The 115000-nt window shown below is 39.8% G+C and overlaps 4 protein-coding genes and 1 long non-coding RNA gene across 9 annotated transcripts; 4 read left to right on the forward strand and 1 right to left on the reverse strand.

Annotated features, from left to right (window-relative positions):
- The first annotated feature begins 4117 nt into the window (after positions 1 to 4117).
- Positions 4118 to 12012, forward strand: LOC120546655 (alpha-1-antitrypsin-like protein CM55-ST). The gene is made up of 7 exons (XM_039781771.1): positions 4118 to 4247; positions 6880 to 7224; positions 8134 to 8419; positions 9110 to 9180; positions 9484 to 9677; positions 11524 to 11671; positions 11756 to 12012. The coding sequence occupies exons 1-7, from the start codon at positions 4215 to 4217 to the stop codon at positions 11942 to 11944; spliced, it is 1266 nt and encodes a 421-aa protein (XP_039637705.1). The 5' UTR covers positions 4118 to 4214; the 3' UTR covers positions 11945 to 12012.
- An 11743-nt stretch (positions 12013 to 23755) lies between these two features.
- Positions 23756 to 62454, forward strand: LOC120546649 (receptor-interacting serine/threonine-protein kinase 3-like). 4 transcript variants are annotated; one of them, XM_039781755.1, is made up of 13 exons: positions 23756 to 23918; positions 53709 to 53851; positions 53934 to 54108; positions 54463 to 54618; positions 55835 to 55977; positions 56436 to 56485; positions 56663 to 56815; positions 56922 to 57004; positions 57127 to 57196; positions 58033 to 58097; positions 59297 to 59366; positions 60340 to 60404; positions 61535 to 62454. In XM_039781755.1, the coding sequence occupies exons 2-13, from the start codon at positions 53715 to 53717 to the stop codon at positions 61826 to 61828; spliced, it is 1461 nt and encodes a 486-aa protein (XP_039637689.1). In that variant the 5' UTR covers positions 23756 to 23918; positions 53709 to 53714; the 3' UTR covers positions 61829 to 62454. The 4 variants fall into 4 exon arrangements, with proteins under 4 accessions (XP_039637689.1, XP_039637692.1, XP_039637691.1 ...); XM_039781757.1 differs by lacking the exon at positions 23756 to 23918 and adding an exon at positions 49215 to 49233; XM_039781756.1 differs by lacking the exon at positions 23756 to 23918 and adding an exon at positions 53530 to 53592.
- A 10456-nt stretch (positions 62455 to 72910) lies between these two features.
- LOC120546635 (NACHT, LRR and PYD domains-containing protein 3-like) lies at positions 72911 to 94083 on the forward strand. The gene is made up of 18 exons (XM_039781715.1): positions 72911 to 73165; positions 80022 to 80124; positions 80207 to 80305; positions 80422 to 80499; positions 82285 to 82401; positions 82573 to 82686; positions 82857 to 82970; positions 83106 to 83219; positions 83355 to 83468; positions 83603 to 83716; positions 83980 to 84058; positions 88451 to 88679; positions 89122 to 90940; positions 91031 to 91204; positions 91482 to 91655; positions 91776 to 91949; positions 92605 to 92651; positions 92959 to 94083. Exons 2-18 carry the CDS (start codon positions 80036 to 80038, stop codon positions 93525 to 93527), a joined length of 4218 nt encoding a protein of 1405 aa, XP_039637649.1. The 5' UTR covers positions 72911 to 73165; positions 80022 to 80035; the 3' UTR covers positions 93528 to 94083.
- On the reverse strand, positions 76938 to 78120 carry LOC120546697. The gene is made up of 3 exons (XR_005636925.1): positions 78005 to 78120; positions 77615 to 77748; positions 76938 to 77324 (listed from the first exon to the last, which is right to left on the reverse strand). It is a non-coding gene; the product is annotated as an uncharacterized LOC120546697 (long non-coding RNA).
- Positions 94084 to 95337: 1254 nt separating the features above from the next.
- On the forward strand, positions 95338 to 108251 carry allc (allantoicase). 2 transcript variants are annotated; one of them, XM_039781772.1, is made up of 11 exons: positions 95339 to 95546; positions 96148 to 96198; positions 97011 to 97098; positions 97299 to 97418; positions 98766 to 98845; positions 100386 to 100518; positions 103608 to 103763; positions 103898 to 103971; positions 105051 to 105159; positions 106845 to 106963; positions 107977 to 108251. In XM_039781772.1, exons 1-11 carry the CDS (start codon positions 95457 to 95459, stop codon positions 108157 to 108159), a joined length of 1203 nt encoding a protein of 400 aa, XP_039637706.1. In that variant the 5' UTR covers positions 95339 to 95456; the 3' UTR covers positions 108160 to 108251. The 2 variants fall into 2 exon arrangements, with proteins under 2 accessions (XP_039637707.1, XP_039637706.1); XM_039781773.1 differs by lacking the exon at positions 103608 to 103763 and having other exon boundaries at positions 95338 to 95546.
- The last annotated feature ends 6749 nt before the right edge of the window (positions 108252 to 115000 follow it).

Raw genomic sequence — 115000 nt, forward strand, 5'->3', positions numbered from 1 at the left:
CATTAAGGTAAGACCCAGGTGATGAGATGTGTGAGAGGGGAAGCAAACAGTTTTTGACTGACTGCAGTCGGACATTGCAGATTCGTGCTCGTAAATGGTTTATTTGTTGCTGCCAACAAATAAAAAGTAGCAGGGTGGCAAGGCTTTCTTTTAGGGTTGCATTTGCCACCCTATGCCACCCCGGTAGATCCACCCTTGCTGACAAGTAGTAATGCTGACAGATTAATGGCTCCTTGTGGCTCAACATGTGCCGTTGTTCGGGTGCACAAACAACACGCGAAAACTGAAGGATTTCATGAATGCGGCCTGTTTTCCAACATAAAGTTGACCTGTTGCCCAGCACCCTACGCACTCCATTCAATGCCCAAGAACGAGACAAAAACACAAGAATGGTTAGCAGCCCTAAAGTTAAAAAAAATCCACCGAAGAGAGTTTGTCTGTTCTTACCATTTCATCGACCAGAAACCAACGGAGCTCCACTCAAATCCGGAGTTATTCCTTGGTTATGAACGACAACCAGTTAAGAGAAGGCAAAAACTCGGATAGGTGCAAGGATAACTTGGAGGTACAAGCTAACGTGAGTCAGACATCAGCTTCAACCAGTACCCAGTGTTGTGCCTGAATGCATTCATTGAACGATAGTTCATGAACTCGTTCATATTTTGGGGGAACGTGAACTGAACGTACCGTATTACTGCCTGATGAACGTTAACGTGAACTCCTTCATTCTGGTGTCTGTGAACGCCACGCTCTCTCAGTTTAACTTCGTCCAATAGGGGGCCAGATATCTATAGAGCCTTGCAGGCGAAAACCAGGGCTAAAACACACCGTAAACAGGCCTTCATATGTAGCAGAAAAAACACCCAATCTGGCAACACCAGCCACCAGTGTCTCACCGCCACATGGGTCATCCAATCAGAAAGCAGCGTGGAGGCTTCGTATGATCATTTAAACCAGTTTTATGACGAGGTCGCTGAGGATGGAAACATCTGACATTTCTGGGCAAACTTTGCCCGCTGGCTTTCAAAAAGAAAATCTGCACTTCAGTCACATCCACAGCAAACCACACACACACACACATCCACAGCAAACCACACACACACACACATCCACAGCAAACCACACACACACACACATCCACAGCAAACCACACACACATCCACAGCAAACCACACACACACACACATCCACAGCAAACCTGAAACGGCTCGTTGGACTGATTGGATATGAAGATGAAATCTGACGCATAGTTTCAGTGTTAAAACTGATAAAATAATTGCTGTCTGTGGTTCTATTTGGGCTGTGGCAATAATTTTGAAAAATAATAGCTCCCAGCAACATATGGAAAATAAGAACTATGAACTAGTTCATTTTTGGAACTGTGAACTTAGTTCAAAATGTTGAAGTATGAACTATGAACTGAACTAGTTCATTTTAAAATTTGTGAACTGAACTTTGAACTAGTTCATGTAGGAAGTGAACTTTCCCAACACTGCACAAAACTCATCAGGTGCAAGGATAACTTGGAGGTACAAGCTAACGCAAGTCAGACATCAGTTTCGACCAGCAGCAATGAAGTGCAGCATGAACAGGAAGAGCCTCGTAAGTAATTTGTTTATGTGACATCTTTATTTCGCATGATGGCATGCATAAACAATGAACTGTTACCGAAAATACGACTTATTCTTTTAGCAATTGTTTTTAATTAGCCTAAATGTAGCCTAATGCACCTCTTGCTGGGCATAAGTTGGCTAACAGTGTTGTGATTGTCTTCTCTGGGTGCCCAATTTAACTAACCCAGTTTGTGTTTAATTTAGTTACAGATTACAGTGCATGCACCCACTTCCACTCTGACACAACTCCGGAGACTTCATTCTTGGATCAATTCTTGAGCATTGTAAGTTAGCCTAATACATAGCTTTTTATTCAGTTAGATTCAAACCTGTATTATGCAAAGCTATGTTGGTAGGTTAACCAGAGATGATAGTGAGTTAAATGTCTACATTTATTTTCTTTTTTTAAGTTTAGGCACCCCTGGTAATTCAGTTTATCATCTGCTGGGCTTCTGAAGCAGTAACTTGCTTTGGATTTTTATTTTATTTTTTACAAATAGTGACATTTGAGATATGAAATTAGATTTATAGAATCAATGTAAAAAATGTTATATAATAACAATAATACAATAGTAGGTGCAAAAGTTACAACAGCCTGTAGATGCTTCCTCTGGCCACTGTTTAGTCCCTGGTGTCAGATTCAGAATCAGATTGATTTTATTTAAACAAGTTAACATTAACCTTGTATAAGAACAAGGAGAGATGCATTGTAGCACAAGTGCTATTTAGTCCCTTGGCAGGTCTGCACAGCAGATGATAAACTGAAATCTTAATAATGAACAGGGGTGCCTAAACTTCTGCATAAAACTGTAAGTAGTATTGGTATTCCTAAAAATAACAATTGGCCATTTTGGCCACTCCTTCGTGGTCATTCGGCCATTTTCTGATCATTTTCCTTTGGGTGACCTGTGTTGTGGGAGTTTGGTGAAAAAGCTAAAGAATTTACGTGTAGGCTGCTAATCTTTTGTTTGAAAAGCGTGCTCAAGCTGTGGTTTTGTGCTGCCTTTTTGTCTCAAGCCCATGTTGACCCTTTTGTCTCTCAGAGGTCAGTGCTCAACCCACTGCTGGTACCAACAACACACACAGAAACACACACACACACACACACACTAACACACAGACACACACACACATACTCTCACGCACACACACACACAGTCTCTCACACACATACACACACACACACACACGCACACACAGAGACACACACTCACACACACACACACACCCACACTAACACACAGAGACACACACTCACACACACACACACACCCACACTAACACACACAGACACACACACACACACACTAACACACAGACACACACACATACTCTCACGCAAACACACACAGTCTCTCACACATACACACACACCCACAGCACACACGACACACACTCACACACACACACACACACCCACACTAACACACACAGACACACACACACACACCACACTAACACACACGAAACACACACACACACCAACACACGACACACACACACACACACTCTCACGCACACACACACAGTCTCTCACACACAAACACACACACACTATCACAAACACACTAACACACACACACCCACATGCACACACAGAGACACACACTCACACACACACACACACCCACACTAACACACACAGAAACACACACACACACACACAAAAAGTAACACACACAGACACACACACACACACACACACACACACACACACACACACCCACACACACACATACACACACACACACACACACATATTTTGTGGGATTCAGTCCTGCTGCTGCTGTGAATATTCTATATATGTTGAGTCTTATTATTTCCTGTGAACACTGTACAGTATTTTGCAGACTAAGAAAACTTCTTTCCAGGAAGTTGTCAAGCTGTGTGCAGTTACAAAAGGTTGAAATCCAGCAGCCTTCAGATAGAGGGAAGCTGACGCTGAACATTTGTCCTGTAGGGTTACAGTTCGGTTCATGACTTGTGTGTTTACTGCTGCAGCCTCAATTTGACATAAGTTACGGTAAAACATGATTAGACACACACACACACACACACACACACACACACACACACACACACACACACACACACACACACACACACACACACACACACACACACACACACACACTCCCTAGCCTCAGTGTGACGTGAGTTACAGTAAAACATGATTAACAGAACGTATTCAGGGCCGAGCAAATAAGAGTTTGAGACAGAGAATAAACAATACACACACATACACACACACACACACACACACACATACACACACACATTCTCACATACACACACACACACACATTCTCACATACACACACACACACACACACACACACATATTCTCACATACACACACACACACACACACACACACACACACACACACACACACATTCTCACATACACATACACACACATTCACACACAAACACTCACACACTTCCTAGCCTCAGTGTGACGTGAGTTACAGTAAAACATGATTAACGGAACGTATGCAGGGGCCGAGCAAATAAGAGTTTGAGACAGAGAATACACAAAGCCAAAGTGCAGTTCCTCTGATGTATCTCATAAAAAGGAGCATCTCTCTTCATCCGGTCTATGCTCCTCTGTCTGCGCTTCAACCAGGAGAAGGTAAGCTGCTAGAAAGATGGATTGTTTTTATGTGTCGTGGATAACAGTCATGGCCAGTCGAATCACGAACGCTGTGTTTGAGCTCTGTTACTGGTATCTTTGTAATAAGCTGTCTGTACAATTACAAAGTTCTCAATGCTTCGGTTTGCATGTAGGGACCCTCATTATGCTACCGTTTAAGTGTGGTGATATTTTGTGCCGGAATTGTCCTTTAAAGGTATACGCCACCGTTTGTTGAAATAGTTCTTATCACGGTCTCCCCTGGCTGTAGATAGGTGGGCCAACACATTTTTTGTCTCAGTGCAAGTAATTAGGTTGTTTTTTTGTCATTTCTTGGCTCACTTTTACTCACAACATGCTAACCAACAACATAGGATTCCATTCACTACGCTAAGCTAACTAGCGGCGGCGCTGCCGGTGTTGCACCGGACTAAAACATGCACAAAAAAATGCGTTGGCCCACCTATCTACAGCTAGGGGAGACCCCACCTATCTACAGCTAGAGGAGACCCCACCTATCTACAGCTAGAGGAGACCCCACCTATTTACAGCTAGAGGAGACCCCACCTATCTACAGCTAGAGGAGACCCCACCTATCTACAGCTAGGGGAGACCCCACCTATCTACAGCTAGGGAGACCCCACCTATCTACAGCTAGAGGAGACCCCACCTATCTACAGCTAGGGGACACCCACCTATCTACAGCTAGGGAGACCCCACCTATCTACAGCTAGGGGAGACCCCACCTATCTACAGCTAGAGGAGACCCCACCTATCTACAGCTAGGGGAGACCCCACCTATCTACAGCTAGAGGAGACCCCACCTATCTACAGCTAGGGGAGACCCCACCTATCTACAGCTAGAGGAGACCCCACCTATCTACAGCTAGAGGAGACCCCACCTATCTACAGCTAGGGGAGACCCCACCTATCTACAGCTAGAGGAGACCCCACCTATCTACAGCTAGAGGAGACCCCACCTATCTACAGCTAGAGGAGCCCCACCTATCTACAGCTAAGGAGACCCCACCTATCTACAGCTAGAGGAGACCCCACCTATCTACAGCTAAGAGGAGACCCCACCTATCTACAGCTAGAGGAGACCCCACCTATCTACAGCTAGAGGGAGACCCCACCTATCTACAGCTAGAGGAGACCCCACCTATCTACAGCTAGGGAGACCCCACCTATCTACAGCTAGAGGAGACCCCACCTATCTACAGCTAGAGGAGACCCCACCTATCTACAGCTAGGGGAGACCCCACCTATCTACAGCTAGAGGAGACCCCACCTATCTACAGCTAGGGGAGACTGTGATAAGCCCTATTTCAACAAACGGTGGTGTATCCCTTTAAGGGCCTTGATCAAGGGCACCTCAGTGGTGGTAATGAGGGAGGGCCTAAGCGCTGCTCTTTCACTTTTCCCCCACCCAGAATTTATCCTGCTGGTCTGGGGTTTGAACTGGAGACCTCCTGGTCCCAAGCTCGCTTCCTTAACCCTCCCTAGGCCACCACTGCCACAGTGTGAGATGTACCTGTGCACACTGGATCCTAAATCCTTTTAGAGATGAATAGATTTACTCTACTTATTCTCCTTTTGGAAGTTCAATCATTGTATTGATCAATGTTCTTTCATATTATTTGTTATATTCATTAGTTTAATAATTGTGATGACCCCTCCCACTCATGTGAGCCGGGTAGGATGCAGGCAGAGGTGTGGTAGTCTACACCTGGTTCACATTTGCTTGATTGACTTTTTGTCCTTTAAAGAGGGCTGGAGGTTCAGTTCTGGCAATCTCTCTCTCTCTCTCTCTCTCTCTCTCTCTCTCTCTCTCTCTCTCTCTCTCTCTCTCTCTCTCTCTCTCTCTCTCTCTCTCTCTCTCTCTCTCTTCTCTCTCTCTCTCTCTGTCTCTCTCTCTCTCTCTCTCTCTCTCTCTCTCTCTCTCTCTCTCTCTCTCTCTCTCGATCCTCACATCCAGAAAAGGTTTTTATTGATTTATTTATTTTTTACTTTATTCTTCACACATTCACACACACACACACACACACACACACACACACACACACACACACACACACACACACACACACACACACACACACACACATACACACACACACACACACACACACACACACACACACACATACACACACACACACACACACACACACACACACACACACACACACACACACACACACACACACACAGGTAGCCCTATCTTTGTGGGGACCCGTCATTGACATAACCCTTACCCTAACCTTAACCATCACAACTAAATGCCTAACCTTAACCCTTACCCTGACCCTAACCATAACCTACCGGTAATTCGATCCCTAATCCTAAAACCAAGTCTTAACCCTCAAACAGCCCTTTAAACTTGTGGGGTCCTGCATTTTGGCCCCACAAATCTGTCGGGACCCACAAGGATACTGGACTCCTGGTTTTTGGACCCCACGAATATAGTTAAACAAGAACAGATACACACACACACACACACACACACACACACACACACACACACACACACACACACACACACACACACACACACACAAATACTTCCAGTGCAATCAGTTTCCTCATTAAAACAAACAATGAAGCTGAACTTTTGACCTTTTTGTCTCAGTTCACAACGATGATGCGTGCAGCCGTGGGTCTCTGGGTCCTATCAGCGGTGATCTGCGTGGGCAGAGGTCACGACAACGACCAGGCCGTCCAAGACACCGTAGCGGACGCCAGCGCCAATGGCGTCTCCCTGGTGAACGAAGCAAACAAAGAGTTTTCCTTCCGACTCTACAGGCAGTTAGCAGCTCACGCTGACTCACAGGGACAGAATATCTTCTTCTCTCCGGCTAGTGTGTCGACCGCCTTGGCTATGTTGTCCGTGGGAGCGCAGGGGGAGACGCACCGTCAGCTTTTCAGTGGTCTGGGCTTCAACAGCTCCATCCTGACCCAGACAGATGTGGACCAGGTATGGTGGAAGTTTTCTTGTAAGCAGCAGGAGTGCGTATCAAAAACACAAGATGAGACGAATTAAAGACTATTTGATTGAGAATTAAACCAAAGTTTGGGATTTATTTTACATTTGCAAATGTAGAGATAAACTGTTTCACAGGTACCACAGCACATCTGAAAAAGTCTTCTGACTCAAAACTAAATGACAAAACATCTTATAGTAAAAACTCTGTTAAAGCCACCCCTCTCCAAATATCTTTAGCATGCTGGCAGTTGAAAAAAATACCATAAACAGTCATGATGATTTTACAACCTTCTCTTCTGCTCCTGTTTCCTAACATTAGACACAACAACTGCTTAGCTCAGAAGCCAGAAAGAGACATGGTTCAGACAGTGTTACGGGCTTCTTGAGGCAGCATGGTGGCCCAATGGTTAGCACTGTAGCCTCACAGCGAGATGGTTCTGGGTTCGATTCCAGGTCGTTCTGGGCCTTTCTGAGTGGAGTTTGCATGTTCTCCCCATGTTTGCGTGGGTTTCCTTTGGGTGCCATCAAAAGCATGTACTAGGTTCTCCAGTCAGTGTCCTTGATCAAGGCACTGGCTCAGATCTAGAGTTGGTCCCCGGGCGCTGTGATTGGCTACCAATCACAGCAAAGATGACCCTTGAGGGATGGGTTAAATGCAGAGAATGAATTTCGCTACATGTATGTGTATGTGACAATAAAGTACCTTTACCTTCTTCACCTTATCTGCTAAAAGTAAACAAAATGAGAAGCTGGAGTCCTTTAACAAAAATAGCTTCAACTAGGCTCAAGGTTCACGATGCCAGCTGTTTCACTTGGAGCCTTTGAGTCTACACAAAATGTAAGAATATCTTGTAGAATATTAAACAATCATGCTAAAAATAAAATGTTGCCATTACACAGTCCTTCCAGATGTTCCTCCAGAGGGCCAACAACACATCTCAGGACGCCAGCGAAGGGACCGCCGTGTTCGTGGACAACCGCTTCAAGCCGAAGCCGGAGTTCCTGCAGACCCTGAAGCAGTCGTACCTTGCCGATGGGTTCAATGTGGACTTCACCAAAGCCACAGAAAGTGCTGATACCATCAATAAGTACGTGGAGGAGAAGACCAACGGGAAGATTGACAAGCTGGTGGAAAACCTGGATCCAGACACAGTCATGTATCTCATCAGCTACATCTACTACAAAGGTAAGAAGGTCCTGTGGGATGAGATCTCGTCAGTCTGTAATAATCTAATGTAATAACATAAGATCTAATTACATATTTTTAGGTTAAATTGAACTAATGAACTAATTGAAACTAATATTTAAAAAAAGACATGATGTGCATGAAAGTCAAAGAAGTTTACTTTAGATAAACAATTCAGTACACAGAAAATCAAATGTTTATTTGCTCAAGTAGGCCAAAGTTCAGCCATAGCTACGGTGTTAGCTTCTAGCAAAAAGTCAAGCACTGTTAGGCACTGCTTTGGCAGCATGGTGGCTCAGTGGTAGGCACTTCTGTCTCACAGCAAGAAGGTTCTGGGTTCAAACCCAGGTCATCTCAAGCCTTTCTGTGTGGAGTTTGCATGTTCTCCCTGTGCATGTGTGGATTTCCTCCGACAAGACATGCATGCTAGGCAACTAGGACTACAATTAGCAATTGGCTAACACTGGGGCATTTAAAGAAATGTTCATTAATGTCTCAGCATAGCCATCTAGCGGTATGGGGTTTAAACACAACATCAATGTGAACAGCTGTCTTACATGAATATTTTTGCACGTAAACAAAAAAAAAAAACTATATTGTATTGCTAAATAAAATATTGCGATACTCAAGTATATAAATTTTTTCTTACACCTCTAAAGTTTTGTATTATTTCTGCTCATTGTCGAACAGGAAAGTGGGCGACTCCTTTTGACCCTAAACTCACCAAGCAGGACGACTTCAACGTGGACGAGAACACCAAGGTTCACAGTTTCTCTCTTTATTCAGAAAAAAAATATTTGAGTAAACATTCGTGGTTCAGCCCAAACCTAGAGCGGGGGTCTGTTGGGAATTCTTCATTTACGAAAGATATATAAAGTATTTTTCATGCCGTTAAAACAAACCTGATAGTTGTAACTCCCTAGTTTGTTTTTGACATTGGCTGCTTTTTTCAACCATTTTGCCGTTTTTTTGAGGAGAAAAAAGGGCTGAATGGATTTGAGTCCCAGTCCAATTAAGCATCATCTTTAATTCTGTGTCTTCATGTTTAAATTGTCATTGTCCAGGTTCCAGTCGACATGATGAATCTGAAGGCTAGTTTCCACACCTTTCACGACTTCGAGCTGAGGACAAGGGTCCTTCAGCTCCCCTTCAACAGCTCCTACTCCATGCTGCTGATGTTGCCTGACGTCATGGCAACACTGGAGAACGCCATCTCCCCGAGCCACATCACCAAATGGATGAAGGCTATGACACGCAGGTTGGGAGAATCTTAATTTATGCTTCTAATATGTGGAAGGTTTGACACTGAATAAGGTCAACTTCGTCCTGTCTGATAGAGTCTGTCCTCCCCCAAAAAACTCCCCCATAAGTGGTTAGTTCCAGCATCATTCTGACCTATATTTAGGTTTGTAGTGGTGGCACCCTCTAGTGGCCGTAGTAGTTATAACGGGAGGAAAGCAGGAAGTGAGGTGATGAAGTATAAAGGCGCTGACACACCGAGCCGATAATCGCCCGTTGGACAGTCTGGCGAGGTCGGTGACTCGAGTCTGTTTGGTGTGTTCAGTGTCAGTCGGAGGAGCCGTCGGCGTTCATTTGGGCCAATTTGACTTGTTGAATCGGAGGACGGGCAGTCGGATTCAATGACCAATCTGATTGGTGGAGAGCTAACCCGGAAACGGGGAGCGGGATGAGTGTGACTAGAGTCTCTCAAAATCTGACGAAAATCTTATAAACTGACCTTTGTCGATCTGAAATGAAGACAGATTCAGCAACTGCACGGCCTATTTCTCTCTTAAAATGTTTTCAGAAACACGTTTCGGTGAACTATTTTAGTACGATATGAAATCATATTCTGAACGAAGATGCCACTGCCGGTTTTAATTTGTTGGGCCGCTTGCTGTTATGGAAACTTTTTGGACCAACTCAAGAAGGCTGATCAGTCCGACTGGCTTTTCTGCTGTGGAAATATGCCGGCTCTATACACGCTAAAAGTCCTGATTATTTACATGGAGTCTGGTGGAGATATGCTGGCTCTATACATACTAAAAGTCCTGATTATTTACATGGAGTCTGGTGGAGATATACTGGCTCTATACACGCTAAAAGTCCTGATTATTTACATGGAGTCTGGTGGAGATATACTGGCTCTATACACGCTAAAGTCCTGATTATTTACATGGAGTCTGGTGGAGATATGCTGGCTCTATACACGCTAAAAGTCCTGATTATTTACATGGAGTCTGGTGGAGATATGCGCTCTATACACGCTAAAGTCCTGATTATTTAACGATTCGTGGAGGAAATATGCTGGCTCTATACACACTAAAAGTCCTGATTATTTACATGGAGTCTGGTGGAGATATACTGGCTCTATACACGCTAAAGTCCTGATTATTTACATGGAGTCTGGTGGAGATATGCTGGCTCTATACACGCTAAAAGTCCTGATTATTTACATGGAGTCTGGTGGAGATATGCTGGCTCTATACACGCTAAAAGTCCTGATTATTTACATGGTGTCTGGTGGAAATATGCCGGCTCTATACATGCTAAAAGTCCTGATTATTTACATGGAGTCTGGTGGAGATATGCTGGCTCTATACACACTAAAAGTCCTGATTATTTACATGATGTCTGGAAGTAATATGCTTGTCTCTGCATAAAAGTCCTGATTATTTACATGGAGTCTGGTGGAAATATGCTGGCTCTATACACGCTAAAAGTCCTGATTATTTACATGGAGTCTGGTGGAGATATGCTGGCTCTATACACGCTAAAAGTCCTGATTATTTACATGGAGTCTGGTGGAGATATGCTGGCTCTATACACGCTAAAAGTCCTGATTATTTACATGGAGTCTGGTGGAGTTTGGTGATGGTGATTTCGGGGCTGTTTCATGTTAAACTAAAAGGATCTTACTCTTTAACTAAAAGGTCTATCTCTGTAGGGATCCTTTCCATAATGTTGTCAGACACTTAGAATAACAATGTGAGTCTGTCAGTGATAAAAACAGCATATCACTGTTTAAGGCCCTCATAGCCAAATGAAACTCATGCCCTAGTCAGATTCACTGAATTGTCTTTCCCCCCCCCCCAATGTTTTAGGAGACATGATGTATATATTCCAAAGTTCTCCATCAAGACTTCCTACAAACTGAAGGACGTGCTGCCAGGAATGGGAATGACAGACATGTTTGGTGATCATGCAAATTTGAGAGGCATTTCAGAGGAGCAAGGACTGTCAGTCTCAGAAGTATGTTATCAGATCATATGTTTTATGTTATTTCACACATATTCCATTCGTCTGTCGTCTCACTTTCTCTGCGTTGCACCGCAGGTCGTGCACAAAGCTACGCTGGACGTGGACGAGGCCGGAGCCGAAGCTTCAGGTGCCACAGGCATCAGCCCCATAGGGGTGTCTTCCATCCCCGTGTGGAAGTTCAATCGTCCATTCATGGTCATCATCACTGAACGTAACACAGAGAAAATCCTCTTCTTGGGCAAGATCATCAACCCAACCATCTGATGCATCATCACTTTGTGTTTGCTCGAGCACAGCTGTTGCATCTCAGATAAAGGAGTCAGAAAACCTTGTTTGTTGTGTCTTGCGTCATTGATTGTGTAAACAGTTTTTATATAATGATCTTTGAAGGTAAAACAATGTAGGGATGAAATATGATCAACTTCCATAAGCATTTGGTATTCATTTATAACAGATCAGATTTTAAAAATACAATGGAGCTCAATAGTGACCGCCCACTTTTTGAACCACTCTGGTTCTGGCAACAGTGGCAGAAGTATTAAAATCCTTTACTTAAGTAAAAGTACTACTTCCACACTGTAAAAGTACAAGTCCTGAATTGAAAGTGTTATTTCAGTAAAAGTCTGTAAGTATCATCAGGAAAATGTACTTAATGAAATTTTGGAAACTGGAAACTGGAGACTTGAGAAAATGAATTGGATTTATAAAGTTGACGGGACACAATAAAACTAGAAACACACACACACGCAGACACACACACAGACACACACACACACACACACACACACACACACACACACACACACACACACACACACACACACAGAGACACCCTGTCTGATCTGCTGGTCACTGAGCAGTATATATATATATATATATATATATATATATATATATATATATATATATATATATACAGTACTTTATTTATAAATATATATATATATATACAGTACTTTATTTATAAAGTATATAAATTATATATCTCAATCATCAGTAACGAGTTGGGAGAATTGGACCAGCAATTCCAAGGGCCTGCATCCATAAAGTGCAGTACTGTCAATACAGTAAATAGTCTTACAGTTTTTTTCGATTGCTAAACGACAGTGGGCACAACTGGAGTCACATGTGCAAAACTCTAACTACAGTCTCCACAGCAGCAGTTGATGTGGACCAAACTCTAGTTCATTTTTCATTGCACTTATCCCCTGACTTTAACCACAACGTGCACAACACTGTAGATTTACAGCACTGTGTTCAAATGCTAACACACTGCTGTCAACACTGTTAACCACACATTCAAAACAGAATAGATTTCAGTCTGGTGCCTATCAAACACTGCTGATTGCAATTTTAGCTGAAAGCCTAAGCAGGTGTCTTGTTTTAGACTAGTTAGTGAACATATATGGTATTTATACAGAGAAAGATCAGAAAGTCTTTTTTTGTATACAAACACCAAATAAGAATGAAACAATTCTACACTGTACCGTTTGAGAGAAACTGGTAAAAGAGCAAAGATACCAACATGTCCAGGTAAGATGTCTGAGGTTACATACACAGCTATAAAAAAAGTGAAAAACACTATATCTTTACAATAGTCAAACTGTGTTCTTACTGTTTTTCAGAAAGTAATGGAGGTGAAAGCAATAGAAACACCACATTCATTAGTATTTAGAGATGATGCAGACATCCAATGTGATGAAGAAAACTTGCCACATGATGCTGAGAGAGGCAGGATTAGTCACACTATTCTTTGGTACTGTTACGTATGTACCTTTAGTTTTTTTACCCAGTAATTCCATAAATTACTAGAGACAAAATACTTTATTGATGAAAACTGCTGATTTTCATTCCTTCTTGTTTACCTTATGTAAAAACTGGTATGCTATACAATCTATATTTTTTCCTTAAATAAACTGTTGAGTAGTGTCAAGTCACTCAAATTGTTCAAACTGTAAAGATGAAAAAGTTTGTAATTTGTGTATTGGTGTTTGATGCTAGTGTTTTTACCCTCAGTGTGTCCTGAGTGACAGTGTGTGTTATCTCAGTGAGGCCTGTGCATACTGTTTGAGACGTGTGTTAAGAGTTGTGTTGCTTTGAATGAGTTTTGCAGGAGATGTGAACTGTTTAGCTCAGGTGACTGTAGGTAGTGCAGACTGTAGTTTGAGTTTTGCACATGTGACTCCAGTTGTGCCCACTGTCGTTTAGCAATCAGAAAAAACTGTAAAGGTGGTACATGGGAGCATAGAAACAGTGTCTGATAAACAGTAGTACATTACAGTAAAGAAGGATGATGAAATATTACATCCATAGATACTGTATTCTAATTGGTTCATGCTCCACGCTAATTGGTTACAATGAATCTCGTTATCTTGAAACTTTCATGATCTAAACATGGAATATTGTTTGTCTGTTTCCATACAACTATACATTAAGAGTAATGCAACAGTTACTTATCATTTGAGCAGTTGTATCAATTGATAGTTAGATGATTGTAATGAAATGAATAGACAATCATCTGAAATGTAATGTGTGAATTGCTTTTTGAAATAGTAGTACTTTGATGTTAAGTTGTGTCATATTGAACAGATGATCTTTGTTAAATGAACAAATGATCTCAGGTTTATGTGTATTGTATCCAAGCAATTGAAAAAAGTGTTAGAGTTTTGAAAAACGTGCATTTTGATCATTGGTTGTGAGTTTTGTGTCTAGAGTTTTGAAAAATGATGTCAAGGTTCTGAAATTAGTGCCAAAGTGATTGTAAAAAAATTGTAATTTACAAAGACCCAACATTTCCCCACCACAAGAGCAAGCATTTGGTGAGACAATGGTGAGGAAAAACTTCCTTTATGTAAACAGGCAGAAACCTGCCACTGCCAGTCTGATGCCACCATCATCTGTCCTGGACCAGTTGGCAACACATATATTATAATAATGAATAATAACGAAGAAGAAAACAAGGACGATTTATTTGTCCCATTTTGCACATATCATAAAGATACTAAAAGGCGCTGTGTATAAAACTGTCATCAAACCTTTACGATCCAATTGATAATGTTTAATACTGTCTGTTAATCTTTGACTTCAGTTGTTCCTTCCAAAGTTCAGAGCTGCTCTGTGATCACATTTCTTTGAAGAACTCTTCAGTCTGAAGATGAAGACAGAGAGTTGGTAAAGGTAAAGGTAAAGTAAAGTAACCAGGTTTCCTGGTTGAAACTGTTGAACATCGACTTCATGCAAATTATTTTCACCATCAAAAGGTAACGTAAATAAAAGTTTTCCGCCATTTTGTTGTCAGCAAGTGTCAGTTTTAAAGGGATCTTATAATAGTAGAGATGGTTGCAGAAGTGAAGTGTTAAATTGTTGAACATGGATGCAGTTCTGTATAAACTGGATCTGTATTTTTCTGGTCACTCAGTGTATTTTGTCAGCTGAAATTTAATAGACAATAATATAAGTCAACATTGGAAGATACAGACGACATTTTACCTAGACATTACATTTATATATCGCCAAATTGCTTTTTCAATTATGTGAAGTTTACGTTACATGCTGAAAAATGCAATTGTTGCCTGAATTATTTTCAGAGGCAATCTTTTTTGAGTTACAGTTTTTTCCGATTGCTAAACAACAGTGTGCACAACTGGAGTCACATGTACAAAACTCAAACTACAGTCTGCACTACCAACAGTCACCTGAGCTAAACAGTTCACATCTCCTGCGGCTCGGTGCAGCCAAACACTATGCACAGGCCTCACTGAGATAACACACACTGTCTCTCAGAACACATAGCATACCAGTTTTTACATAAGGTAAACAAGAAGGAATGAAAATCAGCAGTTTTCATCAATAAAGTATTTTGTCTCTAGTAATTTATGGAATTACTGGGGAAAAAAACTAAAGGTACATAACAGTACCAGAGAATAGTGTGACTAATCCTGCCTCTCTCCAGCATCATGTGGCAAGTTTTCTTCATCACATTGGATGTCTTCATCATCTCTAAATACTAATGAATGTGGTGTTTCTATTGCTTTCACCTCCATTACTTTTTTGACCTTTTACCTGGACATATTGGTATCTTTGCTCTTTTATCTGTTTCTCTCAAACGGTACAGTGTATAATTGTTTCATTCTTATTTCGTGTTTGTATACAAAAAAGACTTTCTGATCTTTCTCTGTATAAATACCATATATGTTCACTAACTAGTCTAAAATAAGACACCTGCTTAGGCTTTCAGCTAAAATTGCAATCAGCAGTGTGTGATAGGCACCAGACTGAAATCTATTCTGTTTTGAATGTGTGGTTAACAGTTCTGACAGCAGTGTGTTAGCATTTGAACAAAGTGCTGTAGATCTACAGTGTTGTGCACGTTGTGGTTAAAGTCCTGGGATAAGTGTGTAGAGTTTTGAAAACTGTGTTCAAGCAATGAAAAACGAGCTAGAGTTTGGTCCACATGAACTGCTGCTGTGGAGACTGGAGTTAGCGTTTTGCACATGTGACTCCAGTTGTGCCCACTGTCGTTTAGCAATCGAAAAAAACTGTAATAAAGTGCTATATTTTTGAATTGCAGAGTTGCAGAGAGGTATCATGTTATAGGTGTAACAGAGGTTTCAAGGGTCATACATTTGATTATCTTGAATGTTTGACATTTACTGTCCAACGTCCAGTGAAAAGACTTTGAAGGTGTTAACAGGCGGGATAGATTCTGATCAAGAGATTTAAAAACAACCATTAAATGTTTAAGCATGTGTATGTTCATGGTAAATGTACTTATGTAACTAAGCTGAAAGCTGCAGCAAACAGAAAAGTAAAGAAAAAGTTTTTAATAAACAACAACCAGGATCTTTGTGCTACATATACAAATATCATCATATAAACTACATAGTGAATCAACGTCAACAACAACAAACATTAACCATTGTAACATTAAAAAAGGCCACTAGGATAGCGTTTAAACTTAAGCTTTACCACAGCAATTTATTTCTTTATCTCTGCATTTTGTATTTAGTCAGACAGATTTTACATGCACACTCAATCTCTCAATTATTACTTTTTAACTGTAGATGATGTTGTCAATGTGCAATATAAAGGTTCAAGCTTATATTTTAATAACATACTTATCATTGACTGCAATTAGAATATGGCCAATATAAAACATAAAATAAAGTACAACAGCTATATCAGAACACTAAAACCAGATTCCTGATTCCAGATCAAATATGCATTTCGCAAAAGTTATAGTAGAACAAAGTTGCCAATATTACAGTTTGTAATAGGCCGTGATTTATAATTGTATTATCATCAACATCTGTTGGATTTAATTCCTTGTTCTTGGTTAGATATTGATAAAACAATTAAAGAATGTTGCCACCATTTGTGGCATTTTTTTATTGCAGTGCATGAAATATTACAGTTTTATTTATTATATGAACTTAAAGTTGAAGTCTCTTTGTCTGTGTTAGGGTACACGAAGACAGGTGCAGGTTTAACGACAGTTTTGGCCTCTTATATATCCAAAAACTGCCCTGTTTGAGACCAAATAAATGACTCCTTGTACTTATCCAGCAGTCTTTATGAATGCCACTTCTTACATTTGATTCTGATATTGTTGTTTGTTGTATTGTCTGTTTTATGGTTTACACAGACGAACAATGAGGAAATAAAACACACTTCTGATTGGCTGACAACTACCACCTGTTGAACGGGTTTTGACGTCACAGATATTTTTTTAAACTTGATCTGAAGTTATAAGGGTTTAACAACATTCTAGGATCAGATGCACACAGACACCAGGACAGATGAGGAAGAAATGTAGAAATGAGCTAAAGAATAAATATTGTAGAAGGATTTACATGTAAGGTTGTTTGTGAAGTAAATGAAGTAAAGATGAAAATATTGGAAAAAAGTGAGAAAATGCCTACGTTTTTTGCATTAAATTGAGCAAAAATCATGTAGAAATGTGTTTTAAGAGTTATTTCTTCAGTGGATGTTGTCAGCAAATGTGTTCTGTGTATCTGGAATGCTTTTTTCACATTTTTCTGATAAAAAATGAAGGTTGCATACACTAAAATGGCCACAATTTTTTTTGGCGATATTTCCGGCAGAGCAGACCCTCCAATTATTGGTTCTTAGGGTCAAAGTTAACAGAAAAAACACAAATAAAAAGTATGGCAGACCATGTCAGGTTCAACCTGGTTAAATGTCATGACGTCATGTCCGGTTGCAGGGGGTGAGCGTGTGTAACGCCAAGGACGCTGAACTCCTAAAACAAATTAAGAAATAAAGGTTCCAAAGTTTCCTCCTGACTAAGAACTATTGATGTAAAGGAAACTTAGTCTAGTAAGACGAGGAAAAGGATTACTGGATGCCGAGGAAAAAAGCACCGCAAGTTTCCTCAAACCCTGTTGTTACCTCACCTGTTCCAGCTGGGAGAGGATCAGATGAGAGTGAAATGGAAAGTGACGCTGCGCAGGTGAATAAAGCTTAATTAGCTGCCTTAATCCGTGCAATAATAAAGGAAGAAATAAATGAGGCAATGCAAAAATTACAACCTCAGTTTGATGCACTAAAACTCGGACTAAAGGACTGTAAAGATAAACTCGTCGATGTGGAGTCAGGCTTGTCCGGCATGCACGACAGAATGGATGAAGCGGAGCGCGTGTGTAAAGCTCTCCAGAAAGAAAACAAAGAACTGAGGGATAAAACTGAAAAGCTGGAGAGCCACAGCCGAAGATTTAACCTCCGAGTGTTTGGCCTTGATAAAGATATGGAAAAAGGAAAACCCACCGAATTCATGGAGTCCTTTTTCAATGAAGTATTTAAAGATAAAAAGCTGCTGTATAAACCCAAAGTGGAAATTGCGCACAGAGTGGGGCCTGTTACAAAACATGGTTCAAGACCGATGATCGTCAGGATGCAGAGGTATCTGGCCAAAGAGGCTATTTTACAAATAGCAAAGCAAGAAAAAGTCCTGCATTTTAGAGGGATGAATATCAAAATCTTTCCTGATCTAACAGCAGAAGTGTCCAAAAGAAGAGCGCAGTTTAAAGATCTGAGAATGAAACTACATCAGGCAGGAATAAAACATGGTCTGATTCATCCTGCGACACTGATTATAACATTTAATGGAGACACAAAATACTTCCAAGATCAGAAATCCGGAGACCTCTACTACAATCAAATGATTAAACCGACGCTGTCTGGTAATTAAGTTGGCTATTGATGAGACTTTGCATCAGGAATAAGTGCATCAGATGCAGGTATGACGAATGGAACTGAATTGAAAATTGCCTGACATACATCTCGAGGAGTTGGGAATTAGAATATGGACATAAACTTGAGGACATAATATATTGTATAATTAATTCTATAGCCTATATATTATGTTGATCCATCTATTATTGAATGGCTAAATAAAATTCAGGAACTCAAGGAAAACAACTTATGTTGATTAAATATGATTACAGTGGAAAACTAAAATACAGCTGAGTCGTTTCACTAAGGGCTGTTGATTTTTGCCTAAGTTGTTAGTATTATAAATATGTCCGATAAGATATTTTGCAGGAACTTAAGGAAATGGAATTCAAGAGGAGCTCAGCTCACTTATTATTGCAACCTTGACAATTAGAGTGGCAATACAAATTTGTATGTTTGAGTTTATGTGTATGAATGTATATATGTGGTTTAATTTAGTTATTTTTTGTAAATTGTTTTGCTCCGACATAGAATCTAAAAGTATGAGTCCAAAGAAAGATATTGATCTTGGGTATGTTACATAAACTACCAAAGAAAGGTCTTAAAATTGCTCATATTAATATATGCAGTCTCAGGAATAAATTGATTGATTTAACTGATATACTGCAGCTAAATAACTTGCACATATTGGCAGTGTCTGAAACTCATTTAGACTCTACATTTGATGATGCAACTTTAATGATAGATGGATATAACATTTTTAGAAATGATAGGAACGCATATGGAGGAGGAGTTGCTATCTATATTCAACATCATATACCTGTCAAAGTAATAACAGAATTAATGTATTCTAGTATTGAAGTACTTTGGTTAAAAGTTAGTCTGAAACATCTTAAGCCAATACTTATAGGATGCTGTTATAGACCTCCAAATGCTAATAGTGAGTACTTGGATAAAATATGCGATATGCTAGATCATGCAAGTAGTATGAATCTTGAAACCTACTTAATGGGTGACTTCAATATAGATTGGAATTATTCTGACTGTCCTAGGAAAATCAAATTAATGAGCACAGCAATGGCATGTGGACTATTACAGGTAATTAATAAACCAACTAGAATATGTATAAAAAGGGATGGTACTCAATCCGCTTCCTGTATTGATCACATGTTTATAAATAGACCAGAACTTTGCACAAATTGCTTATCTGTGCCAATTGGTTGTACTGACCATAATCTTATTGCAATTGTAAGGAAAACAAAAGTTCCTAAATCAGGTTCAAAAGTAATAATGAAAAGGTCATTTAGAAGATTCAATCTATTACAATATGAAGATGATGTTAGAAATGCAGATTGGTCAGAGGTATTTTTACAAAAGGATCCAGAGAAAGCATTTCAGCTTTTTGATCAAACCTTAATGACATTGGTAGAAAATCATGCACCAATAAAAAAGTTTACTGTTCGAAATGTCAACACCCTTTGGTTAGATCAAGATTTCAAAGATCTTATGAAAGAGAGAGATCTAGCTAAACAAGCAGCAATCATATCTAAGCTCAAATCGGACTGGCAAATATATTGTAAATTTAGAAATCTTGTAACTAAGTTAAATAAGAAGAAAAAGAAATTGTATTATAGTAAGAAAATTATAGAAATAAAACATGATAGTAAACAATTATGGAATACATTGAATAATATATTAAGAGAAAATAATAAATCAATTCCAGTTTATTTAGAAAATGAAGGTGAATTTCTTACTAAACCTAGTGATATAGCGAATCATCTTAACGATTATTTCATAAAGAAAATAATTAATCTTAAAAATACTACACAGATACACAAAACAGATTTATCAAATACATTGATAAATAATATAATGGAAGGTAAAACATGTAGCTTTAAATTCAAGAATGTTAGTAGTTCTAGAGTGGAATTACTTCTGATGAATTGTAAAAACAAACCACCTGGTATTGACTATCTTGAATATAAGTTGCTTAAGCCAATAGTTTCAATCATTGCTCCTATTGTTGCTCATATAATTAATATGTCTTTTATGGATAATATATGTTTGCAAGCATGGAAAATATGTAAAGTTGTGCCAATACCTAAAAATAAGAAAATGGCTTTTTCTGGATCAAACAGTAGACCAATAAGTTTATTACCTATACTTGGCAAAATAATGGAAAGAATTGTTTATGAACAGATTCAGTCTTATTTTTTAAATAATGATTTAATTACACATTTTCAGCATGCATATAGAGGAAAACATTCAACAGCCACTGCCCTGACTCAGATGGTTGATGACTGGTTCAAGGATATGGAGGTAAGGAAAATAATAGGTGTTGTAATGCTTGATTTTACTGCAGCATTTGATATAATTGACCACAACTTACTGTTAAAAGATTTTGAATATTACGGTTTTTCACAAACTTACTTTGTTACTTGACAGACAGAAAACAACTAGTTTATTTTAATGGAAGTTTTTCGAAGGTAAGGGTGGTAGAACATGGCGTGCCTCAAGGAAGTTGTCTTGGGCCACTCCTATACACAATCTTTACCAATGATCTTCCATCTGTTTTAGATAAAGCAAGCATTTCAATGTTTGCTGATGATTCCACTATATATTTAGCAGGATCTGATATTGGTGATTTAAATATAAAACTACAGAGAGAGCTACAGTCAGTTGTGGACTGGATAAGGAGTAACAAATTAATTCTTAATGTATCTAAAACTATGTGTTTAGTGGTTGGAACTCATTTTTCTTTACGTTCTAAACCGAAACTTGAACTCCGTATACAGCAGAATTTTGTGGAGCAAAGAGAAGAGGTTAAACTTTTGGGAGTGATGATTGATAACAGATTGTGTTGGGATAGACATGTTCAGAAACTGGTAACTAAAATGGGCAACACTTTGTCTGTTATTAAAAGGTGCGCAAAACACTTTACACCACAGACCATTAAACAAGTACTTTATGCTTTATTTTTTTCACACCTTGATTACTGTTCTGTGGTTTGGTCCAGCACTTCAGCAATTAATATAAAGAAACTACAAGTGATTCAGAATAAAGCGGCACGTGTGGCTCTCTCATGTGGGTTTAAATCTAATGTTGATAAAATGCATGAAAACCTCTCATGGTTTAAAGTTAAAAATAGATTGGTGTATTCACTAATGTTTTTTTTATATAATGCACATCATTATCCAACGAGGCATGCAGTAGGAGGTAGTTTTATTTTACCTAAAGTGAAAACCAAATCAATTCAACGTTCAGTTAGGAGCAATGTGTGAATGGAACTCTCTCCCAAATACTATTAAACAACAAAACACTCAGTATGGTTTTAAAAAATCACTTAAGATATATTACCTTCAAAGAGAATTCAATATTTAATATCAATTTAAAAAAGATTTCAATATAGGGCTTTTCCATTACATATTATTTTTGAAATGGATCTATTCGGAGTAGTGTAATTTTTATTTAATTTCTTTATTTATTTATGTTTGTGTGATTACTGTGTTAACTGTAAAGTATGATTTGTATTTTCAAATGTTGTGAAATGTGAAATAATGTCTTGTGTGTACGGTGTGTAATATAATATTGTAAATTGTATTGTCACATGATAGATTGTAGGACCCCAGGAAGAATAGCTTTTTAGCTGATGCTGAAGCTAATGGGGATCCAAATAAAACAAACAAACAAAAACCCATTTTATAAAGCTTTTGAGACTTTGGCTCCCCGACTAAGAGGAATTACCGTATAGTACAGGAGAAGCTCACAGGCAGTTTGGACTTACATTAGCTGTTTAGGTTTAATGACTAATGTTAACTAGCATGCTAGTGATCAGTAATTAGCCTGTGCCTATGTTATCTCCTTACATATACCTACGCTCTCCGTCTCTGTAAGATTGGGAATGATTGAGATTTCTCTCGGCACAGCTACCAGAAGACTTCACACTTTCAGACAGGTTGCTCACGTCACATTAGGCTCGTTGGAGATGAAGTGCGCCTCGCCTGTAAAGTAGACGAGAGCAGGCGGCAGCAGCGGGGGCGGTGACAAAAGTCCGCTCTCAAATCCGACAGTTTTCCAGCTGACTCCAGCAGCCTTCAGGCTGAACAGGAAGTGACACAAACACTGTGGTCCGTTCGGATCCGATTCCGATTTAATAAAATTATATCAGATCCATATATCTGCTCCTACACAGTCTCCAGCTGGTTTTATTATGACAGAGTAGCTGTCAAAATTCTCTACATGCGATCTGTTGCTGATTTTAATCACCAACAGACTGTAGGTGATCCGTAATCTGAACAGATTTAGTCTCTCTGACTTTTAAACGTAACTATCAGCCTCACAACATGTGTTCTGTACAGAATAAGCTTTTAAATCAGACAAATAGCAGTTAAAATCTCTCCAATTCAAAATCAATAAAAAGTTTATATAAAACGTCATCATGTTGAGTCGATTCTGAACCAATCAGCTGTTCGATCAGCTGAGAGGCCGGCGTTTCCCAGCATGCCCTGGGTCCACCTGCGTCCGCCTGCGCTACCTGCGTCTCAGAACTGCGGCCGCCTTGGTCTCGTGAGATTATCGTTGCCCACGTGTGCATGACGTCAGAGCAATTCGGGATCAAGTCGGACACAAATCTAACCGGCATGCATTGGGCGCCGATCGCCGGTGATCGATTCTGCGCAGATCTGGCTCATCTCCAACGAGCCTATTCTCTCAGTTGGAGGCTGCGCAGTAAAGCTGGCCATCACCGGAAAAGAGCTTCTAATAGCCTTCACTGGTCTCCGTCCAGAGACACGGGGTCTATTGGTCCATTATATACTGTCTATGACCCCACCCTCGTGTGTGTGTGTGTGTGTGTGTGTGTGTGTGTGTGTGTAGATTGCATTATCGGAATGGAGGCGAGGGACTCCGCCCAGCGGAAGAGAAATAGTCTGAGGGAAAGGATAGATCTGAAAAGGAAGAAAAGAGCAGCTTCGTCTCTGCCAGGGTTTCCTCGACACATGAAGGAGGAAAGAGTCTGTAAATAAACCCGAAGTGAGTCCAGCAGGTGAGATCCATAGCGTCCCCTAAAACACATTTTGGTTTGGGATAAAGTTCCTTTAACCCTTGTGTTGTCTTCGGGTCAAATACAGTGGCGGTGCGGGGCAAATGTGACCGAGGAAGCAGTGAGCTTAGTACGTATGCTTGCTCCATCGTATGTCTGACAAATGAGCTTAGTTTCAGGATTGTAGTTGGTAGTGCCCGCATCACCACAGCAGTTATGGCTTCAGCATCTCGTTCAAGGCTGACGTCACAGAAACCAAGAAACCGCCCACATATCATTCCCTTTTCATTTACGTAGCGGATAATGACAATTGTCTTGTCAATTGGCACTTGCATTATATGTCTGTGTTTATTTCTTTATCTATTTCTTCCTGAATAACATGAGCAGCGCTCTCTATTATGTCATTCTGAACTGTCTTTGACACACCCGTAAATGTTGTAGCTGATGCTAGGCGGGTCCAGGTACCGTTCGTTCATTTGTTTTTGCTGTCACATATGAAAACGAGAAAACAACTCCTTTTTCCGTTTTTCCGTTTTTTTAGAAAAACGAAAAAACAAAATTATGACTTGATTTTTGGTTTTCCCGTTCTTGCGCGGAAATCAGAAAAACCACTTGATATTCCGATTTTCCCCTGTGGGTGGGTGGTGAAATCGATGATTGGCAGGATATATTCATTGTTTTCAAATTAAGAGTTTTCCAAACTTAGTATTTTATTTTAGAAAATTAATAGTCTATATGTAAAATTAATGGTCTATATGCATGCTTTTTGTCACCCAATTATTTGGCTTAACTGACAGAAAAAATCTGTTGAAATAGCCTAAATGTAAACATGTTCACGCATTGACAGACAAAAGGCACAATCTATTTTTGTAGGATAGATGGATAGATAGATAGATAGATAGATAGATAGATAGATAGATAGATAGATAGATAGATAGATAGATACTTTATCGATCCCCAAGGGGAAATTCAAGGTTCCAGTAGCTTAAAGACATCACACACAACATACACATACATCACAAACAGGATCATAAAAAAAGCAACTCCACATTAATAGCATGGACAATGATATAAAAAAACTAAATAAATAAAAAAAATTATAATACTAAATAAATAAAAAAATCCACATGACTGTACTAAGGGATGTATAAGCATGAGACGCTTGCAGTGACAGGGCAGGGACTGACCCTGTGATTCAGTATGAGAGTGTGTGTCATGGTGGTAGTGCAAATAGGTCCAGTAGTGCAAGGATAAAGTCTAGAGACCAGCATTAAATATGGACAATATAAGAGATCAAAAGTCAATATTAGAGGTTTGAAGTATTAGGGTTACTGCCATTTTTCATGTATTAAGTTATGTTAGACCTCAGTCCAGGCTGGTGGGAGGAGGGAGGGAGGGATTGTGCATATATGGGCTAATATAGCCAGTAAACGGTGTAAACAGTAAACAGTGGGCCAGTGGACAGTCAGTCAGTCCCTGCCCTATCACTGCAAGCGTCTCATGCTTATACATCCCTTAGTACATTCATGTGAATTTTTCATTGGATTTTTTTAATTTATTTAGTATTTTTTATTTCATTGTCCATGCTATTAATGTGGAGTTGCTTTTTTTATGATCCTGTTTGTGATGTATGTGTATGTTGTGTGTGATGTCTTTAAGCTACTGGAACCTTGAATTTCCCCTTGGGGATCGATAAAGTATCTATCTATCTATCTATCTATCTATCTATCTATCTATCTATCTATCTATCTATCTATTTTTGACTGGGAACAAAAAATTGGTTAACATGACTTTGAACACAACAGGATTAAACGATGAGATGGGTCTTCCCCTCTCCTACAAAAACAGATTGTGCCTTTTGTCTGTCAATGCGTGAACATGTTTACATTTAGGCTATTTCAATAGATTTGTTCAGTCAGTTAAGCCAAATAATTGGTTGACAAAAAGCATGCATATAGACTATTAATTTTACAGGCTAACAAATACAGTGTGGGTAAACTCTTAATTTGAAAAACAATGAATGCATATCCTGCCAATCAGATTTAGCACCACCCACAGGGGAAAATCGGAATATCAAGTGGTTTTTCTGATTTCTGTGCAAGAACGGGAAAACCAAAAATCAAGTCATAATTTTGTTTTTTCGTTTTTCTAAAAAAACGGAAAAACGGAAAAAGAAGTTGTTTTCTCGTTTTTTCAATTTCATATGTGACAGCAAAAACAAATGAACGAACGGTACCCTGACCTATGCGCCCTGCTAGCGTTGTGTCAAACTCGGCGACAGCTTGCACCAGAGCCGCGGGAACATATTTTGAATTGGGGGTGCTGACAAAGATTTCAGCCTAAGTCAACCACCACACACCAAACTGCAGCCATCACAATTTATTGAACTGTATAGAGATTCAATTCATATAAATATCCAAGACCGTAATTAGCCTGCCGTGGGCTACTGATCCCCAAACACCGGGAAATAATAGACCGTTATCGCTATTCAACCAAGATACATTTATTTCATACCCATACTGTCAAGATGAAGACAAAATATCTCTATTTATTAAAACAAAGGCACTTCGTGGTGTCCAAACAGTACTAAGGCTTCGCTAATAAAACTGGAACACAGGTACATGCTCCACAAGCAAAAAAACAAAAACAAGAATAAAGTCCAAAATCCAAGACAGAACAAACCAGGCACGGGTAACGCAGGATATCGGCACAAAGCTACAGCAATGGTACAGAATATGGCTACTACAAGCTCAAACACTGAGCCACAAAACACAAGGGTATAAAACACATCACTGAATTATATTAAATCAAATCAAAGTGAAGCCAGTCAGTCCTGACATAAACACTGAAATATAGAAATGCAGCCTTAAGTTTTTGTGGCACAGCAATAGCAAATTAAAGGCATAAAGATATTAGGCCTGCGTGTTAAGCTGGGTCTAATAATTTTATAACAATACGGTAGGATAATTAAAAATTGGTGTGACCTCATTCTGGTTTTCCAATACGTAGCTTTACACAAGTGTAAAAAAAAACACAATTATCTCCAATAATTCGTATAAACTTCCAGTTGAACTGTTACTGAACAGTTGATAAATCATGCCATTTACTACACGGCGGCAGCATGATAATAAACCAGCATTATTACCTTGTGTTGCAGTCATAACACTAAAAATAAATCCTCATCTCCAAAACGTCTAGCAGGAAAAGTGTAAGCCCGAGGCTGGCAGCACTGAGCTGATGTTGATGTTCCCTCTGCGGCTAGCCTGGTGCGGCTAGCTTGGTGCTGCTAGCCTGGTGCTGCTAGCCTGGTGCTGCTAGCTTGGTGCTTAGCTTGGTTTACGAGATTAGCTCCCTCGTCGTCTGTTGCTAGCAGGGTCGCTACTTCATTCAGTTACAGTTGCTGAGTTTTCTGCCTCCGGTCCTTTACGCTTTTTAGCTTGTGGTTAATCTATAAAGAAATCCAAAATGCGCTTTTGTGCCATGGCTAGCTCGCTAGCTAACTTCTGTACTGTTGACCAGCCGGGAAAGTTTCCACAACTATCTTCACCACTCAGGAATGATCGTCAGAGGCACGGCGCGCCTCGCTCGCTTCAGTTGTATCTCAAAAGCAAGTTATAGTAATTTTTAACAAGAAACTCCAGATCACCATCCATTGTGTAAACTTGCTGTTAACTGACTGTTAGCTCAGCTGACGGACGCCAGTCGGCACCGCTGCGTAGTAGCGTACTGTTACCATAGTTACGCATCTGTCTGAGGCATGCGATTGGTGAGAAGCCAGGTTCAACCTGGCTTCCCTGTTTTTTTTATTTATGATAAATTGACCATTCAATGTCGAGCTCGGTCAAATCTAGCCTCAATCTGATTGGCTGAAAATATTATTTTTTTCTCTAAGGGAGGCCAGGAAAAGCTGGCCTCCTTTGAGTATTCGTAGCGTTTTACTGGCCACTAGACAGAGCCCAGACAGGACTGCACCACGCACGCAGTGACAGAGGGGCGCTGTTTCGCTCTACCAGCTATTGAGAATGTGGAGATGACGTCACTACACAGCGCCCCGCCCCCTTCCGCCATTTTGGGAGGCTACCCGCCAGAACCGTTCATTGTGTGTATTGGTAACAGAGGAGGTTGTTGCAATTCTTCACTATTTTTAAATGCCTGGAAAACACTGCTTTGTAAAAAAAAAAAAAAAAATGCTCCAGTGTCTCACACGATTTTCATGGAAACCGTAGGAACCATGTGTTAGAGTTTTTTCGTTTCCCTACATGGAAAAAGCATGAAGGAGAGCATGTCTCTCCGATGTGACAAGGAGACGTCGGATTTCTTGGGTGGCTGCAATTAGAAGAAAGGACCTTCCTCTGGTCCAGCACAGAGGCAGCACACTGACTGGAAAGGATCCCTACAGAGATAGACCTTTTAGTTAAAGAGTAAGATCCTTTTAGTTTAACATCAAACATCCCCGAAAACACCATCACCAAACTCCACCAGACTCCATGTAAATAATCAGGACTTTTAGCGTGTATAGAGCCAGCATATCTCCACCAGACTCCATGTAAATAATCAGGACTTTTAGTGTGTATAGAGCCAGCATATCTCCACCAGACTCCATGTAAATAATCAGGACTTTTAGCGTGTATAGAGCCAGCATATCTCCACCAGACTCCATGTAAATAATCAGGACTTTTAGTGTGTATAGAGCCAGCATATCTCCACCAGACTCCATGTAAATAATCAGGACTTTTAGCGTGTATAGAGCCAGCATATCTCCACCAGACACCATGTAAATAATCAGGACTTTTAGCGTGTATAGAGCCAGCATATCTCCACCAGACTCCATGTAAATAATCAGGACTTTTAGCGTGTATAGAGCCAGCATATCTCCACCAGACTCCATGTAAATAATCAGGACTTTTAGCGTGTATAGAGCCAGATTTACCATCCTGCTCGGCCGCCCTCTCCCCATCAAGTCCTCCCGTAGCCACACCGTCACACCAGCAAGGCAAGTAGCCTAGTGTCTTAACGTTATTAGTGTCTGGCTGTCTGTAAGCAGGGGGAACCTGAATACATTTTTTTTGTCTTATTTTAATTGGCCCATCCAGTTTTCTGGAGGCCCACCTACAATCAAAATCCTGGCGATTCTAGTGCCTGCCAGGCAGGAGCAGAGTGAGTGCGGATTTCAAGTTGCGGCTTTTGTCGCTGTTTGGCTGTGACTTTGCCTGAGATTGAGTGACAAGTGTAGGCTACTCGCCCTGTTGTTTATCTGGTTGCCATGACTTGGCGAGTGATGACATCCTGTCACTGTTCCAGTTGAGGAGAGAGAGCGGATGACAGTTCGCTTGAGTTCAGTAGAGCACACGGCTCTGTAGAGTCGTGTAATTATGACTTTATATAGCCTACTCATACAGTCTATGAGCCTACTACATGTAGCTACATAGCGGAAACCCTGTTGTGCGTCTGCCCTGATACTGTGGCAGCAGAAATCAACATAGAGCAGGGGGCTTCAATGTTTTTTAGGCCAAGGACCCCTTAGCTGAAAGAGAGACAGAGTAGGGACCCCCTACTGTACATATATTGTATAAAATTGAGTTGCATGTTAAACTGGGCATGATGGATGAAAATGAATAGATATATATATTATTTATACATCATGTTTTAATGTTACACATATATGTGGAAGGCACAGTGAATTCTTAAGCCTAACTGTATGGCTACCTATATTAAGCTTATCTTCAATGTGTAAATGAAATGGTTTTCTTTTCACAAATAGGCCAAATTATCTTTCCTAATAATAGGTTGGATTCATATTATTGTATATTTTCAGCCCCCTGCACTTACTCTGAGGACCCCCTAGGGGTCACGGACCCCGTGTTGAATATCTCTGACATAGAGGAAACACTGGGTAGCTTTTGCTATTTTATTATTATTATTATTATTATTATTATTATTATTATTATAGCTACATGTTGAATCGGCTGCAGGGCTACTCTGACAGTTTTATATTTTTATAAAGATACCCATTTTATAATAGGCCTACCCATAATACTTTTATAACAGTACCCATAATAATTTGGGATATTTTTTGTTTTTTCTTTTCTTTCCTTTTATTTTTATTTTACTTTTTACACAACCTCCCAGCCCCCACTGTGAAAAACTTTGGCCTTGGCTATTTCATTATATTTTATCCAGACAATGCATAGTATTAATTATTACACACACCCACATAAAGAAATACTGAATTAAATTTAAAAAAAATTATTTGTGTACAAATTTATGTGTCATTTATCAGATCAGACTCCCCACCCAAACCCCTGCCGCCAAAATCTCACTCTGAACTCTGTTCAAAACTTGAGAGCCCTGTAACAAAAAAGTCAGTGCACTGAAAGTACCTGGATGACCCCCTAAAAACGGTCAAAAAGTTAAGTGTGGAACGATGGGGGGGCGGCTCAAGATGGCGGAGAGAGCAGACGCACTGTGAATGGCTCAGAGTAGCAAAGCCTTGAATATCAACAGAATGAACTTTTAACTCAACAACACCCTGAGATATCAGATGTAAAATTGTAGGGAACTTATTATAATAATTCAGAAGCATGTGAGTGTCCCAGAGCACCTTCTGGAATACGATATATTGCAAACCATAACATGGCTAGCACAAAAGCTAATGCTAAATCGAAGGCTCTCCAAGAACACGACTATGGCGGTCCTGAAAGGATGGAAACTAACACCAGAGGTACTAAAAACACCTTAGCATCTCCTTCTAAACCACCAGCACCACTGAAAAAGTCAAAACCAGACGACGTCGTGACTGCTGAAGCCCATGCTGACAACGTCTCTTACTCTGTGATCATGGCTGCTGTCAGCACTCTTCAAAGCATGATGCAGGACTTCAAAGCGGAGCTAAAGCAGAACACGCTGACCCTAACCAACATCGTGAAAGCTGTGGAGTTTAACTCTGCCGAGATCAAAGATTGTAAAGAACAGTGCCAAAAGTTGCACGTCGAGGTGAAACAACTGAAAGAGGAGAACACAGTTCTGGAAAAAAGAGCTGTAGAGTTGGAGCGTTATAAAAGAAGTAAATGGCTTACAGGAAGGAAAAGACGAAAACACACGACAAATCATCTCTGATATCATCGGAAAGATTGTGCCACACTGGAAGGAGAAGATGGATTTCATCCTGGATTCGGTACACCAAACTGGGGCCGAGTAACACCAACTGCCCTCGTCAGATCATCATGCAGTTCACAGGATGCCACTTCAGGGACGAACTCTGGCGGATCACCAAACTTCACCCCGTCTGCAAGGATCTCAACATCCGTTTCGCAGAAGACCTCACCAAGGAAGACAGAGAGGCGCGGAGGGCTGTATGGCCGAAAATTGAACAAACAAGGAAGTCAGGACTAAAGGCAGTGTTCCGGGGCCCTCATGCTTTCATTAATGGACAAAAGGTCTCACCATAGACATAACTATCCAGGGCTTTTGAATCCCAAAAATAAGTGAGTTTGAATGAAAACGTATTCTCAGGGTTTTGCTACTATTATCTATTCTTAATAGGAAACCTTTACTGCTGTCTTAAGTAAGTTCAGTAATCTGTTGTTGTTGATTGTTTATTCATATTTTTTGTTTGTTTTTGTTCCATGTTCAGTCTAAAAAGTAACATTCCTCTAATTTCTGTTAATGCAAGGGGTTTAAGAGACATGACCAAAAGAAAAAGTATTTTTTATTTTGTAAAGGGAAGAAGTCAAATATAATTTGTTTGCAGGAAACACATTCCAAGATTGATGATGTTATATTTTGGTGTAAACAATGGGGAGATGAAGCTTACTTTAGCCACGGTACTTCAAGGTCAGCAGGTGTTGCCATCCTCCTAAATAACTTCAAAGGTCATATTGTTTCCCACATGGCAGATGAATTTGGTCACTGGCTGATTCTTATCATAAACATAGATGGTCTGAAATTCATCTTAGTCAACATTTATGGATATAATATTAGTAGAGAAAATCGAAACCTACTTGAACAAATTAGTTTACATTTAGACAATCTCAAATGAACACACTCAACTGATAACATTATCATTGGCGGCGACCTAAACCTAGTTCATGATGATTTTTTTGATAAGTACCCTTGCAGATACGCTGCAAGTCACCCGAATGCAATATTCACGAGCTTTTGCGAAAAACAAAATTTGATTGATACTTGGAGACACTTAAATCCAGAAATATCTAAATACTCCTGGTTTAGCTCAAACCACAATTATAAATCCAGAATCGATCACTGGTTGATTGCAAATCATTTGCTAGCTTATGATATTAGCTCTGATATTTCTGCTGCACCACTAACAGATCATAGTGTTATTCTACTACAGATCAAACCCAATGGCAACAACATCCACTCACACACATATTGGAAGTTTAACTCCAGCCTGCTCAAAAATAATAACTACTGCCAAAAAATCTAATTATTAATTAAAGAAAATGCCAATTCTGAGGAGCTAACAACTGCTACCAAAAAGTGGGAATTCATAAAATATAAAATACGCCAATTTACCATCTCATACAATTAAAAAAGATAGTGAAAAACAAGAAGTAGACATTATTAATCAGTTAAATATGTACTGCAATAAACCAAACCCATCTGAAGACGATAGACAAATGATTTTAAACCTACAACCTAAACTAGATGAAATCTACAGTCATAAGGCCCAAGGGGCGTTCATTAGATCCAGATCTAAGTGGATAGAGGAGGGTGAAAAAAATTCAGCGTATTTCTGTGGTCTTGAAAAAAGAAGACAGGAAAAAAATAGCATCAGTTCTCTGATGGTTGATAATAATGAAGTCACAGATGAAAAATTGATCTCTTCAGAAATCTGGAAATTCTATAGCCAGCTCTACAGCTCTAAATTTTCGAGCGTGAACTGTCAGAATTTTTTTCAGGACATAGCAAAACATATTCCAAAAATAGAGGATGGCCTCAAACAAACATGTGACAGTCAAATACCAATTACAGAACTTGATGCAGTAATTGGTCGTCTTTCTCTTAACAAAGCCCCTGGATCAGACGGTCTCACAGGTGACTTTTCAAATATTATTGCAGATACACAGTCAGGGTTCTTAAAAGGAAGGTCAATCCACAACAATATAAGATTGGTAATGGACATCATTGAGAATAGAAACCAAATAGAGGATGATGGTTTCCTTCTTTTTTTAGACTTCTATAAAGCATTCGACTCCGTGGAGCATCCGTTTATTCTTTCGGCGCTCGAACACTTTGGATTTGGAATCAAATTTAGGAAATGGGTTGGTGGATTATATCGAGATATTAGTAGCTGTGTCCTATTACCTAGTGGTACCACCCCAAGCTTCAAGATTAATGTGGGTATTCCTCAAGGTTGCCCCATCTCACCATACCTGTTCATCTTAGCTACAGAAATGCTAGCAATCTATATTAAAAACTGTAATGATATTAAAAAACTTAATGTACTTGGCACAGACATAATAATTAGCCAACTAGCGGATGACACAACAATATTCTTAAAAGATAAATACCAAATATCAACAACTATTGCCAAAATTAAAAAATTCTCCAAAGCCTCAGGTCTAACATTAAACTTAAAAAAGTGTGAATTGCTGGCTGTACACGACACTTCACTGAAAAACATCTGTAATATCCCTATTAAATCAGAAATCAAATACCTGGGGATTTACCTCTCCAAGGACCAAAAACAAAGCCAACTTCTGAATGTAGAAAATAAAATTAAAGAATGTAAATCAAGACTAACTATATGGCTACAGAGGGACCTATCAATACTAGGTCGAATTTACCTAACTAAGATGGAGTGTTTATCAAGATGTACTTATCCAGCCTACTCCAATGCCATTCCAAACAATTTGATTAAATCTATCAACCAAATCAACCTAAACTTCATCTGGAGAAACAGACCACATTATATGAAGAAAAGCGATATGGTTAAAGACACAAAGGATGGAGGACTAAAAGTTATTGACTTTGACTGCCTTAATGGAACCTTAAAAATAAATTGGTTAAAATCTTGGATCAAACACAGAAACTCCTTTTGGTATTGTATTCCAAAGACCTTATTCAAGAAAATTGGAGGATTAGAATTTCTTCTCAGAGCGGACTTTAATGTTAACAAACTACCTATTTCATTGTCAGAGTTTCACAAACAAATACTCTTGTATTGGAAAATGTTATACGTACATAACTTCTCACCCCACGCATCTGTACTCTGGAACAATAGATATATTTTGCACCGCAACAAATCTCTATTCTTTGAGGATTGGTATGGGAGAAGCATATGGTCCATGGTCGACTTAATGGATACCAACGGACAATTTTTAAATTATGAACAGTTTTGCATCAAACATAATTTCAAACCCTTAAAATCAGACTTTACTAAATTACATAAAGCACTACCCCAAGGATTTGTCCTTCTAACAAGAAATATTTTGGCATACTATCCGATACAACCACAATTGGCCCCACTATCAATTCAAGGGTTCTCTATTCTAGATAAAAAATGTACTAACCACTTTATTAGAAATTGTTTTATTGATTATCTTTACCCTAAAATGCATAATAAAAATAATATACTACAAACATTTGATCAAGTTTCAATCACTAAACTAAGAACAATGTATCTAACACTCCCTATTTCTCCTAAAGTGAAAGAAACACATTTCAAAGTAATGAACAACATTTACCCCTGTAAAGAATTACTGAGACTTTGCTTTGGTATAGATGATAATAAATGTACATTCTGTGAAAATGATGTTGAAACTACGGACCATATGTTTTTCTCATGTAATGTGATACAGACATTTTGGTGTGATATACATACATGGGTTAAGCAACAGATGTCTTCATTCCCAACCTCTTTCTCCTGTAACGATATAACATTTGGATTGATATTGCAAAGCAAGAGTGTTGAGCTCTGTACTAATACAATTGTATGTCTAGCTAAATTCTTTATTCACAAATGTAGAATTATTTTTTTTTTAAATGAATTTAAAATGTACTTGAAATCCTTAAAAACTCTGAAAAGTCCTAAAGCACAAAACATATATGATACCCTAAAACACTTCCCAAATGAGATTAATAGCTGAACAATGACTGGAATCCCTTTTTTTTTTTTTTTCTCTTTGTTTGAATGTTTGAATGTCTCTTCTCCCTTAATAACCATCCTTACTTTTGTTACTAAGACTACATGTATATTTCCTGTTTGTATTAAGTGCTGCTCCATCTGGCTATATTTTCCTTGTATCCCACTTTGTTATAACGAGTTCTATGCAGCCATGTTTGTTTGTAAATCTTAATATTTCAGTAAAAAAAAAAAAAAAAAAGTGTGGAACGATGGACACTACGCCATTGACATATATATAATGGACCAACAGAGCCCGTTGCTCTGGTCTGAGACCAGTGAAGGATATTAGAAGCACTTTTCCGGTGATCTCTTGCTTTACTGAGCAGCCTCCAACTGAGAGAGACAACGTAGATGTGACGTGAGCAACCTGTCTGAAAGTGTGAAGTCTTCTGGTAGCTGTGCCGAGAGAAATCTCAATCATTCCCAATCTTACAGAGACGGAGAGCGTAGGTATATGTAAGGAGATAACATAGGCACAGGCTAATTACTGATCACTAACATGCTAGTTAACATTAGTCATTAAACCTAAACAGCTAATGGAAGTCCAAACTGCCTGTGAGCTTCTCCTGTACTATATGGTAATTCCTCTACTGTGTGACAGTAAGTCTCGTGGTTATGACCCAATCGTTAGCCTATTGTTATAAAAGCGTCTGCTACGGAGCCATAACGTGAGCTACAAGGTAATGGAGCCTTTTATACATTGTCGTGTTTCTTTAGAAATAAACAACGGACAAATAGAGTCTTTAAACGCTTCAGATGTAAAGTTATTCTCAGTCAAGTGACGTAAAAAACAAATGGCGGTCAGCGGAATGCTAACAGGAGTTTCGGTACACGATCCGTTCTGCAAATGCGCAAGATAATACTGTTTACGACCTGCACGATCTGTTCCACGCTAGCCTATGGCTAGCCTCCACCGGGAAGCTAACGTTAGTTTAGCTAACAGCTGATTCGGCTAACCACTAGCTGACAGCTAGATTCAGTCTAAAATAACGTTAAGTCAAACTTAATGGGAGAAGCAGCTACAGCTACATTAAGACTTTACAGTAATAACAATAAAGACCAGTGTTGAGTGATTGGATTTTAAATGAGCACAAGTAAAGTAGAGCTGACCTAACAGCTGTTATATATGTTAACGTTTATTTTTAAGTTTTATTTTGAGGGTCTTTTAAAGTTATTACATGCTTTCTCAGCTAGCGGTTAGCCCAATTAGCTGTTAGCTAAACTAACGTTAGCTTGGCTGTTGACCGGAAGCGTGGAACAGATCGTGCAGTGTCGTAAATCCTCGTACAACAGCGCATGCGCGAACATTTTGCGCATGTGCAGAACGGATCGTGTACCCATAGACATAATATAGAGTAGACGCCGCATCGAACGCTACTGCCTACTGGCGCTGACGAGCCGTAGGGCCGCCATCTTGGACCGGTCACCCACTCCACTCAGTATAATCTGTTTGGCAGGTGCAAGGAGTTGTCAGCGCATTAAATAATCATACCTCAATGAATACCGAACTGATTTTCACGCATTTTTTTTTTGCTGCAAAGATCATACACGTAGCTATGATACAAGACACATGGTTCGGCGTATTTTAATATTCATAGTGAACATAACTAATATAATATTCTGATATATGATGTAAGGTGACCAGACGTCCGAGATCCGAGAACATAATCCCCGAAAAGGAAGAAAGACGGGGACGTTTTCCAGTTTGACTATCTGACTGAAAAACCTAATGTTGTGTCTTCAAAAACAAAATGGGGACAGAGGTGTTTTTTTTCTGTATTTAGCCAGGGACAGGCAACCAAAAACGGGGACTGTCCCCTGAAATGAAATGTGATGTAGGATATGATAGGTAGCCTATTTTGCAAATCACACACTATAAATATGATAGAAAAGCAGAAACAGATACTGGCAGTAAAGTCAGACATTTTAATAAGTTTAAGAAACAATATTTGATTATATTAGAGTTCACTTGAAGCTTTAAATATTTGTCTCTCTCTGTCTCTCACACACACACACACACACACACACACACACACACACACACACACACACACACACACACACACACACACATGGGTTGCACGATATTGACAAAATGTGATATTGTGATAGCGATTATGAATATTGTGATATCGATATGAATTAAGATATTTGACAGTTTTTATTCAAACTGCACAAAACTCCCTTGAAAAGTCTGCAAACTTAATTCATATAGCAATTTTTAAAACACCGTTACAAAGTGCTTTACAGAACCCAGAGGGAAAGAGTGTGTGTGAAGTTTATCTGACAAAAGACAATCCGAGAGATAATGTACAGATAAACTTCACTATACACAATCTCAAAAACCCAGTGTGAGGCAAAGGAGAGCAAAATTTGGATTCCTGGAGACACACACACGCCATGAGGCTAGAGTTCATGAGACACAAACAAACACTTACAGCAGTATTCACATATAATGGATGTATAGTGTTTCCATTGCCAGTGCTTTCAGTTTCAGTGTTAATGTTGTCAGACTGATGACAGATACGACTTGCTACTATATGTGTAGAGTAAGGTTACGGTACAGATATAAAGCTTAAAATTAGTTCTGGGATGACAGAATTTAAGTCTTGAATTGTCATGGAACTTTATCTGTACACACACACACACACACACACACACACACACACACACACACACACACACACACACTTCATTACATTACATGTCATTTAGCTGACGCTTTTATCCAAAGTGACTTACAATTGCTATATATGTCAGAGGTCACACGCCTCTGGAGCAACTAGGGGTTAAGTGCCTTGCTCAGGGACACATTGGTTGATGTATCACAGTGGGAATCGAACCCAGATCTCCCACACCAAAGCCACGTGTCATATCCACTGCACCATCACCACCCTCACCCTATTCATTTATTTATGTCCACATGAAGAAAAATGGTATAGGGACAAAAATAATACAGATGCAGTACAATACATACACAAATTCATGGACCAGTGACACACAGCAGGTCTTCACAATATCACTTATAAGCACAATACTCAGTTCTTAAGGGTAAAGGTAAAAGTAGCACAATACTCAGTTCTTAAGGGTAAAAGTAGCACAATACTCAGTTCTTAAGGGTAAAGGTAAAAGTAGCACAATACTCAGTTCTTAAGGGTAAAGGTAAAAGTAGCACAATACTCAGTTCTTAAGGGTAAAAGTAGCACACTACTCAGTTCTTAAGGGTAGAAGTAGCACAATACTCAGTTCTTAAGGGTAAAGGTAAAAGTAGCACAATACTCAGTTCTTAAGGGTAAAAGTAGCACAATACTCAGTTCTTAAGGGTAAAGGTAAAAGTAGCACAATACTCAGTTCTTAAGGGTAGAAGTAGCACACTACTCAGTTCTTAAGGGTAGAAGTAGCACAATACTCAGTTCTTAAGGGTGAAGGTAAAAGTAGCACAATACTCAGTTCTTAAGGGTAGAAGTAGCACAATACTCAGTTCTTAAGGGTAAAGGTAAAAGTAGCACAATACTCAGTTCTTAAGGGTGAAGGTAAAAGTAGCACACTACTCAGTTCTTAAGGGTAGAAGTAGCACAATACTCAGTTCTTAAGGGTGAAGGTAAAAGTAGCACAATACTCAGTTCTTAAGGGTAGAAGTAGCACAATACTCAGTTCTTAAGGGTAAAGGTAAAAGTAGCACAATACTCAGTTCTTAAGGGTAGAAGTAGCACAATACTCAGTTCTTAAGGGTGAAGGTAAAAGTAGCACAATACTCAGTTCTTAAGGGTAGAAGTAGCACAATACTCAGTTCTTAAGGGTAAAGGTAAAAGTAGCACAATACTCAGTTCTTAAGGGTAAAGTAGCACAATACTCAGTTCTTAAGGGTAAAGGTAAAAGTAGCACAATACTCAGTTCTTAAGGGTAAAAGTAGCACAATACTCAGTTCTTAAGGGTAAAGGTAAAAGTAGCACAATACTCAGTTCTTAAGGGTAGAAGTAGCACAATACTCAGTTCTTAAGGGTAGAAGTAGCACAATACTCAGTTCTTAAGGGTAGAAGTAGCAACGTCTCCGCCATATGTGGATATAGCGCAGTACTTTGCAAACCATTATAGACTTAGTTCACTGGACCAATAACTATATAGTGATGTAGTTCACTGGACCAATAACTATATAGTGATGTAGTTCACTGGACCAGTAACTATATAGTGATGTAGTTCACTGGACCAATAACTATATAGTGATGTAGTTCACTGGACCAATAACTATATAGTGATGTAGTTCACTGGACCAATAACTATATAGTGATGTAGTTCACTGGACCAATAACTATATAGTGATGTAGTTCACTGGACCAGTAACTATATAGTGATGTAGTTCACTGGACCAATAACTATATAGTGATGTAGTTCACTGGACCAATAACTATATAGTGATGTAGGCTACTGTACATTCATGACAACAGGGAGAGGACACCTCAATGGTTTTTGACCTTATATTTTGCTGGGTGGGAATAATGATGAATATACTCTGTTCCATTCGTGTTTACAGTGTGCATGGAATTCATCACTTAATTATCTTTATAGTTTCTCGATTTTAGAGTCCAATTTCTTCAGTGTCTTTATTTTATATGTCCATACGAGGGAGCAAGGCATATAGGCCTAATATGTAGAGAAGGAAACTCGTCTGCTATAAAAAATTAAAAATTAAAAAATGTGAGGCAGATAATAGCGGACAGATTATATAGTCTAAAAATATACATTTATGAACTACTGCTCTTAACTGAATCCAGTCAATGACTCACTGTCATTTGCAAAAACAAAGTTGTACACTTTGCATTAAAAGCGAGCAGTGGAAGTTAATATAACTAAGGAAATTTATATTTTAGCCCAGAGAGAGAGGGAGGAACAGAGTGAAAGAGATATTTACGCATCATATTCTAGCGTTGTAGAACATTGATCTTCATGGTAAATTTCCTGAGTAACATTATCTTCTACTTTTAAGGCAAAGAGTACAACTGTTAATTTGTGTAAATGATTAGTAGCCTAATCCTTGAATGGTATGATTATGATGGTTTCAGTTCAGAGCAGAGGTCAGTTATTGTTTATATTTAGGCTACTTACGCATTCAGTTGGTCCGTGATCGTCTGCCTCGCTTTCTCTCGCTGTTTCATTACAGCGGCCGTGTTTATTTTCTTTTTATACAAATACTGTGTTTCACGTCATCATACTTCCACAAGAAGCTGCTGCTCACTCTGTATAAAGTATGAACAATGTTTATTCTCCATGTTAGCATCAGGAAATCTGTGATCCACCTCGCGGTCTTTTGAGGAAAGCCGTGGACGCGCATCTATCTGAATGACTTCAGCCTGGCTCGACCTAGTCGCTCCTCCTCAGCTCCTAGTCTCTCCTCCTCAGTCTGACCTAGTCTCTCCTCCTCAGCCTGACCTAGTCTCTCCTCCTCAGCTCCTAGTCTCTCCTCCTCAGTCTGACCTAGTCTCTCCTCCTCAGTCTGACCTAGTCTCTCCTTCTCAGCCTGGCTCAACCTAGTCTCTCCTCCTCAGTCTGACCTAGTCTCTCCTCCTCAGTCTGATCTAGTCTCTCCTCCTCAGCCTGGCTCGGCCTTCGTGAAACGCACCAAGCCAGGATGCACAGATTAGACTAGGTCAAAGCCTCGCTTTATCAGTTATCCTGGATTTATAAATTCTGCTTTTGTGAAACAGGCCCTTGGTGCAAGGAAGTACTAGAGTTACTACTGCAGTGCTGGAACATGCGCACACACACACACACACACACACACACACACACACACACACACACACACACACACACACACACACACACACACACACACACACGCACACACACACACGGCAGTAAATCCTTCTCTCCTCAAAGCCACTTCCCACTTCTTCCTCACATCTTTGTTCTTGGGAAACCTTCAAAATGAAACAAAGAAGATTTAGGAGAGTCTATACAGAAACATTTCAAAAGGAGGTCAAGCTTATTTTCTTCCTTCACATTTCTTAGAACTTTTCTTCAACAAAACTCCTATTTTGATGCATATGTGTTGATAATGAACCAAAGTTGCTTAATTTGTGAATAAGCTTGTTTTGCAAACCAACAGATGTTCTGTTGCCTTTATTTTAAGTAAGTGGGGTGGGTATGAGACATGAGAGGTATCTTACTTTTGTCGGGGTGAATTACATGTGAATAATACACAGTGTTGGGCAAGCTGCTTGGGAATTGTAGTGAGCTAAGCTACCAGTTACTCTGCCATGAATAAAGCTTCACTACACAGAAGCTACCAGCCAGTCACATGTAGCAAGCTAAGTAACCCAAACACAGCAGTAGGCTAGTTCACTACATAGGAAGCTACTTTAAGTTGTGCTAATTTCACATGACAAGAAAAGTGTAGCTTACGTGCCCAAGATACTTGATAAATAAAGGAGTTAGGGTACTGAAAAGTTACTTGATTCAGGAAATAGTGAAGCTACCACCAAAATACTAAGTTATAGCTAAGCTACAAGTAGGGACTGCCCAACACTGATAATACAGTCACGACGCTGAAGTTGGCATCCGATTCGCAGCTTCTGATTCGGCAGTTAAGGGGAAATTTAAGGGGAACTTAAAACTGTCCGTTTCAGCAGGGAAACACAATTTAGATTGCTGATCCTCCATTTTTTGAACCTCTGACTGTGTTGAATGAGTGTTAGTCATTAAGGTAAATTATTATTATGTCTAAAACACACTTTTAGATTTGTGAAAGCTTTATTGTCTTTATGAGGACACAATAAAGGTAGATTACACCGTTTTTTTCATATGTAGACCAGGTCCAGATCCAAAACCATAATACCTAGACTTGTCAAATCTGGACTACATTATCCCAGAGAGTGTAAGGAGTATTAAAAACATAATTTCATGGATCTGGACCTGGTCCAGTGTGGTCTATGTTTGAAAAAAAAAACAGTAAAATCTACCTTTATTGCATTTTCACAAATAATAGATAGAAAATAGAATAAAGCTTTCTGGGATAAAGACTCTCTGGGATAGTTTAGTTCAGATTTAACAAGTCTAGGTATTGAAAGTCTATGTTTGAAAAAACAAAACAGTAAAATCGACCTTTTATTGCATTTTCACGAATAGATTATAGCTTTCACAAATCTTAAACTGTGTTTTTAAGACTCCTTAGACTCTCTGGGATAGTTTAGTCCAGATTTGACAGGTATTGCGGTTTTGGATCTAGACCTGGTCAAATGTGGTCTACATATGAAAAAAACAGTAAAATCTGCCTTTATTGCATTTTCACAAATAGAATAAAGCTTTCACAAATCTAAAAGTGTGTTTTAGACATAATTAATAATTTACCTTAATGACTAACACTCATTCAATACAGTAAGAGGTTCAAAAAATGGAGGATCAGCAATCTAAATTGTGTTTCCCTGCTGAATCGGACAGTTTTAAGTTCCCAACTACCTGCCAACTTCAGCGTCATAATACAGTCTGTGCCACTTTCGCCAATGTTATACCAGTAATATTTGTTTTATTTCTACAATAGTATTCTTGTGTCCGTTGTAATCTACGTCAGTGTTATGGAATATGACTGATTAAGTTTCAGTTCATAGCCGGGTGAACACCGGCCGGTGCAGTAAACATAGCCTAGCTAGCTGGCTACGATTTCAGTACAGTAATATCAAAGATCCTTGCTCCTTCTCAATGCTCTGGTAATATTATATTCACAAAATACAAACAATAGTACGGTAATGTTAAATCTTACTTGTGAAAAGTAATCCCCCGAGCCCTGTTTTCGATGGTCCGCCGATTTGAGCAGGAATATGCTCATTGACATATATATAATATGCTGCACGGTGCTCTGAAATCTTGTTGCTTCTGTTGCTACGCAACTAAGAATACAACCAGTCCAAGATGGCGGCCGCATTTCTTGCGCCCAGCAGCCGATCCGGCGTCTACTCTATATTATGTCTATGCGTGTACCGACAAGGAGGTTGTCGGTACACGATCGGTTCTGGTTGCACGATCCGTTCTGCACATGCGCAAGATATTACTGTTTACGACCTGCACGATCTGTTCCACGCTAGCCTATGGCTAGCCTCCAACAGGAAGCTAACGTTAGTTTAGCTAACAGCTAATTCGGCTAACCGCTAGCTGACAGCTAGATTCAGTCTAAAATAACGTTAAGTCAAACTTAATGGAAAAAGCAGGCTACAGCTACATTAAGACTTTACAGTAATAACAATAAAGACCAGTGTTGAGTGATTGGATTTTAAATGAGCACAAGTAAAGTACAACTGACGTAACAGCTGTTATTATATGTCAAGGTTTATTTTTACGTTTTATTTTGAGGGTCTTTTAAAGTTATTACGTGCTGTCTCAGCTAGCGGTTAGCCAAATTACCTGTTAGCTAAACTAACGTTAGCTTGGCTGTCGACCGGAAGCGGGGAACAGATCGTGCGGTGTCGTAAATCCTCGTACAACAGCGCATGCGCGAACGTTTTGCGCATGTGCAGAACGGATCGTGCAGGCAGAATGGATCGTGCAGGCAGAATGGATCGTGTACCGACAGAGGTGATGGCCAGTTAGCAACAAAATGGCGCCATGATGGCACGAGATTTTTTTTTTTTTTTTGCTTTCAAAAAACTTTATTATTCCAATACAGAAAACATACAAACATTGAGAACATTAACTACATACATACAAACATGGAAAAGGGGGAGCATGGAGTTTACATCAAAGAGGTTGAAAGGCATTATAGATGATCAGAGTCCGGATGGCTTTCTTATACGTCAGTCCTTTTAAAGTTTCAAAATATAATTTCATGTCATTTTTAAATTGGTGAATATTCGGTTTGCTGTTAGACCATTTACATTTATGGATATAAAATTTCCCAAATAAAATTAAAAGATTTAAAATGAAAATATGGCATTTATTCAAATCATTTCCTTCATAGTAAAAAATATTGTTACTACTTTGTAATTTTATCTTAGAACCACACAATACATAAAATACATCCTCCACATCAATCCAGAACAATCTGACATAAAAACATTCACAAAAAAAATGTGCAATTGTCTCTGTGAAAACCCCATAAAATTTGCAGGATTCAGAAAGTTCAGGTTTATATTTCTTTAAAATTTGATTTGTTGGGTAGATGCAATGGACAATTTTGATAAAAGAGCTTCCTTATGAAAGTTAGATAGCTGAATAGGGATTTTATCAACATCAAAATTGCACTTTAGTAAAAATTCAATTCCACCAACTTTTTGAAAAATAAAGTTTGGAATAAATTACCACATTTTTTCTTTATTTTGTATATAATGTTTAATCCAGTTCACCTTGAAAACTATATTAGATGTATGGAAATCAAGAACATTCAAACCTCCTTGATTGTATGGATTACATAAAGTATTTTTATTTAAATAGTGAGGCTTATTTTTCCATATGAAATTGAATAATGCAGAATCTATTTTCTTAATAAAAGGTTTTGGAACATCTAAGACTTTGGCCGGATAAACTAATTTGGATAATCCTTCAGTTTTGGATAAAAGTACCCGACCTTTGAGTGAAAAATCTCTCATGAGCCATCTATCAAATTTATTTTTGACTTTTGAGAAAGTTGGAATTCATCCTTTCTGTCTGATTTTTACAGATATTAATTCCTAAGTATGTTACATCCTCTTTAACAGGAATACCCTCAAATTCTGTTGTATGTATTTTGCTCTCTTTGAGTGGAAAAAGGGTAAATTTTTTAATATTTAACACTAATCCTGAAATTTTAGAGAACACATTAAGATAATCAATAACTTTTTTAACCTGAAATTCATCTTTTAGGAAAATGGCTGTATCATCAGCTAGCTAGCAACATTTTATTTCTTTCCCTACAACGTTAATGCCTTGAAAGTTGTCATTGTACAGATGTAGGGCCAACACTTGCATTACTAAGAGAAACAAAAATGGGGCCGCAGGATCTCCTTGTTTTATACCACGGGATATGTTGAATCGATGAGTTGTTCCCCACGGAAGTTTAACTGAGCTATTGCAGTCACTATACAAAGTATAGCTCTTTTGAAGTATTGACCGAAACCAAAAAATTCTAACACATCAAATAAAATACTATGCTTTACATTATCAAAGGCTTTATATATGTCTATGAATAAAATGTAGCTGTTGTCTGTTATGTAATCCTTATAGTCAATCAAATCTAAAATCAGACGAATATTGTTACTGATATGCCTTCCTTGCATAAATCCAGACTGGCAGTCATCTATAATTGTGTCTAGACATGCCTTGAGTCTTTGTGAAAAATTATAAAAAAAAATTTTTTTATTATTATTAATTAGTTTTTTGGTTGTTTGTTTTAAAGACACACATTATCTTTATTAGGTTTAGGTATCAAGGTAATTATACCCTGACACATAGTTGGTGGAAGTTTGCCAAAATCTATAGCTTCTCTGAAGACGTGAAGTAAAAATTCAGAAATATGATCTTGAAATACCTTGTAAAATTCACCAGTAAGGCCATCATTACCAGGGGCTTTATTATCTTTCAGTTTACTAATATTCTTTTTTATTTCATAGAGTGACAGCGCTTGATCACAGATATCTTTTTGAGTTTGGTCAATACTTCGTGCCTCATTTGTTATAGAGATGAAAAAATCAGATGTGTTAAAACTGCCATTTTGCTCGGAATATAATTTTTTATAAAAGTTTTCCACAAAATTCGAGATTTCAGGGGGATGTTCTGATATCTGCTCTTTAATCTTAAGTTTATGTATATTATTAAGACTGGCATTTGTTTTTTCCAGACTATGAAAATATTTAGTGTTTCTTTCACCATGTTCCATCCATCGCCGTCTAGACCTGATAAAAGCCCCCCGTGCTAAATATTGGTACACATTTTCCAACTCAGATTGTAATTCGGTTAACTTATTGATATCTGTTTGAGACATATTGTCTTTTTCATAAATAGTAATGATATTGTTAAGTAATCTGTCTTGTTCAAATCGTTTCTCTTTTGCTAATTCTTTACCCCTTTTAAATGCCATATTCCGAATTTGAAATTTTGCATATTCCCAGTGTTGACCATACATTTTTTCTTCTTGAGCGTTCCTCCACTTTTCATTAATAATTTCCTTTGTTTTTTCTTTAAAGATTTCATCACATAAAAGTGTGTTATTCAATTTCCAGAAATTTGGATTACATCTAATTAACTGGTTCTTTGTACGCAAGGTTAAAAATATAATTTTGTGATCAGTGAAGATTGAAGGTTGTATCTTGACTTCTTTTACTTTATCTATGAGTTCATTTGATATAACCCAAAAGTCAATCCTGGATCTAATTGATAGGTCTTTGTTATTCCAAGTGAACTGGATTTGATCTGGATTATTTACTCTCCAGATGTCACAGCAATTAAGATGTAAGCATAGGTTATTAAATTCTCCATAAGTGCCTTTTGAAGATCTTTGAGGGTGACAATCTTTTGTGGGATTGCTAATACTATTCCAATTCCCACCCAACAGTAATTTAGCATTTATGAAGGTATTCAGTAAAGTATATATTTCATTTTCAAATTCCTCAAATAAAATTGTGTTTCTTAGGCTGTTATTATATCCATATATGTTACCCAGAATGAAAATATCATCCATAAATTCACAAACTAAAATAATCCAGCTTCCAGAATCATGAGCAACTGTTTTAAGTATTTTTCCCTGAAAGGATCCTTTCAGAATAGCTACACCAGCGGAGTTATTATTACCATAAGCCATCCATATGTTATCTCCCCATTGACTTTTCCAGAAATTGAAATCTGAAACTAAGACGTGATTAACTAAGATTTTCTTGAAGAAAATAAAAATCAGCCTTGAGACTCTTACAAAATAAAAAAATAGCCTTCCTCTTCACCTGTTCTCGTATACCCCTTACATTAAGTGAACAAAGGGACAAAGACAGGTTGAACAATAGAAACAAACAAGTAACTAGAAAAGCTAGTGTTAAATGAACAGTGTACAAAATGCTTTTCTTCACCTTTTGAATATTAATAAATTACAACAAACAGGCATAAGATTAGATACATCTGACCCCTGAGACTGTGTTTTTCTAACATTGAGGAAAATGTTTTGGGTTGAAAGTGCCTTAAAACTGGAAACTCAATATTTCAATTACTTCAGAACACTATTTATTTTATTTTGGAGTAGATCTAAACTTTAGAACTAAGCTTTTGACAAAGCATAAATGTAACTTTTCATATTTATTTCCAGTCCAGTTGTGTGGAGTTTTATTTCCATCAACTATTACACTCTGATTTCTTTACCATCAACGAAGGCTCTGGCTCCGACAAAGAAGGCTTTTTTCCCCTGCTTGCGTGCCTCTTCAATCCGTGGCCAAAGTTTGTTGCGTGCTTCCTTGTCTTTTGTGGTCAAATCTTCTCCAAATTTCAGCTTCTTTATCTTGAGGAACTCCGACTCCTTTGCACATTTCCACAGCATTTCTTTCGTCGACCTGGATGTAAATCTTGTTATTACTGGCCTAGTTTTACCACCATCTCTCCTTCCAATTCTGTGGCTCACGTCAATTTGGAAGCGTAGATCTTCTCCGGCGTTTGGTAGGATTGTGCTACAGATGTCCACGACCCGCTGCTTCACATCCTCCCCCTCTTGCTCTGGTAGGCCATATAAACGAAGGTTCCATCTGCGGTGGTAACGTTCCATCTCGTTCATCTTATCTTCCATTTCTGTTATTCTCATTTGATGTTCATCACTGACTTGTTTGACCGTTGTAATGTCTTTTTTCGCATCACGTACTTCTTGGAAAAGAAATTCTGAAGTTTTCTTCAAATCCTCAATTGTATCAGTATTCTTCTTAATCAGTATTGCGAGACAGTCGGCATTTTCTTTAATTTTTTCGGCCACAAGACTTACAATATTATCTTGCATCTCAGAGAGAGTGGGCTCCGTTTTCCCATTTTTTGTAGCAGGTGTACTTGGCGCTGAGTCTCGGAGTGGAGTTACTTCTTAGTCAGTGTTAGTGTACGAGTGCATATCTCCTGCTTTCACAACTTCCATGACGTCCTCTGTCGAGGTTTTCTTCGAGGAGAATGTGAACAACTTGTTCTTTTTACCTTGGTCTCTTGTTCTTTTATCCGCCATCGTTGAGGTCTTTATAGTGTTAGTCTTCGTTGGTGTCAGTTAGCTTGTTCGTCTTCGTTGTTGTGAGTTGTCCGAGTTAGCTAGCTAGCGTGCAAACAAGGCTTCATTCAATATTGCACTCAAAACAAGACCGATTTCCATACCAACAGGCAGAGAAACGGACGCAGTAAGGTACTGCAGTAATACGAGTGATTAAAATCTTCATTTAAACAGCCAAAGCGATCCAAAAACAATGACAACAATTATACTACATACTACAAGTCACACAGGGCTCTGCCATCTTGGAATCCATATCGGAATTCTTGCTCGGTCTCCTCGCGGTTGTCCGAGTTCCGAGCTCGGAAATCCGAGGAAAGGTGGCGTGTTGGTAACACTGCCGTCCTGTGAGTGTATTCAGACCGGCTTCTGTGATAATCATCCCAATGACAATCCACGGTGGTGTGGCTATGTCCTCCAGAGGACAGGTCGTGTCACGTATTGAAGTGTATTCCCCCCTAAAAAAAAAAAAACAGTAGTGCGGTAGTAGCTGCTAGTTGTAGCAAGAAAAGGTAAACAGTAGTGCGGTAGTAGCTGCTAGCTGCTAGTTGTAGCAAGAAAAGGTAAACAGTAGTGTGCCGATCGGAGCGTAGTGTGTGAAGAGCGAAGAGCAGATGTGTTTACAAGGGAAGAAGCTTGGAGTAACGTAACTATGGAGAATATAGCAGATATACAACACAGGGAAGAGCCTTTTGAGTTATATGGTCGTCCTTATTTATTCGAATCCGAGTATACAGACGAAGAACTAGCCTCAAGAGTTGGAAAGAACGAGACAGACAGAGAGGCAACAGGCAGATGAACTTGCTGCTCCAAGCGCAAGCTAACGCTAGCCTTCAGTAACTGGAAGACATAGCCACACCACCACCGCTCCATGGATTGTTATTGGGATGATTATCACAGAAGCCTGGCTGACTACACTCACCGGACGGCAGCTAACGGCTAACGGCTAGCGGGGCAAGCTAGATACCGGCAGGATCGAGACAGGGACCAGGGTAGGTGAATTTAAACAATGTCTGAAGAAGCCATGAAGAAGATAGTAGTAGTAGTAGTAGTAGTAGTAGTAGTAGTAGTAGTAGTAGTAGTAGTATTATTACATTTTATTTAGTGTTATTTATTTGAAACTAATTCAAACTTTCCGCTCGTCTACTACACTATTTAGCTTGTGCTTCCGGTGATTCTGCCGTCCGTCATGGCGTCGTCACGTGGTTGTGGTCACGTGTTTGCAAGTGGTCTATACTGACAGAAGTGTGCGGTTTGAGACACAGCCTCTCTCTCTCCCAAGGGGGTAAGCTTCGCTTCAGAACTCGAACCCCCAATGGCGCCATTTTGTTGCTACAAAGGTATCACCTCCTGTTAGCATTCCACTGACATGAGCATTCCAGCATTCCATTTTTTTTTTACGTCACTTGACAGAGAATAACTTTACATCTGAAGCGTTTAAAGACTCTATTTGTCCGTTGTTTAGTTCTAAAGAAACACGACAATGTATAAAAGGCTCCATTACCTTGTACCTCACGTTATGGCTCCGTAGCAAACGTTTTTCTAAAAATAGGCTTACTGTCGCACAGTAGAGGAATTACCGTATAGTACAGGAGAAGCTTGCAGGCAGTTTCGACTTACTTATTAGCTGTTTAGGTTTAATTGCTAATGTTAACTAAATTGTTAGTTAGCAATAATTAGCCTGTGCTTATGTTATCTCCTTACATATACCTACGCTGTCCGTCTCTGTAAGATTGGGAATGATTGAGATTTCTCTTGGCACAGCTACCAGAAGACTTCACACTTTCAGACAGGTTGCTCACGTCACATTTACGTTGTCTCTGTCAGTTGGAGGCTGCGCAGTAAAGCAAGAGATCACCGGAAAAGTGCTTCTAATAGCCTTCACTGGTCTCTGTCAGTACCCGATCTGTTCCACCGGCACGATCCGTTCTGCGCATGTGCAAGATGACACGTATGCCATGACGTAGGCGCAGATGATAATGCTGCGTTCATGCCACCTCGTAATAACAGGCACCGCCCCACTGGTTACGTTGTTCCTGACTAGCAGCATTCAAGGGTTTTCAAGGCATTTTGAGGGTCTTTTAAAGTTTACATGCTGTCTCAGCTAGCAGTTAGCCGAATTAGCTGTTAGCTAAACTAACGTTAGCTTAACTGTGGAGGCTAACGGCAGACCGCTGCAATCAGCTAGTGGTTAGCCAAATTAACCGTTAGCTAAACTAACGTTAGCTTCCCGGTGGAGGCTAACGGCAGACCGCTATAATCACCTAGCTGTCCGCCGAATTAACCGTTAGCTACCGCTATAATCACCTAGCGGTCCGCCGAATTAGCTATTAGCTAACTAAAAGCTGGAGGCTAGCGTGTGAACATCTTGCGCATGCGCAGAATGGATCGTGCAGGTGGAAGCGGTGCCGTTATTCCGAGGTGGAGGTGGCATGAACGCAGCATTATCATCTGCGCCTACGTCATGGCATACGTGTCATCTTGCACATGCGCAGAACGGATCGTGCCGGTGGAACGGATCGGGTACTGACAGTCTCCGTCCAGAGCAACGGGGTCTATTGGTCCATTATATACTGTCTATGCTCTCTCCTCTACAAAGCTGTCGGATCCAAATATGGTGATTTCCTTTTCATCAGCAACCAATCGTGAAAGTAAAAGGGGGATTTGATTCTAAAAGCGCAATCTCATTGGCTGATGCCAATTTCTGACAACGTGATTCGCTTAGAATGGTCACGTGAAGCGCTCTGACATTTCCGCGGTAGTTCAGAATGTCAAAAGAAGTGCGTTGAAAACGGTCGAAAGTCACCTCAGAGAAGACGAAAACAGTTGTTATTAGCAAGAAGACCCAGCAGGGGATTACACACTAAGACAGCAGATGATGAAATGTCTTCACATAGTACGTCGATGTTTAAACTGTCATTCAGAAAACAGGAGTTTTCAGACAGCGGAGGTAATCAGTCAATCTCTCTATCAGCAGTTTACAGAAATCCATAGCCTAGCTACATATATTATATTCATATATTAAATATGTAGGTGTCACATATATACTATTCTACTATAATTACTATAAAATACTAAACCAATCTGTAATTTTGGGATCCTAAGTGGTTGTGAGTCCCTCAGGCTGTGGCAGGCAGATCCATATTTAGCTGTCAGTGGGGCTGCTGTCCCCTCTCCTAGGAGAACTATCAGCTTCTCTTCTGGTGTTAACTTTGGGAAGTTTTATTTTTTGGGCTATTTTTCCAAGGTGTAAATCTCTTAGTAAAGATACTTTTTCCCAGTGGAGGAGGAAGTGCATCTCTGTCTGACCCAGTTCGTGGTCACTGAGCCTGTCTCTCTCTGACCTGTCTGTCTGACCCAGTTCGTGGTCACTGAGCCTGTCTCTCTCTGACCTGTCTGTCTGACCCAGTTCGTGGTCACTGAGCCTGTCTCTCTCTGACCTGTCTGTCTGACCCAGTTCGTGGTCACTGAGCCTGTCTCTCTCTGACCTGTCTGTCTGACCCAGTTGGTGGTCACTGAGCCTGTATTTAGTATGGATGGTAACTGCACCTTTTTAGGTTTACTAGCAACGTTAAATGAAAGCTAATATGTACGAGTAGTTTCCCATGTAAGAAGTATAACGTTCCGTAACATTAGCTAGGTTATAGCATTCATAATAAACGGATAAACGGATCATAATATTATTACGTATGTGGTAATTTGCATAAATAGCACAACAGATCTAAACATTGGGTATAGCCAGGTGAAAATGTCTTGTTGACATATAACAGTAAAAGACCTAATGTAAAGGTCTGAATGGAACCCATTTAGGCTACCCATGAGCATTAATACTAGAGGCAGGAAGAAGTGCTTTAAACCAGTATTGATTATTGAGTGTATTAAACCAGTATTGATTATTGAGTGTATTAAACCAGTATTATTATTGCAGAGATGGGGTTTGGGGCTGAGTCCGTGGGCCTGTTTCTGGGGGATGAGTCTGAGGGAAGAACAAGGGTAAGGAGAATGCAGAAGACAAAAGGTAGGTAAAATAAAAAGGGAACCCCCAGAAACAGTCCCACGGACCCAGCCCCAAACCCCATCTCTGCAAAAATAGGCTAATTAATAAATGCTGGTTTAAAGTACTTCTTCCTGCCTCTATGTGTTAATGCTCATGGGTAGCCTAAATTGGCTCCATTCAGACCTTAATATTAAGTCTTTTTCTGTTATATATCAACAAGACATTTTCACCTGGCTATACCCAATGTTTATATATATATATATATATATATATATATATATATAGACACACCTTATTCAATGCGTTTCCTTTATTTTCATGACTATTTACATTGTAGATTCTCACTGAAGGCATCAAAACTATGAATGAACACATGTGGAATTATGTACTTAACAAAAAAGTGTGAAATAACTGAAAACATTATCTTATATTCTAGTTTCCTAAATGTAGCCACCCTTTGCTCTGATTACTGCTTTGCACACTCTTGACATTCTCTTGATGAGCTTCAAGAGGTAGTCACCTGAAATGGTTTTCCAACAGTCTTGAAGGAGTTCCCAGAGATGCTTAGCACTTGTTGGCCCTTTTGCCTTCACTCTGCGGTCCAGCTCACCCCAAACCATCTCGATTGGGTTCAGGTCCGTTGACTGTGGAGGCCAGGTCATCTGGCGCAGCACTCCATCACTCTCCTTCTTGGTCAAATAGCCCTTACACAAACTGAAGGTGTGTTTGGGGTCATTGTCCTGTTGAAAAATAAATGATGGTCCAACTAAACGCAAACCGGATGGGATGGCATGTCGCTGCAGGATGCTGTGGTAGCCATGCTGGTTCAGTATGCCTTCAATTTTGAATAAATCCCCAACAGTGTCACCAGCAAAGCCCCCCCACACCATCACACCTCCTCCTCCATGCTTCACGGTGGGAACCAGGCATGTAGAATCCGTCCGTTCACCTTTTCTGTGTCGCACAAAGACACAGTGGTTGGAACCAAAGATCTCAAATTTGGACTCATCAGACCAAAGCACAGATTTCCACTGATGGTGTAATAGCTCATGAGACAATATGTCATTAACAGGTATGGAACTTTTTGAAGCTCCTCCTAGAGGCTTCAAAGATTGTTCTCAGATTGGGTCAGCAGCAGATCAAAATCTTCACTATGCTAAATTGCAAAGGTTTTGTTTGCATGGAACAGTGTGCCATAAGGGGCGGGAAATCTGCATGTCTCACATACAGAGGACACGGCCATAAATAAAACACCCCATGGCTTCAGTAGCTGACTTGAAATTTCTTCCCTGTTCATCTTTCCAACTCAAATCAGTTTGAGGTCTAAATCGACTAGAGGCTCTGTCACATCCAGGTATTGGACCAGCCTCCCTGACTGAGTGGCAAGATCCTCTTTATTTCAGAGGTACAATGCATTTCATTCTTTTGATCTGTAACGGTTTCATTATCATGAATAATTTTCTCCTCTAGTGAACTATGGAACAGTTTATTGAAGACTCCAGCCTCGAGGGCTGGAAGAGGATTGGCTCTGGAGGTTTCGGACACATCTACAAAGCCAGGCATCGTCAGTGGGCCTATGACGTGGCCATTAAACTGCTTCGTCCTGACGACGGGTAAGTGCTTACAAATAGTTTTCTGTTTACAGTCACATGAAGTTGAGAGAATCACTAATTATGCAAATAAACACACACACAGGAGCAATGAGTCTTTGCTGCGTGAGATTGAAATGATGCGTCAAGCCACCAGCCCGTATGTCATGGCTGTCCGAGGGGTCTTCAAGGGTCTACCGCCAAACGCCACGTCTGACTTGTCAACACAGCTTGGTGTGGTCATGGACCTCATGAAGAGAGGATCACTGGCCTCCCTACAGGTAACCAGGGGTGGAACAACTACTCATCTTTTACTTAGAGGTACTCTGTAAAAATTTTCTCTGCTTCAAGTAAAAATTTTGAATATAAGATTTAAAAAGAACATCAGAAGAAAAGATTGACTAAATTGAAATTTGAATCTTGTCATTCTAAAAGAAATTCAAATGTAAATGTCTGAATTATGCAGTTTTTATGTTCAAACAGTTAATATTGAAGGAAATGAGAAGAACATAAATATAACACATGATTCCAAACTTTTAAATGGTAGTGTATATAAAGCAGTCGGAGTCAAGTCATATTTATTGCTAACTAACTCCACTATTTGTCGATCTGTAACTTTGAAAACAATCTTACAGGAAGCCTTGGATGGACCTCCACCCTGGCCGCTGGTCTTCAGACTGGCTCACCAAGTGGCTCTGGGTATAAACTTCCTCCACAGTCTGACCCATCCCATTCTCCACAAGGACCTGAAGCCCCAAAACGTGCTGCTAGACGACTCTCTCAATGCCAAGGTGAGTCCCAGGCCTTCAGGGGAGGCCAGGCCTCATGCTTACTTTATATTGTTATAATAGTTTGCACATTTTATGGAGACTAAATAAAGGCTGAAAGACATGAACTGTAAGCCCGAAAGTTGTTTTTTCCCTAAATGTTGCTTTTGATAATAAGCAGAAATGACTCAACGATGAAACGATAAAAAGGAAGGGAAAGGGTTTTACTGTTTTAAAAGAGCCAAACTCCAGGTCTTAACATTGTACAGTATGAAGTATTATTAAGAGGAGTACAACTGATGTTTGACTGAATAAGACAACTTGTTCAATTAATAACTTCACATTAGCACTGATTTCAGAAAGACATTTTATTTACGATTCAATTAAATATCAATTTGGGATATTTCACAATTTAGTTCAGAGTGTGTGCTGCAGAGATGGTACGCGTCATGTCAACACAAGTGACTTATTTCTTTTAGTTAGCATGTCAGGCTTATATCTGTATTTGTATCCATACAGTCATATAAGTCAAGACCTGCGTGTCTTCTCTGTCTTTATAGTTTGTTAATCTGAAATGCAACCAGATATCTGCCTTTAGGCCAGGCGCTGTCTTCAGTGGAGCAGCTCCGGCTATGTTTCGATTCAACTTAGGTTTGCTCGTCTCTCACAGGGCAAGATCTCGTTACGGTAAGAACAAAAGGCCACGTGGCACTGACGGGGTTAAAGCTCCATGCAAAAGGCAAATATTAAGAGATTGTTCTCTGGATATTCTGAATTGATATTGGATTATTCAAATGGAAATCGATAACAATCACTTTTTTTATTTTTTATTTTTTTTACAATTGTGCATATTCTCACAGCAGTAATATCAAAAACTACATTTTGTGTCATGTCCAAAAGTAGCCATTTTCATATCATATCCTATAGAAAGTGTCAAATAAATAAAATTTTCTTAAGATAATTTAAACCATCACATTCCTCATATTCTGACAGTGTTGCTTATCAAAATAGTTGCTAATTAATACAATCGAGTAATTGATTAATGAATGGACTAAATCTTTCAGCTGTACTGTATAAACTGCAAAACACATTTGATAAGTTCTTCATATACTTTGTGTACAAAAATTTTGATTTGTAAAGTAATTAAACAATAAATGCAGGGGAATAGAAGTAGAGTGGCATAAAACGAAAGTAAATCCCTTTTCTGACACCTTCCTCTCTTTGCTAATTCTTTCTGCAGCTGACAGATTTTGGCCTTTCCCGGATTTCCTACAGCGTTGCACAGGTTTCCAGGAAGGACGATGGATGGGGGACGACCAACTACATGCCCCCGGAGGCATTTGTCTTATCCTACAAACCTAAACGAGCCTCTGATATCTACAGGTACAAGAGGCCCGAACCAGCACTTGGATAAGAGCGTTTTATTTATCATATACTAAATAATAACTGGAGACAGGATCACTCCTGCCCCCATGTCAACCAAGTCTTGACAGAAAGTCAAAACATCAGTGACATAGTGCTTTACATGTGAGGGCATTGGTAAGAGTATTATAGTATATATAATCAGGTGACTTCCTGATTTTATTGTTGTCATTGATTGTGCTCATTCTCACAAAAGTCAAAATATCAGTGACATAGTCCTTGTCCTTGTTTTCAGGTAAGAGAAGTATACTGAGATACTAGGATGACTTTAGGCAATGATTTACAACAAACAATCATTAAATGTCATTCTCTCATCAATTTACAGATGAAAAAAAACCCTATCCATCAACCAACCAGTGTGTGATTGTAATGGCATGAATAGTAATCCTGGCATTGAACTCTCTCTGTCTGTCTTCCAGTTATGGGATACTCCTTTGGTCCATTCTCACAGGGAAACAACCATATAAGGGTAAGAGACTGATGTGTCTTTAGCCACCCTCACTATAATAATGCTATAATATAATGCTCAAAACATCTTCTACCTTAATCTTAGTTTTTTCTCATGACACATGGTACAAGAATGTGTTTGTGTTAGTTTTCTTGGTGCTGAGCTGTACAGAAAGGCTTGTTAATTCCTCCAATGTAGATGCAAAAGCCGCCATAGTGGAGGTTCAAGTCCCAAAAGGACAGCGTCCACCAATAGATGATATTAAGGGTGATGCTGCAGGGTTGACAGAGTTGAAAGAACTGATGAAGAGATGTTGGGACGAAATACCTGAAGAAAGGCCCCAAGCCCTTGGTGAGGAACTCCTTCATTTACCTCTAAAACTCTGAACTGACAAAGAAAAGTAGCTTGTGATGCCTGGCTCTGACGTCGCAGCTGTACTCTATGTTGTGTTCAACAGAGTGTACAACCAAGGCAGAAAAACTATATCAGATGCACGAACATGCAATTTTTGACGCTGTCTATGAAGTGCTGAAGAAACTGGTGAGAAACAAATCTCTTCATGAAAACTCAAGTCATGCTGAGGGACAAACATTTAGACACAATACAGCAAATCACTGTTTCTATCATTTTGTCTAAAAGGTTCTTTCTCTTTGACTTTCCAGGAGCAAAAGGAAAAGGAAGACAAGGGAATAAATGAGCTGTTTCAAAGAACTCAAATTGCTAAGGCTTCAGGTCTGTACTTACATATTACAATTGCCTGGGTTCAGACCTTTTAATTCGTCCACCCCACTAATTTAACTGATTCAGCCTGCATTGTGACATGAAACAGCTTTTTCTAAATAAATAAAAAAGAATCGAGCCAATCAAAGCCATGAGTGTGACTAATGCTGTTGTAAAGCAGTTGTTGGCACTTTGGTTTTACTTGGCTCCAGTGGTGTACTGGCCATCTGGCATACCGTGAGTAGCAGCATCTCTTTACCTCTTTAGCATTTACTTTGCGTACATACTCTTGGCACTGGGCTCTCTGGCAAATCACAGCCAAGGTGGCTTAACTTGGGCTAACATCATAGGCTCCCCCGTAACCTACTCCATAGCTACTGTTGTAAATATAAAAGCATGGATAAATTGTTTTAAGTGGAATTCATTTTACAATCAGAATTTTATTTGATATAATTTGGAAAGTCTAGAAGTGCAGCATGATTGAATTATGAACCAGAGTGTAACAAGTTGACAATTCTGTCTGATACAAACCTTTATTTGCTTTATAGCTTAGTTTAGCAAAACAACTAGCCTGGCTCTGTCCAAAAGGCAACGAAATCCATCTGCCGTCACCTCTACATCTCACTAATAAACAAGTTATATCTTGTTTAATCTGTACAAGAGCAAGGCTAAAGGACACATTATATCTCGATGGCAATAGGAACTTAAATTATTTAACTTCCATGATCAAGAAGTAGTTTCACTGAGTTTGATTGAGCCATGTTTAGCTGGATTAGAAATTGTTTTTAAAGAAACATTTACAGCATTAGTTTTCACATTTTACATAATTTAATTTGGTCTTTTTTCAGAGAGTGACCGTTTTGAAGAAGAGGATGTTGTTGATAACATTCGGAAAGGTCCCCCGCCAATTCAGGTGAGTTTCAAATATTCGCTGCGATGACAGAGCTACAGAAACATTAAACATTACATGTAGTCACTTTAAGATCAGAGTTCTACTCCAAAAGTTATTGTCCTCATGAACACATTTTTACTGAGCACTCTTCCAAATATGTTTTTCACATTTCACTATGCTCCTGATTTTGTAATTTGTGTAAATACAGATTTCCGAATCAACATTTTTCGGCTTCTACTTGAAGACATTTTATCATAACAATCTACAAAATCAATGTTTTGATACTAATAATTTTTAAAGAAACAAAAAGTTCCATAGGGTGATGATGTTTTTTGGTATCTTTTGGATCTTTGCAAAAAGAAAAAAAGGCGACACCTCAAGAGGTCCTCGTGAAAACTCACAAAAAGATTTGGGAGCCGAAGACTTTGAAAAATTCAAGTCGCTCCTGCAGCATCAGGGGGTCCTAGGAGACTTCCCAGCAATCCCAAAGAGTCGACTGGAGAATGCAGACAGGGTGAAGACGGTGGATCAGATGTTCCAAACATACAGCATGAACATAATTAAAGTGACCAGAATAGTTTTAGTGAAGATGGGTCGGAACGAACTAGCGGAGAATTTATCATAGACCATTAATGAATGAAAAGTTTTATTTCGAAAAACATGCAAAAAAATAAACAAAATCTTAAAATACAAGACACAAAGTATTTCACTTTAATAAAAAGCAAGAATGAGCTAAATAAATAAATACTATTAAATAAATACTCTTGTCCAAAAAGAGTAGGAACAAGCAAAATGCTTTTTGGGTCCAACCCTTTTTGAAATGTCCATACCCTTATCAAAGGGTTTTTTATCTATTGTTTTTCAATTGAATGAATTGATGACTTGATAGTTATTATTCCATAATTTAATTAAATAATTTGTTCATATAACCATCCTTAAGCTACTGTCCATCAAGTATATTTATCAATATACCATGTTTGACCTAAAACACCAATACTCTTTGCTAACTTGGAACGTACATGATTTATATGGGGTTTCCAGCATAAATTGTTGTCTAATGTCACTCCCAAAAACATATTTTCATAAACTCTTTCTAACATATTATTGTAAAACATCCCAACAACCTTTGTATTCATATGTATTTCCCATTTCCCGAACAATACAGCAAATCACTGTTTTTATCATTTTGTTTAACAGGCTCTTTCTCTTTATATTTCTAGGAGCAAAAGGAAGAGGAAGACAAGGGAATGAAAGAGCAGTTTCAAAGAACTCAAATTGTTCAGGATTCAGGTCTGTACTTACAATTGCCTGGGTTCAGACCTTTTAATTTGTCCACCCCACTAATTTAACTGATTCAGCCAGTATTGTGAAATGAAACAGCTTTTTCTAAATAAATAACAAAGAATCGAAAAAATCAGCCAATCAAAGCCATGAGTGTGACTAATGCTGTTGTAAAGCAGTTGTTGGCACTTTGGTTTTATTTGGCTCCAGTGGTGTACTGGCCATCTGGCATACCGTGAGTAGCAGCATCTCTTTGCCTCTTTAGCATTTACTTTGCGTACATACTCTTGGCACTGGGCTCTCTGGCAAATCACAGCCAAGGTGGCTTAACTTGGGCTAACATCATAGGCTCCCCCGTAACCTACTCCATAGCTACTGTTGCGGCTATAAAAGCATGGATAAATTGTTTTAAGTGGAATTCATTTTACAATCAGAATTTGATTCGATATAATTTGGAAAGTCTAGAAGTGCAGCATGATTGAATTATTGTATCCCCTTTTAAGTTAGCATTGTGCTAAACCAGAAATTAGCTTGCTCAGACCAGAAATGAGTTACGGAAAATTGAATTCCCCTCCCCCACGGAAATCAGTTAGTGAAAGAAATGTTGGACAGAAGATGGAACCAGAGTGTAACGAGTTGACAGTTCTGTCTGATACAAACCTTTATTTGCTTTATAGCTTAGCTTAGCAAAACAACTAGCCTGGCTCTGTCCAAAAGGCAACAAAATCCATCTGCCATCACCTCTACATCTCACTAATAAACAAGTTATATCTTGTTTAATCTGTACAAGAGCACGGCTAAAGGACACATTATATCTCGATGGCAATAGGAACTTAAAGTTAAATTATTTTACTTCCATGATCAAGACGTAGTTTCACTACATTAAATCCAATCATGTTCAGCTGGATTAGAAATTGTTGTTAAACATTTTATAGCATTAGTTTTCACATTTTTGAATCATTTCATTTGGTCTTTTATTCAGAGAGTGACCGTTTAGAAGACGTGGACGTTGTTGGTAACATTCGGAAAGGTAACCCGCAAATTCAGGTGAGTTTCAAACACTCTAATACAGAGGCATTCACTTGTCTTCAACACTCAGGAAATATTTTTCAAATAGCTTCATAGAAAGGCTGAGTTCCTCTTAACCCAGAAGAATGACTTACAATGTGGTCTGTTACTTTTAAACAAACAAAACACATGGTGGTAGGCAGATTTTGTTACTTTTGGACAGAGCCAGGCTAGTTGTTTTTTTACTTTGCACACATTAAAGATATGTTCCATAATGAGAGAAACCATACATTGCATTAACATGCATTAGTTCCTTTAATTTGGGATTTACTGTGTGTCCTTCTAAACTGAAATTGAAATTATATAGAACCTCAACCCTGAACACGAGTACCAACAGGTGTGAGGACCCTACTGTGATGCAAGGAATTATAATTCAGTTCTCGACAGTCGTAAAACTTTCGCATACACGTCAGAAGTGGTGAAAATGGTTGTATTTCATGGGTCCTGCTCATGGGTGTGGCAAAATTACACAAAAGTGCCAGCTACAAAATTTCAACAAAGTAGCCCTTGTGGTACCTTTCACATAGATGTACAAAATGTCGTAGGCACATGTATCATCCCAAGATTTAAGGGGGACGTAATTTAATGTTGGCTACTGATGTACAAGCACATTGCACATTGTAAAGTAAAGTATTTAATGAATGAAATAGACATATTACATACCTGAAATCATTCTGTGACTTAGTGGGAAAAATCTGACCCGGGCAGAGGCATTACTAAAAACTGTATAAAAATAGCGTTCTTTTCACTGTTAGTCTCGTTTGCTGTTACAGGTCATTTGAGACCATTGTATGAAAAATGACAGAAACATTAAACATTAAACATTACATATAGTCACTTTAAGGTCAGAGTTCTACTCCAGAAGTTATTGTCCTCATGAACACATTTTTACTGAGCACTCTTCCAAATATGTTTTTTCATATTTAACTATGCTCCAGAATTTGTAATTTGTGTAAACACAGTTTTCCAAATCAAAATCTTTCGGCTTCTACTTGAAACAATGTTATCATAACAATCTACAAAACCAATGTTTTGATACTAATATTTTTAAACAAAGAAAAAGTTCCATAGGGTGATGATGTTTTTTGGTATCTTTTGGATCTTTGCAGGAAGAAAAAAAGGTGACACCTCAAGAGGTCCTCTTGGGGACTCTAGAACATTTGGGAGCTGAAGAATTTGAAACATTCAAGTGGTACCTGGAGCAAAAGAGGGTCCTAGCACCCTTTCCAGCAATCCCAAAGAGTCGACTAGAGAATGCAAACAGGGTGAAGGTGGTGGATCAGATGTTCCAAACATACAGCATGAACACAATTGAAGTGACCAGAATAGTTTTAGAGAAGATGGATCAGAACAAACTAGTGGAGAAAATCTTAAAATACAAGACACAAAGTATTTCACTTTAATAAAAAGCAAGAATGAGCTAAATAAATAAATACTATTAAATAAATACTCTTGTCCAAAAAGGAGTAGGAACAAGCAAAATGCTTTTTGGGTCCTACCCTTTTTGAAATGTCCATACCATTATCAAAGGGTTTTTTATCTATTGTTTTTCAATAAACAGCCATATAACCCTACAACCAAAAACATTGTGTTGTGTTTCGAGCACAAATTGTGGTCTAGTATCACTTCCAAAAAACAAATTTTCATAAACTCTTTCTAACATATTATTGTAAAACATCACAAATTCTAATGTATTTCCCTTTTCCCAAACACCATACATTTAGTTTTTTTCAGATTTATTGATAATTAGTTTGAGTCAAACCACAATTTCAGCTTCCCTAATTCTTTTGAGACAACGTACAGCCGCTGCTGTAGGTTCTCCCCAGAACAAAAAATATTGGTGTCATCAGCAAAAACAATCCATTTCACAATACTAGATACTTTACTATACTATATCACTGATGTATAAAATGACTAATTTAGGACCAAATATTAACCCTTGTGGCACACCACATGTAATATCTAAATATGTTGAGTTGTAATCCCCCATTTGTACAAATTGTTTTCTGTTTTCAATAAAACTTTTTAACCAGTTGAGACTCTAACACCATACCTTTCCCTTCTTTTGTATCAAAATATGATCATATGTGTTAAATGCTTTCTTCAAATCTATAAAAAACACCATTGCATACTTCTGGTTGTCGATTGAACTAGTTAAGTCTCCAATTAATTCCATTAAGGCCATAGAAGTTGATCGATTTGTTCTGAACCCATACTGACTGTCAATAAACAGCTGATGGTTTTCAATGAAACTGTCTAACAGTACAACAAAACGTTTTTCAAGTATTTTTGAAAACTGGGAAAGTAAGGACACTGGCCTATACTAAGTAAAAATATGTTTTACATTTTCCTTTTACTTGAAAAAGAACTGGTTTTGATTGATCAGTGGCAAATGTAGATTAGAGGGACTACAATACCAGGAATTATTTTCTTAAAGGTGCCCTGCCACACATATTTCATTACTTTGTGGTAATTTCTGAAGTTCTACCATGGACTCTGTAACATTTTTTGGGGAAAAAATGCCTTGGTTACCTTGTTTCAAGCCATTCTAGCGTGGTATAGAAAGCCTGCAGGAAGACACAGCTTGATTTGTGCTCATTAATATTCCACGAGCTAAGCTGCTTGACTCTGATTGGCTAACAGTTAGCCAATGAGAGCCTGGCTATCAGCATCCTTTACCCAGCGCAACTGGGCAAGCTCATGAATAGTAATGAGCTCAGGCAGTATGATGTCAGACTGACCAGCTTTTGTGATTGGTCTGATTTCTCCGCCTATTTCTTTTCAGTGTCTAGAGCTGACAGAGGAGGTAGCAGTTCATGTTCACATTCACAACATAACACAAACACATATGGACCTGACATATTTCAAAAAATACAAGTAAAACCGTTTTTGTGTGGCAGGGCACCTTTAATATGAGTCATGTCTATACCATTCCAATCCATAGATTATTTTATTCTTTAACTTGTTAACAATATCAATGATTTCATATCTGTCAACATCTCTCAAAAAATTGTACTTGGATTACTTTCTCCGTAGTATTGTTTAACACCTCTCTCTTCTGGAGAGTTAATTTCCCTTGCTAGAGAAGCCTACGGTGGCCTATCTCTACAGCCAGGGAGAAGACAAGATGGCAGCTGCCTGCTGAGACTCTCTCAGCACTCTCTCACAACACTCTCCCAAAACGCTCAAATAAACCTTGGTACGTGTGACAAGACTAGTTATGTAAAGAAGGATAATTTCAGCTTAAACCTATATCTTGTCAATGCGAGAAACTAGACAGTTGTTTGCAGCCAAACAACACATTATGACGGAAGTAAATAAGCAGCTGGGTGAAACCAACGCGGCCTTGACTCAGATCATTGATGATTTAATGGCCAAATACTTCAAAGAGGCCGACGTGAAAGCTGAATCACGCTTTAACAGGCTTGAGAAACGCATTGATAGTATGCATTCAACTTTATCCAAGCACACGGAGGAAATACGGATAATACGCTCAGATACAACCCAGTTAAAAGAGCGTGTGAGTGAGGCTGAACAAACTGTCTCGCAGTGTGTGGAAACAATGCACAAATATCAAGGAAAACTCACAGAAATGGAGGATCGCGCACAAAGAGACAATCTGCTTATATTTAATCTAAAAGAAGGAGTTGAAGGTGCAAATGCTCTGGATTACCTGCGAGAGCACCTTCCCAAGTGGTTTCCTGCTCTCGTTGACGCCTGCCCGGAGCTGATGCAATGTCACCGGCTTGGACGCCTGCCTGAGCGAGGCACTGGGAGTGAGCTGCGGAGACCACGGCCGCTGAGTGTTAGATGTCTCCGGTATATCGACAGGGATCGTATTCTCAAAGAATCCAGGAAAAATCGCTCTGAAGTGGCTAATATTCAACTTCAGTTTGCAGCGGACTACAGCGAGACCACTTCGAAGCGTCGTAAGTTATGCTACAAGGTGATGCAGGAAGCCCGTATAAAGGGGTTTCAGGCTTTCCTTCTGTACCCCGCGACAATAAAACTCACCAAAGGGAATGCTAAGCATTTATTTCAAGACGCAAGTAAGGCTGACCTTTTCATTTCAACTATAGAGGATTAAAGTAACTCCAGCGCAGTGACTTGGTAAGGCTGCTATGAGGCAATTTTGATGGATTTTTTTTGGATGGAATTTTGAGGGTTTTTTTTGTTTTTTTTGTTTGTCATAATGACAAATTTCCGGGGGAGTGGATCTATTATGAGCGCTGACTTATTTTATGTATGGCGGGGCGGTGTGAGCTGGGAGGGGGGTGGGATAAGTGGGGGAAGAGTGGGAAGGGAATGTTCATTCACCAATATTTTGTTTTCTACCTATCTTTTGAATACATCTTTGGATATATGGAGATTTTTAGTTGTTATTATTTAAAACTAGATAAGTATAACACTGACAAGATTTGATACTAGAGAGAAAAGCATGCATGATTTTGATAAGGACCTGGACCCTGATAGCCATGGGTTGAATGAAACAGGTGACACCTCTAAATATTATACTGACTATGAATTTAATTTAAATGTTAATTCAAGGGACAGTCTGTCGCTTGAATTAACATTTAATTAACATCAGAAGTCTTTATGCAAATTTCAATAAAATTAAGGATTATATCACTACATTTACAAGTCGATTTAATATAATAGCACTTTCTGAAACATGGATTAGTAATGAAAAGGGTGTAGACTTTGAACTAGAAGGATACAAGTTATACCACGTAAATAGATTAGAAAAAAGAGGAGGAGGTGTGGCATTGTATGTTGACAGTTATTTGAAATGTGAACTTGTTGAAAAAATGTCTATTGCAATCGAGGGAATCTTTGAATGTGTATCTGTTGAAAATGATATTGGAAAAAACAGGAATGTGATTGTTGCTTGCATTTATAGAGCTCAAGGATCCAAAATAGATGTTTTTCAGGACAAATTTGAACAATTACTTGATACACAGAATAACCAGAAAACACTTTTAATAAGTGGTGATTTCAATATTAATTTTCTCAATCAATCTAAATGTGAGTTTACTTCAGATTTCTTAGATGCATTGCATACAAGATCTCTTTTTTCTACACAGCCTAGTAGAATCACTAGCTCGTGTGCCACATTAATTGATAATATTGTCACAAACGATGTTCAAAAAATTGTTCAAAGTGGATTATTGATAAATGACTTAAGCGATCATTTGCCTGTTTTTACCATGTGTGACATGCAACCTGAGATATACAAGAGCTCACATCAGCCTTCATATTTTAGAGTGAGAACCGAGAAAACAATAAATGACTTTAGTAGTGAGCTTTCACAACATAACTGGTCAGGTGTTTATGTGACTGATGTGAATACAGCATATGAAACCTTTTTAAACATGTATATATCTAGTTATGATAAATTTTGCCCATTAAAGCTGTCAAAGAAACCCCTTAAAAGTGATAAACCTTGGATGACATTAGGATTAATTAAAGCATGTTAAAAGAAAAATAGACTGTATAAAGACTTTGTACAAAATAGGACACCTAATTGTGAGGCCTAATATAAAGCATACAAAAATAAATTGACGACAATTTTAAGAGAAACTAAAAGGGATTATTATAATAAACAATTGAAAGATAAAAACGGAAATATGAGAACATGGAAAATATTAAATAATATAATAAAACCAAACTCTCAACATAATAAGTTACCTGAATATTTTGTGTACAATGAAACTATTATGAACAATAGCATAGATGTGGCCAATGAATTTACAGTGCCTTGCGAAAGTATTCGGCCCCCTTGAACTTTTCGACCTTTTGCCACATTTCAGGCCTCAAACATAAAGATATAAAACTGTAATTTTTTGTGAAGAATCAACAACAAGTGGGACACAATCATGAAGTGGAACGAAATTCATTGGATATTTCAAACCTTTTAAACAAATAAAAAACTGAAATATTGGGCGTGCAAAATTATTCAGCCCCCTTAAGTTAATACTTTGTAGCGCCACCTTTTGCTGCGATTACAGCTGTAAGTCGCTTGGGGTATGTCTCTATCAGTTTTGCACATCGAGAGACTGACATTTTTGCCCATTCCTCCTTGCAAAACAGCTCGAGCTCAGTGAGGTTGGATGGAGAGCGTTTGTGAACAGCAGTTTTCAGTTCTTTCCACAGATTCTCGATTGGATTCAGGTCTGGACTTTGACTTGGCCATTCTAACACCTGGATATGTTTATTTGTGAACCATTCCATTGTAGATTTTGCTTTATGTTTTGGATCATTGTCTTGTTGGAAGACAAATCTCCGTCCCAGTCTCAGGTCTTTTGCAGACTCCATCAGGTTTTCTTCCAGAATGGTCCTGTATTTGGCTCCATCCATCTTCCCATCAATTTTAACCATCTTCCCTGTCCCTGCTGAAGAAAAGCAGGCCCAAACCATGATGCTGCCACCACCATGTTTGACAGTGGGGATGGTGCGTTCAGGGTGATGAGCTGTGTTGCTTTTACGCCAAACATAACGTTTTGCATTGTTGCCAAAAAGTTCGATTTTGGTTTCATCTGACCACAGCACCTTCTTCCACATGTTTGGTGTGTCTCCCAGGTGGCTTTTGGCAAACTTTAAACGACACTTTTTATGGATATCTTTAAGAAATGGCTTTCTTCTTGCCACTCTTCCATAAAGGCCAGATTTGTGCAGTATACGACTGATTGTTGTCCTATGGACAGAGTCTCCCACCTCAGCTGTAGATCTCTGTAGTTCATCCAGAGTGATCATGGGCCTCTTGACTGCATCTCTGATCAGTCTTCTCATTGTATGAGCTGAAAGTTTAGAGGGACGGCCGGGTCTTCGTAGATTTGTAGTGGTCTGATACTCCTTCCATTTCAATATTATCGCTTGCACAGTGCTCCTTGGGATGTTTAAAGCTTGGGAAATGTTTTTGTATCCAAATCCGGCTTTAAACTTCTCCACACCAGTATCTCGGACCTGCCTGGTGTGTTCCTTGTTCTTCATGATGCTCTCTGCGCTTTAAACGGACCTCTGAGACTATCACAGAGCAGGTGCATTTATACGGAGACTTGATTACACACAGCTGGATTCTATTTATCATCATTAGTCATTTAGGTCAACATTGGATCATTCAGAGATCCTCACTGAACTTCTGGAGAGAGTTTGCTGCACTGAAAGTAAAGGGGCTGAATAATTTTGCACGCCCACTTTTTCAGTTTTTTATTTGTTAAAAAAGTTTGAAATAGCCAATGAATTTCGTTCCACTTCATAATTGGGACCCACTTGTTGTTGATTCTTCACAAAAAATTACAGTTTTATATCTTTATGTTTGAGGCCTGAAATGTGGCAAAAGGTCGAAACGTTCAAGGGGGCCGAATACTTTCGCAAGGCACTGTAACTCATTTTTTATTAATATTGGGGAAAACATTGCCAAATCAATTGATATATCTAACCAAAGTCAAAATGCTACCTGTAGAATGGAAAGTAGAACAATGCAGTCCATGTTCCTGGGTGAGGTTAAGGAAAATGAAATTGCGTTTATTGTTAGCAGATGTGAAAATAAAACATCTACTGATAGTGACGGACTGGACATGACCATTGTAAAAAAGACCATTGACTGCATTATTAATCCTCTGACTTTTATTTTTAATTTGTCTATACATTCGGTGTTTTACCTGAGAAGATGAAGGTCGCCGAAGTCGTTCCACTTTTCAAAAAGGGGGATGTACATCACTTTAATAACTATACCAGTGTCATTGCTCTCTCAGTTTTCTAAAATCCTTGAAAAGTGGTTTGCTCAAAAACTAAATATTTTTTAGAAAAACATAAATTAATTACTGAAAAACAATATGGCTTTAGAGCAAAACAATCAACAGCTTTGGCATTAATTGAACTCATAGAAAAAATTACATCTGCAACTGAGAATAAGCAACACACAGTGGGGGTCTTCATCGACTTAAGCAAAGCATTCGACACCATAAATCATAGTCTGCTATTGTCAAAATCATACAACTATGGCATTAGGGGTCTAGCTCATCAATGGCTCAAAAGTTATCTCAACAATCGACAGCAGTTTGTTCAAATTAATGGTCAAAGATCTGAGTTAAAAGATATAATATGTGGAGTTGCACAATGACCTCTGCGAAGTGTCTAAGGTAGTACAGTTTTTGATGTTTGCCGATGATACCAACATTTTTTATTCTGGAAATAATCTGTCAGAAATTACAGAAAATATAAATTCAGAAATGGGAAAAATTAAGAAATGGTTTGACAAAAATAAATTATTTTTAAATGGGGAAAAAACAAAATACATGATTTTTGGTAATTGTAAAAAGAATGAAAATGTAAGAATAGCAATTGAAGGAACTAATAATGAAAGAGTTAATGAGATAAAATTTGTAGGTGTTATTTTGGATGATAAATTTAATTGGAAAGATCACAGTTTATATTAAGAGTAAAGTTTGCAAAAGTATTGGGGTCTTGTATAAAGTTAAAGATGTTTTAGATTAATCAACGTTGCTTATGTTGTACAATTCCCTAATACTCCCATATTTTGGATACTGCACAGAAGTCTGGGGTAATACATACCCTACTAACACAAAACCTCTGTTTTTGTTACAGAAAAAAGCATTAAGGATTATCAACAAGACAGGCTACAGAGAACACACTAATAGTTTATTTATAAAATCTGGACTTCTAAAATTCAAAGATTTGGTTGATTGGAAGATTTTGATTTTTATGTGGAAAGCTAAGCAGAGAGTTTTGCCTATGGTTTTACAAAATGTATTTACTCCTGTATCAGAGGAAGATGGCCATAGAAGGCAATATCATTTTAAAACTCTTTTCGCACGTACTACACAAAAACAGAGGTGTTTGTCCATTTACAGAGTTAAACTGTGGAACACCTTGGACTATGAACTGAAGTGCTGCAAAAGTATTTGTAAATTTAAGAATTTGTATAAGAAAAAAATACAGGAATGTTATAAGAAAAATTATGACTAACATGCTTAAAATGATGATAATTAAATGTAAAGATAGGAAGTACTGATCATTTTTGGTGTTTGGGGTGAGGATTGGGGTTGATCCACTCATGAAGCAGCTGTTTTTTGTTTCTTTTTGTTGTTTTATTTTTTATGTGCACAAATAAGTGCCAGATACCATAAGATTTTTCTTCTTCCTGTTCCTTTTTTTCCATTCATGCATGTTATGAATAAATGAATGAATGAATGAATTATACTTATACTAGTTCAATAAATAAAGTTTCAAGTTTGGGTCACACCCTAACGAAAAATTATCAAACACCTCAACCACCTCATTCACATAAGTGATTTTCATACCTTTGTCAGTGAAAGGATCGGTGTAGCTAGTGTTTGTTCTATTTCTATTAATTTTATTTAATATATTACATGTACCCTTTATGTTGTTTTTGTTCATTCCAAATATAGTATTATAATACTTTTTCTTACATTTCCTAATATTATCCGTTCATTTATTTTTTATATATTGTATATTTAGTTTCTGTATCTTTATTTGTATATTTTATAAATTCTCTAGGGTATTCTTTTTCCCTGTAGGCATTTAGCAATCCCTTTGTGACCCAGTGCCTATCTAGAGAATTTGATTTCTTACTCTATTGGTTCATTGGACAGTTCTTATGATACAATGTCATGAATATATCTAAAAATAGGCCTAGGGCCCTATCTTGCACCCGGCGCAGCGCAAAGCCTGACACAAGTGTCTTTGCTAGTTTAAGACCGACGCAGTTGTTAATTTCCCGTCCAGCGCCCACGTCATTTAAATAACAAATGCACCTGCGTCCACCTGTGTGCCCATGGGCGTGCTGGGAGGTGTGTTCAGGTGCATTCTGGTCGTATTGCTGTCTTGAGGCAGCGGGAAGTGATTGCGCCATTGACCAACAAAAACCTGGTCTAAAGTCAATAACGCAGCAGTTCATTATTTTAACAGCGCATTAGTAAAATGTGCCTAGGCTTGTGCACAGCGTGCACATACTATGCTTGTTACACACGCACAGGGACGCACAGTCCTCACAAACACTTTATCCTCATAAACACTGTAGGGAACCCCTGTCACCATACAGACCACTGTCCATACACAGTATAAGTAAACACACCATGCTCTTACACACAATGTCTTCATGATCACTGTAGTTTCAAATATCCTCGAATTAACAGACACAATCATCACAAGCATACTGTCCTCATAAATACTGTAGGAAACCGCTGTCCCCATTTTGATTGATTGAATGTATTTGAGCATTTAAAAGAAAACAAAGGGTGATACAGAAAATGTTGATACTACACAAATCAGAAAGCATACCAACATACAGTACATTATGACAAACATTTGATGATTTTGTTCCCTTGTCTGGAAAAGGAGTGGGAAGAACTACACACTTATTTTATCCCACCCTTAGTTAGTGAACAAGCTTTCTCAGTCAAAATTCTTTATGCAAATATAGAATTTTACTACAATTTATTTCTCAAATATTTATATCAAATATATATTATTTCTTGCACATTTAAACAAACACATTAGACTTTCCTTATAAACACTGTTATTGAATCCACTGTCATCAAATATCCTGTACTTAAGCACACACACTCACACACACACAAACACACATACACACACACACAGTCCTCGTAAATATGTTGTCCCCATAAACACTGTTCTAAATACAATGAGTTTGTATATGCAGGACATGTATTCAATTCAATTACATTGTATTTATCCATCGATCCATCTTCGTCCGCTTATCCAGGGTCCGGTTGCGGGGGCAGCAGCTCCAGCAGGGAACACCAAACTTCCCTTTCCCGAGCCACATTAACCAGCTCTGACTGGGGGATCCCAAGGTGTTCCCAGGCCAGGGTGGATAGGATGGGAGATAATCAGAATCAGATTTATTGTCCAAGTATACTTACATACACAAGGAATTTGACTTTGGTACGTGTTAACACTCTCTATACATTCAACAAATAGACACGTAGTAGTAGACACATATGTAAATACACTATATACATATAGGCACATATTAACATAATATATGAACATACAAATATACAAATAAGACATATTATCAAGACAAGTACACATGGAGTAGGATGTAAGGTGCAAAAAGTTATAGTGCAAAGTAGTGTGCAAGATGCATATTGGAACAATAAGTATGTAATGTGTAGAGAAGATGGCGTTAGGCCAAAGTGGGGAGGACCCACTTATCCGCAGTTCAGCAGAGTGATGGCAGTGGGAAAGAAGCTGTTCTTATGTCCGGTTGTTTTTGTGTGCAGGGATCTGTGACACCTGCCAGAGGGGGAGGAGGTTAAAGAGAGTGTGTGAAGGATGTGTGGGGTCTTTGGTGATGTTCCCTGCCCGCTTTGTGGTCCTACCCGTGTACAAGTACTGGAGGAAGGGCAGGGGGGCACCAATGATTTTTTACGCTGTCCGACTTGTGTTATTGTTAGGCTATGGTTCTGACCCAGCAAACAGAGAAACAAACACGGACTAGGAGTATGATTAACAAAAAATATTTTTAATGACTATTCAGTTCTTTGGGTGTCCAAGGAAAGCAAACGCATGGTAGGTCAGCTCTGGGCTGGATAGAGGCTGAGGCAGGCAGGCAGAGGAATGTCCACAACTGTCTTGCAGTAATCCAAATGAGATGGTTGGAGTGAAGGAGTGGTTTGAGCTGGCAGCAAGGCACACCACGGCAGCAGGTCACACTGGTAGGTGCAACAACCTGGCGCCAAGGAGAGCCAAGCCCGGGAATATATACTGCAGGTTTGCTGAGTGGAATTGGAAGCAGCTGTGCAGGTAAGTGTCAGTGGGATTGCCAGCAGCTGCGCAGAGAGGTAGATTCCCAGCCACGCCCCATGACCTACTTCCAGGAGAGTAGTCAAACACCCATACAGACACCCAACACACAGTGGGGACAAACACACATACACACACCACAAACACAGTGGGGACAAAACAAGGGGAGAGAGGCACACAGAAACGGGGAGAACAGCTGCCCACATAACAGTTATAATCCCTTCACCTAGTCCTGGGTATTCCCCAAGGTCTTGTATATATAGTGTCAAATGTAAACAAGAGTTATCTCAGGACACTTTACAGATAGAGTAGGTCTAGACCACACTCTATTATATACAAAGACCCAATATCCCCCAAGAGCAAGCATTTGGTGAGACAGTGGTGAGGAAAAACTTCCTTTTAAAAGACAGAAACCTCAGACAGACCCTGACTATCGGTGGAGAGCCATCTGCTGCTGCCAGTCTGATGCCACCATCATCTGTCCTGGACCATTTGGCAACACAGATATTATAATAATGAGTAATGATAATGAAGAAGACAAGGACAATTTATTTGTCCCATTTTGCACATATCATAAAGATACTTAAAGATATTTTCCTTGTTGGAAAATAAAAGGCCCTGTGTATAAAACTGTATCATCAAACCTTTACGATCCAATTGATAATGTTTAATACTGTCTGTTAATCTTTGACTTCAGTTGTTCCTTCCAAAGTTCAGAGCTGCTCTGTGATCACATTTCTTAAAGAACTCTTCAGTCTGAAGATGAAGACAGAGAGTTGAGACTGCAGATGAATCAAAAGACCTTTGAAAACCTCCTGCTGTCAGTTACATGTTTGTTATTTCTCCTGTTGGTTTCCTGGTTAAAGCTGCTGAATAATTTCACCGCCGAACGTCGACTTCATGCAAATTATTTTCACCATCAAAAGGTAACGTAAATAAAAGTTTTCCGCCATTTTGTTGTCAGCAAGTGTCAGTTTTAAAGTGTTCTTATAATAGTAGAGATGAGCAGAAGTGAAGTGTTAAATTGTTGAACATGGATGCAGTTCTCTATTAAACTGGATCTGTATTTTTCTGGTCACTCAGTGTATTTCGTCAGCTGAAATTTAATAGACAATAACATAAGTCAACATAGGAAGATACAGACGACATGTTCCCTAGAATTTACATTAATAAATCACCAAATTGCTTTTTTAATTATGTGATGTTTACGTTACGTGCTGAAAGATGTATTTGTTGCCGAATTATGTTCAGAGGCAATGTTTTTTGAGTGAATATAGCGCTATATTTATGAACTGCACCAGAGTTGCAGAGAGGTATCATGTTATAGGTGTAACAGAGGTTTCAAGGGTCATACACTTGATTATCTTGAATGTTTGACATTTACTGTCCAACGTCCAGCAAAAAGACTTTGAAGGTGTTAACAGGCGGGATAGATTCTGATCAAGAGATTTAAAAACAACCATTAAATGTTTAAGCATGTGCATGTTCATGGTAAAGGTACAAAACAATGATGCATCTTCAAAAATATTGTGGGAATAAACCTTTTAGTTATTATATTTACTTATGTAACTAAGCTGAAAGCTGCAGCAACCAGAAAAGTAAAGAAAAAGTTTTTAATAAACAACAACCAGGATCTTTGTGCTACATATAAAAAATCATCATATAAACTACACAGTGAATCAACGTCAACAACAACAAACATTAACCATTGTAACATTAAAAAAGGTCTCTAAAATTGTTTAAACTTGAGCTTTACCACAGCAATTTATTTCTTTATCTCTGCATTTTGTATTTAATCAGACAGATTTTACATGCACACTCAATCTCTCAATTATACATTTTTTAACTGTAGATGATGTTGTCAATGTGCAATATAAAGGTTCAAGCTTATATTTTACAGTTTTTTTCGATTGCTAAACGACAGTGGGCACAACTGGAGTCACATGTGCAAAACTCTAACTCCAGTCTGCACAGCAGCAGTTCATGTGGACCAAACTCTAGTTCATTTTTCATTGCTTGAACACAGTTTTCAAAACTCTACACACTTATCCCATGACTTTAACCACAACGTGCACAACACTGTCGATTTACAGCACTTTGTTCAAATGCTAACACACTGCTGTCAACACTGTTAACCACACATTCAGAACAGAATAGATTTCAGTCTGGTGCCTATCAAACACTGCTGATTGCAATTTTAGCTGAAAGCCTAAGCAAGTGTCTTGTTTTAGACTAGTTAGTGAACATATATGGTATTTATACAGAGAAAGCTCAGAAAGCCTTTTTTTTGTATACAAACACCAAATAAGAATGAAACAATTATACACTGTACTGTTTGAGAGAAACAGATAAAAGAGCAAAGATACCAATATGTCAAGGTAAGATGTCTGAGGTTATGTACACAGCTATAAAAAAAGTGAAAAACACTATATCTTTACAATAGTAAAACTGCGTTCTTACTGTTTTTCATATAGTAATGGAGGTGAAAGCAATAGAAACACCACATTCATTAGTATTTAGAGATGATGAAGACATCCAATGTGATGAAGAAAACTTGCCACATGATGCTGGAGAGAGGCAGGATTAGTCACACTATTCTCTGGTACTGTTATGTACCTTTAGTTTTTTTCCCCAGTAATTCCATAAATTACTAGAGACAAAATACTTTATTGAAGAAAACTGCTGATTTTCATTCCTTCTTGTTTACCTTATGTAAAAATTGGTATGCTATACAATCTATATTTTTTCCTTAAATAAACTATTGAGTAGTGTCAAGTCACTCAAATTGTTCAAACTGTAAAGATGAGAAAGTTTGTAATTTGTGTATTGGTGTTTGATGCTAGTGTTTTTACCCTCAGTGTGTTCTGAGTGACAGTGTGTGTTATCTCAGTGAGGCTTGTGCATAGTGTTTGGCTGCACCGAGCCTGTTTTGAGACGTGTGTTAAGAGTTGTGTTGCTGTGAATGAGTTTTGCAGCTGATGTGAACTGTTTAGCTCAGGTGACTGTTGGTAGTGCAGACTGGAGTTTCAGTTTTGCACATGTGACTCCAGTTGTGCCCACTGTCGTTTAGCAATCGGAAAAAACTGTAATAACATCCTTATCATTGACTGCAATTAAAATAAGGTCAATATAAAACATAAAATAAAGTACAACAGCTATATCCAAACACCAAAAACAGATTCCTGCACCATAAAATATGCATTTCACAAAAGTTATAGTAGAACAAAATTGCCAATATTACAGTTTATAATAAGCCGTCATTTATAATTGTATTATCATCAACATCTGCTGGATTTAATTCCTTGTTCTTGGTTAGATATTGATAAAACAATAAAATAATGTTGCCCCTATGCAACATGCTGTTTTTTTATTGCAGTGCATGAAACTTCTTATTATATTTATTGTATGAACTTAAGGTTGAAGTCTCTTTGTCTGTGTCAGGGTACATGAGAACAGGTGTAAGTTTAACGACAGTTTTGACCTCTTATATGTACAAGAACTGCCCTGTTTGAGACCAAATAAACAAATAAATAAAGAAGTGGGAAGAACTATACACTTATCTAATCCTATCGTTAGTTAACAAGCTTTCTCAGTGAAAATTCTTTATAACGCATGCAAATATATCATTTTACTTACACTGTTAAATATTTCCCTGTTAAATAACAGGAAATTACTGGCAGCAGGGTTACCATTATTTTCCTGTTATTTTAACAGTTTATTCTTGTTAATGTTTTTTTACAGTGCACTCCCCGTAATGTTTTTTAACAGGACTTTACTGCAAATCATAGAAAAAACAGGAAATTACTGGCAGCAGTGTTACCATTATTTTCCTGTTATTTTAACAGTTTATTCCTGTTAATGTTTTTTTTACAGGAAATTGATGTTAAATCACCATTTATTTTGTTTCCATTAAATATTGCTTTTTAAATGTAATTTTAATTATTTTATGTGTACCACTGATTGTAATAGACATATTCTAGCATGAGTTAATACAAAAATAAGCATAATACATTTGTTAAGTGAAAGAAAACTATCTAGTTCCGTGTTGAAATTAACTTTTTTTGTTGTAATACAAACACTGAAAGGTAAATACTTACAAATGTAAGCACACATAGATTGGATCAATCACAGAAAAATACATCATGTTCATTGCTGACATCTACAACACTGTGGGCCCTATTTTAAGGATCTAAGTAAGGCGTGAAGCGCCTGGCGCAGGTGTGTTTAGAGCATGTCCAAATCCACTTTTGCTAGGTCAACAGGCGCCTGGTCCTAAAGGGTTGTTCTTAGTGTCTTCATTAATCAGAGGTGTGTTTTGGGCGTAACATGCAATAAACCAATCAGAGATCATCTCCCATTCCCTTTAAAAGCCAGACGCGTTTGGAGCATTGCTATTATGATGGAGGATTTATCTGTAATCTTCTGCATGTTTGTCTGTGTGTGTGTGTGTGTGTGCTGTATGTCCCTGTGTGTGTAACAAGCATAGTGTGTGTGTGCTGTGCACGAGCCTAGGAGCATTTTACTGATGCTCTGTTAAAATAACAATGAAATGCTGCGTTATTGACTTTAGACCAGGTTTGTGTTGGTCAATGGAGCCATCACTTCCCACTGCCTCAAGATAGCAATACACCCAGAATGCACCTGAACACACCTCCCTGTAAGACCAGCACACCCAGAATGCACCTGAACACACCTCCCTGTAAGACCAGCACACCCAGAATGCACCTGAACACACCTCCCTGTAAGACTCAAACTCCTGGTCACTCAAAAATGTTACACATAGGCTGAGATTAATGACAAACAAATCTCATGTTTATGGCTTAAAAATAGTTGTAGCAAATACATTTTTAAACCCAAATACATTGTTCAATATAACAAAATACTGAACCTCAACACTTAATGTTACCCAAACCACTTAAATTCAACGTGGATGAATACATTCAAGCTAAGACTTAACTTAAATTCATGGAACTCCTGGTCAATACTGTAAAGAGCAATAAACAATAATAACACTGTCACTGCTTAGACCACTAACCATTTTGTAAAACAAAGCACACAATGAGGATCCTTTGGAACGTCTTGGTTCTAAGAGAGAGAGAGAGAGAGAGATCCATGAATTTCATTTTGATCCAAAATTAAATCACATGGCTTTACCAAAAGCTAATTTCAGGAACAGAGCACAAAACAGACAGAATAACATAAAATAATAGAAAGTGTGATGAGTAAAAGTAATTGAAAGAACAAAAACAGAATGACAAAAGAGCATGGAAGAGGAGTTCAGCATTCTAACTTTGAAAGGGAGTTGAGAATGAATTTCCCCAGTCTCCTGAATCATTGCTGTTTGAACATATGTGTAATGTATACATCTAACTCACCATTTTCAAATGAAATCCCACTGAAAGTCCATGAGCCTACGCAAGAGGATGGTGACGTGTGAATTGACCGTTCTTCGTTTTTTTCCTCTTTGCAACCTTTGTCCTTTTTTTCTGGGTTTATACCCACAAAGCATCTGAAAAAATTATACACTAGTTGAAAATCTAGTAATTCACACAGACTAACAGCACAACAAAATCAACAAATACATGAACTAGTACATGAACTATACTCAACATGCACTATTTTCTTGCCTCTATGAATATTGTAAGTTGCACTCAAACTTTCTAAAGCAAAGTTAATTGCTAAATCCCATCACCAGACCTGTTAAAACCATGCTTGAGCCACAGCTAGGCCAGAACAAATGCAGGTTTTAACAGACAATATCTTACCTCTGGATGAATTCAAGCGTGCAGGCTGCCTCCTCTTGGTACTGTAGGTTAAAGATGTAAAAACAGGAAGAAAAAAAAGACGCCAGTTCTGTCACAAAGGTGGACTGGGTCCCTTCACACACATAGTCGGCCCCTCAATGCTGAGCATCCAGCGTGGAAGCGGCTTCCCGTTTCTCCTGAAACAAATGTTTTAACTTTCAAATTTCTGTTTTAGTTTTCATTTTGAATACAGAGTTTAGTTTGATAACATTGAATTCACTACATACAAGATATGGGAGATCATCTTGATCAGCAGTGTGATCAGGGATGGTACCCTGCATCTGCATCTGTAATTTAAAACAAAAACAAATGTACACATTTATCTACAAGTCAATGATAATCCAAACAGCAAAAAAGCACAAAACCGGGTGCACTATCCCAATGCAATTAAAAGAGAATAGCTGTTCACATAGATACAGCACTAGCCCAATCAGTAGTAGCTGTTTTTGCTGGATTGGACAGTTTGTAGCCCAAACTGCTATAATCCATCAAAGATGAGCAGCTGACATGAAATCATCAAATACAGTCTTAGACCAACTATCTAGCATCATTAACAGCTATCAGTAAATGTATTTAGCCGTTTGATTTTCAGGATGAACCTGCTTTAACCAGACGTGGCAATGAATGAAAGACATGGCAAGAATGGCACACAAACTTGACCACGGGAATGCTACTTAGGCATAACGTTAGCCTATTATTTATAGATTTAGATCGTATACATGAATGGACATTGAAATAAATTGTTTTCTAAGATTAATGGACAAACTATCGAAATCTTGCTAGCTGGAATCACCTAGCAGCTAGCTAGCTAAGTTAGTTAATTTCATTGACATATATAAAAGGTTCATTTCATGTCATGCAAGATCAGAGGGCATCTCCGTGTGTTTGTTGCAGGTTCAAATGCCTTCTTCTACGCTCCTTCCCAGAATCCAAAAAATACTGTATGAACATGTTATTTCAGATAGATGTGCGGTTAAATAACAAAAATGAGTGTTATTTAACAATGAGATGTAAAATAACAAACATTTGGTGTTATTTAACATATATTCCCTAAAAATTGACAGTAAGGCGCAGTTATTAAATATAACAGGTTAATCATGTTGAAATTTGGGTGTAAATTTACAGAAACATTTAACAGTGTACCAAATCTTGAATCTTACAATATACAATTTATTTCTCACGTTTATATCAATAAATCAATTATCAATTATATATATTATATTATATATCATATTATATATATTATACATATATATATATATATATATATATATAATTTCTTCAATATTTAAACAAGCACACACACACACACATACACACACATACTCACACACACTCACATACACACACACGCGCAGACACACACACTAACACACAGAAACAAACCAACACAGACACACACTCTAACACACACACACACACAACATTCTAACACACACACACAGACACATACTAACACATACAGACACACACTCTAACACACACACTCAGACACACACACACAGACATAAAACATAAAATAATGTTGCCCCTATGCAACATGCTGTTTGTTATTGCAGTGCATGAAACTTCTTATTATATTTATTGTATGAACTTAAGGTTGAAGTCTCTTTGTCTGTGTCAGGGTACATGAGGACAGGTGTAGGTTTAATGACAGTTTTTACCTCTTACCTCTCTATATATACAAGAACTGCCCTGTTTGAGACCAAATAAATGACTCCTTCTTGTATATATCCAGCAGTATTTATGAATGCCACTCCTTTCGTATGATTCTGAAATTGTTTGTCTGTTTTATGGTTAGTATGTTATTGCCTCAATGGTTTTACCATTCATCCTGGCCAGGACATTTTTTTGTTTCAAAGAGGCTTTTAAATTAATGTAAAAAACCCCACCATAGTGGAATTATTTAATACATTTCAAAGTAATCAAAGTTTGTTGAAATAAATGACGATAATGATGACGTTGTGTTTGTGAGAAGATGTGGACTCTGCTATGAATCAGTGTGAGGACAAAAAGGAGGGAGCTCCTCCCTCTAAAACCACTCTGTGCGGGAAACATGACAGCAAGACCAAAGCTCAGAGGTGAGAGGATGATCTCTAAATGCCCATGACTCAAATATCTCTAACATCATTATTCCCACTAAAAGCTCTCTGTGTTGAACAGACCGGACTCTCCTGTATCAACCTGTGAATCCACAAAGAGTGACCGTTCTAAGGGTCGACCTTTTGACTTCAAACATGGACAGCAGTCTGATGACCAAAGGTAATAATCGAAAGCTGGAAAAAAGCATTTTTAATATTTGAGCATTTTGGTACGTTTCCTTGACTTGTGTTTTAATCATTTAATCATTGATTCCTCTGGGATTCCTCTGGGACTAGCTGTGTGTCCATTAAAAGTGACCGGTCTAAGGGTCGACCTTTTGACTTCAGACATGGACAGCAGTCTGATGAACCTGTGTAAGAATCAAGAACTAAGAGTATAGGATTTGTCTGACAGAAACTTTTTACTTCAGCAATATTTTTGTTATATTTACCCTGACCTAGAAAGAATGTTTCTAAACTTAACATTGTAAATATTTAAAGGTTCATTTATGTTGTTTTTTACTATTTGTACCAGCCAAATTCAATGTTGATGCATGTTTTTTCAATACATAAATAATGTGCATTTTTTGCATGATTTTATCTAAGCACTTATTTATATACACCGGCAGTTATTTAATAATCATTGTTTGATTTTTGTTTAATATATACAACTTAGGCATTTTTTTGTATGATCTTACCTTAGCACTTATTTATATACATCAGCACTGCTATTCTGACCCCTCTGTCATCTTCTCGATATTGGAACAAGATTTGGCTAGGCTGGGATGTGAGTCCTCCTAGGAGAGAGAACTTCTCTTATCTGCCCAGTCAATAGCCAACACACCCACGGCAACAATAACATCCTATAGATCAATAGGCCTGTGCAAATAAAGCTAAACTAAACCTCTTCTAACCCCAATACTAACCCAGGAAGAATATTTCTGAACAAACTATTCTGAACCCAGCTGTGTTTCAATGACAAGCAACCACAAAAGCATTTCCATAATTAAATTGATATTTGTATGGGACCCATAAACAGTGTTAAGTATTTATATGGAATGGAATGGAATGGAAATTTATTTATTTTAAACATGGACAATGCACAAATAAACATTAAACTTGTAATAAAAGAGAATATGTCTTGGGCCAGGTTATAGCAACAATTGCTAATTTCCACCTGTAGTCCCTGGGCAGGTATGACAATTATAAAAATAACAATTTAAAATAGAAATTTTACAGGACTATAGATGATGCGGTGTCCATAGTAATTAAAAGCAAGCAGTTTAGCAGGGGCTAAACAGGGGCGCCAGCAGCCCAGTCACTCTCTCTCTCCCCCCTCCCCAGGACACACCCTCAAACAGAAGCAGCAGCTTAGGCACATTTGAGTACAATCCAACTCTAGACACTCATACATACACAGATACATACACAGATACACACACAGATACACACACAGATACACACACAGATACACACACAGATACACACACACACACACACACACACACACACACACACACACACACACATATACAGTATCTTATAGATGTGTGCAAACTTGCTTACTCATCAACCAACTCTTTGTTAGGCATGAGCAAGTGTGGGAATTTGTACATAAGATATATTCTGTGGGAAGGGCATTCCACTGCCTCATGGCCACACATGAGAAATAGGAACTCCCAAATTGGGTTTTACACTTTGGGATGCTACACTCCCCCCCTTGTAACGCTTTGAGTAGTTTGCACTGTTATTTCGGAGCAGAGTGTTACAAACCTTTTCAGATGGGGAGCATATATGATTTTATGTAGTAAAGACACATTTGAGTGTTTCATTAAATTATCAAAACTAAGTGGATCATATTTGACAAGTATATGACAGTGATGATAATGTTGTGTTTTCTTGTCATGGATCTTGAGGCAGTTTTTATACAAAGATTCTGAGGGTTTTATGACTGTTTTACATGCCTGAGACCAGGATGTAATTCAGTATAGAAGGTGGGGGATGATCATTGCATTTAAGTATGTATTTAAGTATTTAAGTACTAGATGCTTCAGTGGTGAGAGAGTTTCTTATGTATCTAAGATTTACTAAATTAAATTTCAGTTTGTTGCACAATGGGCATGTAAGCCCTTTAAGAAATTAGTATTCTGTTTTTTTTAGGAGGATCAAACCACAGAAGCAAGACTTGTCTTTTCCCAGCTGTGTGTCCATGAAGAGTGACCGGTCTAAGGGTCGACCTTTTGACTTTAAACATGGACCGAAGTCTGATGATCAAAAGTGAGAACTCTGTATTTTAGCCAGATTTTTTTTTTAAGATATGCATTTGTCAGCATGTTGTTTCTAGCAGAATTATATCAAAATATTTAAATTTAACATACATACAAGGAAACATGTATGCACCCAGGAAGAATTTGCTTACATGTGTATTAATCAATTATGTTTTAACAGGATCCCTCAGCAGAGAGCAGATCCCTCTGGAATCAGCTGTGTGTCCATGAAGAGTGACCGGTCTAAGGGTCGACCTTTTGACTTTAAACATGGACAGAAGTCTGATGATCAAAAGTGAGAACTCTGTATTTTAGCCAGAATTTTTTTTAAGATATGCATTTGTCAGCATGTTGTTTCTAGCAGAATTATATCAAAATATTTAAATTTAACATACATACAAGGAAACATGTATGCATCCAGGAAGAATTTGCTTACGTGTGTATTAATCAGTTATGTTTTAACAGGATCCCTCAGCAGAGACCAGATCCCTCTGGAATCACCTGTGTGTCCATGAAGAGTGATCGGTCTAAGGGTCGACCTTTTGACTTCAGACATGGACAGACATCTGCTGATCCAGAGTAAGAATTGAAAGCTGGAAAAAAGTATTTCACTGACAAAAAAGATTGCATCAAAGTATCAAATAATAGAAAACATTTGAACATCCTGGAGGAATTTCCTTGACTTGTGCAATAATTAGTGTTGTGTTTTAACAGGATCCCTCAGCAGAGACCAGATCCCTCTGGAATCACCTGTGTGTCCATGAAGAGTGACCGGTCTAAGGGTCGACCTTTTGACTTCAGACATGGACAGACATCTGCTGATCCAGAGTAAGAATTGAAAGCTGGAAAAAAGTATTTCACTGACAAAAAAGATTGCATCAAAGTATCAAATAATAGAAAACATTTGAACATCCTGGAGGAATTTCCTTGACTTGTGCAATAATTAGTGTTGTGTTTAAACAGGATCCCTCAGCAGAGACCAGATCCCTCTGGAATCACCTGTGTGTCCATGAAGAGTGACCGGTCTAAGGGTCGACCTTTTGACTTCAGACATGGACAGACATCTGCTGATCCAGAGTAAGAATTGAAAGCTGGAAAAAGTATTTCACTGACAAAAAAGATTGCATTAAAGTATCAAATAATAGAAAACATTTGAACATCCTGGAAGAATGTCCTTGACTTGTGCAATAATTAGTGTTGTTTTTTAACAGGATCCCTCAGCAGAGACCAGATCCCTCTGGAATCACCTGTGTGTCCATGAAGAGTGACCGGTCTAAGGGTCGACCTTTTGACTTCAGACATGGACAGACATCTGCTGATCCAGAGTAAGAATTGAAAGCTTGAAAAAAATGTTTCTCATCCTCATACTTGATTTAGTTTCCTCTTTTAAAACATCACATTCAAATATCAGAGCAGAATTTATTGTGTTCATCTCTTATTTCTAACGAAAATAATATAATGTCCGCAACACTGCTTTAAACTCCCATATTTAATATAAAAATGCAACGTTTCGACCCTGCTCTTATTTCTACCATGAACAATCATTACAAGAGACTGTGTTTGTTAAATGAAAGATTTTTTTCCACAGACTTCAGCAGCAGAGCTCAGATGTTTCTAGTGGTCAGTCTGACCCGCAGCATCAAACTGACCTGGACTCTATATTCATGGTGTGTAAATCTGCAAGAACAGCTACTACTACTTACTGCAACAACCACAAACTGCAGTCTCCATGCTACGCCATGTAGACCAGCAGCCTTGTCATGTGGTTGACAAAAATGGCATGTGGAGTCCACCAAGGCTCTATTCTTGGGCTGCTTTTGTTTAACATTTACAAGCCACTAGATCAGATAATAAAAAACTGAATATCTACCAATATGCTGACAATAAACAACTTTATATATAATTCAGTGTATCATCCACATATTGGTAGATATTTTCCAATATGCTGACGATACAAAATGTTATATAAGTCGTGTATTAACCACACATTGGTAGATATATTTTTGTCAGCATATTGGTCGATATTTTGTAACACCAGGTAACCATGGCTCCATAAAAGTATTAAGGAGGTGCAGTGCAAAAATCAAGAATTGGATGTGCCAAAATGTTCTCAAATTAAATGGTTAAGGTTAAATAGAATTATAAAAATAATTTTTGTTGGAGCCAAAGAAAAAACATTTAAAAGTCGGCTTCAGTCAGTAAAGTTAAAGACCCCAGACAAGTCCACAAATCTCGTTGTTGTCATGGACTACATGACTAATAGCTATATTGACATAATTACACAGTCAGAGTATTATCACCACCAATACATCAAGAATTAAATGACTTATGTTTCATTGGGATTTATAAAAACCTTATCCCTGGTAGGCTCTACTACTGTAATGTTTTTCCAGGTTTCGGATCCCACAGCAGTGGCTGATTCAGAGACCAGAAGAGAGATATTTACTGGCTTCCTGTGTGTCAAACAATTTACTTTAAAATATCACTGTTGGTTTATAAAGCACTTAGGGCCAAAATGTATTTTGAATCTGATGCCACGTTACCAACCTTTTTCTGGGCTGGTACGGGTTGGCTCACTCTCCCCAGAGTCCAAACTATCCATCCATCCATCTTCCATCCATCTTCGTCCGCTTATCCGGTGTCGGGTCGCGGGGGGAGCAGCTCCAGCAGGGGACCCCAAACTTCCCTTTCCCGAGCAACATTAACCAGCTCCGACTGGGGGATCCCGAGGCGTTCCCAGGCCAGGTTGGAGATATAATCCCTCCACCTAGTCCTGGGTCTTCCCCGAGGCCTCCTCCCAGCTGGACGTGCCTGGAACACCTCCTTAGGGAGGCGCCCAGGGGCATCCTCACCAGATGCCCGAACCACCTCAACTGGCTCCTTTTCGACGCGCGGAGCAGCGGCTCTACTCGAAGCTCCTCACGGATGACTGAGCTTCTCACCCTATCTCTAAGGGAGACGCCAGCCACCCTCCTGAGGAAACCCATTTCGGCCGCTTGCACCCTGGATCTCGTTCTTTCGGTCATGACCCAGCCTTCATGACCATAGGTGAGGGTAGGAACGAAACTGACCGGTAGATCGAGAGCTTTGCCTTCTGGCTCAGCTTTCTTTCGTCACGTGGCGCGATAGATGGAATGTAATACCGCACTCCGCCGATTCTCCGACCAATCTCCCGCTCCATTGTCTCCTCACTCGCGAACAAAACCCCAAGGTACTTGAACTCCTTCACTTGGGGTAAGGACTCATTCCCTACCTGGAGAAGGCATTCCATCGGTTTCCTCGCTGAGAACCATGGCCTCCGGTATAGAGGTGCTGATCCTCATCCCAACCGCTTCACACTCTGTTGCGAACCGATCCAGTGAGTGCTGAAGGTCGCAGGCCGATGATGCCATCAGGACCACATCATCTGCAAAAGCAGCGATGAGATCCCCAGCCCACCGAACTGCAAACCCCTCCCCCACCCGACTACGCCTCGATATCCTGTCCATAAATATTACAAACAGGATTGGTGACAAAGCGCAGCCCGGCGGGAGGCCAACCCTCACCTGAAACGAGTCCGACTTACTGCGCGGAACCCGGACACAGCTCTCACTTTGGTCGTACAGAGATTGGATGGCCCTGAGTAGACCCCTCACCCCATACCTCCCGCAGCACCTCCCACAGTATCTCCCAGGGGACCCGGTCATACGCCTTCTCCAAATCCACAAAACACATGTAGACCGGTTGGGCATACTCCCATGCCCCTCCAGGATCTTCGTGAGTGAAGAGCTGGTCCGTTGTTCCACCGACCAGGACGGAATCCGCATTGTTCCTCCTCAACCTGAGGTTCGACTATCGGCCGAACCCTCCTTTCCAGCACCTTGGAGTAGACTTTACCAGGGAGGCTGAGAAGTGTGATACCCCTGTAATTGGCACACCCTCTGGTCCCCTTTTAAAAGGGGGAACCACCACCCCAGTCTGCCACTCCTTTGGCACTGTTCCAGACTTCCACGCAATGTTGAAGAGACGTGTCAACCAGGACAGCCCCTCCACACCCAGAGCCTTGAGCATTTCTGGACGGATCTCATCAATCCCCGGGGCTTTGCCACTGTGGAGTTGTTTGACTACATCAGTGACTTCCGCCCGGGAAATCGACGCCAATCCCCCGTCATCCTCCAGCTCTGCCTCTAACATAGAGGGCGTATTAGTCGGATTCAGGAGTTCCTCAAAATGCTCCTTCCACCGCCCTATTACCTCCTCAGTTGAGGTCAACAGTGTCCCATCCTTACTGTACACAGCTTGGATGGTTCCCCGCTTCCCCCTCCTGAGGTGGCGAACAGTTTTCCAGAAGCACTTTGGTGCCGACCGAAAGTCCTTCTCCATGTCTTCTCCAAACTTCTCCCACACCCGCTGCTTTGCCTCTTTCACGGCAGAGGCTGCAGCCCTTCGGGCCCTTCGGTACCCTGCAACTGCCTCCGGAGTCCTCTGGGATAACATATCCCGGAAAGACTCCTTCTTCAGTCGGACGGCTTCCCTGACCACCGGTGTCCACCACGGTGTTCGTGGGTTACCGCCCCTTGAGGCACCTAAGACCCTAAGACCACAGCTCCTCGCCGCAGCTTCAGCAATGGAAACTTTGAACATTGTCCACTCTGGTTCAATGCCCCCAGCCTCCACAGGGATGCACGAAAAGCTCCGCCGGAGGTGCGAGTTGAAAGTCCGTTGGACAGGGGCCTCCTCCAGACGTTCCCAATTTACCCGCCACTACACGTTTGGGCTTACCAGGTCTGTCCAGAGTCTTCCCCACCCCTGACCCAACTCACCACCAGATGGTGATCGGTTGACAGCTCTGCCCCTCTCTTCACCCGAGTGTTCAAACACACGGCCTCAGATCAGATGAAACGATTATAAAATCGATCATTGACCCTTCGGCCTAGGGTGCTCTGGTACCAGGTACACTTATGAGCATCCCTATGTTGCAACATGGTGTTCGTTATAGACAATCCATGACTAGCACAGAAGTCCAACAACAAACAACCACTCTGGTTTAGATCAGGGGGGTGCCTCCCAATCAAGCCTCTCCAGGTGTCTCCATCATTGCCCACGTGTGCGTTGAAGTCCCCTAGCAGAACAATGGAGTCCCCACTGGCCCCCATGCAGGACTCCACTCAAGGTCTCCCAAGAAGGCCGAATACTCGAACTCCTGTTTGGTGCATATGCACAAAAACAACAGTCAGAGTTTCCCCCACAACCCGCAGGCGGTAGGGGAGGCGACCCTTTCGGTCCACCGGGTAAACTCCAACGTGAAGCGGCGTCAGCCGGGGGCCTGTTAGTATCCCCACCCCCGCCCGGGCGCGCACACCCTGAGCAACTCCGGAGAAGAAAAGAGTCCAACCCCTATCCAGGAGTACAGTTCCAGAACCGAGACTGTGCGTAGAGGTAAGCCCCACCAGATCTAACCGGTAGCGCTCCACCTCCCGCACCAATTCCGGCTCCTTCCCCCACAGAGAGGTGACGTTCCACGTCCCCAGAGCCAGCGTCTGCTGCCCGGGTCTGGTCCGTCGAGGCCCCTGACCTTCACTGCCACCCATGTGGCAGCGCACCCGACCCCAGTGGTTCCTCCCACAGGTGGTGGGCCCATGGGCTGAGAGTCCAAACTAAACGCTGAAATAAATTAATTTAAGTAATTTCTAATCCACATTCTGAAACAAACTCACATAATACTTGAACCCTACTGAGGGCGTTCTTTTAAATCAAGGGTTAAAATATTTCTGTGTGCGACTACATTTTATGAAATTCAATTTAGGACTACTTATTCATATCTTCATTGCACCGTGATTGAATTAGCGTTTTATTTTATCTTATTTTTATTTTCAATTTTATTCAACTCTTTTAAATCTTGTTTAAATGTGTAATGTTATATTGCCTTGTGTTATTTTCATGGTGCACATTACGTCCTATGTAAAGCACTTTTCATTGCCCTGTTGTTGAAAGGTGCTATACAAGTAAACTTGCATTGTCTTTCAATGTAATTGTGTTCTTCTAGTTTAAATTTTAATTTTAATTTGATTCTGTTCCAGGTGCTTGAGGAGAACATTGTTAGTTTTGTGAAGAATGAACTGAAGAAATTCCAGAAGGTTCTGAGTCCAGATTACCAAGAATGCTCAAAGAAACATAGGGAAGGTGAGGAGGTGGTGGATGGCAAGGAAGAAGAAAAAATGAAGAGCAGCAGAGAGGCATTTCTGAAGATTACACTGCACTTCCTGAGGAGAATGAATCACAAGGAGCTGGCTGACTGTTTGCAGAAAAGTAAGACGCTTTGAACATGTATAACATGATAGCAAGAGGGAAATGGGTCCAGCATGTGAAATATTTTAATTTCCATACTTTGCTGTAAATATCCTGCACACATCTGCATGAGATCTGTTAATTCCTATGAGCAGCAACCAGTCAGTCAGGAACTGTTTGTCCAACAAATGATGAACTAAATAGATTTAATATAGGATGGTACTTAATGACAGGAAGTCAGTTTGTTTACAGAAGACAGGTCTGGCCTTAATCAGGGTCATAATAATATTTGTTACTTTGTGTTATTGAGTGTGACCCTTTTTGTCATCATTAATCATCACAATAACGATAACACACAAATAAATTGAGAGTAAACTATACAGGTTTATTTATATGAAATGTTTTCATATATCAGGTTTACTAGAGTCAAGATATTTTCATTTGAATTTCAATTTTCATTCAGGAACTGGCGCTGGAGCTCTCTTATGCCAGACTAAAATAAAGTCTGATCTAAAGAGGAAGTTTCAATGTCTCTTTGAGGGGATTGCCAAAGCAGGAAACCCAACCCTTCTGAATCAGATCTACACAGAGATCTTCATCAAAGGAGGTGGGACTGCAGAGGTTAATGATGAACATGAAGTCAGACAGATTGAAACAGCATCCAGGAAACCAGACAGACCTGAAACAACAATCAGACATGAAGATATCTTTAAAACCCCACCTGGAAGAGATGAACCAATCAGAACAGTGATGACAAAGGGAGTGGCTGGCATTGGGAAAACAGTCTTAACACAGAAGTTCACTCTGGACTGGGCTGAAGACAAAGCCAACCAGGACATCCAGTTCACATTTCCATTCACCTTCAGAGAGTTGAATGTGCTGAAAGAGAAACAGTACAGCTTGGTGGAACTTGTTCATCACTTCTTTAAACACTTTAAAGAAACAGAAGAAGCAGGAATCTGCAGGTTTGAAGAGTTCCAGGTTGTGTTCATCTTTGACGGTCTGGATGAGTGTCGACTTCCTCTGGACTTCCAAAACACTGAGATCCTGACTGATGTTACAGAGTCCACCTCAGTGGGTGTGCTGCTGACAAACCTCATCAGGGGGAATCTGCTTCCCTCTGCTCGCCTCTGGATAACCACACGACCTGCAGCAGCCAATTTGATCCCTCCTGAGTGTGTTGACATGGTGACAGAGGTCAGAGGGTTCAATGACCCACAGAAAGAGGAGTACTTCAGGAAGAGATTCAGAGATGAAGAGCAGGCCAACAGAATCATCTCCCATGTTAAAGCATCACGAAGTCTCCACATTATGTGCCACATCCCAGTCTTCTGCTGGATCACTGCTACAGTTCTGGAGAACGTGCTGAAGACCAGAGAAGGAGGAGAGCTGCCCAAGACCCTGACTGAGATGTACATTCACTTACTGGTGGTTCAGTCCAAACGAAAGAGCATCAAGTATGATGGAGGAGCTGAGATAGACCCGCACTGGAATGAAGAGACCAGAAAGATGATCAAGTCTCTGGGAAAACTGGCTTTTGAGCAACTGCAGAAAGGCAACCTGATCTTCTATGAATCAGACCTGACAGAGTGTGGCATCGATATCAGAGCAGCCTCAGTGTACTCAGGAGTGTTCACACAGATCTTCAAAGAGGAGAGAGGACTGTACCAGGACAAGGTGTTCTGCTTCGTCCATCTGAGTGTTCAGGAGTTTCTAGCTGCTCTTCATGTACATCTGACATTCATCAACTCTGGTGTCAATCTGCTGTCAGAAGAAGAAACAATGTCCCGGCTGCCTAAAGTCTTCAGAGACAAACCTAAACCAACACATCTCTACCACTGTGCAGTGGACAAGGCCTTAGAGAGTCCAAATGGACACCTGGACTTGTTCCTACGCTTCCTCCTGGGTCTTTCACTGCAGACCAATCAGACTCTTCTACGAGGTCTGCTGAAACAGGCAGGAAGTAGCTCAGAGATCAATCAGAAGACAGCCAAGTACATCAAGAAGAAGATCAGTGAGAATCTCTCTGCAGAGAGAAGCATCAATCTGTTCCACTGTCTGAATGAACTAAATGATCATTCTCTAGTTGAGGAGATCCAACAATACCTGGGTTCAGGAAGTCTCTCCACAGATAAACTTTCTCCTACTCAGTGGTCAGCTCTGGTCTTCATCTTACTGTCATCAGAAAAAGATCTGGACGTGTTTGACCTGAAGAAATACTCTGCTTCAGAGGAGGCTCTTCTGAGGCTGCTGCCAGTGGTCAAAGCCTCCAACAAAGCTCTGTAAGTGGATAAATTACTGAATATATAAATATGAATAGAGGAGAAACCACAAACACTTTAAACTTTTATTCATCACTGATTCCTCTTTAGGCTGAGTGGTTGTAATGTGTCTGGGAGAGGCTGTGAAGCTCTGTCTTCAGTTCTCAGCTCTGAGTCCTCCTGTCTCAGAGAACTGGACCTGAGTAACAACAACCTGCAGGATTCAGGGTTGAACCTCCTGTCTGCTGGACTGGATAGTCCACACTGTACACTGGAAACTCTCAGGTCAGGTGGTTTAAGCTATCTGTAAACTGGGGCACAAAAAATATACCATTGTTATATCATAGTAATTTTGCAAGAGAAGTACTCAGATTAATTGAAAAGTAAATATTTTTAAATCTACTTATATTTTGAAAAACATAAACCAGGGTATAGTTTTGCACAACTTCAATTATTTTCATTTTATTAGCTGAATTATGTTTGCCTTGAGCCTTGCACCCACATGCATAATTCACATTACATAATAAAATCAGTTGTTTTGAATATGTACCTCTCTTTAAAGGCTGGGTTTGTGTAAACTGTCATGGCGAAGCTGTGAAGCTCTTTCCTCAGTCCTCAGCTCTGAGTCCTCTAGTCTGAGAGAGCTTGACCTGAGTAACAACGACCTGCAGGACTCAGGATTAAAGCAGTTGTCAACTGGACTTCAAAGTCCACTTTGTACACTGGAAACTCTAAGGCAAGAAATCAGTTTTTTAAATACATTATCATTTCAAGGTTTTCATTCTGGTTAATGTCAGCAAAATATTCCTGCCCCTTTGATAACCTGAAATGTTGCTGTACTGACCTTAAATTCCAGTGTGTCAGGCTGTCTGATAAAAGAGGAAGGCTGTAGTTCTCTGGCCTCAGCTCTGAGCTTCAACCCCTCCCATCTGAGAGAGCTGGACATGAGCTACAATCATCCAGGAGTGTCAGGGGTAAAGCTTCTGTCTGCTAGACTAGAGGATCCAATCTGGAGGTTGGACACTCTCAGGTATGGACAGATAACAACAGCTAACTGCAAAGCTGCATTCTTAATCATTTGTTTTATGTTAGATATTTAATTTTTTAATAAAGAAGTTTAACTTAAATTACAAAATTGTTGGTTTACCTACACTGAATTAACTGAAATGCTTAATATAATCTGATGGCAGAGATGAGGTTTTGTAAAAACTAACAAGGACATTTAACACAGGACTAAGGCTAAAGTTAAAAAAATAGCTGAGGAAATTTACACTGGATTTAAGAGAGAAAGAATTTGGGCAATAATGTAATGACTGTTCGTTGACTAAAACTCTGAAGGATAGAAAATGACTAAAATGTGAAATTACAGTAATGAGCATTTTCATTTAAAGACTTAGACTAAATCTCCAATGGCTGTCAAATAAACAACTGGCTGTAAGTCTTTAGGATTCAACGCTCATTGTTATTATTATTAAAGTTATGATTTTGACAGGACATTGCATCTTTATTTTGCAGACCCAAGTGAAGGAAAAAAGGGAATAGGGATAAATGAGAATACAAGCTAAGAAACACTTTACACACTGAACAGCAGTGAGGACTCACATTGGATAAAAAATATGTATAGAGAAGGTTATTCAATGCGCTTGTATGTTTACATAATCTGTAAACTGTGTTTCTGTCTCCAGGGTGGACCATGGTGGACAGCAGTGGTTAAAACCTGGTCTGAGGAAATGTAAGTTTGGATTTAATTTGATCCATGACTTTGAAAATCACACAAAAAACACACACTTAATCATTTTCTACTAAAATTTGAATTTATTTTGTTATTGTTATTCCATTTTTATGGTGTCAAATTATAACTTTTACAGATAGAGTAGGTTTAGACTACATTTTTATATCATATACTGTATATTGATCTATAAACTACTGTAATTTACAGAAACCCAACAAATTCCCACAAGAGCATGCATTTGGTATGTCAACAAGTAAAAGAACTGAGACTATAAACTGCTGCCATTGTTTCTTGTTCTTTCTGTCAGATGCCTGTGAACTCATACTGGACACAAACACAGCGCACAAAAAGCTCAAACTGTCTGAAAACAACAGGAAGGTGACACTATCAGGAGAGAAAGAACGGCCTTATCCTAACCATGCAGACAGATTTGACCGTTGCAGTCAGATTCTGTGTAGCAATGGTCTGACTGGTCGCTGTTACTGGGAGGTCGAGAGGAGAGGAGACATTGATGTAGCAGTGAGTTACAGTGGAATCAGAAGGAAAGGAGAGGGCTCTGACTGCAGGTTTGGAAGGAACGATCAGTCATGGAGTCTAAACTGCTGTGATGGTCGTTACTCTGTCTGGCACATCAACAAGGAAACAGTCCTCCCTTTCTCTTCCTCCTCTGTCTCTAACAGAGTAGCAGTGTATGTGGACTGTCCTGCCGGCACTCTGTCCTTCTACACAGTCTCCTCTGACACACCGATCCACCTCCACACCTTCAACACCACATTCACAGAGCCTCTTTATCCTGGGTTTGGATTTGGGTTTGGTTTTGGGGTGGAGTCTTTGATGCTGTCACTGGACTCCGCAGTGTCTCTGTGTTCATTGTAGGACAGAAGAGAAACACTAATATTGCTGTCTTCTGGAGGAAATGCAATGCCACATGAATTACTCTCTAATCTTGAGTGATTGATCTGGAAAAAACTAAACCCTGTGTCATATCATCACACATTTTTCTTAAAACAATTTCCCAATACATTTACAAAATTCATCTATTGTTAGGTAGTCTATATCCACAACCTTCCTCTTCCAGGATTGCCACGGTGCCACTGGAAATTCCGCCGTATGTCCTTTTTTGGACCGATTTCTATCACCTTCCTCTTTTTTTGTGTGTTGGCTGAGTACTATGGTTAACTGCTCCTCAGATCTCTGCAGGGTAAATCCAGACAGCTAGCTAGACTATCTGTCCAATCTGAGTTTTTTTGTTGCATGACTAAAACTACTTTTGAACGTACACCTGTTCCACCAAAACAAGTTCCTTCCCGAGGCTATTTAGCAGAGGCACCGGGGCTCCATGCAGCGCTTAGTGCCACCCATGACGATTGTGATTGGTTTAAAGGTCCTATGACATGATGCTTTTTGGATGCTTTTATATAGGCCTTAGTGGTCCCCTAATACTGTATCTGAAGTCTCTTTTATATAGGCCTTAGTGGTCCCCTAATACTGTATCTGAAGTCTCTTTTATATAGACCTTAGTGGTCCCTTAATACTGTATCTGAAGTCTCTTTCCCGAAATCCAAAGCAAAGCAGAGAAAGGGGAGGTAACCTTTCCCCTTATGACGACATAAGGGGAAGATTCCAGATCGGCCCATCTCAGCTTTAATTTTCTCAAAGTCAGAGCAGGATACCCAGGGCTCGGTTTACACCTATCACTATTTCTAGCCACTGGGGGACCATAGGCAGGCTGGGGGAACTCATATTAATGTTAAAAAACCTCATAAAGTGAAATTTTCATGCCATCGGACCATTAAAGAAATGCTAATAAACCAGAGCATATGTTTCTCCCATCCTGGAATGCTGTGTGTACTAGCCAGGTCTTTCTAACTGCAGTGTCTCCCCTTAAAGGGATCTCAAAGGGGGAAACTTGTTATGCTTGTTATGTATATGCGCCTGGCGACAAACTCCATTGAACTGAATCAGCGCCATTTTATGATCCAGTATCCAGTTAATATGAAACATCAATGAACACAACCCACCAGATCGCAACCTCTGTATATATATTTAAGCAAAAATAATGTAGATACTGTATGTGAGTTGTCTTTTGTTGATGTACATATAATATCTATATTCAACCATCTTGCTGGTACAGCACTTAACGCAACTGTGAGTGTAGTTGCATTTCTGTATGTAGCAATCTGTCATATGTATCAACACACTTAGTCAATAAAGTTAAAATAATTCAAAAAAGTAGCCAAAAGGTGCAAAAACGTGCCCCAAAAATTTTAAAAAGCGCCCAAATCGTTGGAAATAGCTACAAAAACATTTGAAGAAAGCAACCAACAGTTATATCTATATTTAAACCTCTTGCGGGTATAGTACATAACACAACTGTGTGTTGAGCTGAATGTCTGAATGTTGCGATCTGTCGTATGTGTCAATAAAGTTAAGTTAAAGGTTATGAAGAGTTTGGTGAATAATTGACATGGTGATGTGTTTGTGATTTTGAGTGGGGCATTAAGTGAGAGTGTAGTCCACATGTATAGAGCTGTAAAAATTCAAATTCATACCATGCAAATTAAAATGTAATTAGACAATTATGTAATAATTGTCACAGGCCTACACATAAACAGTATGGGCTTAATATACGTGTTCATGAAGTCAGTGACCCCTCACTGTCTAAATAAACAGCCTGCCGTCTCTGGCTGAACTTTGTCCCTCAGCACAGAAGCAGTCTGACATGTTCATCAGGCGAAAGCAGAGCGAGCAACTGCATCAACTTATCTATTCACATTTTGGTAGAAACTTTAATAAAATCTCAACATGGCAGAGAGGAGAGCAGCCGCGAAGACAGCAGCTGAGCCGGACTTCCTGCAGTTTAATGATCTGGCGTGTGAGGCGGTCGGTGGGAAGGTGAGTCAGTGTCAAAGGCGTAACTTTGGGTTCAACGTGTGGGGGGATTGAGAGCTACAGTTTTGAGCAAAATTTTTCATATATTCATATCATTTCTTCCATTCTGGTGAATGTGCATGTGAAGGTTAAGCTGCATTTTCTGCATCAATGTATGGTGCAAATGTTTATAATTATGTAAAGGATGTTGTCATACGATATGTGGGGGAATTGCACTGGCAAGTATTGTAAGTTACGCCCCTTCCGTAGTTGTAAAAAACCCTCAGGAACACATTCAAAAACATAACACGTGCACACATCGTAACCCTTGTGTTGACTTCCCGTCGACCATGAACTTGTTGTCCATCCAAGTCAAAAGAGATATTGAATTTTTTGTGATATTTTCAGCATTTTTTCAACTTTTTTTATGCTTTTCACACTTTTTTTCAACGTTTTGTTTTAAATTCATGGTCAATAAACCTAATTCATGTATCCTAAAATGGAGAACTATTCCTTAAAAATATTTATGAATACAGTGTTTACATTACATGTGGATATTTTCAGTTCTGTTTTTTGTTCTTTCATTCATATAAAGTGAAATTGTGTTCTGTTGTTGCTCTTTCAGGTTATTTTTGCAACAGACGAATGGTTCGCTCCGGCTGCCAACCTGCTGAAGGTACAACTGATTCTTCACATCAGTTATAGGACAACGTTGTTCAGCTGCACATATAGGATTCATTACTGTCACTTTAAAGGAAAAGTATCTTGTCATCAACAGATCTCATGTTCATGTGTCTCTCAGCTCGGTTTCTACCGAAGAAAAACGTAAATCTTTAAAGATGCAAATATATAGTTTATTTTTAAACTAGACTTGCATGAAGGTATACACAGGTTCAAGCACATCTTTGATCTGTGTCGTTTGTAACCTGACTAAATGGGAGAAAACTTTTAACTCTGGAGACTACTCACTTGTTTGGAAGAAGCACAAATATCCAGGAAAAAGGACAAAAGCAATGAAATCTGTGAGTCAGGCAGGCGAAACGCTCCCTTTCTGAGGTGCTGCCGTTGCATTCCAGACGATAACACAAACAACATAACCGCATCAGCACCTGGGGGGATTCCAGGTTAAGGTTGTAAAAAGTCCGTTAATTTAAAAAAAAGTGACTGTTGACTTTTGCTTTCACTTGAAAGGTCTCCTGAGTTAAACTCCTATTTGTTTTTTTATACTTCGTCACCTTAAGTCCTCTTGTTCCCCTGCGATAATTACTACGGTCACTAGAGGGCGCTGCCTAACAACAAACATAAATATAGGTCGTAATTGCTGCTTGCACAACCTATACAGTTGTTTTCTGGGTATGGATGGTCTGGTATTTGGGGAAGCAGAACAGTGTACTGTATGTACAATAAAAAAAATAGAGAAACATATCACCAGACTTATACGTTAACTTTAAGAGTCTCCCAACATGTACTGAGTGTGTGTTCGTACAGAGAGAGTTGCCACAATTCATCGCTTCTGCCTTCACCGAGTTTGGAAAGTGGATGGACGGATGGGAGACGAGAAGAAAACGAATACCTGGTCTGTATCTGAAAACCCAAAATACAAGTATGCACCTGAAAATGAGCATGATATGGGACCTTTAAAATGAACTTACATACGTTTACTTACACAAATGTATGAATGAAACCTTTGTGATCATACGTTTATGTGTCTGTTGTTTTAGGTCAACACCACCAATTCTTAATCTTTCTGTTTTTTTGTCTTACTCTTTCTGGAAGGTCATGACTGGTGCATCATCCAGCTGGGAGTACCAGGGCAGATCTACGGCATCGATGTCGATACGTCCTTCTTCACTGGAAACCACTCGCCCTATGTTTCCATCCAGGCTGGCTGTCTGGGTACAAACTGCTCTTACTCGTTATCTCCTAAAATATGAGACTCTTAGGGTCCTATATTGCCCCTGGCGCAGCTAGTGTAAGACCGACGCAGTTGTCAATTTCCCATCCAGCCCCTACGTTCATGGCAAATGCACCTGCGCCCATCTGTGGCCCATGGGCGTGCTGGTCTTACAGGGAGGTGTGTTCAGGTGCATTCTGGGCGTGCTGGTCTTACAGGGAGGTGTGTTCAGGTGCATTCTGGGCGTGCTGGTCTTACAGGGAGGTGTGTTCAGGTGCATTCTAGCTGTGCTAGTCTTACAGGGAGGTGTGTTCAAGTGCATTCTGGGCGTGCTGGTCTTACAGGGAGGTGTGTACAAGTGCATTCTGGGCGTGCTGGTCTTACAGGGAGGTGTGTTCAAGTGCATTCTGGGCAAATTTTCATTTATCTGCCATTATTAATGTCGATACCGATAGCTTGGAAAATGCCTAATATCAGCCAATAATATCGGCCGGCCGATATATAAGTCAGGCTCTAATACAGATGTGAAGAATATTTGAAGACACTAAGCTAACGTTATGCCAAGTTACAATCCGCCATCTAGCTAGTACTGTTTGCTTTCGTTGGGCATCCTCTGCTGATTACCGTCCTTTATTGGAAACTATTATTGGAAATGTTCCAAGAATCCTGAATGTAGGCGGTTCAAGAACAAGCGCTCATGTTGTTTCTTACACAACACGACGGAAAAATTGCCGCAAGGAAAAAAAAAAATTTTTGGGGTTTTTTTTTTTTAAAAAAAAAAAAAAACCCCCCCCCCCCCCACCACAACACCCAAACAAACATGGCCCTTCTTTTTTTTTTAAAGAAAAAAAAAAATTTTTTTTTAAATAAAAACAACCACAAACAAAAAAAAAAAAACAAAAAAAAATAAATGAAGGTAACTGATGAAAAACAATACTGAGCTATCTAGACTGATACATGGTTAAACCTCATTAGCTCTTACCAGTGCATCTCTGTGTGTACTTCGTCCACAGCAATCCCATCAATCAGTCCCAAAAACTCCCAGTTAGAGAGGAAATGCCCTAAACATATTCTTTATAAATATTTACAAACATTCCCTGAAAGAACCGAGCAGGTCTGCCTTTTTGCACCGTCTACATCTTCTTCAAAACTTGACATATTCAGCGTGTAGCTCGCTAGCTCAAAGTTTATTGTTGTTTCCCGAAGAGAACAGAGTTTGAGAACAGAAACACAGAGAGGAAGTTGAGGAACAAAGCTGTCAGGCAATTATCCTAGAAATGTACTTTCGTGGATTTAGTCTAGGATATATGTGGACATCAATAACTCATATTTACATGTTCCCTCACCAGACAATACACCCAACTTCACCCTGGAAGGAGACCGAACCGGCATGGCAGCATCCGAGAGTCAGATGGCTGCTGTTGCCAAGGTAACACTGACAGTCATGTGATTGCTTAGGTAACACTGACAGTGTCAGCAAGTACTGGCCACCATACTTGGCCTGGGTCCAAACCTTTGAATTATGGTGGCGTTTACTGATTCATCTGGTATCTTGCAACACATTCATAAACAGGTTCGTATGATATCCTACGAAATTACGGCGAACACGAGTCGGTCACATGACATGAAGTTAAGTTAAGCGGTCTTTACGGTTAAATTTAGCAGAGAAAAGGTGACTGTAAGCTGGGTACAAAGCACAACAAGGTGACGGTCCTTTCACAGATATTAATAACAACCACCAGTGACTCAAGACGTTTTATCCACATTTGTGCACATGCAATACGTTTAAAAGTAGTAAAAGTAAGAAGGTATTACAGCTTCATGCAGTAAAAGTACACAAGTATTCTCAGTCAACGCATTCTGATTACCGGGTCAGTATATCCTACGAAAACTAATGCAGCAATTCATACGATATCCTATGAAATTACATAAAAAGAGGTACAATGCAGGTCCAATTTTGTTCCCTAAGGTGCAAATATAGCAAATGTTCCCTTAAAAGTACAAAATTGTACCTTAAGTTAAGTTAAGCGATCATTACAGTTAAATTTAGCCGAGAAAAGGTGACTGTGAGCTGGTTACAGAGCAAGGTGACGGTCCTTTCAGAGGCCGTTACAGTTGAGTTTACAAAAAGTGAACGTCATGCAGCGACGACAGTTATGTTTACACACCAATACGACTAGGACAGGACGACAGAGACACCTGTTTCCTGGGTGAGATTCTGAATCTCAATGGGATTATTTCCTGGTAAAATAAAGGTTAATAAAAATTCATTAATAAAATACAAATATGTTGTGTGCGTTTTCTGGCAACTGGGCTCGCTGGCCAATCACAAACAAGTTAGTTAAACTTGTGCTTATGTCATCGGCTCCGCCGTAAACTTCTCCATCGCTGCTGTTGCTGCTGTTAGACATTGGATAAATTGTTTTGAGCAAAATGTCTCATTTAACTATCAGAATGTACTCTCAGTCCATTATCATTTGGAAAGTCTAGAAGAGCATCACTTTTGGATTTTCAAAATCCCAATTCAAGTTAGAAGTTAGCTGGCTCTGGTGATTGTTTAGGGACAATCGAATCCCCCTGACTAGGAGGCAATTTAGGCAACATGGGATGCACCTTGTTTCACCTTTTCTTCTTCTTCTTGCGGGCACATACCGTTAATTTCTTAAGAGATGCATAACCAACGCTCCAAACAGACGCAGAATACATGAGGCACCTTTCAAGTGCACATGCATGCGTAAAAGCAAGTACTGTATTTCTCCTGCTTTACTTGCCTAACCTAGTCTGTCAATGTGAACATTAATAGGAAGTTTAAATGTGTAGACTTAAATATGGTTATAGGGGAGGAAATGTCGGACTGAAGTGTAACGAGTTGACAATTCTGTCTGATATCAGGCAACGCAATAGTACTACAGAAAACCATCTTGTGTGTGAAGGTTGCACATTGATCCTTTGGTAAATGTGATTGGCAGCTGGGCTCGGAGGTGTGGCCGGAGCTGTTGTGTGTGTCGCAGCTGAAACCCGGATACTCAGACTGCTGCCACAACTACTGCAAGGTCAACTTTAACCACCGAGTCACACACCTTCGCCTCAACATGCACCCAGGTACACACGCACACACACACACACACACACACACGCACGCACACACACACGCGCACATACAAACACACACATACATACACACGCACATATACACAAAAAACAGACACACACACACATACATACACACACATATACACCAGGGCTTGTCAATAACTTTTTGAGGCACTTGTTCTTTGGACAAGTACATTTACATTTCACTTGTCCATGCACAAAAGTCACTTATCCGGGTAAAGAGTCATCATTTTATAAAAAAAAATTGTTTTGCTAATGCAGAATTCGAACAAACCGTTGAAAGCATCCAAACACTATCAGCATTAATAAAATTCAGTTGAAACAGTAGAAACAAACGTGTCTCAACAATAGATTTCCCCTTCAACAAGAAAAAAGGATCTCCAGACTCCAGAATACAAAGTAATGTGTTGCACGCCGGTGTGCAGAAGTTTATATTGAGATTCAAAGTCAATATTTTAAAGTTTGTCATTACTTTCAGATTCCTAGTCAATATTCTAAGTTACTAAGTCAATATATTGAGATACTAAGTCGATACTTTGAGATATTGAGTCGATATATTGATATTGTAAGTCAATATTTTAAATGTTCTCATTGGTTTGAGATTCTTAGTCAATATTCTGAGTTACTAAATCTGTATATAGAGATACTAAGTCAATATTTTGGGATAAGTCAATATATTGAGATACTAAGTCAATATTTTGAAATAAGTCAATATATTGAGATACTAAGTCAATATATTGAGATTCTAAGTCAATATTTTACATTTTCTCATTACTTTGAGATTCTTAGTTTATATTCTGAGATACTAAGTCAATATTTTTACCAGACGTAGTGGTGACTTAAACTTGAACTTATACTATATCTAAAATAATTTTGTAGACATAACAATGGATTTTGCCACTAAATGTTGGTGTTAACGTTTTATATTTTATTATTTTTATACAATTTCACTAATTTCTACCCAGCTGAGGCTGATTTAGAGATCTTTTAAAAGGTGTAGCTACTTTACAGTTGATTATTACCTGATATTTAATCTGCATATTATTTATTTATTTATTTGTTTCAAAAAGGAGCACAAAACAACGACATTATAGAACGGCAAAAACGACCACTGGATGGGAAAGGGGTATTTTACAACAGCTTTGAATGCAGCACGAGTATGGCGAGGCCAATTTCAAGTGAACGCAACATCTGTGTTTTTCCGACAACAGCAGCTGCACGCTGTCATACGTTCCTCTCCAGTGAAATACAGACAGACAAACTTTTACACCGTTTAGCTGTCAGCATTTTAACAGTGTTTACTCCAGCTGATAGCTAACGGTAGGCTAACGTTAGCTGCTGCCAAGTGTAGTGTTAACTAGCGTGACATGCGGCGATGTTTAAGTTGCCTCTAACGTCAGTTTTCGGAGCATCAGAGAGAAGCGCAGGCATTTCAGTGGCACCAAAATCCGCGTTGCAATTCGGTCCGGTAGATACCGGTCGTTTAGGCACCGGTGCCGTATTAGCACCGGGTCTCTCATTTTCTGTCAAAGATGTGGCGAGGAGGTAACGTTAAGGCGGAGTTAGCAAGCTAACATTAGCTAACTAACACCGGCAGGTTCGCCGTGCTTTCATGCTGCATCGCTTATAGAGAATGAGCTGAACAGCGGGCTGGGTCTAACGTTAGCGGCCCGCTGACCGGGGTACCGCTGTGTCCGCTGCCCGGGATTGCGGGGGAAAAAATGTATCGTTTCAAATCGGTAACATAGACGTAATGTTCACATAATGTGAAGTAACATGTTTGAGTTTTAACTTGTCCAGGGGGGGAGGTAACCCCCCCCCCCCCCCCCCCAAAAAAAAACCCCCCCCCCCCCCCCCAAACCCCACAAGCCGGGGCCCCCCGCCCACACACACACCCCCCCCACCACACACACACACACACACACACACACACACATACACACAAAGACACACACACACATACATACACACACATATACACACACACACACACACACACACACACACACACATATACACACAAACAGACACACACACACATACATACACACACATATACACACACACACACACACTTTATCAAATATAATAAATATAATAATAATAGAGAGGTAAAGTCCCTCCCCTTCCTGTGGAAGTGAGTAATGTTACATCCTGGTACTGAAGCTTCAGAGAGACATCACTAAGACTCTTTGGGCTGACGAGTCTTTTTAATGATGCATTTTCACAGTCTGATACTTCAGCAGTTTTACCACAAACTGAGACTTTCTCCACTCGCTTTTAAACTGACAAACACGTGTAATCCATGGCTCAATTCTGTTAGGCTCCAGTTAGACCCAGAACTGAGAACAGGCACACAAACACAGATGAGCGGTTTAGAGTGTTTATTAGGAACAATGTAGATTGTGGAGGAGGGAAATGGCCAGGAGAGCAGCTCCGGGTGGGGTCGAAGCTGGAGATCAGAAGGCGGGTGTGTGGCCAGGCAGCGAAGATGAGGGCTGGGTGGAATGGCTGGTTGAGAACGGAGCGGCGAGGTGAGTAGGCAGCGAGGAGGTAGATGAGAGCTGATGAGCAGCAGGTCCAGAGGCGGAATCTAAACAGAGATAGAATGCGTGAGCCAAAGCACAAAAGAGGCAACAATTATGCTAGAAACAGAGAAAACAGGAGTTAATTCTCTCAAGCACAGAGTAGAGCCACCTTACCACGAGAATGGTTGCAACGAACTGGCGCTGAAGAGGTGAACAGCCCGGGTGGATAACTGCTGGTTGATTACTGGAATGAGCTGCAGCTGGCTGGAGCAGAGCAGGTGAGAGTGGCCACGCCCCTTGACCTAGATCCTCTTGGAGTGACATGCCACAGCCGGTGGAGACAAACACACACAAGGGAAAGGGGAACAGGAAAACAGGCCGGGACAGGGAGACAGACACTGATCCACAACAAATTCAAACAGGACCAAAACATTATTAGTGTCATCCCGTTCACTACCAGACACATTGTTACTGAAAGAAGTTCCCATGTTGGACACAGGAAGGGGCGGGACTTCGCCTCTCTATACTGTAGTTTATTTGTGTCATCAGATGGAGGGATAGCGAGGCTGCGGGTGTACGGTGTGGGACAGAGGGACTGGTCGTCTGTCTCCCCCCAGCAGGACGTCGACCTGGTGGCTCTGACCAATGGGGGCGTCTGCCTCGGCTACAGCGACGCCCACTTTGGGCATCCACGCAACATGATTGGTTGGAACCAGCACAAAGAATTTGTGCAATACATTTTTATTTTGATTGTTGTAAGAAAAGTGATATGTTATTTATTGCTGCCTGTGGACATGGACCGGTAGTGGACTGGTGATACTGGTGTGCTGTGTTTGCAGGTCTCGGCCGAGCTGTCAACATGGCCGACGGCTGGGAAACAGCTCGCAGACTGGACAGACCCAAACACCTGCAGGTTTAAACACACACACACACACACTCACCTTAACATTAATATTTACTTTACTCTAGCTTACATCCTCAAACAAGCATCTCAGGAAGAGAGAAGAGGATGTAATGTTTCTAAGAAAGATCTCAGATTCTTAAAATGGTCCTCACTTTTAAAAAACATAATCTTACCAAAAACATCCACACATTTCCCAAACATGTATGCACACAAAGTCAAGATTTTTGTCATTAATAAATTCACATGATTGAAATTGCCTCTCTTTAATATCAACCTTTGTTTATTTATACATTTATCAGCAAGCGCTATTGCAGTGAGTTTAACTACCCAGTTTTCAGCCGGTGGTCTCCTAGTTTCATATGATATCTCACGTTTTGGTGTGAATACATTTTCGTACAATATCATATGAACCCGTTTGTGAGAATGCGTTGCAAAATCAAATGATCAAGGACTAGTCAATGTCAAGCTCCAAGTAGTTTTGAGCTTGACATCAACTAAAGCCTGTCAAATCTGACTCCAATTTATTAAGTCCCGCGCCTTCTTTCATCGGACGTAAGTTTACACAAGGATCAATCTGAGATGAAGAGTTCAGTTAAGCCTAGTTTACTGAGTCCAGCATAAGAGTTACAACACAGCTGTGGGTTCACAAACAGAGTCTAAGTTTCCCTAGAAACAGACATCAAATCAGAGCTCAGTCCACCAAGATGCCCTCCGAATTATGAGCTCCGATCTGTTCTCTCCTTCAAGCTTTTATCCTATCCTCACAAGTGGGGGTATCCTCTGTTTTTTTAGACAGAAACTTTTATCTTACACACACCACAAGGTCGGGGCCTCTGTCTGGTGCAACTTCCTCTTCTGTTCTCGCAAACTTCAAACAATGCACCTCTATTCCATAAAAGCCTAGACAATTTTTATGACTTAAGCTTAATTTTCTGTGAATCAGAGGTCACCCGCAGTACTTTTAACCACTTCCTCAATGACTAACACAGCTCTTTTACAACGAGCATGTACACACATTTTGTTACTAAAATATTTCTACACTAGTCTGTGCAACCGCTAGTTAGACAGCTGTAAAACGTCTCCTGCAGGTGGACGAGCGAGGCATCCTGCAGGTTCCCGGCTGGGAGTGGGCGGTGTTTCGTCTCGGACATCCCGGAGTGATCGGCAGCATCGAAGTTGACACAAACCACTTTAAAGGTCCTAACACACATCAACACTAGTGTTGCATTTTCTAGGGATGCACCGAATCCAGTTTTTGGGTGTTTGGCCGTATCCCAAATCCACTGGTTAAGATTCTGCTGACTCCTCCTCCCATCCTCAGTCCATGAACACAGTGAACACATGAATGAAGTAAACAGGGACTGTCCTTCCTTTGCCGTACCTGAAGTTGCTGCATTCTGGCTGCTGTCTGGAGATTCCTTCATGCACAACTCGTATTCTTTTGGATGTTTCATACCAAATGTTTTTAAGGTCCCATAACATGGTGCTCTTTGGATGCTTTTATATAGACCTTAGTGGTCCCCCTAATAATGTATCTGAAGTCTCTTTTATTTAGGCCTTAGTGGTCCCCTAATACTGTATCTGAAGTCTCTTTTATATAGACCTTAGTGGTCCCCTAATACTGTATCTGAAGTCTCTTTTATATAGACCTTAGTGGTCCCCTAATACTGTATCTGAAGTCTCTTTTATATAGACCTTAGTGGTCCCCTAATACTGTATCTGAAGTCTCTTTTATATAGACCTTAGTGGTCCCCTAATGCTGTATCTGAAGTCTCTTTATATAGATCTTAGTGGTCCCCTAATACTGTATCTGAAGTCTCTTTTATATAGACCTTAGTGGTCCCCTAATACTGTATCTGAAGTCTCTTTTATAAAGCCTTTCGTGGTCCCCTAATACTGTATCTGAAGTCTCTTTTTATATAGACCTTAGTGGTCCCCTAATACTGTATCTGAAGTCTCTTTTATATAGGCCTTAGTGGTCCCCTAATACTGTATCTGAAGTCTCTTTTATATAGACCTTAGTGGTCCCCTAATACTGTATCTGAAGTCTCTTTTATATAGACCTTAGTGGTCCCCTAATACTGTATCTGAAGTCTCTTTTATATAGGCCTTAGTGTTCCCCTAATACTGTATCTGAAGTCTCTTTTATATAGACCTTCGTGGTCCCCTAATACTGTATCTGAAGTCTCTTTTATAAAGCCCTTCGTGGTCCCCTAATACTGTATCTGAAATCTCTTTCCCAAAATTCAGCCTTGGTGCAGAATTACAGCCAATAGAGCCAGTCCCACAATGAGCTTTCCTTAGGATGTGCCATTTCTGTGTCTGTAGCTACTGAGGAGGAGAAAGGGGGGGGGGGGCAAGGTGGAGGGTGTGGTCTTGACCAACTGCCACTTTGCTCGTTTGAAAGCCATGATGTCTCTCTCTCTCTCTCTCTCATGGGGGGCCAAATTCTCTGGGCGGGCAAAGAAGAGAAAGGGGAGGTAACCTTGCTCCTTATGACCTCATAAGGAGAACGTTCCTGATTGGTCCATCTGAGCTTTCATTTTCTCAAAGACAGAGCAGGATACCCAGGGCTCGGTTTACACCTATCACCATTTCTACCACTGGGGGACCATAGGCAGGCTGGGGGAATGCATATTAATGTTAAAAAACCTCATAAAGTGAAATTGTCATGCCATGGGACAGAATATGTAAACAGAAAGGTTGTTAGGCCTACATTAAATTGTAAACAGAAATAATCAATTATGAGCCGGTCGATTATCGATGCAGCATCATCCATGTCCACGATTCGATGCATCGATTATTTGATTAATTTCAACACCTCTAATCCCTGAAATTTTCCATCATAAGCAAAAGGAAACAACTTCTGTGTGTCCGTGCAGGTAACTTCCCAGACTCTTGCAAGATCGAGGTTTGTCTTTTGACCCCCGAAGAGGAAGCTCAGTGCATCGAGGCCAGGTGGAATTCTGGGAAATGGCAGGTCCTTCTCCCCCCTCAGAAAGTATGTTTACTCCTGTGAAACCATTTCCACTTCCCTAATTTTTATACGTTGATCTTCAATGAGAAATCCATCAGGAATATGTTTGCGTTGTGGAGCAATTGAGTCACATTACCAAGAGTCTCGTAGTTTTAAATTGTAGTCATTTTGCATCCCTTTGTATTCATTTTGTGTGTCTCTAAGTAGACGTTTTGCAGTCATTTTACGTTTCTTTGTGGTCATTTTGGGTTGTTTGTTGTACGTTTTTGATCATTTTGTGTATATCTATCTCCTCTCCCCGAATAAAACTTCCCCCTAACCCATTTGTTCCAGCATCATTCTGACCTATATTGATGTTTCTAGTGGCGGCGCCATCTAGTGGCCATACCAGTTCTGAAACGATATCCTCGGAGGATTTGGAGGAGTTGTTGGTTTACATTCCATTACCTTTTAGGATTGTTTTTTGAACATCATAAACCTTACATCAAAGCACACATGTTATACATTGTAATGGGTTTTATTGAAGGGATACTTCACCGATTAGCATTAAGCTTTGTATCAGTAGAAACACGGTAGTATTTTCGAATGACTATGCTTCCCTCCCTCATGTCCCCCTGAGATGAGAGATAGCTGTATTGTGTCTGGAAAAAAAACTTGTATCGATGATGCAAAATGACGATTTTTGCATCATCAGAGTTTTTTTTCCCAGACACAATACAGCTATCTCTGGTCTCAAGGGGACATGAGGGAGGGAAGCATAGTCATTCGAAAATACTTCCAGGTTTCTACTGATACAAAGCTTAATGCTAATCGGTGAAGTATCCCTTTAATGACTTAATGTCTCTTCAATTAAAGGTCCTAATACTGAGTTATTTCATTCAGCCTTAAAATGATGATTTTCAAAGCAATTCATGTTGTGTTCATTTAAGAAAACAGAAAACTATCCTAAAAATCAGCTTTCAATGCCTGAACTTCCTCAGAAGATGTTTTGTATGATGATGATTGTTTGAGTCTGAACTGCTTCCTGTCTGTTGCAGCTTCGGCCTCACCACAGACATCTGTACGGCGCCGCCGAGCTCGCTCGCCACTCCACCACCAGCCACGTCCGCCTCATCATCGCTCCGGACGGAGGAGTCAGCCGCCTCCGCCTCTGGGGCCGAGCCGCGCCCGCCAGCGCAGCGCCGGCCAATCAGAAGACACTGGCGACGTCCAAACTGTGACGCTGGAAACACTGACCTCTGTCGCTGAATTCAATCTGTTTGGTGACGTTTCACTAGTCATAAAATAAGTCAAATAAAAACTGAAATTCACGGCAACGTCTGAGGCCCTTTAATAATGAACCAATGTCTCGTTTCGGGGTCAGCCCTATGTTCCCACATTTCTAAGATTTTTCTTAAAATTAGGCTCTATGTTCCCACATTTCTAAGATTTTTCTTAAAATTAGGACCTATGTTCCAACATTTCTAAGATTTTTCTTAAAATTAGGCCCTCTGTTCCCACATTTCTAAGATTTTTCTTAAAATTAGGACCTATGTTCCCACATTTCTAAGATTTTTCTTAAAATGAGGCCCGTGTTCCCACATTTCTAAGATTTTTTCTTAAATTTAGGCCCCAATTTCCCACATTTCTAAGATTTTTCTTAAAGTTAGGCCCATGTTCCCACATTTCTAAGATTTTTCTTAAATTTAGGCCCTATGTTCCCACATTTCTAAAATCTTTCTTAAATTTAGGACCTATGTTACCACATTTCTAAGATTTTTCTTAAAATTAGGCCCTATGTTCCCACATTTCTAGGACATTTTCAAAATTAGGTCTTGTGTTCCTACATTTTCCTTCAATTTAAGCCCTATGCTCCCACAACATTTTAGCGTTAGGGGGATAAAATCTAATTTGATGACTCTTAGAAATGTGTTAACATAGGACTGTGGGAACATAGAGCTGTCATAAGCTTAGTTGCTTATTCGACTTTTAATCAGCAAATGTCCAGTTTTATATCTTCCTTGATGTATTTTTTGGCTTCTGAGATATATTTCTTATGATTCTCTGTATGTTTGAGATGAAGATGCTGATTCTGTGATTGTAGACACTGCTGAGGGTGCAGCAAATTATTCAACAACACACACCTGAGTCACATGGACCTCGTTAGACTTTATCAGCGTGCATGTGCGTTTACATCGTTAATTCTTCTGTTTCTGTCACGGGGCAAACTGTGTGTAACCCCGAGGCAGCGCTGCAAGAAGTATTCAGATCCTTTACTGCAGTACAAGTCTGTAAGTATCATCAGGAAAATGTAGTTAAAGTATTAAAATATTTTCGAAAGTTTAAAGCAGGGGTGTCAAACTGAACTTCGTGAAAATGAGAATCACATAAAGGGCAAGATGTAGAGTTTACTGACATGGTTTTATTTAAGAGAAAAGTCAAATATCTTTGACCGTATTATCGCATGTCTTAGAAAGTCTTCTCACTTACAGTTTGGTCGACATAAAGTCCTTAAAAAAAGTTGGGGAAAAGTTCCTCAGCCATCATCGCAAAAGCATCAAAAGTCAAAAGGAGTGGCTCTTTGAGTCCCTCTGCTCTGGCAGGAGGCTGAGGTCCATCAGGACCACAATCACACACCACATTAACAGTTTTTTCCCCTTCCCCCACTAGCCTTATCAACAAGGCCTGGGAACCCACCCTGACTCTCTCTACACTACACCTCTGGCTCTACATGCCACTGTACCTACTCTGTTGTAGCATTCCTTTTTACTACTGTTTAACTTATTTTATTATTTATTTACATTTTTATTTTTATCTTTATTAATATATACTGTGTGTATATGTTTATACTTATATTGTTTATATTTTTTTTATTGCTCTTATATTTAGAGAATGTGTGACATGCACCAACAACACCATGACAAATTCCTTGTATGTGTAAAAAACGTACTTGGCAATAAAGCCCTTTGTCATTCTCATTCTGAAAACATCAGGACAAATCATCTGAAAAAGTGGCACAAATTTTGGAAAAACATGTCGGAAAACGTTGCAAAAAAATGTCGGAAAAAGTGGCAATAATATTGAAAAAAGCGTGGGAAAAATCAGCAAAATTTTTTTTGGGAAAAGTGCCATAAACATTGGAAAAGTAACATTAGGAAAAAGCACAAAAAAAACTCTGAAAAAGTGGCAAAAACATTGAAAAAAAATGTAAACAAAAGTGACAAAAACTTCAGAAAAGTGATAAAAGTTAGGTGTGCCAACATCTATTGTGAACCTAAACCTAAACCTCAGGGCCGGATCAAAATCTGCGAGGGGCCAGATTTGGCCTGCGGGCCTTGAGTTTGACACCTGTGTTGTAAAGGATCCAACCAGTCTCATCATCTCAGCTGGACTTGTAGCCGTTATATTGTCGGCTAGTTTACTTTAGAATCAAACATCAGATTTATAAACTACATGTGTTTTGTGTGCAGTCGGGCTCAGTTCGGATATCTATGCCTTAGTGTGTGTGTGTGTGTGTGTGTGTGTGTGTGTGTGTGTGTGTGTGTGTGTGTGTCGGTTTTGCATTCACACTGGCCAAGTGGCCATAGGAACTGACCTTTTGTTATTATAACACAGCCATCTAACCACCACTATGCAGAAAAGGTAAAAGAGCCTGTCCTGAAGTAGGAGCTGAAAGAGTTACAGGAACTGCGGTCAGAGGAACTTAAAAATCCCCAAATTGGTCCAATTGAGAAATAAAGGGTTCTGGGATTGTTATATTCTAGGAACTGCAAAAATCCCTCCAGTCGGAAAGTAGCTTTTATGTCAAGTTGTCATGACATATGATGATGTTAGTGTTGCAGGAAAGAAAGAAGACTTGAGAGTACCGGTGCCATTGTGTGTTGTTGCCAGCAGGGGGCAGCAGAGACAGGCAGACTGCTGTACACAGGAAGGTCATGTGCAGACCTGACACTGGGAGACATTATGGAAATGAGGGGGGATGAGGGAGGAGAGAAAAGAAAAGAAATGGAAATAGAGTCCAAACGGGTCATCAAGAGGCTGCAGAGCTGAACAAACATGAGACAGATGTTCAATATGAGACAGGAATCACTTATTACACTCAAACTAACTATACATTTACCCCTGAACACAGAGATCCTTAGTTTAGAGAGAGAGAGAGAGAGAGAGAGAGAGATAGATAGATAGATAGATAGATAGATAGGGAGAGGGAGAGAGAGAGGGACAGAGAAAGAGAGGGAGATGGCGAGGGAGAGGGAGAGCGAGAGATAAATAGATAGATAGATAGAGAGAGAGAGAGACAGAAAGAGAGGGAGGGAGAGAAGGAGGGAGAGAGAGAGGTAGGGAGAGAGAGAGAGAGAAAGGGAGGGAGAGATAGATAGATAGATAGATAGATAGATAGATAGATAGATAGATAGATAGATAGATAGATAGAAAGGAAATTATTTCAGATGCAAATAAATTATATTTTAAAAAATTCATACATGTTAAATGTGTTCAGAAAAATGAAAAATAAAAGGGATAAAAACATGAATAAAATGCTTCCTTCCAGAAGGACTAGGAAACGAGGAAAGGAATCAAGTTTAAGGGGACAGAGTGAGAGAGAGGGGGGAGAGAGAGAGGGAAAGAGAGGTTGGGATGTAGACAGTAGCTGTTTAAGAAACCCTTCCCCATCACAGAAATACTTCAGTATATTATAGTGTGTTCTCCCCTGACCCCCCAGCAATAAACATGCACCTGAGTCCTCAACAGAACCGAGGGGAAACACTTAACCTAGGCGTAATTTACAGGGGAAATCAAAACATTACAATAATCAAAACTGGCCACACACCCCCCACCCCTTCCCAAAAAAACTGTTATAATTTCCTTTACATAATTAGCGCATGTGCACCATAACTTGATGCAGAAAATGCCCAAATTGTTGCAGAAACATAAACTAGAATGCAGAAAATGAAATGTTTGATCAAAATTAACATGTTGCTCTAAAGTGGAGATCTCAACACCCCCATAATGTTGAACCTAAAGTTACGCCCTTGCATATGTGTGTGTGTATATATATATATATATATATATATATATATGGAAAAAAAATCCTTGATTATGCAGCACGTTTTCTTAAAAAATGCGATGGAATATGCGGGATATTTATGCATTTTTATGCAATGAAATTGCGGGAACTTGCAAAAACTGCAGTTTGATGAAAAAGAGGAAACAAAGTGATTCCCCCCCCAACACCCTGCTTTTTTTGATGATGTTCACGTCACATAATTACGTCACTTCATAACGTTCCCATGGCAACAGGGGAAACTGGCTGCTCTTGTGTGAAGTAAACAAAATTTTTCAACTTTCTGCTAAGATATAATATGTGACTTTTTTGCAATGAAAATGCGGGGGTTATGAAATCATGCAAGCTGGAAATCAACAATTTATGCGGCATAAATATTCAGACTTTGGCTGATTATGCGTTGAATTATGCGATTGCATAATCACATTTTTCTGGAGGGACTGACCATCTGCACTTATACTTATATATACATATATATACGTATTTATATTGTTGTTTAAGGGACGTAGAAGTATTTATGTAGCCGTGTGTTTACATGGTGCTTCCAGCTGATCCCTAAATCTGGTGTGGTCGTTCCCTATACAGTTCACTATTTAACAAACATTATTAAGGGAATAATAGGAGAGGGAATGAGGGAACAGTTTCCAATAATGCTCTGTTCACCATCTGTGTGATGAGGACTTTGACCGCTCTGTGACAATGGCCTCATAAACCCTGTAGCCTGTCCCCCTACAGCCTGTCCCCCTACAGCCTGTCCCCCTGCAGCCTGTCCCCCTGCAGCCTGTCCCCCTACAGCCTGTCCCCCTGCAGCCTGTCCCCCTGCAGCCTGTCCCCACAGCCTGTCCCCGCAGCCTGTCCCCTGCAGCCTGTCCCCCTACAGCCTGTCCCCCCAGCCCTGTCCCCCTGCAGCCTGTCCCCTGCAGCCTGTCCCCTTACAGCCTGTCCCCTGCAGCCTGTCCCCCTGCAGCCTGTCCCCTGTAGTCTGTCCCCCTACAGCCTGTCCCCCTGCAGCCTGTCCCCTGTAGTCTGTCCCCCTACAGCCTGTCCCCCTGCAGCCTGTCCCCCTGTAGCCTGTCCCCTGTAGTCTGTCCCCCTGCAGCCTGTCCCCCTACAGCCTGTCCCCCTGCAGCCTGTCCCCCTGCAGCCTGTCCCCTGTAGTCTGTCCCCCTACAGCCTGTCCCCCCACAGCCTGTCCCCCTACAGCCTGTCCCCTGCAGCCTGTCCCCCTGCAGCCTGTCCCCTGTAGTCTGTCCCCCTACAGCCTGTCCCCCTGCAGCCTGTCCCCTGTAGTCTGTCCCCCTACAGCCTGTCCCCCTGCAGCCTGTCCCCCTGTAGCCTGTCCCCTGTAGTCTGTCCCCCTGCAGCCTGTCCCCCTGCAGCCTGTCCCTGTAGTCTGTCCCCCTACAGCCTGTCCCCCTGCAGCCTGTCCCCCTGCAGCCTGTCCCCTGTAGCCTGTCCCCCTGTAGCCTGTCCCCTGTAGTCTGTCCCCCTGCAGCCTGTCCCCCAGTAGCCTGTCCCCCTGTAGCCTGTCCCCTGTAGTCTGTCCCCCTGCAGCCTGTCCCCCAGTAGCCTGTCCCCTGTAGCCTGTCCCCTGTAGTCTGTCCCCTGCAGCCTGTCCCCCAGTAGCCTGTCCCCTACAGCCTGTCCCCTGTAGCCTGTTCCTCAGCAGCCTGTCCCCTGTAGTCTGTCCCCCTGCAGCCTGTCCCCCAGTAGCCTGTCCCCCTGTAGCCTGTCCCCTGTAGTCTGTCCCCCTGCAGCCTGTCCCCCAGTAGCCTGTCCCCCTGTAGCCTGTCCCCTGTAGTCTGTCCCCTGTAGCCTGTTCCTCAGCAGCCTGTCCCCCTGTAGCCTGTCCCCCTGCAGCCTGTCCCAAAGCAGCCTGTCCCAAAGCAGTCTGTCCCCCGAGATTTAGGATATTACTCTGGCTGACGGGCAAACAGCAGCCACACCTTGCATCTTATTTCCCCTGAGACATGAATCTCATTTCGAACGGCTCTCGGTGGAGAGACCTGGTGAAAAACCGTGTCCCCTCTGAAAGAGAGCAGAGGCTCATCAGCATAACGGCGAAGAAATCAAAACGCTCAGCGAGAAGTCATGCAGACCTGCAGCCTCGCTGGGTGGTGGGGGGCGGGGGGCGGGGGGGCGATCAGGAGAGGGTATCATGAATTTTTGGATGTTGATTTTATCAGTCGAATTTGAGCACCCACAATGCATTTTTTTCTTTTATCCCTTAAAGCAACATCCCATAAACAGGAAGCAGGGAGTTTATGTAGGCCTACACTGTGAAGCAGCTTCTGCTGTGTTTTCCTACATTTCCCAGAAAACCTATTTACATCTCCAGTGACCTGCTAACATCATTTGACCTAAATGAACATTTCTGCTGTGTCGCTAAATAATAAAAACCCCATTTAACCCCAAAACTCCTCCGTCCTGTGTGTGTGTGTGTGTGTGTGTGTGTGTGTGTGTGTGTGTGTGTGTGTGTGTGTGTGTGTGTGTGTGTGTGTATGTATTAATATTAATGCTTGCAGATGCCACCAGGTAACCGGCCAATCAACAGCCAGAATGTCTCTCCCTACTTTATTACAGACAGTCCATCTGTATGCAGAGCATACTCTCTCTCTCTCTTCCCAGTTTATGTCTTCGCCACGGTCTGCAGCATCTGGAGAGAGAGAGAGAGAGAGAGAGAGAGAGAGAGAGAGAGAGAGAGAGAGAGGGGTGCATCGAGTTCACATGAATCGACTCTGAGCATCGATTCAACACACACAGAGTCTGAATAGAAACATTACGGGGCGAGACATATCCCATTTGTTCCTCTCGACAAAAACTCTGAAAATCTGTATATATATATATATATAGATTGTGTTTTGTACTGCAGTTTCTCTTGAAGCCTCTCCCCATTTTTGTTTTGTTGGGTTTAGTAAATGCATGCATTTTGTTTCTTTTGCTGCAGAAATTCAATACAAAAAAATGAATGACCCATCTCGCTTTATATAGAATGTACGGTCTATGAAAAACAGAAGACA

This window comes from Perca fluviatilis, chromosome 18 (assembly GCF_010015445.1).
Source record: "Perca fluviatilis chromosome 18, GENO_Pfluv_1.0, whole genome shotgun sequence".
NCBI classification, from domain to species: Eukaryota; Metazoa; Chordata; class Actinopteri; order Perciformes; family Percidae; genus Perca; species Perca fluviatilis.

Coding starts and splice junctions, on each gene's coding strand:
- LOC120546635 (XM_039781715.1), top strand. CDS start 80,036: ATGAATCAGTGTGAGGACAAAAAGGAGGGAGCTCCTCCCTCTAAAACC. Junction 90,941..91,030: donor AAAGCCTCCAACAAAGCTCT/GTAAGTGGATAA, acceptor ATTCCTCTTTAG/GCTGAGTGGTTGTAATGTGT. Junction 92,652..92,958: donor AAAACCTGGTCTGAGGAAAT/GTAAGTTTGGAT, acceptor TCTTTCTGTCAG/ATGCCTGTGAACTCATACTG.
- allc (XM_039781772.1), top strand. CDS start 95,457: ATGGCAGAGAGGAGAGCAGCCGCGAAGACAGCAGCTGAGCCGGACTTC. Junction 96,199..97,010: donor CGGCTGCCAACCTGCTGAAG/GTACAACTGATT, acceptor GTGTTCGTACAG/AGAGAGTTGCCACAATTCAT. Junction 97,099..97,298: donor GAGAAGAAAACGAATACCTG/GTCTGTATCTGA, acceptor TCTTTCTGGAAG/GTCATGACTGGTGCATCATC.
- LOC120546649 (XM_039781755.1), top strand. CDS start 53,715: ATGGAACAGTTTATTGAAGACTCCAGCCTCGAGGGCTGGAAGAGGATT. Junction 54,619..55,834: donor ACGACTCTCTCAATGCCAAG/GTGAGTCCCAGG, acceptor TTCTTTCTGCAG/CTGACAGATTTTGGCCTTTC. Junction 58,098..59,296: donor AAGGTCCCCCGCCAATTCAG/GTGAGTTTCAAA, acceptor TTATATTTCTAG/GAGCAAAAGGAAGAGGAAGA.
- LOC120546655 (XM_039781771.1), top strand. CDS start 4,215: ATGCTCCTCTGTCTGCGCTTCAACCAGGAGAAG. Junction 7,225..8,133: donor CCCAGACAGATGTGGACCAG/GTATGGTGGAAG, acceptor GCCATTACACAG/TCCTTCCAGATGTTCCTCCA. Junction 8,420..9,109: donor CAGCTACATCTACTACAAAG/GTAAGAAGGTCC, acceptor ATTGTCGAACAG/GAAAGTGGGCGACTCCTTTT.